This window comes from Panthera onca, chromosome X (genome assembly GCF_046562875.1).
Source record: "Panthera onca isolate mPanOnc1 chromosome X, mPanOnc1 haplotype 2, whole genome shotgun sequence".
NCBI lineage: Eukaryota > Metazoa > Chordata > Mammalia > Carnivora > Felidae > Panthera > Panthera onca.
This window is the reverse complement of record NC_138357.1, coordinates 83,190,014-83,315,541: the sequence shown is the minus strand read 5'-3', so window position 1 is coordinate 83,315,541 and position 125,528 is coordinate 83,190,014. Positions and strand designations below refer to the sequence as shown.

At 46.5% G+C, this 125,528-nt stretch overlaps 1 protein-coding gene and 1 long non-coding RNA gene across 6 annotated transcripts; one reads left to right on the top strand and one right to left on the bottom strand.

Moving 5' to 3' along the window:
- The first annotated feature begins 42,559 nt into the window (after nucleotides 1-42,559).
- IQSEC2 (IQ motif and Sec7 domain ArfGEF 2) lies at nucleotides 42,560-120,683 on the top strand. Of its 5 annotated transcripts, XM_081793128.1 has the most exons (16): nucleotides 42,560-43,533; nucleotides 67,262-67,291; nucleotides 79,934-80,029; nucleotides 100,877-101,138; nucleotides 102,076-102,477; nucleotides 104,883-105,778; nucleotides 107,445-107,606; nucleotides 108,080-108,202; nucleotides 109,181-109,347; nucleotides 111,541-111,680; nucleotides 112,440-112,565; nucleotides 114,599-114,698; nucleotides 115,257-115,418; nucleotides 117,099-117,272; nucleotides 117,764-117,813; nucleotides 118,412-120,683. In XM_081793128.1, exons 1-16 carry the CDS (start codon nucleotides 42,827-42,829, stop codon nucleotides 119,375-119,377), a joined length of 4,563 nt encoding a protein of 1,520 aa, XP_081649254.1. In that variant the 5' UTR covers nucleotides 42,560-42,826; the 3' UTR covers nucleotides 119,378-120,683. The 5 variants fall into 5 exon arrangements, with proteins under 5 accessions (XP_081649254.1, XP_081649255.1, XP_081649258.1 ...); XM_081793129.1 differs by lacking the exon at nucleotides 79,934-80,029 and having other exon boundaries at nucleotides 42,561-43,533; XM_081793132.1 differs by lacking the exon at nucleotides 117,764-117,813 and having other exon boundaries at nucleotides 42,561-43,533; nucleotides 118,412-118,463.
- Nucleotides 102,876-104,876, bottom strand: LOC145714065 (uncharacterized). Its single transcript, XR_014136782.1, has 2 exons — nucleotides 104,558-104,876; nucleotides 102,876-104,243 (listed from the first exon to the last, which is right to left on the bottom strand). It is a non-coding gene; the product is annotated as an uncharacterized LOC145714065 (long non-coding RNA).
- Nucleotides 120,684-125,528: the final 4,845 nt, after the last annotated feature.

Here is a 125,528-nt window from a genome sequence, read left to right as displayed (position 1 = left end):
ACTGAGCTACCCAGGTGCCCTGGCCAGTATGTTTATATCCCAATTTCTAGTAAATAAGTAGTTGCTAAAGAGCCAAGAAATGTACTATAATTACCTGGATTTATTTTCCTGTGTGTGTGTGTGTGTGTCCCTGAACTTCATAATTGCTTGGTAATTTTTTTTTTTTTTTTGCTTGAGATAGGCACACCCTTAGTTCTTCCCGTTGGCTTCATCAGTCCGCTCATAAACCAATTAGCGTGTTTTTCACAAATGTTCAAACCTGTCACCCATTGATTTAAGAAGGAACCAATGAACCTGGGTGGTTCAGTCGGTTAAGCGTTCCACTTAGGCTCAGGTCATGATTTCATGGTTCGTGAGTTGGAGCCCCACGTCGGGCTCTGTGCCGACAGCTCAGAGCCTGGAGCCTGCTTCGGATTCTGTGTCTCCTTCTCTCCGCTAGTTCATTACTCCTCTCCCGCTCACGCTGTGTGTGTTTCTCTCAAAAACATTGAAAAAGAAGAAACCAATGAAAAGTTGATTGGTTGGAAGCCTGTGTAAGAGGCAGAGGTTGGTCAAGTCCACTACTAAACTTTCCCTTAAGGTGACAGATGTGCCCCACACATTCTACTGGAGGACTCCTAAGTCCAGAAAGCGGAGGTTCTGCACTGGGACTGTTTGATTTCTTTAGGAAACCCTCTGTACTTCAAGTGCAGATGTTTCGCTTTTGATTTCTACCAACAAACATGGGGAAGGGCAGAGGGAGGGTGGGGGAGGCAACTGTTCCAACACATACTTTCAATTCTTCTCTCAGGGGCTCTTCATTTCCTGCCCACCATCAGGATAGCTCTTTTGTGCCAGAGTCTCACCAGGATTTTGCAGGGTAGACCAGGGCTCTCCTTTGCAGGTCCCCCTTCCACATGTGGGCTGTGCCTCTACCCTTCCCTGTCCTGCTTTCTCAGGTACCACCCTTCAAGTCCCTTTCTGCTTGCCAGAAAGTTGTTGAAATCTCACTCCCATTGATGGGGCCTCCTCCAGCTTTTTTTGGAGACGTGGGTTATACATGATCCCTTTCCTCTTATTTCATAGGGTCTCAGGAATTAGAGGAGGCAGATGTATTCCACCTTCTGAATGGAAGTGAGAATGTGAATTTTTAGCTGCCCCAGATTATTTAGATATGCCCCCAAGTGTGTAGACCAACATTTGTGAACCACTAGCAATGCAAAAAGCCTGGGTTTGGAAATCTGATTAATTTGAGTTTGAATTCTGACTCTCTGACCTCCTTACTCAAGTCACATCCACGGGCTTCAATTTTCTCCCCTACAAAATGGGAATAATAATGTCTATCTGAAAGAGTTCTGGGAAGATTTTCTTGGCTACTGTGTGTAAAGCATCCAACATAGCCCTCAACAGACAGAAGCTGTTCAAAATAAGAGTGATCACTCCTTAATGGGAGCAAGTGATTGGAAAGATTTGAGTCAGGTTTTAAAAGAGCCTCAGACAGCAGGATGTATTCTTGTGACACTGAGGAGTCACTTGAACCTGAAGAATATGCCAGATTGTTCCCTCAGTCTGGTGTGGGGAGGAAGAAAGAAGCCCTTGGACCAGCAGCTCTTGGGTTAAAATCTTCGTCTGCATCTGAGTTATTTGTAACCCGTTGTCATGGCAACAAGTTTGGCAAGCGAGCCAGTGCTGCAAGCTCCTGACAGTAGGAAGGGGAGGGCAGTGGGAGAAGATGGAAGATTTGGAAGGGGGTCGTCTGTGACCAGCGCCTCAATTTCCTCTGATTTGTCTGGAAGATTCTGCTGGAGATGAGGGTGAGCGTCCTCCAGGGAGAATCATTGGACATTGGAGAGTCTCCTTCTCAATCTCCTGATATACCAGATGTGAAAATAGGCCCAGAGAGGTCCAGCGGCTGGCTCAATGCCACACAGTAAGTCAGGGATGGAAATAGGACCAGACTTTTTAAAAAGAAGACTCAGGGTCATAGAACTGAGGCATAAAAAACATGGAGAGGGCCTTTGGAAACATTTCATCCACGTTTCCACCAACACACCCATGCTTTTATTGTTGTTGTTCATATGGAAGTCCTGGGACCCAGAGTGGGTGAGAACTGACTCATGGTCACACAGCAACTGAGGTGCTGATCTGAGAGGAGAACTCAGAGGCCACAGGCCTCCCAGGCCTGGATACTACCTGGGGGAGGTGGCTGTCTTGGGTTCATGATTCAGAGAGGCTCTTCACTGCTGACTGCCAAGACACAGCCTCCCAGGGTAAGATTCATTTGACTGCCTTGGTCTCTGACCCCCTCAAATCCAAGATACATGTGTTCAGGTCACAGTTTCCCTTCCCACACACCTTCTGCAAGTATGTATTTCCCACTGCCACTGGCAATGCTGTTGCACAAATGGCAGCCCAGCCCCACCCCACCCCACCCTGAACCAAATCCACCTGCCACATGTCTCCCTGTCCTAATCACCCACAGGGCTAGGCACTTCTTGGACATTTTTTTATGTGATTAATTCCTCACAATTATCATTCTCTGCCTAAGTTAGCAGGAAGAATTCTAGCCATATTTCTTTTTTCTTTTTCTCTTTTAAGTAGGTTCCACACCCAATGTGGGGCTTGAACTCATGACCCTGAGGCTGAGTTGCATGCTCTACTGACTGAGCAAGCTAGGCACTCTTAGCAGGTGGAAATCTAAAGAACTAGAGGAAGATAAAATGACTGGCCCAAGGCCACACGGTGAGTGTGGCCTGAATCCCTCCTCGTCCAAAAAGGTGGTTACGGAGTGGAATTTCTGATTAATAAAATAATACTTTTTTTGGTTAAAAAAAAAAAAAAAAAAAAAGGTGTTTCTGCCCCTTCTATCCCACAGAGTTCCTCCCGCCATTATCTTTGCCTTAATCACCCCCTTGGCACTTGAACAGTATGTTTGCCCTTTGTCCTCTGCCTTACATGCAGCCTGAACCCCCCTGCTCTCATCAGAGCCAATCCTTCACCAAGTCCAGCTGATTCTCCTTTCTGTCTCTCAAATCCACCTTTTCTCATCCTTTGCCACTGCCTTGCTTCAGGCTCAACATCCCTCATATGTGTGACCCCAAATCTATTCCCTGGCTCCCTGCTTCCAGACTGGCCATCTCCAACCTACAATTTTGCATACAAGCAGTGAGAGAGCAGTGATGCAGAAGCCAACACGTGGCTTTCTTCCTTTATACCCCCTCCACTAGCATTAAAGTTCTAGCTCCTTGTTTGGCAACTAAGGCCATCCACAGTTCTGCCCCCACCAGGCCTCTCCAGCCTCATCTCTTGCCACATTTGGCCTCACATGCTGTGTTCTGATTACTGAACTAACTACAAGTGGTTACTACAATGTACTAGATGTCTTTCCGTGTAAGGCCTTTACACTGAATTCCCAAACCTGATGAGCTCACGTAAAGTGTGACTTCATCCAAACAGCCTGCCTTGATTCTCAAGTGGGAATAGATCCTTTTCTCTGGGCTCCCACAGCCCCCAGAGCTCTCCACTGTCGCCCCCCGTGTGAAATTGATGTCTAGTGCTCTCTCTCCTAGCAGATCAGAAGTTCCCTGAAGGCAGGGACTCCAGCAAAGCTCAGCCCCTGGCTGGTCCCCAGAGGAAAGGTCAGAGAATATTCATTGTGTGCATTCAGGTGCACGAAAGGTTGGATGAGGAATGGAAATTGGGTTCAGCCCTGTGGTTGCACACTCTTGCCTTAAAGGGCCAGCAAGATGTCACTAGTTCCTGGCAGGTTCCTCTTGGTGCCAGGACGTGGTTTCTCTGAGAGGGGGTGTGGAGTGGGTCAGCTGTTGCAGGGTGAAGCCAGCCAACCAAGTCCTGAGCCTGAAGGTGAGTCATGTTGAAAGAGAAGGGATGTGAGAGGCGAGATAGAAAGTGAGGGTAGCCACTGAGGTAGATGCTATTATTTTCCCTCCTCCTTATAGGTAAGGAAACTGAGGCACGATGAGTCTTAGGTGACTTGCCAAAGCCACACAGCTAAGTATGATCATGCTGGGACTCCAACTCTGATCAACTCTAAGTCATTATTCACCTTGTCCCCATCTCTCCCAGGATTCACTTTGGACAACAGGTTTGTAGTAGTGAATGGTGGAGTGGTGACTCCAGCCTGGGTCATAGGGAAACAATTGTCAAGGCAGAAAAGAAAGAAGAAATCATATCCTGAACACCTACAGTGACCTTAAGCTGTGGGGACACCAAGGGGGGATGGGGTGGAAGATAGAGCTTGAACATTTATTCTTCTATTACCTACTTGGGTCTCTCTGTACATAACTTCTTAACACTTAATGCAGCCCCTTTTATGTGGAAATTATTAATATCACGATTCACCTCTGAAAACCTGAGGCCTCTAGAGAGGAAATGACTTACATAAGTTTAGTCACCTAATAAGCAGCAAGGGCAGGACTTGCGTAGATGTGTCAGGCTCCACAATGAAAGGGGACAGCAAGGCTCTGAAGAAAATTAAATCATGGCTTTGCAAGGGGCTGGGACAAGAGTGGCCACTTTGAGAGTGGCCCAGAGTACAGGAGGGACTGGTGAGGGCTATGCTTTGAAGAGGAAGTATGGAGTTTGGCTCTGGAGGGCCCAGAGCTAGAATGCCAGGCCCAGACTGGGCACTTTCTTTTAAAAATAATAATAATAACAAATAGGGGCTCCTGGGTGGCTCAGTTGGTTAAGCATCCAACTCTTGGTTTTGGCTCGGGTCATGAGCTCACAGTTCGTGAATTCTAGCCCCACATTGGGCTCTACGCTGGCAGTGAGGAACCTGCTTGGGATTCTCTCTCTCTGCCCGTCCCCTGCTCATGCACGGTCTCTCTCTCCAAAGAAATAAGCAAACTTAAAAAACATATATATTATATATAATATATAAGATTATAACACATATAAATATATCTCTATACATATTATAATATATAATTAATGTAATAATATATATAATTATACAGAGAATATATATTTATATATAATATGTATTTGTATATCTATATATATACATAAGTCAACATTCTCATACATAAGCAAACATTCTCTATAGAGAACATGTATAATATATATCTATATATTATATATTTATATAACAAAATATATTTATAATTTATATATACTGAAGAGAGAAAATTTTCTGATGCTAAAAGTAAAACTCACTAAATACATTTAAATGTTTGTTCTGGGGGGGAACGGGAGTGAGAGTGGGTGTGGGAATTCTAGAGAATAAATAAATAAAATGAACAAAGAAAGGAATCAAGAGGAGCCAAGAAAGAGCCAACGATGATAATATGCCTGATCTGAGGCCATGAGTAACCTCTCCCTCTACCCAGAAGGTAGATCCCAAACAAAATAAACGCCCCTCCCTCCAAAAGTAATACAGGTTCATTGATGAAAATTTGGGGGAGAAAAACATCCTACTGCCCAAGCACAACCAATGTTAGCATCTTGGTGTATTTAGGCTTTACTCTAGTCCTTAAAAAATACATTTGGGATCACGCTGTATATTCGGTTATATACTGCCATTTTCACATAAACATTTCCCACTAAAATTATTTAAATTTTTAATATACTTATTTAGTTTTTGAGAGAAAGGGAGACAGAGCACGAGTGGCGGAGGGGCAGAGAGAGAGGAAGACACAGAATCCGAAGCAGGCTCCAGGCTCTGAGCTGTCACCACAGAGCCCGACGTGGGGCTCGAACTCATGGACCACAAGATCATGACCTGAGCCAAAATTGGACACTCAATTAACTGAGCCACCCAGGTGCCTCTCCCATTAAAATTATTTGTAAACATATTTAAATGGTACAAAATGTCCTATTGAGTGAATATACTTATGGAATTTCTTTCTGCGTGGGTTTTGGCATTCCTTTTATTACTTTTCTTTCTTTCTTTAGAATTGTTTGGCCAGGTTTTAGGTTTGATTTCCTCTTGTGTCTTATTTTGGGAGGTAGAATAAAGAGAGATTGTTGTTTGAGAAGAGTTGGGAAAAGCAGGGTAGACTTGTTGGAAGCAATTGTATTTGAGGGAAACTTTCTTAGAGTGTGTTAAACATGCACAGGATAAAATCTTGAAATGATACAACAAGGTATTCAGTGAAAAATATGTCTCTTTTTCACCCCTCACCCTTGGTTCTCTAGTCTTCTACTGAGTAATCCACTGGTAGCATTTCTTCGTGTGTCCTTTGTGTGTGGATTTTCTAAGCCTATACAAGTGTGTGTGTGTAGCTATGTTTTTATTTTTTAAAACATTAAACAGCTTTATTGAGACTTAACTCACATACTATACAATTCACTCATTTAGAGTGTGTAATTCAATGGCTTTTACTGTATTCACAGAGTTGTGCAATCATCACCACAATAAATTTTAGAATATTTTCATTACCGGGGCGCCTGGGTGGCTCAGTCAGTTAAGCGGCCGACTTCGGCTGTCATGATCTCACGGTCCGTGAGTTCGAGCCCCACGTCGGGCTCTGTGCTGACGGCTCAGAGCCTGGAGCCTGCTTCGGATTCTGTGTCTCCCTCTCTCTGACCCTCCCCCGTTCATGCTTTGTCTCTCTCTGTCTCAAAAATAAATAAACGTTAAAAAAATTTAAAAAAGAATATTTTCATCACCCAAAAAAGAAACACCGAACTTTTTTTCTGTCACCCCAAAGCCCCCATCTCCCCATCCCTAGACAACCACCAATGTCCTTTCTGTCTCTATAGATCTGCCTATTCTGAACATTTCATATAAATTGAATCATATACTATGCAGTCTTCTCTGGATGACTTCTTTCACTTAGCATGTTTTTAAGGTTCAGCCATGTTGTAGTAGGTATCAATACTTTATTCCTTATATACTTTATTTTTAATTTTTTAAAATTTTATTCTTTTAAGTAAACTCTACCCCCAATGTGGGGCTTGAAAGCACAACCCTGACATCAAGAGTTGCACACTCCACCAACTGAGTCAGCCAGGTGCCCCTAAACTTTATTATTTTTTTTTTTTTTGAGCAGCTTTAGGTTTAAACAAAAACTGGGTGGAAAATATAGAGTTCTCATATACTCCCTTTCCAAAACCCCAATTTCCCCAATTATTAATGCTGTGCATTAGTGTGGTGAATTTATTACAATTGATAAACCAATAATGATACATTATTATTTTTCTTTTTTCAGCTTTATTGAGATATACTCAACTGATACATTAACTAAAGTCCATAGTTTACATCAGGGTTCACTCTATGTGTTGTACATTCTATGGGTTTTGACAAGTGTATAATGACATGTATCCACCATAACAGTATCATACAGAGTAGTTTACCTAAAAATCCTCTCTCTGCCTATTCATCCCTTCCTCCCTCCCGTAATCTCTGGTAACCACTGATCTTTTCACTATCCCATGGTTTTGCTTTTTTCAGAATGTCACATAGTTGGAATCATACCATGTGTGTAGTCTTTTCACATTAGCTTCCTTCACTTTGTAATATGCTTTTAAGGTTCCTCCGTGTCTTTTCATGGCTTGATAGCTCACTTCTTTTTATTGCTGAATAGTATTTCATTGTCTGGATGTACCACAGCTTATTCATTCACATAATGAAGGACATTTTGGTTGCTTACAAGTTTTGGCAAATGTACATAAAGGTGCTATAAATGTTCATGCGCAGGTTTTTGTGTGGAGTTTTTAGCTCATTTGGGTAAATACCAAGGAGCATGATTTTTGGATTGTATGGTAAGAATATACAAGAAACTGCCAAACTGTCTTCCAAAATGGCTGTACCAGGGTGCCTGGGTGGCTCAGTCAGTTAAGCATCCGACTCTTGATTTCAGCTCAGGTCATGATCTCATGGTTTGTGAGTTCGAACCCCAGGTTGGGCTCTGTGCTGACAGCGTGGAGCCTACTTCAATTCTCTGTCTCCCTTCCTCTCTGCCCCTCACCTGCTTGTGCTCTGCCTCTCAAAAATAAATAAACATTAAAAACATTAAAAAAACAAAAACAAAATGACTGTAACCATTTTGTTTTCCCACCAGCAATGAATGAGAGTTCTTATTGTTCCACCTCTTTGTTAGTGTTTGGTGTTGTCAGTGTTTGGGATTTTAGCCATTCTCATAAGTACGCAGTGGTATGTCATTGTTGTTTTAACTTGCGTTTTTCTAATGACATAGATGTTGGACATCTTTTCATATGCTCATTTGCCTTCTGTGTATCTTCTTTGGTGAGGTATCTGTTCAAGCATTTTGCCCATTTTTAAATTGGACTGCTTGTTTTCTTATTTTTGAGTTTTAAGAGTTCTTTGTATAGTCTGGATATCAATCTTTTATCAGATATGTGTTTTGCAGATATTCTTACCCATTCTGTGGCTTTTCTTTTCGTTTTCTTAACTGTGTCTTCTACCAGTACTGAAGCCCAATTTATTGATTTTTTTTTTCTTTCCTGGATTGTGTTTTTGGTGTTACAGTTAGTCATTACCAAACTCCAGTTCACCTAGATTCCTGAAAGAATTTTCAGAAATCTTTTCAGGAATTTTATAGTTTTGTATTTTACACATGTCTGTGATCCATTTTGAGTTAATTTTTGTGAAGGGTGTAAGATCTGTGTCTAGATTAATGTTTTTTTACTTGTGGATGTACAGTTGTTTCAGCACCATTTGTTCAAAAGACTCTCCGTTCTCCATTAAGTTCCCTTTGTTCCTTTGTTAAAATATCGGTTTACTATTTGTGTGGATCAATTTCTGAAGTCTCTATTCTGTTCCACTAATCTATTTGTCCATTCTTTTACCTATATCATACACCTCGATTACTGTAACTGATAGTAAATCTCAAAGTCTGGTAGTGACAGTCCTCAGACTTCATTTTTCTCCTCCAATATTGAGTTGACTACTCTGAGTCTTTTGCATTTACAGATAAATTTTATTTTTTTTTTTTCAACTTTTTTTTTTTTTTTTTTTTTTTTTTATTTATTTTTGGGACAGAGAGAGACAGAGCATGAACGGGGGAGGGTCAGAGAGAGAGGGAGACACAGAATCGGAAACAGGCTCCAGGCTCCGAGCCATCAGCCCAGAGCCTGACGCGGGGCTCGAACTCACGGACCGCGAGATCGTGACCTGGCTGAAGTCGGACGCTTAACCAACTGCGCCACCCAGGCGCCCCTACAGATAAATTTTAGAGTCAGTTTGTCTATATCCACAAAGTAACTTGATGGGGTTTTTATTGGGACTGCACTGAATCTATAGATCAAGTTGGGAAGAACTGACATCTTGACAATATTGAATCTTCCTATCTATGTACATGGAATATTTCTCCATTTATCTTCTTTGATTTATCAAAATTTTATAGCTTTCTTTCTATATATCTTATACATGTTTTGTTAGAGTTATACCTATGTGTTTCATTGTTTTGGTACTAATGCAAGTGGTATTGTGTTTTTAAATTTAAAATCCCAATTGTTCATCACTGGTATACAGGCAAGCAATTGACTTGTGTATGTTAACCTTGTATCCTGCAATCTTGCTATAATTAATAGTTCCAATAGTTTTTTAGTTCATTATTTGGGATTTTCTACATAGACAATTATGTCTTCTGTGAACAAAGTCCAGTTTTATTTCTTCCTTCCAAATCTGCATACATTTTATTTCCTTTTCTTGTGTTATTGCATTAGCTAGGTCTTCCAGTACAATACTGAATAGGAGTGATAAGAGCAGACATCCTTGCCCTGTTCCTGATCTTAGTGGAGAAGCATCTAGTTTCTTACCATTAGGTATGATACTAGCTCTAGGTTTTTTGTGGATGTTCTTTAACTGTGTTTTTTAATTAGGAAATTTTCTCTTGAATTTTTATTTAGACAATTTCAGATTTACAGAAAAGTTCCAAGAATAGTACAAAGAACTGCTATATACTCTTCACCCAGATTCCTCAAATGTTAGCATTTTACCACATTTGTTTATCCTACTCTATTTTTCCCTCTGTCTCATGGATATATTTCTATATTTCTTATACATATATTTCTTTTTTTCTCCTGAACTAATTGATAGTCAGTTGCAGACATGGTACCTCTTTACCCATAAATACTTCAATGTGTTTTTTTTTTACATTTACTTATTTTTGAGAAACAGAGTGAGACAAAGCGTGAGCGGGGGAGGGGCAGAGAGAGAAGGAGACACAGAATCTGAAGCAGTCTCCAGGCTCTGAGCAAGCGGTCAGCACAGAGCCTGACGCGGCGCTTGAACCCACGAACTGTGAGATCATGACCTGAGCCGAAGTCGGACGCTCAACCGACTGAGCCACCCAGGCCCCCCCAATGTGTTTTTCTTAAAGCAAAGAATTATCTTACATAAACACAGAGTAATTATCAGTCAGGAAATTCACATTGGTACAATACTATTATAAATGTAATTTACAGAACTTATTTAGAACGGACCAGTTTCCTCAATAATGTCCTTTATAGCAAAAGAAACTCTTAATCATGTGCAGTCATCATTCTCTTTAGTCCCCTTTGATAGGCAAGAGTTCTTAAGTCTTCCTTCGTGTCTTCTGACACTGACATTTTTGAAAAGTGCAGTCTAATTATTTTTACTGTCCCTCAATTTGGGTTTGTCTTATGTTTCCTCATGATGAAATTCATGTTACACATTTTGGTAGGAATATCACAGAAGTGATGCTGTGTCCTTTTCTGTGCATCATATCAGAAGGCACATAATGACTATTTGTGTTTCTCCATTGTAAAGTTACTGTTTTTCCCTTTGTAATTAATGAGTATTTTGTGGAGAGCTACATTGAGATTATGTAAATATCCTGTTCTCCTCAAACTTGCACCCACAAGTTTTTGTGTTCACTGATGATTCTCAAGGTTGTTAAATGGTGATTTTCAAATGCCTTCATTCTTTTACATGGATTAGTTGGCTCTTCACTATGAGAGAGTTTTCCCTTCTTCTACATGTATTTGTATATGTTTCCATCTTTCTTTGAGCACTTCCTTGTTTTCTGACATCACAAGATGCCCAAGGGCCGTCTTGTACTTTCCCTTCCCCAGCCTTGGAATCAGCCATTTTTTTTCAAGAATCCTAGTTCTTTTTTGTTGAGAATGGCATTAGGAAGCAAACTTTGGGCACTAGGTATTATAGCTATACTTTTAGAATTTTGATTTTGTATTTGAAGGAAAAGAAAGCTGAAGCCACAACATTGACAACCAAATGCTCTTTTCTGGGACTGTAGGAAGATGGACAATGTCTGCCTATAGAAGTTGTTGGGTATTGGTGTCTTTTGAAAGCACATTGTACCTTGGGTTGTGGTACCACAGAGATTCATGGGAAGGAGCAAAACCAAAGATGAGTAGCAATGAGAGTGGCCTGGAAAAGTTGAAAGAATAATACCTAATAGCTTCCATTTAGTGAGATCTTACTGTGTACCAGACAGTGGGTTAGGAACTTTACAAACATTATCTCTGTTCTCCTATAATAATTCTGGAAGGTGTGGTGAGGTTGACTGACTGGCTGGTAATAACTGAGCCATGATAAGAACCCAGAGAAGGAGGAAGATGGTAGGAGAGGCCATCAAAGAGAAAAGGCAGCATATTTCCATGCTTTTGAGAAGGCAATATGGTATAATAGGCTAGGAATTTGAAGATTGAGACTCTAGTCTTAGCTCTGCCACCCACTCTGAGATCTGAGGTGACCATGTACCGTCTTTGAACCTTAGTTTCATTGCTTGGCTACTCACAGGGTTGTTATGAGAAAAATTAAATGATGGCTCCAAAGTAGACTTGTAAACCCTGAAGTGTTATACAAATGTAAATGGTTATTATTTACCTGACCTAATGAGCCTGGATTCTCTTCTTCCACCAAAGACCACAATTCTCTTGGAAATGCAATTGATCAAAGTTACAGGAGAACCCTAAAGACTTATGTCCCTTCTTTACTTACAGATCATAAAAGGCATTTATGAAAAGCCCACAGCTAACATCATCCTCAACAGGGAAAAACTGAGAGCTTTTTCCCTGAGATCAGGAACACGACAGGGATGCCCACTCTCACCGCTGTTGTTTAATATAGTGCTGGAAGTTCTAGCATCAGCAATCAGACAACAAAAGGAAATCAAAGCCATCAAAATTGGCAAAGATGAAGTCAAGCTTTCGCTTTTTGCAGATGACATGATATTATACATGGAAAATCCGACAGACTCCACCAAAAGTCTGCTAGAACTGATACATGAATTCAGCAAAGTTGCAGGATACAAAATCAATGTACAGAAATCAGTTGCATTCTTATACACTAACAATGAAGCAACAGAAAGACAAATAAAGAAACTGATCCCATTCACAATTGCACCAAGAAGCATAAAATACCTAGGAATAAATCTAACCAAAGATGTAAAAGATCTGTATGCTGAAAACTATAGAAAGCTTATGCAGGTAATTGAAGAAGATATAAAGAAATGGAAAGACATTCCCTGCTCATGGATTGGAAGAATAAATATTGTCAAAATGTCAATACTACCCAAAGCTATCTACACATTCAATGCAATCCCAATCAAAATTGCACCAGCATTCTTCTCGAAACTAGAGCAAGCAATCCTAAAATTCTTATGGAACCACAAAAGGCCCCGAATAGCCAAAGTAATTTTGAAGAAGAAGACCAAAGCAGGAGGCATCACAATCCCAGACTTTAGCCTCTACTACAAAGCTGTCATCATCAAGACAGCATGGGATTGGCACAAAAACAGACACATAGACCAATGGAATAGAATAGAAACCCCAGAACTAGACCCACAAACGTATGGCCAACTCATCTTTGACAAAGCAGGAAAGAACATCCAATGGAAAAAAGACAGTCTCTTTAACAAATGGTGCTGGGAGAACTGGACAGCAACATGCAGGAGGTTGAAACTAGACCACTTTCTCACACCATTCACAAAAATAAACTCAAAATGGATAAAGGACCTGAATGTGAGACAGGAAACCATCAAAACCTTAGAGGAGAAAGCAGGAAAAGACCTCTCTGACCTCAGCCGTAGCAATCTCTTACTCGGCACATCCCCAAAGGCAAGGGAATTAAAAGCAAAAGTGAATTACTGGGACCTTATGAAGATAAAAAGCTTCTGCACAGCAAAGGAAACAACCAACAAAACGAAAAGGCAACCAACGGAATGGGAAAAGATATTTGCAAATGACACATCGGACAAAGGGCTAGTATCCAAAATCTATAAAGAGCTCATCAAACTCCACACCCGAAAAACAAATAACCCAGTGAAGAAATGGGCAGAAAACATGAATAGACACTTCTCTAAAGAAGACATCCGGATGGCCAACAGGCACATGAAAAGATGTTCAACGTCGCTCCTTATCAGGGAAATACAAATCAAAACCACACTCAGATACCACCTCACGCCAGTCAGAGTGGCCAAAATGAACAAATCAGGAGACTATAGATGCTGGAGAGGATGTGGAGAAATGGGAACCCTCTTGCACTGTTGGTAGGAATGCAAATTGGTGCAGCCGCTCTGGAAAGCAGTGTGGAGGTTCCTCAGAAAATTAAAAATAGACCTACCCTATGACCCAGCAATAGCACTGCTAGGAATTTATCCAAGGGATACAGGAGTACTGATGCATAGGGGCACTTGTACCCCAATGTTTATAGCAGCACTCTCAACAATAGCCAAATTGTGGAAAGAGCCTAAATGTCCATCAACTGATGAATGGATAAAGAAATTGTGGTTTATATACACAATGGAATACTACGTGGCAATGAGAAAAAAATGAAATATGGCCTTTTGTAGCAACGTGGATGGAACTGGAGAGTGTGATGCTAAGTGAAATAAGCCATACAGAGAAAGACAGATACCATATGGTTTCACTCTTATGTGGATCCTGAGAAACGTAACAGAAACCCATGGGGGAGGGGAAGGAGAAAAAAAAAAAAAAAAGAGGTTAGAGTGGGAGAGAGCCAAAGCATAAGAGACTGTTAAAAACTGAGAACAAACTGAGGGTTGATGGGGGGTGGGAGGGAGGGCAGGGTGGGTGATGGGTATTGAGGAGGGCACCTTTTGAGATGAGCACTGGGTGTTGTATGGAAACCAATTTGACAGTAAATTTCATATATTAAAAAAAAAAAAAAAGAATTCCCAAACAAACTTGCATCATTGGAAAAATGAAACATGAAAATGAAAACGCAATTAGGCACCATCATCTTTTACTTATCATACCTTCTTGGTGGCAGTGCCCCCTTGTAGGCACTTAGGAAAATAGAAATCAAAAACTTTCAACTGAACAGAGTGTGCAATCCTGAGACAACTGATGAAAGAGTTATTCATGAAGCTTTCAAAAGAAATCTACTTCCTGTTTTTTCCTTATGAAATGGAAGTATAAAACATCTGGTAAAATTAAGATTACTAAAGATAGCCTATTTAGAGCAGATATCTTTATGGATCATATTCTCATTTGTTAATTACTATGGATGTTCAAATAAATGTCCCAACTAAAAAAAAAAAAAAAAAAAAGACTTATGTCCCTTCTTATCTGCATGTTCCAGGAGACTTCTAGGACATTCCCTTGGCAAATTTTGACTCCTGGTATTCACACCCCTGTGTAATCCCCTCTCCTTGAGTGTGGGATGACATAGGGACTTACTTCTAGCTGATAGAATGTGGCAAAGGTGATGGAATGTCGCTTAGGGATTTGGCCTCATAAGACTATGACTTCCATCTTGCTCATGGACTCTCTCGCTTGCTAGCTTTCATGAAGCAAGTTGCTGTGTTGGGGAGGTCCATGTGCCAAGGAAGTGAAAGCCAGCATCCAGCCAGAAACTGAGGCTCTCAGTCCAGCAGTCCTTGAGGAACTGAAAATCTGCCTACAATCAGGTGATCTTGGAGGTGTATCCTTCCACTGTCAGGCCTTCAGATGAGGCCCCAGTCATGGCAGATATCTTGATTGCAGCCTTGTGAAAGACCCTGAAATGGAGAACTCAGCAGAGGACCTGGACCCAGTTAAGCCCACAGAAACGATGAGGTGAATAAATGTTTTTTAAGCCACAAAATTTGTAGTTATCTGTTATTCAGCAATAGATAACTAATATAGTAACCATCATTTATATAAGCTCCTCTAATCATCTATTTTCTCCCATATTTCATACAACTCTGTGCTTTTCCTTCCTTGAGCCAAACTTGAACTGCCTCTCTTCCTCCAAAACCTTTCTACTATACCCTCTGGAAACTTCATTCTATAGTTAGCAAGGTCCCTGTAGGTTAAGAAATATGTGAATAAACAGAGAGACATATCTGTATCTGATTCTTGCATGAGCATACTCAATATTTGTAAAGATGTGAATTCCCCTCAAATTATTTATAAATCTAATGCAACAAAATCATTTTCATTCACATTAAAGTTCTAAATCATGTAGTTTTAGAACAATAAACATCCAGAAATAACCAGGAAAATTCTGGAAAATAAGAGTAATGTGTACCAGTCAGTCTTACCACTTATTGAAGCACAATGTAAGGCTATAGCAATTAAAACACAGTGGTATGGCTTCAAAACTGACAACTCACTCAATGGAACACAATAGAAAGTTCAGGAAAAAGTCATTTGGTCTATGGAGAATTTAGTATATTGAAAGGTAATATTTTAATTCATTGATGAAAAGGTAGATTATGCAATAAATGGGTTTTTTGATAATTAGCTTGTGGTTTAGAAAAAATAAAGTTGGATATCTAGCTCATTTCTTACACCAAAATAAGTTCCAGATGCATAAAATATATGAATGTTCAGGGCACCTGGGTGGCTCAGTTGGTTAAGTGTCTGACTCTTTTTTTTTTTTGCCAGTTAATAGAGGGTTATTGTCATTAGCAACCAAGGAAATATAAACTGTAGAATAAAATATCTTAACCAATCTGATTGGCAAAAATTAAAATAATGGATAACATCAACTCTTAGTGAATATTCAGAGATAAGGATACTGTTCTACTCTATTGGTGGGCCTGCACAATGGCCAAGCAGTTTTGGAAATCAAAGAGGCATTTATGTATCAAATTTTAAAATTCACATGTACTTTGACCAAATATAAATGTCTGATTCTTGATGTTGGCTCAGGTCATGATCTCACAGTTGGTGGGATGGAGCCCCACATCCACCTCTGCACTGACAGCGCAGAGCCTGCTTGGGATTCTCTCTCTCTCTCTCTCTCTCTCTCTCTCTCTCTCACTATCCCTTCCCCACTCGCACTCTCTCTCTCAAAATAAACATTTAAATATATATATTAAAATTATATAAGTAATTATACTGTATATATATATATATATATATATATATATATTTGTTCAACACCTCCCCATACTTTATTCATAATCACACAAAAAGACTGAAAACAACCCAAATGCCCATTAACAAGTAAATGGATAAACAAAATGTGGTACAGCCATACAATGGAATATTAGTCAACACTAAAAAGTAATGAGCTAAAATGGACCTTGACATGGAGAGATTATCCTGGATTATTTGGGTAAGATCAATGTAATCACAAGGGAGAGAAGAGAGTCACAGTCAAAGAAGATGTGACATCAGACACAGAGATCAGAGAGAGATTTGAAGATGCTACAGTGCTGGCTTTGAAGATGAAGAAGGGGCTATGAGCCAAGGAATACAAGTGTACTGTAAAGGCTGGAAAAAGCAAGGAAATAATTCTTCCTTAGTCTCCAGAAAAAAGAGTCTTTGATTTTAGTTCCAGAAGGTTCATTTCAGACTAATGATCTCCAGAACTGCAAGATAATAAATATGCATTGTTTTAAGCCAATGTGTTTGTGGTAATTTGTTACAGCAGCAATAGGAAGTCTAATACATATAGTTTAAAAAAACTATATAAATAGGTGTACACTGATATGCAGTGCTCACCCTTGTCCCCATCCACCTGTTTTCCCTTGAACACTATAGATAACCATTTTTATTAACTTCTTGTTCATTCATCCAATGTTTCTTTATGCCAATATGAGCAAATGTGAATATTTATTCCTATTCCCTCCTTTCTTACACAAAGGGTAACATGCTATATACACTTTTCTGTCTTTCACTTTTTTCCTCAAGAAACAACATAAAGATAGACAAATTTAACTGTATACAAATGTAAATTCCAATTTAGTGAGTGACACTATACATAAAGTCAAAGGACAAACTTGGAAAAACATTTGTATATAATCCAGAGTAAAAATAAAAAGCTGATTGTCTACTGATCGGAAATTACTCAAGTAAATTACATTGCATTCACATAATAGAATACTATGCAGTCATTCAAAAATATGTAAAGGCAAGGAAGAAATTAGAATTGGGTGGTGGTCAAAAAGAACTTTAGCCTTACCTGAATGCTTAAAAAATTTCTAAAGGGTCATCTACTCCTCTATTACTTGTGTAATTAAAAATCATTAAAAATAAAAACAGGTGAGAAACAACAAGAAAGTATAGATCTATGTAACTCGGAACAATGTCAAATATATAGTGTTAAGTGAAGAAGGCACTTGCAAAATAGTAACTATAGTATGATCCTATTTTTGATAAAACACTACTATTGGCTTTGAAAAATATAATAAGACTATATAACAAACTTAATAGTTATCTCAGAGGTGTGAGATTCTGAGGTACTTTTGGCTTTCTACATTAAATGTTTATGTAATGTTCAAATTTTAAAACATGTATCACTTTCATAACCAGAAAAAATGAATATATATATTCTGACAACCTATATCCTTTACTAGTCATGGTTCTTGATTGTAAATAAATAATGCAGTGTATCACTGATGACTTTGGCTAACTGCAGCAGAAAATGAAATTACTGGAAGATGTGGCCAAGTCATTTACTGTTTGCTGGATATCCATGTGCTTCTCTACATTTCCCAGTCCTCTCAGAGTTAGATGAGGCCAAGTGAGGAGTTCTGGCTAATAGGCTGTGCATTTAAAAACTGATGCTCAATCCTGTTCTTTGTTCTGCTATGGCAACCATGGAGGCCACAGGTGCTAGATGAGACAGCCACAAGATGCCAGCCTATATCCCTGAGTTACCACTTGGAAAGGAACTGTCTCGAAAAGCCACTGAACTTGCTGTAGATTTTGCATGAGAAAAAAGTAAACTTGTATGTGTTGTTATTGAGATTTGGGGTTCATTTATTATCAGAACATAAGCCATCCTATCCTAACAGAAAATGGTGTCAGGTATTTCATGCGGTCTACGAGAGGCCTGGAGAACCAGATAGGGTCAGGTGGCATGACATGACACAGCAAAGATTTTGCTGCAGGAATGGTCTGAGAGGATGATACTGTTGCCTCCATTGTCAGCTAACACTTGCCACTACATCTGGACCCCATTGTTCCTTGATACTATTGCTGTACTATCAGATTTTTGACTTTACATTAGCTGGTTGAAAAATCACTAACTGACTCTGCACACCTTTGCATCACTCCCTCAACATTCAAGGTTCCAAGCAGGATCATGTGATTTGCCATCCTGAGGTCACCTGCCCATGCACTAGTTATCAGGGGATGGGGAGAAAAAATATGTGCCCCCCTTCCCTGGTTTCAGTAACCCTCGATAAGGCCCTGCTTCCAAACCTATCTTGTGACGTCTCCCAAATAGGAAGAGTGTTTGAATGCTAAGCAGCCAAAATATCTATGTTCACTCTAGTCTTCAATCCATCACTGACCAGTCTTTCACTTCCTGACTTAACTGAAACTTGCCTCTCCCCACTGGAAAGTGAAAATCTGCCCAGTCTGCCATTCTCTAGCCAATAATATCCTCAACCATATGCCTTATTGTCCTTCCATCACAGCCCCAACCCCAGATGAATACAACTCTCCATCTTCGCTATCTCAATCCTATGCTCATATAATACAATTGCTTAGACAGGAGCCAATAAAAATTCATGGTCCCTAAACTGTACTGCACCCTAGGAATCTTGTTTCCCTGCTCTCTTCTCCAAGTCTCCATGGCAGCTTTGCCAAATTCCCATTTCCTTAGCCCTCCTACACTTTCCTCTGTCTTCCTCCTCGCTTCACCTCCTACTGAACTTAAACTAGAAGATCCCACCCAGGCAGCAATGCTCTCAACCTTTTGCCACAAACTATCTGCAAACTCATGAGCATCCCCACCTGATCAATCCTTGCCGTTTCCCTTCTGTCATAGTGAAGAGATGCCCTTTTTCATGCTGACTAATCTTTCTGCTGGTGTTCTGTGCCCCATGCCCAAATATTTCCTCAGGAACTTTGATCCATCCATTTTCTCTCTCCCTCCTGTATCTTCAGTCTCTCCCTCTCTGCTGACTCAGACTTTAAACATGTTTCAGTCTTGGGGCGCCTGGGTGGCTCAGTTGGTTAAGCGTCCGACTTCGGCTCAGGTCATGATCTCGTGGTCCATGAGTTCGAGCCCCACGTCGGGCTCTGTGCTGACAGCTCAGAGCCTGGAGCCTGTTTCGGATTCTGTGTCTCCCTCTCTCTGACCCTCCCCTGTTCATGCTCTGTCTCTCTCTGTCTCAAAAATAAATAAACGTTTAAAAAAAATTAAAAAAAAAACATGTTTCAGTCTCTTGCATCTTAAAAAAAACATTGCCTTATTTATAATAGCATCAAAAATAATAAAATACTTAGGAATAAATTTAACCAAGGATATATGAGACTTATACACTGAAAACTGCAAAACATTACAGAAGGAAATGAAATAAGAACTAAGACATCCCATATTCATGGATTGGAAGATTTAACATTGTTAAGATGACAATGCTACCCAAGCCATCTACTGAATGAATGCAATCCTTATCAAAATCCCTATGATCCTAATATAGTATTGTATGCCAACTATACTTCAAAAATAATCCCAATGATCTTTTTTCTGGAAATTGAAAACTTAAGCCTATTATTTACATGGAGTTGCAAGGGACTCCACATAGCCAAAACGATTTTGGAAGAAGAAAACAAAGTTGTAAGATTCATACTTCCCAATTTTAAAACTTACTACAGAGCTACAGTAATCAAAACAGTGTGGTACTGGCATAAGGATAGACATATAGATCAATGGAATAGAACTTGGAGTCCAAAATAAGCCAAAACATCTTCGGTCAATTGATTTCCAACAAAGATGCCAAGACCATTCAATGGGGGAAAGAATAGTCTCTTCAACAATGATACAGGGATAAGTGGTAGCCACATGCAAAAGAGAAGTTGAACCCTTTACCTCATGCCATATAGAAAAATTAAGTCAAAATGGATCAAACACTTAAATGTAAGGGCCTAAGCAATAAAACTTTTAAAAGAAAACTAGGGGTAAATCTTCATGACCTTGGGTTTGGCAATAGATTCTTATATATGACACCAAAAACACAAACAACAAAAGAATACAGATACATTGGTCTTCATCAAAGTTAAAAAGAAAAAAATTTTGTGCATAAAGGGCCACCATCGAGAAGTGAAAAAAATAGCCTATAGAATAAGGGGAAAACATTTGCCAATCATATCTCTGATATGGGACTTGTATCTAGAATTCCTATAACTCAATAACAAAAAGACAAACAACCCATTGAAAAGTGGGCAAAGGACTCACATAGAAATTTCTCCAAGGAAAATATATAAATGACCATGAAGCACATGAAAAAATGCTCAATATTTTTAATCATCAGGGAAATGCAAAGAAGTGAGATACCACTTCACATACACTAGGATGGCCATAACTTAAAAGAAGGAAAAGAAGTGTTGGCAAGGATATGAAAAAATAGGAGCCTTTGTATATTGCTGATAGGAATGTAATGTGGTATAACAACTGTGGAAATCAGCTTGGCATTTTCCCAAAAGATAAACATAGAATTGCTATATGACTCAGCAATTCTGCTCTTAGGTATATACTCAAAAAGAATTGAAAATGGGCATTCAAACAAATGTTTGTTTATAATACTACTATTCACAATAAGCAAAAGGAATAAACAACCTAAATGTTCATCAACTGATGAATGGATAAGCAAAATAGTGGTATGGCCATATTATGAAATATTATTCATCCATAAAAAAGAGTGAAGTACTGATACATGCTACAACATGGATGAATCTTGGAAACATGCTAAGTGAAAGCAGCCATACATAATAGGCCACATATTATATAATTCCACTTACATGAAAATGTCCAGAAAAGGTAAATTCATATAGGCAGAAAGCAGATTGTTCATTTCCAGGGGCTGGGCACAGAAGAGGGATGGGGAATGACTGGTTAATTGGTATAGGGTTTCATTTGGGTGTGATGAAAATGTTTTGTAACTAGATAAAAGTGATGATTGCACATTATGTATTTACTAAATGCCAGTGAATTGTACACTTTAAAATAGCTACTTTTATGTTTTGTGAACTTTACCTCAGTTTAAAAACTCATTGCTGGGGCACCTGGGTGGCTCAGTTGGCTAAGAGCCTGACTCTTGATTTCAGCTCAGATCTTGATCTCAGGATCGTGAGTTCAAGCCTCACATTTGGCTTCATGATGGGTGTGAAGTCTTCTTAAAAAAAAAATTATCGTCTCCATTTCTTCAAATGTTAAACATAAATTTACCATATAACCCAGAAATTTCACTGTTAGATATCTACCTAAGATAAATTAAAACATGTCTGCATAAAAAGGTGTACTTGGGTGTTTATAGCAGCATTCTTCATAATAGCTAAAAGATAGAAACAGTCCAAATGTTCACCAACTGCTGAATGCATAAACAAAATGTGATATATCCATACTATTTGTCAATAAAAAGCAACAGAGATAGATATGTACTATACCATACATGAACCTCAAAAAATTTTTGTTCAATGAAAGAAGCCAGACATACAAAAGCCACATATTATGAGTCCATTTATATGAAATTTCCAAAAATTGCGAATCTATAGAGACATAAAGTAGATTATTGGTTGCCTGGGGCTAGGGGTGGGGGTTGAGAGTGACTACAAGTGGGCATGAGGGCTCTTTCTGGGGAGGCAGAAATGTTCTAAAAGTGGATTGTGGTGATAGTTGTACAACACTGTAACTATGCTACAACTAATTAAACTGTACACTTAAAGCAGGTGTATTTTATGCTACTTAAATATATCTCAACAAAGCTGTTTTTTTCTAAGACCAGCAACACAGAACATGCCATCCAACAGCAGCAGAATTCACATTCTTCTCGAGTGCACATGGAACATTTTACTGGATACATCATGTGTTAGACCACAAAACAAGTCTTAAACTTCAGAAGATTGAAATTATATCAAGGATCTTTTCCAACTACAATGGTATGAAACTAAAAATCAACTACAAGGACGAAACTGGAAAATTCACAAGTTTATAGCAGCACTCTCAACAATAGCCAAATTATGGAAAGAGCCTAAATGTCCATCAACTGATGAATGGATAAAGAAATTGTGGTTTATATACACAATGGAGTACTACGTGGCAGTGAGAAAGAATGAAATATGGCCCTTTGTAGCAACGTGGATGGAACTGGAGAGTGTGATGCTAAGTGAAATAAGCCATACAGAGAAAGATACCATATGTTTTCACTCTTATGTGGATCCTGAGAAACTTAACAGAAACCCATGGGGGAGGGGTAGGAAAAAAAATAAAAGAGGTTAGAGTGGGAGAGAGCCAAAGCATAAGAGACTGTTAAAAACTGAGAACAAACTGAGGGTTAATGGGGGGTGGGAGGGAGGGGAGGGTGGGTGATGGGTATTGAGGAGGGCACCTTTTGGGATGAGCACTGGGTGTTGTATGGAAACCAATTTGACAATAAATTTCATATATTGAAAAAAATAAAATTAAATTAACATGTCTAAAAAAATAATAAATAAATAAATAAATTTTAAAAATAAAACAATAAAATAAATAAAAAGGTAAACAATATAGACAAACCTTTACCTAGACTTACAAGAGAGAGAGAACCCAAATAAATGAAATTGGAAATGAAGGAGGAGTCATTACAACTGATACCACGTACCACACAAATACAAAGAATCATGAGACTGTGAACAATTGTATGCCAACAAATTGGACAACCTAAAAAATGGATAAGTTCCTAGAAACATACAACTTATCAAGACTGAATCATGAAGAAATAGAAAATCTGAACAGACCAATTATCAGTAGACATTAAATTAGCAAGCAAAAACCTCAAAGAAAAGCTCAGGATCAGAGGGCTTCACAGGTGAAGTCTATCAAATATTTATAGAGGAATAATACCAGTTCTTTTCAAACTGTTCTAAAAAATAGAAGAGGAGGAAGCACTTCCAATCTCATTTTATGAGGCCAGCATTACCCCAATACCAAAACCAGATAAGAACACTACAAGAAAATTACAGGTTAATGTCCTGTGTTTTAACAACACATTAAAAGAATCATGCACAAGGGGCACCTAGGTGGCTCAGTTGGGCGTCTGACTTCAGCTCGGGTCATGATCTCATAGTTTGTGGGTTTAAGCCCTGTGTCAGGCTCTGTGCTGACAGCTCAGGGTCTGGAGCCTGTTTCAGATTCTGTGTCCCCCACTTGCTCTCTGCCCCTCCCCCGCTCATGCTCTGTCTCTCTCTCTCTCAAAAATAAAATAAACATAAAACAAATTTTTTAAATAATCATGCACGCGATTAAGTGGAATATATTCTAGGGATGCAAGGATGGTTCAATATTCACAAACCAATCAATGTGATACACCACATTAACAAATTGAAGGATAAAAATCATATGATCTTCCTAATGGATGCAGAAAAAGCACTTGGCAGAATTCAATATCCATTCATAAATAAAAACCCACAATAAACTGGGTATAGAGGGAACATACTTCAACATAATAAAGGCCATATATGACAGACAAGCTTACAGCTAACACCACACTCAATGGTGAGAAGTTGAAAGTTTTTCCTCTAAGATCAGGAACAAAGACAAGATGCCTATTTTCAGTGCTATTATTCAACATAGTACTGCAAATCCTAGCCAGAGAAATTAGGTAAGAAAAAGAAATAAAAGGTGTCCATATAATAAAGGAAGCAGTGAAACTGCCTTTATTTGCAGATGATATAATATTACATATATAAAACCCTAAAGATTCCACAAAAAGAAACTATCAGAATGAATCAATGAACTCAGTAAATTTGCAGAGTACAAAATCAATATTTAAAAATAAGTTGCATTTCTATACACTAATAATGGGCTGTTAGATAAATTAAAATTTTTTTTAACGTTTATTTATTTTTGGGACAGAGAGAGACAGAGCATGAACGGGGGAGGGGCAGAGAGAGAGGGAGACACAGAATCGGAAGCAGGCTCCAGGCTCTGAGCCATCAGCCCAGAGCCCGAAGCGGGGCTCGAACCCACGAACTGCGAGATCGTGACCTGAGCCGAAGTCGGACGCTCAACCGACTGAGCCACCCAGGCGCCCCAGTTAGATAAATTAAAGGGGTGCCTGGGTGGCTCAGTCGGTTGAGCGACCGACTTCAGCTCAGGTCATGATCTCACAGTTTGTGGGTTCGAGCCCCGTGTCGGGCTCTGTGCTGACAGCTTGGAGCCTGGAGCCTGCTTTAGATTCTGTGTCTCCCTCTCTCTCTGCCCTTCCCCCACTCATGTTCCATCCCTCTCTGTCTCAGAAATAAATAAACATTAAAAAAATTAGATAAATTAAGAAAACAATCCCATTTACAATTGCATCAAAAGGAATAAAATACCTAGGAATAAATTTAACCAAGGAGGTGAAAGATCTGTACACTGAAAACTATAATACATTGATGAAAGAAATTGAAGAAGACAGAAGACACAAATAACTGGAAAGATATTCCATGCTTATGGATGGGAAGAATTAATGTTATTAAAATGTCCATACTACCCAAAACAATCTACAGATTCAATGAAATCCTTAAAATTCCAATGGAATTTTTTCATAGAAATAGAACAAGCAATACAGAAATTTGTTGGAACCATGAAAGATCCTGAATAGCCAAAGCAATCTTGATAAACAACAAAGCTGGAAGCATCATATTTCCTCATTTTGAACTACATTACAAAACTATAGTAATCTAAGCAATATGCTCTCAGATCCTAAAAGTTCTCATCACAAGGAAAAAAACCTTTTTTTGTAACTATATGAGGTGATGGATGTTAGCTATTCTAGTTAACTTATGTTAACTAAACTTAATCATTTTGCAGTGTATGTATGCCAAGTCATTATTCTGTACACTTTAAACTTATACAGTATTGTATATCAATTCTATCTCAATAAAACTGGAAAAAAGCAGTATAGTATTGGCATGAAAACAGACACATTGATCAGTGGAAAGAATAGAGAGCCCAGAAATAAATCCATGCATATATGGCCAATTAATTTATGACAAAGGAGCCAAGAATACACATGGGAAAAGGATAATCCCTTCAGTAAATGGTATTGGGAAAAATGGACAGACACATTCAAAATAATGAATTGGACCCCTATCTTACAACATACCCAAAAATCAACTGAAAATGAATTAAAGGCTTGGATATTAAGACCTGAAATTATAGAAGAAAGCATAAGGGGCAAGCTAGTTGACAATGGTCTTGGCAATGATTTTTTGGATTTGACACCAAAAGCAAAGGTAACAAAAGCAAAAATAAACAAGTGTAACCTCATCAAACTAAGAAGCTTCTGCACAGCAAAGGAAAGTCATTATGCTGTATACCTTTTCCAAATGAAAAGGGCGGAATGGGAGAAAATATTTGCAAATAATATATCTGATAATGGTTAATATTCACAATATATAAAGAACTCATATAATTCAATAGCAAAAACCCAAACAATAAGATTAAAAATGAACAGAGAAATCGAATGAACATTTTTCCAAAGACATACAAATGGCCAACAGGCACATGAAAGTGTTCAGCGTCACTGATTATCAAGGAAATGTACATCAAAATCACAATAAGATATCACTTCACACCTCTTAGAATGGCTATCATAAAAAAGACAAAAGTGTTGGCAAAGACATGGAGAAAAGGGAATTCTTGCACACTGTTGGTGGGCATGCAAATTGGTGCAGCCACTGTGGAAAACAGTATGGAGGTTTCTCAAAAAATTAAAACTTGGGGGCTCCCAGGTGGCTCAGTCCGTTAAACGTCCAACTCTTGATTTTGGTTCAGGTCATGATCTCACAGTTTTGTGGGTTTGAGCCCTACATTGGGCTCTGGGATTCTCTCTCTCCCTCTCTCTCTGCCCCTCCCCCACTTGCGAGTGCATGCATGCTCTCTCTCCCTCCCTCCCTCTCTCTCTCTCTCTCAAAATAAATAAACGTAAAAAAATTAAAACTTGAACTACCATATGATCCGGCAATTCCACTTCCAGGTATATATCCATAGGAACTAAGAACAGAGCTTCAAAGAGATACTTGCACTCACATGTTCATTACAGCATCATTCACAATAGCCAACATATGGAACGAACCTAAAAGTCCATCAAAGGATGAATGGATAAAGAACGTGTGATATATATCCACATATTATATATTCATATAGATATTCAGACTATTATTTAGCTATGCAAAAGAAGGAAATCCTGTTATTTGTGACAACATGGATGGACCTTGAGGGCATTATGCTAAGTTAAATAAGCCAGACAGAGAAGAATATTGCATGGTATCATGCAATGTGTGGAATCTAAAAGAAAAGAATCAAACCCAAAGAAACAGACAGTAGAAAAGTGGTTGCCAAGGGCTGGGGGGTGGGGATAATGGGGAGAGTTTGGTAAAAGGGTAAAAACATTTAGCTATAAGATGAATAATTCTGAGGAGCTAATGTATAACATAGTGTCTAGAGTTGACAATGCTGTTTTGTGTAATTGAAATTAGCTAAGAAAGTAGAACTTAAAAGTCCTCACCAAAAATAATAAATTAAATAAATTAAATTAAATTAAATTAAATTAAATTAGCAACAACAATGCCTCAGTGCATTACTCTCTAGCTTCTACCCTATTTCTCTGCTCTCTGCCATAGGCAAACAGCTTAAGAATGTTGTCTGCACTTGCTGTCCATATACTTCCTCACCTCCTGTTCACTTTTTTCTTTTTTAATCTTTTTTTTCCCTGCAGTCACATCTTAACTCATTGCATTTTGCATTCCACTCCTTCCTTCTTTTTTTTTCCCCACTCCTTCTTTCTTAACCCATTGTAATTTGCCATCCACCCCCATCACTCCCTGTTCTCTGCAAGACTACTAGTGACCTTGTTGCTAAATCTAATGGATGTTTTTCAGACTTTGTTTCATGTAATATTTGGCATGTTGACCCTTCCCTCCATTTGGAGGATTATTTGCCCTTGATTTATGCGACACCACACTCTCCTTATTCTATTCTTTATTCTTTGGCCACGACTTCTTGGTCCTTTTTGTAGGCCCCTCTCCCTCTATCCTTTCCTCAAATGTTGGTGTCTGATAGAGTTATGTCCAAGGCCCTTTTCTTTTCCTACTCTGTACAGTCACAGTAGGTGATCTCATCCATTCCTATGGCCTTAACCATCCACATACTGATTGCTCCCAACTCTATAGCTCCTGCCTACATTTCTTTCCTGAACTCCAGATCCATATATCCAACTGCTTCCTGAATATCTCCCCTTGGATATCCCACAGCCACTTAAAATTGAATTCGGCATTTTCCCTTTGAAACCATTCTTCTTTGGGTGTTCTCTGTCTCAGTGAATCATTCCATCATTTACCCAGCAACCTCAGCCATAAATCCAGGCTTCTTCTTTGACTCACTCCCTTAACTACCATATGCAATCCATTTACTAATAGTGTTGGTTTTCACCTCCTAAGTATTCTCTTATTCAGAGATTCTACACAGAGGTTCATGGACCCTAGGGGGTTTTAGAAAATCCATGAACATGCTGAATTGCAGGCAAAATTTGGTACAATTATGTGCATTAGCATTTTTTCTGGGAGAGTGTGCAGACCATAGCTTTCATCACATTTTCAAGCAGGTCTGTGACTTGACAGAAAGTTAAGCACATTGCTCTAACTCCGCCTATTTCTCTTCATCCACCCCTCCACTCTGACCGGATGTAGTCACTACAGAGGATCATTTCTGTATTACAGTCTCTTTGCTCTCTTAGGGCTGCAAATAGGGAGGGGATTTTGCTGAGGAAATGGGCTGAGGCTAGCAGGGCTGAATGCACCCTATTCCTAGGGGCTCCTGTGTGCTATTGTGTCCTGCTCCTCTCCCCACTTTCTGCCAACAGATCATTTATTCATTTCCTTTTCTCCTCTCACGGTCTCTCTTTCTTCATCTTCTCCAAAACTCTTTTCCTCATTCTCCTTCCCTTCGCCTTTCCCTTTTCCAGCTCCTCCCTCATGCTTCACTAACACATAATTATAGGGTAACCGGATCTTTGATACACATAGCTTGAAGCCTCTTAAAACCAAGACTAGAGGCAGCTTCACCCTGTTCATTGGCTCCCACTTGCAGAGAGCTGCCAGTAACCCCTCCAAAGAGGAAAGGGGAGTGGGAAGCCTGAGCTTGGAGGTGTGGGATCTGTAAGTAGGGAGACACCAGCCACAAGTATAGTTGTAGTGTGTTAGGAGAAATATGTGGGGCAGGCCAAGGAATCATAGACCTTACAAATCTTTATTAAAACTTAAGTTTGGAAGGATTTTTTTAAATGATCTAACCCAATCTTCCTCTCATCTCATACAGATGGTCCTTCTTGATTCTCTTCTTTTCTTCATCCTGTACATCCATCAACAAGTTTGGGGGCTCTATTTTAAAATATATTTCATTTTGTTCCATTGATCTATGTGTCTATTCTTTCTTTTAATACCACTGCCTTATATACTGTAACTTTATAGTACTGTAGCTATCTTGAAATCGGTAGTATGAATTCTCCTACTTTGTTCTTCAGTATCATTTTGGTTGTGCTAGGTCATTGGCTTTTCCATATAAACTTTAGAATCACTTTGTTTATAGCTACAAAATAGTTTGGTTGTATTTTAACTGAAATTATGTTAAATCTATAGATCAAGTTGGGAAGAACTGACATTTTTAACAACACTGAGTCTTCCTATCCATGAACATGGAATATCTCTCCATTTATTTAGATCTTTGGTTTCTTTTACTTGTGTTTTGTAGTTTTTCACATTAAGATCCTGTGCAATATTTTGTTATATTTACACCTAAGTATTTCATTGCTTTGCAGCTGCTGGAAGTAGTACTATTTTCTTAAAAGTTCAAATTCTACTTTTTCATTGCTCGTATAATAAGAAAGTAATCGATTTTTGCATATTGAAGTTGTATCTGCAACCTTGCTATGTATGTCCTCATTAGTTCCAGAAGGTTGTGTGTATGGGTGTGGGTGTATGAATGTGTGTAGATTGCTCGGGATTTTCTACAATCCTATAAATTTTGATAAATTATATTTTCATTTTCATTTAACTCAAAATATTTTAAAATTTCTCTTGAGACTTCTTCTTTGACCCATGCATTATTTAGAAATGCATTGTTTAATTTCAAAACATTTGGGGATTTTCCAGCTATTTTCTGTTATTGATTTATAATTTAATTCCATTGTAGTCTGAGAGCATACTTTGTATTATTTCTTTTTTTAATGTTTATTTATTTATTTTGGGGGGGCAGAAAGAGAGGGAGGCAGGCTCCCAAGTAGGCTTTGCACTGTCAGCTTGGGAGCCCAACGTGGGGCTCAATCTTAGGAACTCAGGATCATGACCTGAGCTGAAATCAAGAGGTGGATGCTTAACTGACTGAGCCACCCAGACGCCCCACTTTGTATGGTTTCTATTCTTTTAAATTTGCTAAAATGTGTTTTATGGACCAGAACATGGTCTATCTTGGTGAGTGTTCACTGCAGTCTAGAGAAGAATGTGCACTCTGCTGTTGGATGGAGTAGTCTATAAATGCCAATGAGATCAAGTTGATTAATAATGATGTTCAGGTAAAAACATATCCCAAATATGTCTACTTAACTTGCTTCACCATCACTATCATAGCCCAAACTATCATGGTCTCTCACCTGGACCTCCTAACTGGTTTCATAATCAGCCTCCTAACTTGTCTACCTGTTTCCAGTTTTGCCTTCACTATAATCCATTCTCCTCACCTCACACAGAATGATCATAGATCATATCACTCCCAGCTCAAAGTCTCCATTAGCTTTTCACTGAACTGACAATAAATCTAAACACTTTCAGGGTGCCCGTGTGGCTCAGTCGGTTAAGCGTGTGACTTCAGCTCAGGTCATGATCTCACAGTTGGTGAGTTCTAGCCCCACATTGGGCTCTGTGCTGACAGTGCAGAGACTGCTTGGGATTCTCTCTCTCTGCCCCTCTCTCTGCCTCCCTCTCTGCTCTTCCCCCATTTGTGCTCACTCTCTCTTTCTTGCTCTCTCTCTCTCTCGAAATGAATATATAAACTTGAAAAAATTCTAAACGCTTTCACATGGCTGGCATGATCCTACACAGTCTTTCTTTAATTAATTTATTTTTTTTTACTTCAAGGATAATTAACATACAGTGTTATATTAGTTTCAAGTGTACAATATAGTGATTCAACAATTGTATACATTACTCAGTTCTCATCAAGATAAGTGTTCTCTTCATCTTTACCATTTCACCATCTCTCTATTCACCTCTCCTCTGGCAAACACCAGTTCATTCTCTGTATTTAAGGGTCTGGTTTTTTGTCTGTCTCTATTTTCCCTTGTTTGTTTTGTTTCTTAAATTTCATATATGAATGAAATCATATGGTATTTGTCTTTCTCTGGATGACTTATTTCACTTAGCATTATACCCTCTAGATCCATCCATGTTGTTGCAAATGGCAAGATTTCATTCTTTTTATGACAAATACACCCTACACGGTCTTGCTCCAGAACTTCTTTCCTGCCTCATCTAGTACCAGTCTCCCTGGTCTCTCTAGTGAGACTTCTTCCTGAAGTCCCTTGAATATACCAAACTCATCCCCACCTTAGGGCCTTTACCTTTGTGTTTCACCCTGCCTGGGATGCCATGCCTCTGGACCTTCATGAAATGACTGCCTTCTTACCATTCAATATTGCCTTCACTGTCACCTCCTTGGAGACACCTTCTCTGACTCTCTAATCTTGTTCCCCATCCCTACCCAGTCACACTGCCTTTGTACAGTTTTTTCCATTTGTTTTCAAAGCACTTTTACTTTTTGAAATGATCTTGTTCTTGTATTTGTTGCTTGTTTGTATCTATCATCTTTTCTCTAAAATGTGAGCACCAGGAGAGCTTGGGCCCTCTTCACTACTGAGTTGTCTACATCTGGAGCAGACCCTGGTACCTAAATATTTATTGAATGCCTGAAACTATCTCCTGAACATTTCCAGTGACTTGGAGCTGACTACTTTGATCTATGAGGCAGCCAATGCCTCTGTGGGTGGTTTTGTATGTTAGAAACTTCATATTTCTCTTGAGCTAAATACTGCATTCTTGACCACATAAACAGATTAGAAAATAAAAAAACCATGATCATTATAAAAGATGCTGAGGAAGACTTTGATAAAATTTAACACCTGTTAGTAAGAAAAAAATATTTTAGCATACTAGGAATAAGAGGGAACTTCCTTAACCTGATAAAAAGCATTCTCCAAAATCCTACAGCAAACATATATAATGGTGAAACATTGAAAAACTTCCCTTTAAGATGAATAACAAAACAAAAATGCCCATTATTGTCCCTTTTGTTCAGCATTGAACTGGAGATCCTGAACAGTAAGACAAGGAAAAAAAATAACAGGAGTAAGGAATTGGAAGGAAGAAACAAAACTGTCATTTAAATCTACTTTCTCATATCTTTCACCCACTCATCCTCCTTCTGCTTTCTGGAGGCCCACAAACCAAAGCTGTCCCCTCTTCTGCCTGAGAGCCCAGGTCTTCTTCCCTCTCTGGGCCTCAGTCACCTCAGCTGAAAAGTGAAGGGTTAGACAAAGTTATCCAAAAAACTTCTTGTTGTTCCATCTTTCCATGATTCCTATAGGAGTCCATATCCTCTCTCCTATAGGCTAAACATCTCTATTTTCCTTAACAGTTTCTTTTTTTTTTTTAATCTTTTTTTAACGTTTATTTATTTTTGAGACAGGGAGAGACAGAGCATGAACAGGGGAGGGGCAGAGAGAGAGGGAGACACAGAATCTGAAACAGGCTCCAGGCTCTGAGCTGTCAGCACAGAGCCCGACGCGGGGCTCGAACTCACAGAGTGCGAGATCGTGACCTGAGCCGAAGTCGGCCGCTTAACCGACTGAGCCACCCAGGCGCCCCTCCTTAACAGTTTCTAATAGTGATTTCCAGAGCCCTCCTTTCCTATCAGCACACTTTATTTTGTTGGTTTAAAAAAAAAATGTATGATGCCCAGAACTGGGCAAAAGGTGAAGAAAGGATAGGGCACAAAAAGGTTGGAATAGAGGGACTTAGACTAAAAACAGAGCCAAAAAATGAAATGGTAGAGAGAGGCAGCAGGGAAAATGGGCAGGGGACAGCATCTGAGGGAGAAGTTGCCTGGTGGGACAGAGCTCCTTGACTTCTCTCCCCGGGATGGGAGGATGGTCCCCTGCATGGTTTGGGGGACAGTGATGGGAACTGAGTTTGTAGTTGGCCACAAGCATTTGGTGGCCCCGTCAGTCCTTCCTTCCACATTTTCTATCCCTAGGCTATAGGACCCTCCTTCTCATAGCTGAGATTGGGGGAGGGGTATTGACAAAAGTCAGCTCAGGATGGGAAGGGAGGCTGCACTGAGCCAGGTCCCTGTCCAGGAGGCAGAAGCAGCCATCACAGTGGGAGGGAGCAGCAAGCCAACAGCTGAGTGAGACAAGGCCTGGGTTATTTTTTTTCCAGTTTGTTGGCATGTGGGTGGATTTTTCTCCTTTTTTCTTCTCTCCTGCTCTCTGCCGTTTCCACAGAGATGTGGGAGTTTGCAAATTTGTCTCCGTGGAAGAGAGAGGCAAGAGCTGATCTGGGGGGTCCTTGTCAGGGACCAGGAGAGCACCAAAGGACACCGCAGTTCTGGTAGCAAGAAACAAGGACCTATTTCCCTGATGATATCACTGGAGCAAGGAAGGCTCTCACTCTCTTTTCCTCTTAAGGATGCAGGGATTCATTCTCACCTCTGCTCAGCTCTTGACTCTAAAATCCATCCCACCTGGTAATTGCAAAATCCTGTTTCTTTCCTTGCTCTGCAGTGCCAAATGCCTTTTCCTTAGGGCCCTGAACAAACTATAGGCACACCTGAGATTCATGCCCAGTGGCTGCTCTCCTCCCCAGTACCTCTGGGGGGTTGGGGGTGTGAGGCCAAGGAACTTTCCTTTTTTTTCCAGTTATATATTTAAAGCATTAAAAAATAATGCAATACTTATAGCACATGCTAAGTGTCAGATGAGTGTTTCAGGGAAAGCCTTCTGAAATGATTGAGAGGTGGGTAGTTTAGGAAAGGCCTCCTGGAGGATATGGGACCTAGACAAACTAATAAAGCAGGCAAGGGCATGCCAGGCAGTGGCAGGGAGTCTGGACATGTACCTGCTGATCCCACTTCTGCTATAAATTTGTAATGTGATGTTGAACAAGGAATTTACTTCTCTTGGGCTTTCTTTTCTCATCTGGAAATCAAGCTGGATAATTAAAGCTCTACAGATCTCTGGAACCTGAATCCTGATTCCTGGCCTTGGGGGTTTTGAACCATCTAATGAGATCATGTGTATGCACAGTGCATCGAACACCATCAAGGAGTAGGATGACCAACTGTTTACCTGGGACTCAGACGTTCCCTGGGAAGTGGAACTTGGGTGGTGAAACAGTCCCCCAGGCAAACTGGGATGGTCAGTTTCCCTAACAAGGACCACATCCACTACTTGTTATTATCATGATCATGATCATGATCTTTATCATCATTATTACCACTAGAGGGCAACACTCTCTTACGCCTGGGAGTAGGTCTTCCCCCACCCAATAGGTGTAGAACTGCCCCCTCATTCCAGGACCAGCCAATCCTGTGGATCTTTCTCCTATAGAGAACATCACTGAGCAACAGAGAGATCTGTGGATTTTGAATCCCAGGGGCGTCCTTTTGGTCTTACCAACCCCATGTGGTCAGATTTTGCCAATTGTGCCTGGTACTCAGATGCCTAGTCTGTCCCACTGTGGCAGAACTACCCTGCTTCTCTGGGTAATGGGGAAATAGATGCTACACACATCTTTGGTTTGTCAGAACACAAGAGACACTTTCTTTTCTTTCTTCCTCCCTTCTTTCCTCTTTCTTTCTTTCTTTCTTTCTTTCCTTCTTTCTATCTCTACACCTAATGTGAGGGCTTGAACTCACAACCCCAAGATCAAGAGTCCCATACTCTACTAACTGAGCCAGCCAGGCGCCCCCAACAGGCACCTTCTCAAGGCTATGCTGTTGGCCCCCTGCTTTGATTATCTGGCAGTGTACATATTCTACAATGCCAGATCCGTTGATGCAAGAGCTGGCTTCCTCCCTCCTACGGAATTGATTTCTGTATTACCTTCTATCCCTTATCATGTTGAATTGTTGTTATAATTGATCTATCTGTATACTCCATTAGATTGTTGATTCATGTATTCAACAAACACGGATTGCTTATTGCTTACTTACCATGTCCCAGGCTTTTTGCCAGACTCGTGGTACAGTGGGGAGCAAAACAGACGGAGTATCTGCCCTTGTAGAGCTAACAGTCTACTGAAGGAGGCAGGGGGAAAGCAAACAAAGAACCGCACAAATCAATATGTAATTACATACTTGCTAAGTTCAAGAAAGGAAAACAACTCCCTGAAAGTGTGTATCAGAGGGATCTGCCTCATCCGGGAGTGAGAGACGGTGCTGCTGAGTAACTGACATTTGAACTAAGATCTGAAGGCTGAATAGGCGGTAAGTAGGCAAAGGCAGCAAAAAGAGCTTTTCCATGCCAAAAGAACAGCAGGTGTGCAGGGCCCAAGAGGGGAAGAGCCCAGCTCTCAGGAGGAACTATTTGCTCCTTGAGGGCACAGCCTGCCTCTTGTTCATCTCTTGCTATAGCTCCAGTCTTGGCACACGGATATGCCAAATCAATGTCTGTTGAATTGAATTGGATAAAATTTTTGTCATGGAAAGCATCGTGGGCTGGGGGTGAGGGTGTCAAAAGACCTAGCTTCTGCTTCCAGCTGTTCTGGGCAATTCAGTTTGATTTTCTAAAGATTTCCTGTGCATTCACTATGTGCAAGGACTTGCAGCCAGGTCCAGTTGGGGGATTAAAAGGTAAACAAAAAAAGGTCTCTGCCCTTCAGCAGCGCATGGTCGGTGAAGTGGCTGACAGGTAGACAGGCCCCTTCCACTCTCTGGGCCTCTTTGTCTCCAGTTCTAAAATGAGGGGTTGGGATTATATCACCTCTAAGTCTCCTTCCAGCTCTAACAGTCTTGATGTGCTCTTTCCTGAATAACAGCAGTGGGAGCAATGGAGCTGATGTTTTCATTTCTCCTGCCGCATAGGAGTCACATGGAATAGGACTGGGGAAATGCAGCCTGGGATTCTGTTTCTGGACCACTCTCCCCTTTGCAAGCATCTCAGAAGCAGTTAGGGTTTGCTGCTTTTAACTAGAATGTTCTAGCATTTGATGAACTTCAGTTTCTTTCTTTCCTGTCTCCTTTCCCCACTTGGCCCCCCTCTCTCCTGTCTTCTTTTCTACACCTAGAGCTGCATTTTGCATCTATTAGGACTGGAAAGGGCCTTTAAAATCATCTTATCCAACCCCTCCATCCAATGTTTCCATTCCCTCTGCAACAGACCCTCAGAATTAGGCTGTCCAGCCACTATTTGAAGACCTCCAGCAATGAACTCACCATTTTTACTAAGCTTTGCCTGTAAGAGGTTTGTTTTCTCAGGGAATTTGTCTCTCTGTAATTTTCACCCATTACTTCTGGTTGTGCCCTTTTGAGCTAAGCATAATAATTTCACCACATTGCCCTCTTGACAGCCTGCTGGATATTTGAAGCCAGTAATCATGTCTTCATAAGTCTGCTCTCTTCTAGGCCAAATATCATCTGTTCCTTCAAATGTTCTTCGCTAGTTCAAATCCCCTTTGCATCTGTAAATATAGTTTAGTTTATGTAAGATTTATATCCCGCCTACTTTAAAGAGGATATTAGGAGGCTCATCGGTTACAACATGAAAGAAAGACAATTAGGGATAAAAATGTGGAAGAAAACAGACCAGAGACCATGTAAAGGAAGCACGAATAGATGTTGCCAGGTACCTAAAATGAACTGGATTATAATTGGACTCTGAATTTGGCTCAAAGTTTTATGGCAGCTAGGACAAATTTGGAAACACATTGGGTTATGTGGTTTTATGTTCTGACAGGATCAAGCTTACAAATCATCTTCAGAGAGAAAATTTTTCCTGAAACAAAACTCCAGACTAGCCTATTCGGAGTGCCTTCTGTTAGACTGTTCAGGACTGACAGGTACTTTGGATAAATCTTGCCCCTTCCCCCAATAGGGGAAAGAGGGCTGGAAGGATGATTAACTGATTAGCTAAATGCTGTCTCAGTTTCAAGCACCGATATCTCTTTAGGGAACCCCACAGAGATGAGAGACTTCCTTTTCCTTTCCTTTTTCATTCTCCTATGCTCCTTGAAGATGGTCACTTTCCTACCATTCTGCTCTTTAAAGTCTGCAATGTTAAGACTCTTTGGGACACCAGACCTCAGGAACTAGCCCAAGTAAGGAATTGCAGCCTAGCGATCGCACAGCAAAAATGTGCAAATCATTTCTCTTGGGTCCTCAGTGTTCTCATGTGAAAAATGAATTAATCTCTTTGGTCACTTCAACTCTGATGTTGTGGACTGTAAACTTTTTTAAAGTTATTTTTTAACATTTATTTATTTTTGAGAGAGAGAGAGAGAGAGAGAGAGAATGGGGGAAGGGCAGAGAGAGAAGGAGACAAAGGATCTGAAGCAGGCTCTGCACTGTGAGCACAGAGCCCGATGCGGTACTCAAACTCATGAACTGTGAGATCATGACCTGAGCTGAAATCAAGAGTTGGATGCTTAACCAACTGAGACACCCAGGTGCCCCTGGACTGTAAACTCTTTGATGGAAAAACCAATGATTTGATGGAAAAACCAATGATTGTTTTTTTTTTTAATTTTGATTTTCCTGTTTCATGTCTGGCAGCTAACCAGTATAACAGAATATCTGTTTATGGACAGAGCTGTGAGAACGCAATAGGAAAAACCAATTTGAACAGATGCCACCTTTGCATCTGAAGAAAATATTTTCTGGCTTTCATTATCATGATGAGTTCTTGTTGACTGGCCACTGGCAGTGGTGAGATGTAGTTTTCAGGGTTCTTTCCTGCTCAAGCTCCATATTCCTTGGCAAAGCCAGCTCTAGGGTAAGGGGAATTGGAACAATCACACCAGGGGTTGAGGCTTCTTGGAAATGACTCTGGGAGCCAGCAGGCAAGGGGAAAAAAGGGTAGTACCACAGTCTCTGCTAAACAACAATGAACCAACACAAAACTCACCTTGTAGTGTGTATTATTTGGTACATATAATATCCATGTGGACCCCCTCCCTGCCTACCATGTTGCTCTCGCTCAAAAATATTCCATGACTTTTCATTGCCTATAAGAAAAGGTCCAGATGCTTCAGCTTGGCAATGGAGCCTTCTCCAAGCTAAATCAAGCCATGTCTTCCCACTACCTCCTATCCCTTACAACACACACACACACACACACACACACACACACACACACACACACACACACACCTGCTCATGCATGCATCTCTTGTGCTCTCTTCAACCAAACTGTGTGTGGTTCCCTAAATACACACTGTTTTACTGACTGCTCGTTTTCTCCCACCACACGTGGTTCCCTTCAACAGGTATTTCTCCGCTCTACCACTTCCACCTGTTGAAATCCTAAGCTCAGTTCAAACAACTTCATATTCATAAAGACCTCCCAGCACCCCAGTCCTGGTGCCTCCACTCTGGCACTTTACACATTGTCTTGTTGGTCCTGTTTGTGACTTAGGGTCATAGCTCTCTGACTAGATGGGGAGCTCTCTGAGGCATAAGCTATGTCTGATTCACCCAGGGCTCTCTGTCATCCTTTCCCGTGTTGTCTTTCTCCAGAGCATCTATCATCATCTGTGTTAGTCTCCTGGGGCTGCTGTAACAAACTACCACAAACTGGGTGACTTAAAACAATGGAAATTTAATCTCTCACAGTTGCAAGGGCTAGAAGTTAGAAATCAAGGTGTTGCCAGGGCCATGCTCTCTCTGAAGTCTCTAAGGAAGAATCCCTCCTTGTTTCTTCCCACCTTCTTGTGATTGCTGGCAATCCTTGGCATTCCTTGGCTTGTAGACTCCAATCTCTACCTCTTTCTTCACAGGTCATTCTCCTCGTGTCTGTGTGTGTGTGTGTGTGTGTGTGTGTGTGTGTGTGTATGTCCAAATTTCCCTTTTTTTATAAGGACACCAGTCATTGGATTAGGACACACACTAAAAGAGTATGACCTCGCCTTAACTTGATTACATCTGCAAAGACCTTTATTTCCAAATAAGATTGCAGTCACAAGGTGGACCTCAAGTTTCGAGGGGATACTATTCAATCTAGTAAACTATCCAACCTGCTTTCTATATTTTGTGTTTATTGTCTGTCTAACCCACCAGAATGTCAGCTCCATGAGGTTAGGGATTGTTGTCTACTTTGTTCACTGCTATATCCTCAGCGTCTAGAATAGTGCTTGACACGTGGCAGACATGCAATAAGTATTTTGTGAATGAACCTTTGTACCCATTTTCCCTATACCCCACAGGGAATCTGAATGGGAGAAGCAAGGATAAAGATGATAATGCAGGTATTGCCTATTACATAATAAATATTCTGTAAGTGATCACTGGATACATAGAAGTATTTGATGCATATATTAATTTAACACTTATGGGTACCTTTTTTATATAAAGTACTGAGGAAAGGTACAAAGAAGCGAGATGGAAACATCTGAGCATCCAGGCTATGCCTCTGGGCAAGTCAATTCAACCTCTGGGTTTCCCTACCTGTAACATGGGACTAATAGCACTGCCTACCTCATTGGATTGTCATGAGGAGTAAGTGAGCTCATACATGTAAAATGCCTAGCACAGTGCCTGGCACATGGTAAGCTCCATAGATGTGTTAGTTATTATTACTGTAGTTGCTGTTATGTGCTATACTCTGTGCAAGGTATTTGGGTTTTTTTTTAAAACCAGCTTTATTGAGATAAAATTCACATATCATAAAATTCTCCCTTTAAAAATGTACAGTTCAGTGATTTTTAATTAACAGAGCTGTGCAACCATCACCACAATCTAATTTTAGAATGTTTTCATTCTCCCTCCAAAAAAAACCCATACCTGTTATCAGTCACTCCTCTTTCCCCAACACATGCCTGGCAACCACCACTGTGCTTTTTGTCTCCATGAATTTGCCTATTCTGGAATTTTATATAAGTGAAATCATAATATGTGGCCTTTTGTGTCTCATGGAGTATAACACAGCATAATGTTTTTAAGGTTCATCCATGTTTTAGCATGGATCAGTACTTTATTCCTTTTTATGGCTGAATAATACTCCATTGTGTGGATACACCATATTTTGTTTGCCCATTCATCATTAGATGAACATTTGTTTCTATGTTTTGGCTATTATGAATAATGCTGCTATGAATATTCATGTGGAAGTTTTTGTGTGGACATATGTTTTCATTTCTCTTGGGTATACACCTAGGAGTAGGATTCCTGGGTCATATGGTAACTCTATGTTTAACATTTGAGGAAAATTTCAAACTGTTTTCCAAAGTGACCACACCATTTTACATCCCAACCAGCAGTGAATGAAGGTTCCAATTTCTCCACATGCTCACCAATACTTCTGTCTGTCCTTTTTATTTTACCTGCCATAATGGGTGTGAAGTGATGTGTGTGTGTGTGTGTGTGTGTGTGTGTGTGTGTGTGTGTGTGTAAAGAAGCTGATGTCTATTTTTCGACAACTTTATTTCCGTTTTTTGTTTAAGAGCCTGTGGAAGAACAGTTTAAGACCACCACTAGTTGTTCCTATCCATTCAGTGGGAGCTTCGGACCAGTCTTCAGTGGTGGGCTGAGCACTCCAGTCTTTGATAGGGAACTACTGGAAAGGCACTGAGGGCATATGCACACCTTCAGACCAGTCTGTGATCTTGAGTTGAGTAACAGTAAACCCAGGAGCTGGAGCGGTAAATTCACCTTGAAATTCCTCCTTAAACAGCTTTTTCAGCAGTGGCCTGCTCTTCCTTTTCAATGTCTTCGGGATCTCTGCTAAACAGAGATCAGGTATGATCTCCCATGGATACTCATGGGAGATGATGCCACGCGTGCACACAAAGAACTTCCTGGTCCAGCAATCACCACAGCAGACCCACTAAGGTGCTCCCTTGTTGTTGCATGGGATTGCAATGTCCACAGGGCACAGAGAAGAGTCTGTGTTACACAGAGCAATGGTAGGCAGGTTACCTAAGACACCTCTGTGACAGGCTGGTGGTCAGCCTGGGACCAGTAGTCATGGCTCCCGGGAGGCTGCCTTGATCTGTTTAGTGAAGCTTCCAGGAATGAAGTGGCCAGCAATAGGAGTGGCCCCAGTGGCAGCAGAAAACTTTAGCACAGCTTGCTGGTCAGTATTCCGATATCAGCCGGGTTTTCAATGGCAACAATGGTAAAAGCCACCAGCAGAAGCTTCTCCTAGGCTCTCTTCAGATTTAAGATGTGGATGCCTTCACTTTTCCGTTTGTACATGTACTGTTCCACTTGGAAGTCAAGATTGGAAGTCAAGGTTGGTGCCACCTAAGAGGGTTCCTGCTGCAAAGAATTTAAGGACAGCCCCCTCCTTCATCTGCAGGACCCCAAGGGCTCTGGTAATCATGAAAGTTTCCCTTTAGGTTACGACAGGAATCTAGAACAACACCTTGTGGGTAGCACAGAAAGCTCATTGTGTTTTTTTTTTTTTTCTCATTGTGGTTTTTGATCTGCATTTTGCTGGTGGTTAATGATGTTGAGCATCTTTTCATGAGCTTATGGTCATTTGTACATCTTCTTTGGAGAAATGTCTCTTCGAATTCTTTGCCCATTCAAAACAAAATTGGGTTGTTTTGTTGTTGTTGGGCTGTAACAACAGTGGAGAGGGGGGTGGGGTTCTTTGCATATTATGAATACAAAACTCTTATCAGATATATCATTTGCAAATATATTCTCCTATTCCCCGGGTTGTGTTTTCTGTGCCAAACGTTTTTACTTGCTTTTTTCCAAGACCACTCCTGTGAGGCAGGTGGTATTGATAGGGAAATGGAAGTTCAGAGAGGAGAAGGTGGAATTTAGATCCAGTTTTGTCTGACTGTAAAACGTATGCTTTTTCCTCTATCTCAACTGCTCACAAAGATGAATGAAGACATGTTTCTGGCTTTAGGGAGCTCACCCTGGCAGAGGACATAAAACAAGAACACAAACTGACATGCTATAACAAGAACACAAACCAATGCGCTATAAAGTAGGGTTCCACTTGTTCCACAAGTGCCATGAGAGAAGTGTAGAGAAGTGCAATGGGAGGTCCAGAGGAGAGAGAGCAAGCACTTCTGGCTAGAGAAATCAAGGTTGGCTTCAGGAAGGGGGCATTTAAGTCTTGAAGGATGGGTACAGTTTCATTGGATGAAGATGATGGACAGAATGGAGAAGAGCATCTCCAAAGGAGGATGGAAAGTGAATGTTGAATGAATGAATGAAGCTTTGATCCTAAGATTGGCTGCAATGGGCAGTCCCAGAGCTTTTGGGATGGGATCCTGGGACTTCCTTGGTTGGAGGACCCAGAGACTGGCTAACCTTTGGGATCCTGGGGTTGACTGGGTTAGGGGATCTGGGTGCTGGCTTGGATGGAGAGTTTAGGAACTGGCTGGAGTGGGGGATGACTGTGATGTTGTGTGTGGGGATAGGGGAGTGATGTTCCAGGGGCTGCCTGGGAAGGGGGAACTGTATGTGGACTGCCTGGGCTGGAGGGACACGGGGCTGGGTGGGATGGAGGAATGGTCAGGGGACTGGCTAGAATGAGAGATCCAGGGACTACCCGGGATGTGGGCGGGAGGAAGGTCGCCTGAGATAGGAGGCCCAGGTGTTGGATGGGATGGGGAATCTGACACTTGGGACTGGCAGACCCAGGAAATGGGGAATCCGTGGGATGCTCGGACCTGGAGGCTGCCTGCGATGGGGGTTCCTGGGAGGTCTTAGATGAGGATCTTGGTCCGAGAGGACCCGAGGGATATTGGAACGGACTGGGATGGAGGGCTTCGTCAGGCTGAAGACCTTGGTTAGGTGAAGACCCTGGGACCGGTGGAAGGGAGAACTCTCCGGCAGCCTGCGATGGGGCTGGCCCCGACCTGGCGCGGGTGTCTCGGGTCGGGTCCGGCTTCAGGCGCGGGTGGCGGCGGCAGGTGGGGCGCGCGGGGGCGGGCCGGACGCGCGGGGTGGGGCAGGGGCGGGGGGCGGGCCGGCGGCCGGGGCGGTCCCGCGCGGCCGCGCTGCGCAGTGACTCCGCAGCGGGCGGAGCGCCGTGGGCCGCGTTCTCCTGAGCTGTGGCGGTGGCGGCGGCGGCGGCAGCGGTAGCCTCAGCTCCTGCTCCCCGTGCCGCCGGCCCCAGCGCTGTCTCCCGGGCCCCCCCGGGCCCCCGGGCCCTCGAGCCCGGTGCGCGCCCTCGCGTCCCGCCGGCCCCCTCCCCCGGCTGGGCCCGGGGGAGGGTGGCGCCGTGAGCGAGCGGGGACCGGGCTCTCCTGCCCCTTCCCCTGCCCCTGGGCCGCCAGGATGGAGGCGGGGTCGGGGCCCCCGGGCGGTCCGGGATCCGAGAGCCCCAACCGGGCGGTGGAGTACCTGCTGGAGCTGAACAACATCATTGAGAGCCAGCAGCAGCTGCTGGAGACCCAGCGGCGGCGCATTGAAGAACTGGAGGGCCAGTTGGACCAGCTCACCCAGGAGAACCGCGACCTGAGGGAGGAGAGCCAGCTGCACCGCGGGGAGCTGCTCCGGGACCCCCACGGCGCGCGGGATAGCCCCGGCCGCGAAAGCCAGTACCAGAACCTGCGCGAGACCCAGTTCCACCACCGCGAGCTGCGGGAGAGCCAGTTCCACCAGGCGGCCCGGGACGTGGGCTACCCGAACCGGGACAGCGCCTACCAGAACCGGGAGGCAGTGTATCGGGACAAGGAGCGGGACGCCGCCTACCCGCTCCAGGACACTACCGGCTACCCAGCCCGCGAGCGCGACGTGGCCCAGTGCCACCTGCACCACGAGAACCCAGCCCTGGGTCGCGAGCGTGGCGGGCGGGAGACCGTGCCAGCGCACCCGGGCCGCGAGAAGGAAGCCGGCTATTCAGCTGCGGTGGGCGTGGGGCCCCGGCCACCGCGGGAGCGGGGCCAGCTGAGCCGTGGCGCATCCAGGAGCTCCAGCCCCGGGGCCGGTGGCGGCCACAGCACCAGTACCAGCACCAGCCCGGCCACAACCCTCCAGAGAAAGTAAGGAACGTGTGTTTGTACCCCTCTCCCCCCTACCCCCTTCACCCCGGTTCTTCCCCTCCAGTTCCCTCTCCAACTTGTCCGGCTGATAAAGTAAGAAGCCAGTGCCTGATACCATGTCCTCCTCTCCCGTCCCAGACTGTCAGAGAAGCTGGGTCCTGCTCAAGCAGCCGACACCCCTTCTCTGGCCACCCCAGCCTGGCTTGGCCAGATGAGTGCAGGTGTCTCTTCTTTCTCAAAACCGTGGCCAGTGAGGGCCTACAGCAGTCATCACCCCTCCACTTCTTCACCCCCTAGCTGTACCCTTGCCAGAGGATGGCTTTTCATTTATTTCTTTATTTTGGATGTGCTGCTTGGGATTTTTATTATCTGTGATTTTGTCACCTCAGAGCCCCAAGGGAAAGAAAGCCCCCGTCTCCCCCCCCCCCACTTTGGGTCTCCTCTGCAGGTCCTGAGTGTAGGCCTGATCTTGTCTCCTCTGGTGGCCTCAGCTCCATCCTTTCCCAGAGAGGCAGGTGGGGACTAGAATGGCTGCTGGAGGCTGAGACATCCCTCTGAGGGGAACCGCAGCACATCCTGGCCAGGGGAGCAAAGATGGGGGAGCAAAGATGGAGGCTAGGCCCTTGGCTAGTTCCTCAAAGAGCACCCCCTCTCCACCCTCAAGAAAAACACCACCCAATTAAAGAGCTTCCAGGAAGGGAAGCCTACAGATCTTCTCTCTTGTTGGATCAGTGCCAGTTTCTTTGCTGGTGTCCGTATGTCTGCCTATTTGGGACACCTTGGGTTGGTGGGACATGGGCTGGGTCCACTTCTTCCATGCAGATACTACTGTGAGCTGGTCAGGATAAATGTCAGGCTAAGAGAGTCAAGGGCATGCAGGCTCACAGGGCTGCCCTAAAGGCTCCCTGATTTCTCTTTTGCTGTGTTGGAAAGAACAGCACTGAACTGGGAGTTAGGACACCTGGGTTCCCCTTCCAGCTGTGCTGCAGATTGACTTTGTGACCTTGACTGACTCCCTTCCTCTCTCAGGCCATCAGTCCCCCCCATATCTTGTCTTCCTTGAATGCTCTTTAAGGCCCCCCAGCTTAGATTTGATGGTTCTGTGACTAATCCAGCCACACTACAGAGCAAGTCTGAAGTCTTCTAGCGAATGGACAGCCTTCCCCCTCCTCTCACTGCTCAGCTGGTCCTACCATGTGCCACAACCAGTGGAGTGTCTCTTGGAGGCTGGGCTGGGGGTGGGGAAGCCTTCTGCCTCAGGAAATCTGCTGGGAGACAGCTCTCTGCAACTCCCCCGTGGTGAGGCAGCAGGCTGGGGTGCTGGGTTGAGATGGCTGGGCCCCAGGAGCAGCAGCTGCAGCTTGAGGCCTCGGCTGGGCTCCACTGCAGTGCACCCTCAGCTGAGTTTCAGTGTGGACTGCCTCAGAGTAGTCCCGGGGCCAGGGAGATGGGTTCTCCTGTCCAGGCGTGGTTGCTGGGAGCCTATTCCCAGTGGACTGATTGTGTGCAACTTGGGGCCCCACCCTGGAGGAAGGGTCCAGATCAACCAAGCAGAGCTGTTTCAGGAGAGGGCTACGGTGGGTGGGAGCAGGAGACTGGAGCCTGCTGTGGTCCTTGAGCCTGACTGTGGAAGACTTTTCTGGAGTGGTCAGGCCTGTGACAGAGGAAACAGGCTCATTATATGTGGCTCCAGAGAGCAGATCCAGGAGCGGTGGGAAATTTGGGGGTAAATCAGGGAGAACTTTCCAACCTGGCTGCCTGGTGATGCAGAGGACTGTCAAGAGGTGGGGGTGGGAGCTGGGTGGACTTGTCCGGCAGAGGCCCAGTGGGTGTCAGGAAGAGCTGGAAAAAGCACCATTCCTGAATTGGGTGTAAAGCCCAGTGAAGTGACCTGGGTCTTCCCCGATACCAGGATTTCATTACCCTCAGATTCTCCATCCTGCAGACGTGGATCTCTTGGCTGGCTGGAAGCCCATTTGCTCTTGAGCTCTGTGCTTCTGCCATCCGCACAGGCCTGCCTCTCAGTCCATCCCTCTTTTGTGCACCCTCCAGGCTGTTTGTCCGATTTCTTTGCCTCACATTTCCCACTGGATTAATAAGGGGGTTTAGATAGTGCTTTGAATTTCTCCTAGCCACATATTAAATATTTGCACATCAGTTATTGCCTCTTTTGGGCCTCACCAAAGGCCCTGGTGAGCATTAGCAACTCCATTTGAGAGATGGGGAAACTGAGGCCCCAAGATGAAAGGCTTTTGCCCAAGGTTACGCTGCTAGTTCCTAATGGAGCTGGGACTAGAACCCACATCCACCTGTGTCTGAGACCTGTCATTTTTCCACTAGAGCTTTCCAACCCACATGAGTCTCCTGGCTTCAGGACCTGGCCAGGTCCCAAACTCGGAGAGGCCAGGCAAGCCTTAGGTATCTATAGGATTGGAGCAGGAGGAGCTGACTCTGGGATGAGTGGCAGAGTCAAGGGGCAGGGGTGTGGGGGAGAAGGCTGTGTCTCCCTCCTTTCTACTCTCCCTCCCAGCCAAGCATCCAGAGGGCTTGTTCATGCAGTAATCATTGCTGCCACCACAGCTGCTGAAGAGACTCCCTTGCCAGGCCTGTTCTGGGTTTGTAAGGAGTGGGTGAGAAGGCTGCTGCTGGAAGCCAGGGCAGGCAAGGTGGGAGTTTAGCGGCAGAGGCTGCAGCACTGGGGGTGGATCGGTAGAGTGGTACAGGCTAGGCGTTCCTGGTCCCCAGGCTCCCTCTGGTGGAGGAAGAGGGGAGAGACGGGCCTGGGCCCCAGTTGCCTCTTGTTGAGGGCCCCTTGTGCCTAGGGACTTATTTAGTCCTCCCAACGACCCTGTGCGTCAGGCACCACAGTCCACATTTTACAGCCGAAGAAACCGAGGGGCTCAGAGAAGTGAAGCGACACACCAGAGGTCACAGTGGCCCTAAGACAGACTCTTCATCCTGTGAACTTTCCCTCTAGTGCGGTTGCTAGCGGCTGTCATGTCCACCCCCACCCATGTCATACCCCCAGGATTCCAACATCCTCCCACACTGTCTCTTCTGGACGGGTTCCCGGATGCCAGTATGCCTTCTGCTGTGCTCTGGGTGTGGCCTTCTTAGTGCAGCAGAGCACGAGATGAGGCTCAACCTCCTTCTGGCCCCTGGTCTTCTGTATGTGAGGGCTTTGCTTGTTTGTTTGTTTGTTTGTAGCTGCTGGTCTCCACCAGTGTTCAGGTCTTTTTTCCCTGGAATTGTTCCCCTCAACCCCCAGATGATTAGAGAAGAGCTCTGCTTTCGTTGTTGATCTTGACCTGGCCCCCCTTGCAGTTCTGGCGCCTGGAATGATTTACGGGTGTGCTGGGGGCCACTGTTGAGTTGCTCCACACTGAAGAGAGCGGTATTTCCCACGCTTTGTGCATGGGCCCAGCTCCGGCTCTGCCGTAGGCGGTGGTGGGCTGAAGCTGGTTTGGTGGTAACTCTCCCGCTCCCCCCCCCCCCACACACACACCCTCACCCACCCTGCAAGCTGGTCCACATTGGGGGGCAGCAACCAGAATGCCTGGCCTGGTGTTCTTGACAGCCAGGGCAATGCATGGTCTGCTGCTTGGCTGCTGGGCTGTGTCAGTGTTCTCCCTGCAGGGGCTGAGGGCACTGGGAAGGAGATGGGGGAAAGAGTGAGCCCAAGGGAGGGGCCCCGGGGAAGTCTGTCTCCTTTGGGCTCTCAGGTACTTTTCCCGGGGGGGGGGGATTTCTCCTTCTTCCCAGGAGGGTAAACCATCTATTTTTCCCCCCCACTGTGTTGAGAGCATTATACTTGTGTGGGAGGAAATGATAATGTTGAGTTGAATGAGAATTAGAGGAGTCTTGCTTCTCCGTCTAGATCTGGGGCAAGAATGGGGTTGTTGTCATCCACAAACATTTCTTGGTTGCGTGCACAGAGCAGGAGGGGCCACCAGGCTGAGCAAACACCATGCTCTCTGCGCTTGAGGAGCCCCCTCCTCCTTGCCGGAGCTGCAGGGCTCCAGGCTCAGCCCACCATCATGACAGTGGTCTGGACAAAACAAGTGGCAAGAGTGGTGAGTGTGGAAGTTCTCAGAGGAAGGATCAGGGTAGGCCAGGCCACTGGTTGGGGACCCTGCTCAAGGGCTTCAAAGAGAGTGGGTGTCTCCTGGGGTCCATTGGGGGCCTAGGTGGGAGGAAGACTGGACTGAGGCTTACCCTCTGCTACTCTTTCATCTCACCCACCCCTGCCTACTGTGGCCTCTGAATTTGCTGAGAGCATAGTAAAGGCCTGGAGCACGGAGAAGAGGCCACACATGTGCTGAGTGAGTCTCAGCCTTCTGTGTGCCAGGCACCACCCTATGTGGCTTTATGTAATAATAGCTAACATTTTTTTTTTACTGCATTTACTGTGTGCCAAGCACTATTTGTTCTGAGTGCTTTCCATGTATTAATTCATTCAATCTCCACATGAATCTTTTGATGTAGATATTGTTATTAAATCCATTTTACAGATGAGGCAACTGAGGCCCGGGAAGGTTGGTTAACTTACCCAAGGTCACTCAATGAATAAGCAGGAGAATTGAGAAGGAGCTAGAAGGAGCACAGGTGACCAGGCTCCAGAGTCCATCTGCAGCGTTCTTACCCACGATGCAGTACTACTGCCTCTTATCTCATTTGCAGAGTCCCTGCCAGGTGGGTGTTAGTATTATCTTCATTTTTCAGGCAGGGAAACAAGGATCAGAGAGGTGCAGTGACCTGCTTGAGGTTACACAACTGCATGGGGCCCAGAACTGTCGGGCTTGAGACTGTGGTACACCACTGCCTCCCTCAGGCAAGGTGTAAAGACGTTAGAGACACTCCAGGCATGGCTCCGGGCTTCCCCCAGCAGAGCTCCCAAGACCACTGCTCCAGTCAGGGTCCGTCTCCTGACTGCCTCCTGGAGTTTTGCCATAGTCTTCTCTAACAGATGCCTCTCCTGCTCTTGTTCCATCAAGCCTCTAACGAGATGCAGCCTGGCCAAGCTTTCTGCAGGGCTCCAGTGGTTCCACTCTGTCTTTGGCCTGCAGGAGAATGTTCAGACTCCTCCATCTGCCATGCATAGTCCTCTTAGCATCGGCACCTGACTTCCCTTTCTCCCCTCATCTTTTGATAGTCCCCTTCTCACAGACCGTGCCCCAGCCAGAAGGGCCTGTGCACCCCAGTGTTAGCCCACTCAGCCTTCTGATAGCCTCGGGGTCTTTGCTGATGCTGGTTCCTTCTCCTGGGCTGCTCCATATAGTTCCCACGCTGAGCTGAGCTGTCATCTCTCCTGTGTCTATTTGCTGGTCTACCCCTGGCCCTTGAAATGAGTACTTTCTCTCTTTTTAAGTTTCTTTTCTTTCCTTTATTTTTTTGAGAAATAGAGAGCAAGCAGGGGAGGGGCAGAGAGAGGGAGACAGAATCCCAGGCAGGCTCCATGCCATCAGCATGGAGCCTGATGTGGGGCTCGAACCCACAAACCATGAGGTCATAACCTGAGCCATAGTCAACGGTCGGTGGCTTAACCAACTGAGCCACCCAGGCGCCCCTCTCTCTTTTTATACCATTATGGTTGTTTACATCTTGTATCCTCTCTACTAGATTGAGAGCCCCCACAGATTGACATTTAAGTGACATGTATCAAGAGCATGTTGTGTTGGTCCCTATAGTAGGTGCTCTGGGCATGAGTGACAGAGCCAGCAGCTTGGAAACACACAGCACAGCACGTAGTAGCCACTCAGTAAATGTTGAATAAACAAATGAATGTCAGATTAAGCCTTGGTGCACTAATGGCTAGAGGTGCCTAAGTTTTTCTTCATTCTAGAGCCCCCCATAGAGAGATGACTCCACTTCAGAATTCTGTTGGCTCCTGCCTTGCTTTCTCCTCATGCTCCCAGGAGTTGTTTGGCCTCTACTTTGGGCTTTTCATACTTACCAGCCTTCCAGTTTGTGGGATACCAGGGTAGCAGAATCAGAGGAAACTTTGGAGACATTTAGGCCTGTCTATTCATCATTACCTCTCCCTCCCATGCTATGGCCATATCATACCGTGGTCTTGACCCTCAGTGCAAGATCTTCTGTTCCGAAAGGAGCAAAGAGACATGCGTAGGACTCGTGTGCAGCCTGCCCAGTTTAGTGGAAAGCTACTTATTTATCCAACAAGTCTCTGTTGGGGCTCAGACCCTGGGCCGGGTGTGGTGTCTCAATGTCAGAATAAGACACGGCCCCTTTGGCTCACTCCCTGGCTGTATTCCCTGGCAGAATGATAAACACGGGTCATGGGGGAGAACGATAAATAAATGACTTATTTCCACTTTTGGTAACTCATTTAGGGCAAGGTAATTTGCTAGTTACTCTAACTTTCTCATGGAAGTTATTTGATCTCTCTCCAGGCATCCATGTTGAAAGCATTTACGTAGGGAAGCCTGTTATCAAGCACTTAAGAGCTGAAGCTCTTTGGGGCCTCTGTATTCACAGAAAGCTCAGTGCCATGGAAGGGGGACTCTCTGTGACTCTAGGCAAGTCACTTTCAGAGCCTTGGTTTTCTCAAGTTGCAAATGGGGATAAAACTATATTTTCTGATATATAAGATTCAGATTCATGTTGCACCCTACCTCCCCAATGTATCAAAAATTTTCCTGTCTACCTAACACAGTAGTCAAGGAAGGTTCTGGTCAGGATGGAAAGCTGAGAGACGAGGATGGAAAATAGTCTGTGGGGTTGCCCTGCCCCCTAGAGGTGGAGTGTAGCAAACCAGACAAGTCAGCCAAGATCCACACAGCACATCCTTTTCAAAACAAAGATAACAAGCCAGAGCCACGTGGGCTGATCAGGATGATTCCTCTAACATTTTAAGAAGGAAAGTTTGTTTTTATTTTATCACAATTTAATCACAATTATCACCTGATATGTGCCACTTCTCCAGTATCAATGCCTGTCTTTTTAGCTATGTGATTTTTATATCCTTTTAAAGGGATAATATGACTGTATATCTGGGCCTTGTGATTTCCTACTGGAATCCAGGATGCTGTATTTGCCTTAATAAAACCAATTATTTTCCTCTATATAACCACTTTAGAATTATTGTCATCATATCTGTGATTAAAAGTACCTACATGTTCCTTCCCTAAAATTCCCTTGTAAAACTGGGAGGCACTTGTACATCTGATATGCTGGCCAGTTCATAAATAACCCATATTCTCATGATTGTTGTAAAAATTGAGTAAGATGACATATGTGAAGTATTCAGCACATAGTGTATGTTTAGTTGGTGATAGGCATTGTTGTTATTATTTTTAAAAGTTTTTTAATGTTTATTTTTGAGAGTGAGCACAAGTGGGGGAGGGGCAGAGAGAGAGAGAGAGAGAGGGAGACACAGAATCCAAAGCAGGCTCCAGGCTCTGAGCTGTCAGCACAGAGCCTGACACAGGGCTCGAACTCATGAACCGTGAGATCATGACCTGAGCCAAAGTCAGAAGCTTAACCGACTGAGCCACCCAGGTGACCTGAGGCATTGTTATTATTAATAATTTTGCAAAACTCTGTGCTGGGGAGGAGCCGGAGGGACAGGCCATGTGGGAGCTCACCCCACTTCTGAAAGAGAGGTCAGTCCAGTGAATATTGTGTGCCTAGGACATGCCATTCCTTGTACTGCTGCAGGCAGGGAGTTCTGTGATTAATGTTATACAGTTCCTGGCTTCAGGGCATTCACAGTTGGGCAGAGAAGATGAATGTGATGCAGTTTCCTGTGTGCTGTGCCGGGGGGGGGGGGGGCACAGGGCTCTGTGGGTGCCCAAAGGAGGGACATCTACCTAGACTGTCGGGGAGAGCTTCCTGGAGGAGGTGTTGCCTGAGCTGAGGCCTGGAGGATGAGTAGGAGTTAGCAAGGTGAAGCAGGACAGTGTGTGGCTTGGCAGAAATGGAAAACAAAAGGGAGACTAAGGCAGAGGGGCCAGCGTGAGTGAATGAACAAAGGCATGGAACCAGCAGGGTGTGTTGGGGGGCGGAGCACTTTTATTAGGTCAGTACAAACTAAAGCACAAACTGAGGCAGGAAAGGTCTGGAGAAGAGTCTGAAGAGTCAGCCATCCCAGATCAGGAGGACACTTGACTAGCAGGATAACGAGCTTTATTATGTTGGGAATTGGGAGCCAAGATCGGGTTTTAGGTTGGGGCAAGAGGTCCTTATTGTAGAGAATGGGGAGATGTGTTGAGAGGCATGTTTTGGAGAGATCCGACTAGTGGATAGTTTGGAAGACAGATTGGAGGGCACCCAGTGAGAAGGCGAGTGTGACAGTCTAGATGAGAGATGATAAGGCCTGAGCTGGGGTAGTGGGGAGTAGAGATACTCTGTTGGAGGAGAGTGACAACACATTGACAAGTGCTGTGACAGAGGGGCATGCAGCCTACTTTGGGGACACAGAGGAGCGGCAGCCATTCATGATGAGCAGGATTTTAATAATACCAGCATAAAAGCCAAGAAACTTCAAGCTAGAAGGATCCTTAAAAATCATCCAGCTCAAGCTGTTCATTTTACAGATGAGAAGACTGAGGCCCAGAGAGAAAGGGCTTGTATGAGGCTGCTCAATGTATGAGCAGAACAGCTCTGACTAGAAAATTCACTCTAGGGGTGCCTGGGTGGCTCAGTTGGTTAAGCGTCTGACTTTGGCTCAGGTTGTGATGTTGTGGTTCATGGGTTCAAGCCCCATGTCGGGCTCTGTACTGACAATCAGAGCCTGGAGTCTGCTTCGGATTCTGTGTCTCCCTCTCTCTCTGCCCCTCCCCTGCTGATGCTCTGTCTCTCTCTCAAAAATAAATAAGCATTAAAAAATGTTTTTTAAAAGAAAAGTCACTCTACTGTTAATGCCAGTGTTTAAAGTACTGTTCCTTAGATGTGCTATTTTATGCCTTAAAAGCCTGTGAAGATTATAGGGATCATTATCTTTGGGTCCTGCTGATGAGAAAACTGGAGCTCGAGGAGGCTTGGAGACTTGCTGGGGAGGAAGCTGTGAAGAGGAGGGATCACCTAAATAAAGGATCTCTTGCTTTGATGGCGGACAGACCCTCTGCTCTGTCTAGTTCAGCCCCTCAGAAATCAGATTTCCTAGATTCATAGCTGGGGAGTAGACCCAGATTTCACTTTCTCCACCCAGGCCCACCGTTTTTTCTGCTGCTTTTTACCCTAGGAGTCCCCATTTAATGTAACTGAGGCAGCTCACAGGCAGTTTTTGGCCTGATAGCTAGGCCTGTCATCCCCCCTTTTTCTATTTTTGTGGAAGAGGGCGGGCTTGTGTCTGTCATCACTTGTGTGCCCATCGCCTTGGGCAGAGTGTCTCCAGCCTGGATGCCTTTGTTATGAGTCCCCATGGTATGATACACAAAGAAGGAGCTTTGGAGACAGAAAGACCTAACTTTGTTTTTGTTTTGTTGTGTTCTGAGTATAGTGACACACAATGTTACATTAGTTTCAGGTGTACAATATAGTGACTTTGCAAGTTTATACATTATGATATGCTCACCACAAGCATAGCTACAGTCAGAAAAACCTATTTTTGAATCTAGGCTGTGCCCCAACCCACTGGATGACCTTAGCTATGTCATTTACCTTCTCGTCTTTGGTTTCCTCATCTGGAGAATGGGATGACAATGCCCATCTCTCAGGATTAACCAAGAACGTTTGAATGGCATTCCCTGATACTTGTAGGTGCTTAATAGTCATTTGCAGGGGAAGAAAATCAATGAAATAACCCAAGATTGTGCCATAGCACATACCTCATTTCATAATTATGGTATTACCTGAAATTCTTTAGTTTTTATGGGAAATAACTCATCCAAATATCTGAATAGTTCATCCTGAATAAGACAACTTGAAGTTTAAAAAACAAAACCAAACCAAACCAGTCATCTCCTTCTCCTGCTTGGAATCTCCCATAGACAATGATTTGAAGAATTCAGCGCTCGGCAAAGATTTGCTTCCCCTGAAAACGGGTGTATTTCCTCCTTCCTAATATGAGGTTGTCATGGCTCATTGTATCTCGCTTTCTTCCTCAGCTACCAGTTAATTTGAAGTACAGCTTCAGCATCTCTGTTGATCTCTTTTTCTGAGCTCTCGTTTTCTAGTTCAATTTTTATTCTTTCTTTATCTGTGTTATTGGAGTAAGCCACCTCAAATCCTTTGTGACTCAGGCAGGTATAAATAACTAACAGGTGTAAATAGTTGAATGAATGGAGGGCTGGAGAGGCTGGACAGGCAATGGTGGGGCTTGAAGGAGACCAGAGGGTGGTGCAGGCTGGGGCAGCTGAGAAGGCATCTGCATAGATGACTGTGGTGCCATGAGGAGTTGAGGCATTAGTTAGGGGGAGTCAGCCCTTTACTCGCCTGTCTTCTTCCTGCTCTAAAAAGAAGCATGGAGGGGCACCTGGGTGGCTCAGTGGTTGAGCATCTGACTTTGGCTCAGGTCATGATCTCGAGGTTCATGAGCTTGAGCCCCACATCGAGCTCTCTGCTTTTGACAGGGAGTCTTTTAGATCCTCTGTACCCCCCCCCACCCTCTCTGCCCCTCCTCTGCTCGTTCTCTCTCTCTCTCAAAATAAATAAATAAACTTAAAAAAATAAATATATAAAAGGAAGCATGGAGAAAAGGACCTCACACCACGTGGAATCATCAAGCTCCCTCTTTTGTATGTAGCATGTGGGCGATCAAGGTCCAGAGAAAGAGGAGGGACTTGTTTTTAAAATTAAATTAAAGCAGTACATATGCATAGTTTTAAAAAGGCAAGTAGTACACAAAGACACATGTAAAAAGCCAGTGTCTCCCCGTTGCCCCCTTCCCAGTCCCCAGAGGTGGCTGCTTTTACCATTTAGGTTTTCTGGCAGTGACTTCATATCTCTAAATAGCGTGCATCATTTCTTCATTTATCAACTTTGAACATTATCCACTGACTTCTCTCTACTATGACAAGTGAGGATTTAGCTTATTTACAACACCTGACTCTTTCTCTCCTCTTCTCAAGTTTGTAATTTTTATCAAGTACTATTTTAAACTATGGTTTCTTATTCCATCCATTTTCTACAGTATCTTTCTTTTTTTTAAATGTTTATTTTTGAGAGAGAGAGAGAGGGAGACAGAGGATCCGAAGCAGGCTCTGTGCTGACACCAGAGATCCCGATGTGGGGCTCGAACTCATGAATCAAACCCATGAGATCATGACCTGAGCCGAAGTCAGGCACTTAACTGACTGAGCCACCCAGGCGCCCCTCCACAGTATCTCTCGACCACTCAGTTTGTAAGACATAGTTATTAGGGCCCCATCCTTCCTTCCATTTCTCTTCCACCCTTGTAGCTCCTGCTTTGTGTGTTCCATACTTTTGTCAGCAAGCTTGATTGCATTTATATTCTGTTCTGTGACAATAATTAGGTCTTCAGTGCTGTATCAAGACAAATTGATTTTAAAAGCTGACCACATTGGGGCGCCTGGGTGGCTCAGTCAGTTAACTGTCCGACTTCGGCTCAGGTCACGATCTCATGGTTTGTGAGTTCGACCCCACGTCCAGCTGCTGACAGCTCAGAGCCTAGAGCCTGCTTTGGATTCTGTGTCTCCCTCTCTCTGCCCTTCCCCCACTTGTGTGCGCTCTCTCTCTCTCAAAAATAAACATTAGAAATTTTTTTTTAAATTTGACCACCAATACACTCTATTTATGTGATTATGATTATGTCAATATTATTCATTGCAGGGCCAAATAGTGTACTATAATTGCACCTCAGTTCCCAAGGTCCGTTGTCACAACCTCTGTACTCCCAGGAAGATGTTCCTAGCATCCAGATCAAATGAATTTTCCTTTCTTCTGCTCTACGACATTGTTCAAAATCATGCCACTTTTTACTTTGTTTTATATTTGAGACCAGGACTTCCTTTCTACCTTGTTTGTTTGTTTACTTCCTTGCTTATTTAGTTACTGTTTTGTGGAGTTCCTTGCACCTGCAGAATAATCACAGCACTTCTTCTGGGGACAATCTCCTTGGAGATTTCTAGAAGAAGGATTTTTTTTAAACTTCACACCGAAACATAATATGCATACAAAAAAGTGCTCACATCGCAAATGAATAGCTTGGTCAATTTTTACAAGCCAAACACACCTATGTAACCAGCACTCAGTTTTCCAGTCACCGACCCCCGGTACAAAATGTGATGCATTTTGTCTTTTGTTACATAATTTTTTTGATAGTCTCCTCCCCTTCATTTTCTCTGTTTCCTCTTGCTGGAATGTCATTTAGTTGGATGTTGAGCTTCCCAGATTGATCCTCTGGGCTGCTGCTCTTTTCTCTCATACTTTCTGTTTTAGTAGTTTATAAATGAGTTAGTAGAAAGTCTGGTTGAGATGTTTGTATATCCACACTGCCTTGTCCACTTGCTGGCTTTCTTTCAGATGAGCCTCCAGGGAGCTGACTGTTATAATGGGTGCCCCCTAAATGCCAGGATGAAAAGCACTTGAAAAGCACTTTATTCCAGGGACACCAACATGCCACTTGGATGCCCTAATTCATCCCAGATAGTTTAATTCCTTTAGCCCTGAGCTCTCTGATATTTTGCCTAGGGGTGAATGCCAGGCAGCTTGTATTCTAGATTTGAGGGGTTAGGGAAGCAGGGGAGGATTTCATGTACTTACCCTTGGTTTATTCCCCTGTCTTCAGATCCTGAGCATTCCTACCCTTTCCTCATACCTACCATCTCCAAGTCTGGAGTCTTTCTGGGTCTCTGCTGGCCCTATTGATTCCCACCCCGGACTGCAACCCCCTGAGTGGTGCCCCTGGCTCTCCTTCCAACTATGCACACTCTTCTTTTTGTTTTTTGCTTCTAGAAATTTGTCGAAATCTCTCATCCATTGATCTCACTCTCTTCCATCCTCTTCACTGTTATAATTTCCTACCTTATTTGATTTTTCACATTCGTTTTAGTGGGGTCCTGGGAGAGAGAGAGGAGATAAACATTTATGCTTCTGAGGCCCAAATGAAGCTAAAGATTCTTTTAAAAGTGGTTGTTTTGCTTTCTCACTCTGCACTGAGACTGGAAATTATTAGGAACCCCCCAAATACCTAACCGTGGAGGGCCTCGTTTCAGCATGTGTTACCTCTGGCTCCATGTGCATTTGTGAGCATTTTTCTCAACCTCTGGTGCAGTCAAGAGAGCCCTCAGCAAACTGAAGACCTGGGTTCTGACTCCTGCTCTGCCACGGCCTCCATCTGTACCCCCCAACCCGAGCCAGCCCCTCTATTTCTCTTGGTACCCTCACTGTGACCTGAGAGGGTCCTGGGTCTGCTGTGAGCTGTGCTTTGGCAGCATTGGGTGGGTGCCTGGCATGCAGCCCAACGTTCTGGTCCTTTGCTTAGGCCGTGGGAGCAGGTAGACCAGAGATGGGCCCCCTGGTGCACAGGAGGGGCTTTGAGGATGAGCTGAGGCTTCTACAACAGCAAGATTCTCTAAGCTGCACCCCCTTCCACCAACTCTCCTTCCAATCATGGCTGAACCTCCATCCCTCTGCCCCAGGCAGAGGGAGGCAGGAAGGGAGGGCTGGAGAGAGCCAGTTCCATTTTCCTTTTCTCCCTCTCTCCTCCTTCCTTTTTTTTTTTTTTTTTTTTTTTTTTTTTGTCATAATGCTGAGCTGATCTGGACTGCAACACCTGTGCCTAATCCCACCTTTCCTTTTCTTTTTGCTCCCCCTCTGACCTTGAATGATTGTTTCTTCCAGAAGTACTCTCTGAGTGCTCATAGTGTGTCGAGGGTGTTGGGCTGCACTGTGTGGAGGGGAGATTGGAGCCAGGTGAGGGAGAGAGGCCAAGCTCACAGGCTGGTATAGGAGATGAAGTGCCGCTTAGCTCTGGCATGACAGAAGGAAGCCACAGCTGTAGCAGTTAAAAGCCTTGGTTTCAGAGTCAGACAAACCCAGACTTGAATCTCAGCTTCCCTGCTTATTAGCTTCGTAACTCTAGGCAAATCTCATTGCTACCCTGATCCAGAGTTTTCACATCTATACAATGGGAAGAATAATCACTATCTTGCCCAACTGTTGAGAATATAACACAAGCCCTGAACCATTGTAGGTGCTTAATCAATATTCACTTTATTCTTTTTGGATTATTAGAAGGCAGAATATGCTACGGACCAAAATAAAGCCTGCTTGACAGAAAGGAGCATGAAGTTGGGGAAGGCAGTATTTGACCTAATTACTCCTAGGGCTGAGCTCCCCAAAAGCTCCTCAGAAATTATAGGACAATACACTGTTGCCTGGTATTCAAGGCTCTTTGTTGTAGTCTCTGCCTATCTTCTATTTGAAATAAAAATGTGAAGTGGTACTTGTCTCATTATTTCCTGAAAAAGAAATTCAAAACATTAAAAGCAAAATATTTCCTTTGAAGTATGCAGCAATCTTCATTATTATTATCATCATCCTTATCATCCCAGAACTTGTTCAATGAATAGTGGAAATCAAGGACCATGGGAAGAGTAATTACCAGCAAAGGGATAACCAGCAACCAAAATTACCATGGCCTTCATTTTGCATCCATGCCACCATCTTCGCCTTCGATGTGGCTCTATTGCTGAAGGTGGTTTCATTATCCAGCAAGCTTTCTGATTTGTCTGGTGGTTCATCTGGTTGTTCTCTTTCATTAACCTTTATAAGATTTTTTTACATCACCATCATCTCATCTTCCTGACTTCTCTACCTGCCTATTTGTCATTTCTAGGTCTGATTCTTGGTTCAGATGGGTCCCTTCGGAAGGAGTCTTCTCCAGCTGAATAATCTTTCAAAAGGTTTTGACTTTCATTTTTCACATTGTCATGATTTAGATGGCTCTTGGACTTGGGAGGTATCTTTGCCTCTCTCCCAAGTGCTTTTCCATTCCCTAGCCATCAAAAGTAAGTCTTTACACCACTTGTGGTCTGGGAAAGCTCTTGCATGCTCCTTTTGGTCAGGCCGTGGCTCCATTCACCTTTTTAGCCACTTTCTTCCCTTCCTGACCAGTAATCAAGTTGTAGTCAACTGTCTAGGGTTCCCTAAGCACAGTGGACTTCTTTGTGCCTCCATGCCTGTATTCTGGCTATTTTATCAGCCAAGAATGCCTTTTTACCCCTAAGTAGCAGATATCTACCTAACGGTAGAAGAACATCTTCTATGTACCTCACACTGTTCTAGGTACTTAGAAACAGTGAACAAAACAGACAGAATCTCTGCCTTGTGGAGCTGATATTCTAGTGTTTGTATGTTGGAGGGGGTGGGGGCAGAAAAGAAACAAGAAGATATGAGTATGTCACGTAGTGGTAAGTGCTGTGGAGAAAAATAAAGCTGGGCAGGGGCATCGGCAGTATAGAAGGCCTCGTCAACTCCACCATAACCAATATTTGCACAACTATTATTAAGCAGCTTTTCCTCATTTAAGAATGTTTCAATTTTATTACATATTGTTTACAACCATAATCCTTCCAACAACTTTATCAGGTTAATGCTATTAATACCTCCATTATATTGGTGAACAAACTGAGCCTCAGAGATGCAAATCACATAGTTAGAAGGGGCAGGGCTGCGATTGAAACCTAGGCCTGTCTTCTCCAAGGCCTGTGCTCATAACCATTAGGCCATCCTGTTCCCAGAAAGCCTCACCACAACTCTCTGAAGTTGGAATTATTATACATATTTTATAGTTGGGAAAACTGAGGTTCAGAGAAGGGAATGGACTCATTCATGGTTTCACAGCTGATAAATGGATTTGAACCCAGGTCCATCCACCTCTCAGTGTTAGACCTTTCTATAAACCCTGAGGCTTAGGTATGGACTTGCCTGGCTCTACTTTTGTAGGGCCTGGGCAAGGTACCAGTTGACACCCTTGGCCTGTCCCCATTCTGTATGAACCTGTGGTTTGTATAGAACCTTGAGATGTGTATGGACACTCCAGGCCACATCAAAGCCCTCCCTACTCCCAGATTCCCCTTGGCCACCTGTTGGGCCTAGCCGGTGGACCTTGATAATAAGACCTCACAATTCTCGCAAATAAGCTCAAGAGACATAGGCAGGGAATGCCGGGGTCCTGGGTACCTGGAGTGTAGTCTAGAAGAAAGAGGGCCAAAAATCCTGATGGTCCCATTCCCTTGGCCCCTGAGACCCTGATGGTCCCATTCCCTTGGCCCCTCAGATCCTTTACCTCATGGATAGGGGTTTCTAAAGTTTGCGGCCCAGTGTAGGGGCCTCTGTTTCCCAGGATGGCCTATGGTATTGCTATTTGTAATAAGCTAGACTCCAATATCTTCCTCCTTTGGCTTCCCAAGTTAGGTCCTACTTTTGCAGCGAGAGAGGTTCATATTCCATGGGCCTGGGTCTTCAAGGTCTCTGGACAGTGAAGAATGCAGCTTTCCCACCAAGCACTGTGGGACCTGCACACAGACTCTTAGGTCCCCCATCACAGTATTTTGTTCATAGCACTCTCAGGACATTGGCCTTCACGTCTCAGGACCTTTTTAAAAATTAGACATTTAATGCATTCTTCCATTAGAAAATGTAGAAAAACTTGGAAAAGTAGAGGAGGAAAACGTTACCCATAATTATAGCACACAAAGGCAGCCACTGCATGCAAACATCTGGTGTGTTTCCCTTGTTCTTTTCATTCTTTTCATACAGTTGAAATGATACAGCACATAAAATTTTTTCTTGCTTTTCGTTTGAGCATTTCCCCATGTAATTGCATATTCTTCATTAGCATTGTTTTTCATGGCAACTGATATACCATAAGGTACTTAACCATCCTATGGATGCAGGGCATGGAAGCTGGGCCCATTTGTCCACAGTTTCAAATCATGCTGTAGTGGGCATCCTTGCACATCTAGCTTTTAGGGAACTGGCCTTGTATAGGAAAAATTGTCTTCGGCTTATTTCCCTTTCTAGATGGTCCCTCTGGCTGGGTCTGATTCATTTTGGAAATCATTCATTTATTCATTCATTCTATCACTACATATTTGCTCTGTGCCTCTGTGGACCAGACCCTGGGAACTGGGGCATACAGGCATGACTGAGTGACAGCCCCAGACCACCAGGAGCTCCTGATCTTCAGGGAGAGTCAGGAAATGGACACTTTCAGAACAGTTTGATCAGGGCTGTGATGGAGGCAAGAAAAGGACAGTGCAGGGGAACAGAGGAGGGCCTCCTCATCCAGCCTAGAGACATTAAGATAAGCTTTCTGGAGGAGGTCTTGCCTAAATGAGTCACAGAAAATGAATAGGAGTTAGCTGCAATAAGAAGAGGAACTTCCTGTTATACATAATGAGTTGAATAAACTTATTTATCTCTGACACTTCCCCAAATCCAACTGAAATATGAGTAAAGAAACAAAAAAGGTAGGGGCACCTGGGTGGTTCAGTCAGTTGAACATCCAACTTCAGCTCAGGTCATGATCTCATGGTTCATGAGTTCAAGCCCCCATCAGGCCTGCTGCTGTCAGTGCAGAGCCCACTTCAGATCCTCTGTCCGTCCCCACCCCTACCCCTCCCCTGTTCACGCTCTCTCTCTCAAAAATAAATAATTTTTTAAAAAGAAAAAGAACTAAAAAAGGTAGAAACACACAGGGTCTGGGATGCTGACCAGAAGTAAACTGTTCCACCCAGAGAGCCCCAGAAATGCTTAGGATTTGGAGGGGCTATGAACCACAGCAGACAGGGTGAGGTGTGGAATTCAAAACAGGGAGAATATTGGAAGTCTGTTAACAGACACTCTTGGCCCCTCCCTGGCCCCATCTAGTGAGCCCCCCCCCCCAACCCTCCAGCCCCATCCCTGCACATAGGGGTTGATTTTTTGGAGAAATTGAAGTTAAGAGGCCCTGGGCTTGGGGATACCAGGCACAATGAAGGGTGGGGTGAAACAGGCTTACAAGCATCCTAAAACAGTGGGATCCCAACCTCTTCCACTCCCCTACTTCCAGGACACCGAAATCAGGAGCATACAAGAGGGTAAAGTAGTCTTCTCTGAGGAAACTGAAAGTCCCTAGAAAAGGGCCTCCAAAAGATAACATGTGAGAGTCTTCCAACAAAAGAACAGGCTTCAGCCCAGCAACTGTAGTGAAGCCCACCACCTGGCAAGCTCCATCTATTCACAGAGCTTCCCATCAGCTTGTTAGTGTCATGGGAACCAGTCACCAAGGATCACCAGCCAAGGACACTTAAGATAGGTACATTTCATTTTATGTAAATTAAACCTCAGTACAACTGACATTTAACCTCCCCCCCCCCCCGCCGCCTGCCCTCGACTAGCAAGCCTTAGGTAGCCAGAGATGATCAGATAGTACAAGCCTGTTTGAAGAAGACCATCAACCTATAAGAGTGACCAAAAAAGCAAGCAAGAAAACAAAAAACAAAGGCACTTGGAGGGAACAGAGGTCACAAAGGGAGGAGAAGAAACCTGGGAAGTTAAAGATAGTGTCAAAATAAAGATTTCCACAGAAGAATTAGAAAATAAAAGGTGAGGAAATATCCTAAGAAGCAGAATAACAAGACAAATAAATAGACAACAGAAGAGAAAAGATGAGAAAATTGGAGGATCAATTGGGGAACTCCAGCATCCGACATTAGGAGTTCCAGAAATAGAGAATGGAGGAAACAGCAGGAAGAAAGTGATCAAAGCCATAATACAAAGTGATCAAAGAAAGTGATCAAAGCCAAGAACATGTCCCAGAACTGAAGGAATGAAAATCCTACTGAGTAACCAGCAAAATAAATGTTAAAATGACCATAGCAAGGTATGCCTGTGGAATTTTAGAATACCAGGCATTAAAGAGAAGATCCTGAAAAGTTCCAGAAAAAAAATATGATACACAAAGAATCAAGGAAAAGAATGGCATTGGCTTTCTCAACAGCAACACTGGAGAGCTAGGAGACCATGGAGCAGTGTTCTCAAAAATCTGAATGAACATAATTTCCAACCTAGAAGTCTATACTTGGTTGAACTATCGATCGAGGTTGAGGGTCTAATAAAGACATTTTCAGGCATATGAGATCTAAAGATTTTATGCCCTAGGCCTCATAGGAAGCACTGGGGAATGTGCTCCAGCAAAATGTGGACATAAAGTCAGAAAAAAGGGCAAGGGATCCAGGAAATCCAACACTGAAGAGAGGTGAAAGGAAACCCAGAGTGATGAGGAGAGGAGAAGATCTCAGTGCAACCTTGTGCAGGTCTAGAGAGCGCCCAGTCTCAATTGCACTAGGGACAATGTCTCAGAGGGGGAAAAATAATCTGATAGATTACCTGATGTGTCAAAACATATTGAGAGGAGAATTGCACTTCTGACAGAGTTTGGGGAGAATTGATCATAGATATGAAGAAAACTAAGCAAGCAAGATCATCGTCACCATCATCATCATCACCATCAACAACATCAACACCAGGGAAAAGAAAAAGTTGCATGGAAAAGGAAATGTGGTTATAGCATATGATACGATTTATCCATTATTAGTATTGATATAGTCATAGTAATGCCCGCTACCAGTATTGATTGAGCTAGATGTACACATGGGCTCTTTAGAAATGAGGAGGTAAATACCTGAAAAAGCAGTTAAAAGAGTTGAAAAGGGTTTGTCCCTGAGAGTGGGGGTTGGGGGTGCAAAGGGGGTAGGGTAGGAAATTTGTGTGTTTTGTTACAATCCTTGAAGTACTGGGTGACTTGAAAATCTACATATGTGTATTACTTTGGCAAAAAAATGGTAAAAGGACACACAAGAAAATATGTTTCCAAAATAGATTAGCAGCACGAACATATACTTTAGAAATACGAAAGTGCAATCAGAAAAAAACGTGGAGGGGCGCCTGGGTGGCTCAGTCGTTAGGCGGCCGACTTCGGCTCAGGTCATGATCTCGCGGTCCGTGAGTTCCAGCCCCGCGTCGGGCTCTGTGCTGACAGCTCAGAGCCTGGAGCCTGTTTCGGATTCTGTGTCTCCCTCTCTCTGACCCTCCCCTGTTCATGCTCTGTCTCTCTCTGTCTCAAAAATAAATAAACGTTAAAAAAAATGTGGAAAACGAGTTTTGTGTTAAGATCGTTTTACAATTTGACTTTTTAAACTATTTCACGTATCACTCTAATACAATTAAAAATACTTTAAAAGGCATAAAAGAAGGGCAGGAGTATTCCAAGTAGCAAATACCAGATGTGCTAGACAAGTAGGTAGGAGGTGGAGTAAGATGGAGAGCTTTGGAGAGTTTGGGCAGGACTGGCAGGGAGGTCATTGAGGGGAGTCACTGAATGTTTGGTGCAGGAGAACCATGTCAACTGATTTGCAATGAGAAGGGAGTTTTCCGTTGGAGAGACTTACAGTTAGACCAGGTGATGTCCAGGAGAGAAGATGCCTGGCTGCCCCTGGGCTGGTTCTCAGCTTTTGGAGAGACCTGTATGATCCCTGGACCAGGGTATCTACCTCTTTCCCCTCAGAGCACTGCTGGAAGGAGCCCTGTTCACAGTTGTCCTCGAAACCCCACATTGGGTAGAAATCACTTAAGAAAAATCCTTGGTCAGGGCGCCTGTGTGGCTCAGTCAGTCAGTTAAGCATCTGACTTCAGCCCAGGTCATGATCTCACAGTTTGTGAGTTCGAGCCCTGCGCCGGGCTCTGTGCTGACAGCTCGGAGCCTGGAGCCTGCTTTGGATTCTCTCTCTCTCTCTCTCTCTCTCTCTCTCTGCCCCTTGCCAGCTCATGCTCTCTCAAAATATATATAAAAAATAAACGCTAAAATAATTTTTAAAAAAAAGAAAGAAAAATCCTTGGTCATATTACATGCCCAAGTTTTTGGTTCAGAAAATATGGTCACTGTACTCATAGGCTTCAATAAGTTACTGTTTATGAGGATCGCTCCTGAGGATAGGAATTGGCATGGCTAAACCTTTTGAGAGCCCCGGGGTCCCAAGTGACCTTTCATTAGGAGAGGGCTGTGGGAGTAGCAGGAGAAATTGATCTCTTCTCCTGACATGGATTGATAAAGGGAGGCCTGGTACCCTGCGTCTTTGCCTCTCTATCTAGGCAGCTGAACCCAGTTGATAAAAAAGAGAAACTTTGGCATTCTGAAGAAACTAAATATTTTAGGGCCCAAAGATTGTTTGGAACTCAGCCAACATAGCCCCGTTGTTTATAAATGAGGAACCAAGGTCCAGACAGCAGTGACTTATCCAAGTCTGTGCCACCTCCCCCAAAATGGTGGCTCAGCTTCATGGAGTAAGAGGTAGACTGACCATTAGGCAGGGCATTTGCCCTCAGAGAGGTGTAGGAAAGCACAGCACTAATGATCATTGGTATCTACACATAGTTAATCATACACTAAATGCATAAAGGGCTGTAAACCTCTGAGGTGGGATGTCCCCCCTACATTGAGGGTCCCATGATGTCATATACCCTCAAACTAGTAAGAATCAGCCCACAGTGAGGAGAACTGGTTAATTCATTCCTCATCATGGCTTAGAGATCTTTTGCTCCCCTCAGCTGCCATCTTGAGGACTGTAACACCTCATATAGGCCTGCTTTTGGAGCAGAGATAGGTATCTAATAACCTCTCAGAAGAAAGAGCCCTAGAGAGGAAGGGTCTGTCTTGACATTAGGGAAGTAGGATAAGGGAACTCACCTTAACAGTACATATGTGCCCAGCACTGAGCTACCGATACAGTGGCATATGATGGTAAGAGCACGAGCTTTGGGGTTCATGCCAAGCTCCCCTACTTACATGATGTGTGGCCAATCATTTCAACTTCTCTGAGTCCTCGTTTGATCATGTTAAAGTTGGATGAGTAGTTCCCACTTTGCAGGATCAAAGTAGATAATGTAGGGAAAGAGTCTGACACTGTGCCTGGTACATATAGGTGCTCAGTGCTGATGGAGGTGATTATATATGTTGCTTATGCTCAAAAGTAGATTGGGGCAGGAGGCCAGTCCATGAGTTCCTGGAGGGTTCATATTTCCAGGTCTGGGTATGGTATATGGTAGATTGAATCCATGTGTGCTGGGGCTTGGGGGTGGGATGGGGCAACAAGAAGACCAGCCTGTCTGGAGCAGAGGGTTAGTGTTAGGGAGAGAGTGTTGGGAGTGTTGAGAGTGTTGGGAGAGTGTTAGGGAGTGTTGAGGGTCTTGGCCTCAATTCTGTTGGCAGTTGGGGAGTCATTGAAGTCAGACCCCTCTGACCTGGTACCTGTGAATAATTGGGCCAAGCCTCAGAAGCAATCGTGTTGCTGCACAGTGAGATGGAAAGTTTTAATAAACATGAAAAGGTGCTCTGTGGCCCTGGTCATCTATCCCTTTACAGGACTGTGAGGCCAAAGGTGAGTACCACTGTCCTTGGCTGAACATGTACCATGTGCCAGGCAGACGCTGTGCAAGCCTTACCTGACAAGAGGAGAGATTCTCCCTCCACACACACACCCCATTTTACAAGTGAAAAAGCTGAGGCTGGGCATAGGGGAGTACCTTCCCCAGAATTACGTGGCTAGTAAGTAGCAGAACTGGGAGCACAGTACTCACCCACTCAGAGCTTCAACACCCTGATGCTTGCCTGCCCCACCTCGCTGTGAGTGCTCCATTCACTCTTCTAACAAATACTCCCTTCTGAGGTCCACCTCCCCTCCCTGTGCATCCATCTCTTGCTTTGCACTCAGCATAGATGATGCTCCCCTCATTGAGGACAGAGCCTGTGATGTGTTATCTCTGTCTTCTCTGTGGAAAAGGCACAGAGGGGATGGGGGGCACATAAAGGAGGAAGAAGACAAAAGAGATAGGAAAGCCTGCTTCCACACTCTCCCACTTCTTCCAAGTTCCCTGGTCCTTCTTCCTCCCCTTCCCCACCCCTATGGCACCAGCTTCACTGTCTCAATCCTCCCCCCACCCCACCCCCCACACTCCTCTGAGGAGGAGCTGCCAGAGGGGTGTGGTTCAGATTTCACTCATTCCCTTGGGTTCCTTCAAAGCTGTCCTCCACTCCATTCTCTTCTCTCGCAGTTCCTTCACCTCTGAGGGGGCCTCACAATGGAGAAGGCAGGGCCTGTGTAGTAAACCGGAGCCCAGCAGCTGACTCACTTACCCTCTCAGCCTCATTCTGTTCATCTAGAAAATAAGCAGGTTGGACCAGGCAATTGGTGAAGCCTTTGCTATGTTGTTAATAATACCTGGTATTTGTCTGCTGGGTTCCAAAGGGTTTAATCATCCCAACAGCCCTGCCAGGATTGGCGTTGTGTTCCAAGTGGGGAGACTGAGGCTCAGATCCTGAGAAGGGGGGTGGCTTGCCTGGGTTACAAGGCTGGTAGATGGCAGAGCCAATATCTGAAGTGAGGTCTCTCTGGGTTTAAAGCTTGGGCTTTGCCTTGGCCCAAGCTGCAGGCTGCCTCTCAGCCACTCTGATTTGGGCCTTACCTTTCACTGTGACCCACTCGGACCCACATGGTTGGCTCCTGGCACCTCCCTGACCTCACCCCCTACCGTTCCTCCCTTTGCTCAGTGCACTCCAGCCATGCTGTCCTCCTCACTGTCCCAACAAATGGCCAGGCCCTTTGCCATCTCCCAGCCTTCTCACTGGTTCTTCTCTGGATGAGATACCCTACCCCTCATTTTCATGACATGTATTAGGCCACCAGGTCATTGCATAGGGCACAGGGAGAAGAACAGAGAGCAAATGCTGACTTTTTTTTTTTTTTTTCTGTTTCCCTTTCAGATCTGATGGTGAGAATTCCAGGACAGTCAGGTCAGTACCCCCTTTCTCTAGTAGCAGTTGGGAGATGGGGCAGGGACTGGGGTGGGGCCCTCTGATTTCTAACTTGGGGATCCATGGGCAGGGGTGGGGGCCAACCCCAGGGGTTTTGTCCCGTTGGTATTAGGGACGGGTATGGAGCAGACTGGGAGGGCTGGGTGAGTGTGGCAGGCATGGGAAAGGGGTTGAAAACTGTTCCTCAGTCTTTCTGACCCTAGCTACTATGGGCTGAGCTGGGCTGAACCCCAGAGGGATTCATGGTTGCTGCCCAGATGGGAAAGCTGACTTGCAGAGAGGTCGGCTCTGGACCTGGGACCTTCTCCACCTTTTCCTTCCAGGAGAAGAGGGTATGAGAGAAGTGGGGCTTCTCTGGTCTAGTGTTGGTGCTCTACCCCAAACTGCACTAGCCCTGAGTAGTGGGATCTGGGTGGACTTTTAATGTGACACAGTCTACACATTAGAAACATACATCATGGTGCCAAGTGCACATATTTTTTTTACATGCTTGGTAAAAAGGATTTACAAGCTTCAGTAAGTTTTCAGGGTGTGATCAGTTGGCAGCTCGTGGGGGCAGGAGTAAAATGGGGGTAAAGACAAGGGCTATTTATGCATTTCCCAGGCCTTAACCCACCAGAAGCTTCATGAAGATACAAGTGTGAAGGATAGGGAGTCTGGGTGTACATGGGAATGGTGGGGGGACTCAGGATAAGGCCCGCTCAGGCTCAGCATCTAGGCCAGGGGTGATCTCTGAGATGAGATGGGCCCAGGCAACAAAGGGATGGGATGGGTATACTCAGTCCCAGCCAGGATTGTAACTAGCATATACAGTGCCTTCGTGAAGAGTAGAATCCACTGAGTTGATCAGTTGGAGGAAAATTCCCTTTCTACTGGTCTACTGTGGCCCCTCACTGGGGTTCCCGGCTTAGTGAACAGAGCACAGGATACCATTTCAGTCCCCTACTTGTGGCCTCTTGGCTGTGAACCCTTGTACGGGGCACAGCTTGCCCAACCATATGTGGCAACCCAGGTCCTGCCATTCAGGCAGTAGATATGGGAGGGAGGCAGAGGATCCCAGCATAGAGATGGAAGTGTGTAATGGGACACACCGTGTCCTGGCATCCCAAGCAGGGGCTATGGGATGAGCACACTGATGAGGGCCAAGGTCGCGACTGTGGGGTGGAAGCACACTTGTGTCAACAGGAAAGCAGGGGAATGTGACAGATGCAGTCAGGCCCAGTGTCCAGGCAAGGAGTACATGACAAGATGCAGTTAGTCCCAGGATGCAGCCAAGGAGGGAGGCATGGGCACAGCCTGTCCTAGCATTTACGAAGGCACTAGTCTAGCAAAGGACCTGGGTCCCACTGTTCCACTGTGGGTTTGGAGAAAAGCAACCTGGCATGGCTCCAAGCACAGTCATAGGCCTCCACACTGATATCCCTGCTACTTGTTGAAGAATCCTATTAAAGGCATCTCTAGCTCTCAGCTCTCCCAGCAGGGGAGTTCCTGGGACCTATAGCTCAGCGTATTTACTAATGATCATAATCATAAGTCATGATGACATGTATTGGGCCTTTACAACTTATAGAAGTCATCAGGGACTTTCTTTCATTTGATCCTCCTAGTGACACTGTAGGTGGAACCCAGGCTGGCCTTATCATCACTGTTTTAGAGTTGAAGAAACTGAAGCTTGGGCTGGTTATGGGTTTTGCCTACAGCCACGCAACTCATAGATGGCTGGGCCAGGATTCAAACCCAGGTCTGCCTGGCACCAAGCCCGGAGCCCTGCCCACACTGTCACTGCGGGAGCTCTTGACAGCCTTGCAGATAATAATAATCATCCTCATCATCATCCTAATATTAGTAATAATAGCAGTTATCATTTGCTCCTCGCATATTAAGAACTCTGAACATGATCTTATTTAATGCTCACCACAGCCCTATTAGATGTAGATTGGGATCCCTGATTTACAAATGAGGAAAATGAGGTTCCCCAGAGGGTCAGTGCCTTGCCCAAGGAAAGAAAAGCAATAGGTCAGGGTAGCATCACTCTGACTCATACCCTGTGCTGTCTGGTTCCAAAGCCAGCATTTGTTTTATGGAGACGTGCTTCCCGACATCCATCCTGTGTCCACAGCCCAGGAGGCTACAGCAGCCTCGAGGACTCAGCATTTGGGAAGCAAGGGTCACACTTGGGCTGTGGAAGGGTCTTAAAACATAGCACTTGTGGGGAAGATCTTGCCAACCTGGTTGGTAGACCCTTGAACTTGGAACCAGGGCTGTGTGAGGATGCTCACAGGACCACATGTAAATTCTTGAGCTGGCTTCAGCTAGGGGTCTAGGGAGAGCTTCCTGGAGAAGGCAGAATCTGATCTGGGCTGTGGAGGACTGACATGCAGGCTTTGCAGTGGAGGGTGGGGGCACATCCCTGGGAATGTAGCCAATATGCATCAGAAGTGAGGATGGGACTCAAGGGGGGCACAGTTGGCTGGGCAAAAACAGATCTGGGCAGGAAAAGAGCTAATGTTAAAGTTCAGAACATGGACTGATACCTTCTGTCATCAGTGGAGCCAGGGAAGGCTAGAGGGGAGAGGCTGAGCTCTGCAGCATACCAAGGGCAGCAAGTAGATCCAGGTAAAGGGCTCCATTTATGGCAGGTCACTTTCTAGTTATGTGCTTTTGGACAAATCTGTTCATCCCTTGGAGCCCCAGTGTCTTTAATAAGCACTGTGTGTGCATAAAAGGGAGAGGCTGGGGTGGGGGAGAAGAAACACCAAGGAGAGGAGAGAGGCCTTGGCAGTTGTGGAAGCAGGGTAGGTAGATTGAAAACCACGGAGGCCTGAGAGCTTCTAAGTATGGGGTGGCAGAGGAAGTGTGGAGTCTAATTAGAGCTGAACAGCTGGTGTTGCGCGAGGGCTGTGGGCACAGGAAGGTGCCCGGACTTCCTGTAGGTTTGTGAGAAGTTGTCAAGCCTACAAGCACTTTAAACCAAGGCCCTCAGAGGGCGATGGCTCAAGTTCACAAAGCCAGCTCTCAGCAGAGCCTGTTTCCTAGCTGGTGTGCTCTCTGCAAAGTCACTGAACTTCTCTGATCCTTGGTTTCCTGGCCAGTGAAATGGGGATGAGGATTCTGACTTGTCCAAGCCAGATGAAAGAAATTAAAGTAAAACAATGTTCAGCATAAAATAGTGCTCAGTATGTTGTAGTGCCCTCCACCCTCCTCTACGCCCAATCCACTGTCTCTTACTGGATGGTCAAGCTTGAGAGATGTGAAGTGTGGGGAGAGGCAGGAGGGGCCAATACCTCCCAGGGGTCCCAGATTTGGAGGCGGTGCCACAGTAGGGAAGGTCGGGCTGAAACTGGGGGGCCTTGGGGACAGGGCTGGGGTTGCCAGGCACGCAAGGAGGAGAGCCGAAGAGGTGGCCTGTTGCTAGGGAAGGAGGGAGGAGGTGGGGGAGCCACTGACACCCACAGAGCCAGGGATGTCCCCATGGCAACGGGAGCCCACTGCATTTGGGAGGAGAAGTGGGAGGAGGAGCCACGGTTGGCTCTGTTCCCAGAGGAGGCCTCCCACTCTGGGCCTCAGTGCCCCCATCTGTCAAACGGGAGTTTAGATTAGGTAATCTCTAAAATGCTTCCTTGTTTTGACCTCCTGGCAATCTGGGGTGGCTGAGACTGCAGGGATCTTCCAAGGCTCCCCCATCCACAAGTCGAAGACTCCACCAGTCCCTGGAGGCAACCCAGCTGTGTTGGAGTCTTCCCTTCCCAGGCTGAGTCCTGTTCAGCATAGCCTGGTTGCCCACCCTGCCCCAGCCCTCTGTTCTCACCATTTCCTGTGCCTGAAAACCTTGTCACTTAGTGTCTGCTGAAAGCTTTCTGGCTCTGGGAGCCCAACTCCAGTCCTCCTCACTCTGGGAAGCCTTCCCTGGCTACCCTAGTCCAACCTGCCTGTTTTCTCCCTCCTGGGATGCTCTGACCCCAGAGTTCTGAGCTCCTGCTGCCCTTAGTATTCACTGCTGCCGTTTATCTGGCAGCTTCCAAGATCTGGGCTCCACACAGGATGCTTGACAGGCTCAAATCTTTGCATTCCATCTGTGGTATATCGCAGACCCCCATTTTACATATGAGGCAGTTCTCTGTGAGGTTCCCCAGGTACCATGTGGTGGAGCCAAGCTTGGAACTTGGCTCTGTGTTATTGCTGGTACCCTGGGCCTGAGGTGGGGTGTTAACAGCAGGAGCACTTACTGAGTGTTAGCTAAAGCTGTTATATGCCAGGCACCATGCTGGGCACTTTACCTATATTCTCTCATTTAATGTCCGTAATGATGCTAGAGGGTGTATATTCTTGTCATTTTGCTGATGAGGAAACTAATCTTAGGGAGCTGAAGGCATTTATCCCGTAGTAGAACTAGGATAGGAATTCAGACCATCAGAGGTGCAGTCACCACAGTATACTGGGGTCAACTCAGTTGTATTCCAGAAGCACGTAGAGCATTCCCTATGTACCGTACCTGTGTTGGGTGGTCTGTTGGGGGTGGGGAGACAGAAGCAGGGTACAGACACAGATATGCCAGCTCCAGCAAGCCCGAATGAGAGTGTGCTGAAGAGGAGAGGCCAGTTGTAAGGACAAGAGTCTGGAGGGGGTACAGCTGGAATAACAGTGAGATAGAAGAGGATGGTGTGGAGGAGTTGGGTAATTTTCCCAAAGAAGGTGCCATTCCAGGAAGATCCTGAGGGACAAGAAGGGGTAAGAGGGTCTTCCCTCCCCTTCCAGTTTGTGTTCCTCTGCCTCTGCCTGGCCTAGCCCCAGGAAGTGGGTGACCCCCAAGCTGGCTGCGTGCCTGGTTGGAACCAAAATAAACTTGCCTTCTCTCTCTTCCCCTCCCCTTGCCTCTGTCCCCTCTGTCCTGGCTTTAATTAGCAGCCCTGGGGATGAATCACTTGGCAGCTGGGGAGGGAGGCTGCACAGAGCCCAGTCAAGCCCCGACTCCTGCCCTGAGCTTTGTGGGCAAGCGCCACTGTGTTCATGCGCCTATGTGTGCTCCTGCGTGCCCCCTGCTTCTGTGTCCGTGCGGGCATGAGGAATGCAGAGGTGCTGGCATGTGTCCATGTGTGTCTGGGTATCTGCATAAAAGCATATCCAGTCATTGCTGCCTTTGTTTCTGCGTGCCACTGAATGTCAGTGTGTGTGAGTGTGTGGCTATAGTGTGCGTCTATGGAAGCAAGTGTCAGGAAACGAGGGAGCATTTGAATGAGCAAACACAAACACTTTATGATTGCACCCACCCCTCCCTACATAATGTTCTTTATGTGGTCTTGCTTATGCAAACCCTGCACTTATATCCCCAATTTTCCCTTGTCTGAGTCTGGGTACATTTTGTTGCAGGGAACAGAAACCCACTCAAACTCACTCCAGAATGTAAAGGGTGGGGGGTGGACTATTGTGAAGCTACATCTCACCGAATGTGAGAAATTAAGTGTGTGTGTGTGTATATATATGTATATATATATATACACACACACACATATATATACATATATATAGGTATATATGTATATATATATATGTGTGTGTGTGTGTGTGTGTATACATATATATATATATATATATATATATATATATATATATATATATTTATAGTCAGGCCTCACACCAACTGGAAGCAGGACCAAGAAGTCGAGGACCAAGATTACTTGCCCTAGCTCCCTCTCCTTCCTTCTCTCTCTCTGCATCTCCCAGGCCCATGTCTCATCTCTCTGTGTATCTCATGGCTTGCTTGGTTTCTGTCATCTCTTTGTCACTGACTCACCTCTCTGGACTAGCTGCATCTGCGTTTGTTTATACGATCTGATGTGGCTGCCAACCTGGAAGCTTAAGGGTCCGTTCCATATGACAGTGTTTCTGTCCAGCCTATGGGAACAGGCGGCAGCAAGGGGCTGTAGGTGGGAGTCAGTTCTCTTAGAAGTGGGTGAGGGTAGAGAGGTCAAATACATCTCCAGCTAGCAGTTATTGTGGGTCCACACATGAGGTCAGAGCCTCGGGGCGGTCTGCTCAGAAGCCCATGGTTGTTAAATTGCCTGTCCATTAAGGTTTTGGTTCCTTTTCTAATGCAAGTTGACCTTTGCTCGCTGTGCTTTCAAGTTCCATGCACTTGCATTAAAACACCCTCATTTTATCTAAATAATTCCCCCCCTTTTTATGCCAGAACAGCTTTTAAGTGCACAGTGAATATTACCATTGCTACCAGTGTGTGGTGATTTTCATAGCCTCAGAACAACTAACATAATGCTACTCATGGTACAGCTACTACTGAGTTCTTGGTTGCTTTGGGAATTTTCACATTTTATTAGTGCAGGGACTGAGTTTATAGTTATCTGCAGTATATAATTATAAGTGCACATTATCAATATTATCAGCTTGACGCTTGGGCTTACTTTTCCATTAATACAAACCCCTGCAGTTTTTACATTAATTACAGAGAGAATTAATGACCTCTTAGACAAGTTTTCACCTATGAGTAAAGAGTTCGGAACCAGCTGTGCCCATAATGACTGTTCTCCAGATGCAGGGGCAATGCCCACGGCTTTGACTTTGGCCTTTGCCTCGCATCCTCTGGCTGAGACTTAGAGGCTGCCCACCGCCTCCTTGGGGGCCTCCTGTTTCTGGCTTGCATATAGAAGGTGCTGTTATTTTTAATATTTTTAATAGGAATGATAGTTTCCTTATTATCATTAAAGCCATCTTCTATGTGTAAACGGTAAATGTGAGGTTGGAGAGATTATCCCAGGTTCAAGGCAGAGTCTCCTTCAACTTCTCTCCTCCCCCCCTTTTTTACTATTCCAAATATTAATAATTACTTTGATCCACAAAATGTCTGCTGTGTATTGGGTACTGTTAGGGAGCATTTGGCACACATTCTCTTTAAGCCTCCTGGCCACTCTGCCAAGTAGAGGTGATTGTGGGCACTTTACAGCTGGGGAAACTGAAACCTGTAGAGGTAAAGTGACTTCCCAGAGTCATCCATCCATCCACCCACCTATCCAACCACCCATCCACCCACCCACCCATCCATTCACTCATCTATCCACTCATTCACTCAAGGATGATTTCTTGAGTACCTACAATGTGCCAGGCACTGTGCTAAATTAGATTCAGCTGATATACTGATGAATCATAGAAGTCTGCTCTGAGGAAACTCACTGTCCAGGAGGGAAAGAGATGAGGAAATAGACAATTACAGGGGAAGTATAGGGTGGGAGCATCTCAGAAGTATACTGTACCCAGCCTGAGGGGCTGGAAGGCCTCTCTAAGCTGATACCTAGGCTGAGACTTGGAGGATGAGTACAAGCTGGCCAGGTGAGGAGTGGGGGTGGGGTGAGGTGAAGCCGATAGGAGAGAGTTGCAGGCAGAGCCGGAAATGTATGCTGGAACTGTGGAAGGCGTGTTTGGCACCTGTGTTTGTAAAGAATTAAAGCTGTTTCTGCAGAGGAATGGGACTGTCATAAGCAATGGGCTGGGAAGGGTGCAGAAGGTAAGTTGGGAGGCTGTAACTGGGACCCCAGTCAGTTAGGCCCAGAGCTGAGGAGCTGCAGGACCCAGGAGCACAGTTTCCTTGCTTCCAGGCGCACCTGGTCCTGGGACCCACTGTGGGTCAGCCTGGGCAGCATCAGGCCAGGATTCTAGTGACCACAGTGCCCTCTAGTGTCCACCAGCCCATCTTGCAGCCTCCACCTCAGTGTGGATTGTCTACCACCACCACCATGTGCTGACCTGTGTGTCTGGGTGCCCTGTGCTGGATTCTGGGGACACTGGGATAAATAAGGCAGCGCCCCTGTCCCCACAGAGCTCCCGGCCCAGAGGGAGCATCAGCTTGTGGACAGAGAAGGCTGAGACAAGTGCAGGGTGGGAAGGAAACAGGGAAGGGGCCAGGGCCTATTCCAGGGGGCACAACCTGTAAGCTGACTTGTGAGGAACTAGGGGGAGCTAGTGAGGTGGGGAGGTGGCAGTGGGGGTGGGTGGTGGGAATGGATTTTTGAGCAGAGGCAAAGATGAGGCTGGGACAGCAATGTGGCAGAGAATGTAAGCACTCCTGTCTGGGTGGAGCACTGGTTGAGGATCAGGGGCAGGGGAAGGCTGAGTCTAGCGGGGGGGGGGGGGGGGGGGGTAGGAGTCAGCTCAGAGAAGGTTCTAGGAGGCCTGCCACTAGCTCATGGTGGGCGCTTAGCGAATGGAATCATATAAGGAGCTTCCCTGCTCTTTTGGGATCATAAACCCATGTGAGGATCTGATGAAAGCTACACTTTCCCCCCAAACATGCTGTTACTCATTAATATTTTCCATACAACTTCAGGGGCTTCAGAGACACTTCCCCTCCCCCAGTGCCTGTACATGAACCACAGGCTGCCAAACTGCTCTTTGTATAAATACCAAAACTTTATTGTGGCCTCCGAGGCTCTGTGTGATTAGAACCCTGCCTACATCTCCAGTCTCACCTCTCTCCCCTTTGCTTTTTCCACTCAGCTGCATTGGCCTTCTTGCAGTTCCTGGAAATATCACCTCAGATCGTTTGCCCAAATTGTTTCCTTTGCCTGGAACACTCTCTCCTGCTGCCTCCTCTTTTTGCCCAGCTTAATTCCATTAGCTGTTGAATGTCTGTCTCCTCTCACTTGGATATGAGCTCCATGAGATCAGGACATTGACTACCCTTAGCCCCTGCTGTATCAGGCCCCTGGCCCAGTGCCGGGTCCACAGGATCTGTTGAATAAGTGAATGAAGGCCTGCTGGTGCCCTGTGGTTGGGTCAAGCTGCTCACCATTAATTCCTTCTTCCTTTCAGCCCCTGGTGGGACATCACATGAATCTATCCAACATTCTCAGATATGTCTGAATTCCAAGAGTGGCTCAGAGATATTTTCCTAGAATCCTCCCCATCCCTGAAACAAATAGGCTTCCCATGGGTCTCCCCTGTCTTCTTGGGAGACGTGTCAGACTCCTTTAGGCTCAAGCTGACTACACCGTAGATGCGCATTCGTTTCACTGAATCATCACAAGAACCCATGAGGTAGAAATTGCCACTTGTCTTTTAGAGATAAGGTAACTGAGCCTCAGAAGCATTATCCAGCTGGAAAGTGGTAGAGCTGGGACTTGTACTTGCTCTACCAGGCACCCAGGTGTGGGATCTTGGCCTTAACACAGGAGAAGGAGCTTGCCCAAGGGCCACAACATCAGCCTTATGGCCAGGACTAGAATTTCTGTCTCTCAACTCCTACCAGGCCAAGAGGAAGGTCTGGGCCAGAGGTGCAGCCATTAGGGCAGTAACTGCTAATGGGCACAGAGCACTGCGGCTGTAGGAGCTAGGAGAGTTGCTCAAGGAGGGAGAAAAAAGCAGGGGTCAAGGCCAGAGCTCTGGGGACCAGGGTCTTTAGAGGGTAGGAAGAGGGAGAAGAGACCACAAAGGGCCCGCAGATGCCAACTTTGCGGTGGTCCAGAGGGCCTATCTCTCTCAAAGGCTTTGGCTTTCTTGAGAGGAACCAGCTGCCCCAGCAGGGAGGCAGGAAGGCAGGAAGGCTGGCCTGTTGCCTGTCAGCTCCTATTCCTTCTAGATCATTGCCCCCCTGGCCCCTCCCAGGGCCGCCTTCTGCTCAGAACAGCCAGGGGCCTGGGCTCTGGGGCTGTGAAAGGACAAGAGCACTCTGAGCTGGATCTGTGGGACTCTTCAGGAACCCCCCATCCTTCCAACCCTCCAAATTCTCTCCTTTCTCCAGCCTCATCCAAAGGAAGGAGAGAGAGAGAGATTCCTGTGATGGGTAGGTGGGGAGTCAGGGCATCTGGATTCTAGTCTGACTGGCTGTGTGAACATTAGCAAGACTCTTCCCCTCTCTAGGCCTCAATTTCCCCATCTGTAAAGTCAGGCAGGGCAGTTTCCTTGGAAGAAGAGCCTCTTGATGGAGAATGGTGTTTCTTCTGATTTTTGCTTTTTTCTTCAGGGAGCATTTCTCGTAGCTAGTCCTCGGAACCATACACAGGAGAATGCGAGCTTATTGTAGTAGTCAAGCATATTGGCTAGGGTCCTGCCTTGATTTCCCCAAATGGGTGATTTGAATATTACTTGATCTGCAGCATCCAGGCACAACAACAAAACAGGGTCTCTAATTGTGCGGAAGATGAGAATGTGAAAAGCTTCTGTGGAAAAGTTTCTGTACTCACAAGCCAGCAATATGGCCGAGGGGACCGATCCACATCTGGGGAATGGTCAAACCAGGTCTCGATCTTGGGGTTCTGCCACTTAGTACCTGTAGTACCGGTACTGAATTACTTAATGTCTCTCCATCTGAGTTTTCTTGTCCAGAGAATAGGGCTAGTGACACACACTTGACAGGGTTCTTGGGGGAGATTCCAGCAGAGATGCACACGGGGAGCCTAGCCTGGGGTTTGGCCCAGAGGAGACACTGCGAGTTCTCAAAACTGCTTCCCCTTACTTGGAGTTCCCAGCCCTCCTGAGGGAGCAGGGGAAGGAGCAAAGTTTCCAGTTGCAGTCTGGCCAACAGCCCAGCTGGCCTGGCCCCGCCTCCTTGGTTCCTCCTTCTAGGGAAGGGCTGGGAGGAGGGGGTGGTGACACAGTGGAGGCACCGCCCGGCCAGGGGGCCTGCCCTCGGGACAGGTCCAGACCCATGGAGCCCTCCGGGAGGAGTAGCAGGTAGGAACCTAGCCCCCCCCACCCCCGACCCTGCAGCCTGACCCCCTCCTTCCCTGCCCCAGCCCGGACTTGGTCCTTGGGCTGCTGATTCAGCAGCCTCCTGGCTTCCTGGTTCCTGGCTCCCCTCTTGGACTCTTGGAGGCCTTTGGCTTGGGGAGGGAGCTAGTGAGAGAGGGTGAGCGCATGGGCATCCGGGTGCCCCCCCCCCCCCCCCCGCACTGTGAGGACCCTGGAGCCCTGAGCAACACAGTCCATGGCCTATGAGGGGTGTAACTAGTGGCTGGCTGCTTTGGCATGCTAGCCTGGCTCAGCACTGCAGGGCTCCCCCATAGCCGCTGAGATTCTCTGATACTAACATTCCAGCAGCCTAAGGGTCTCTACATCTCAGATTTAATGAGATAATGAGTCAAGGACTGGGGCTGGTGACTGGCATATAGATGACACTTGAGAGACAGTCATTCTGATGATGATGCTTATTCCAGAGTCTCTGACAAGAACAGGTTCAGATTCCAAGATTCTCTATAAGCATCTAAGATTTGGGCATCCTCAGAATCACAAGTGAGATGCTGGGCAGCTGGCCTGGCCTGCAGCCACATCTCCTGGCCTTTACTTGGGCTTTGGAATGGCCAGGCCATGACCACAATCTGCCTTCAGGGGCATGTGGGGGAGAGGGGCTGGCTGACCTGGAAGGGCCAGTTCCACTCCCAGCACCTGCCCTGCTCAGGGTAGACCAGGCCCTCAGCCTCACTACCCTACTGTCCCTCCTCCCCCAGGCCCATTCTCTGGACTTTAATCATGGGAAGCAGGAGGCACGGGGGCCTTTGGACCCTGTGCTAGGGGTGGGGGTACAGTGCTGGGGGGTGGAGTGTGGGCCGTGTCCTGGGCTAGGGGCACAGCACTGGCCTTGGAAGCAAAGACTCCTACTGGGAACCACCCTGTCCTCTGGCTCACTGGGCTCCACCCACCCACTCAGCCCCAGTCCCATCTCACTTAGGCCACTGAGACCTTGGCAGCTCTCCTCAGCCCTCACCTCTCCTCTCCTTTGCTCTGGCGCTCTCTGCCTCTCCCTGTCCTCTCTCTGTGTCTTTTGTCTCACCATTCCTCTGTCTTCCTCTTTCTCTGTCTTTCCCCTTTTCTATCTTACCCTTTCCGTGTCTCTTTCAGTTTCTCTCTGTCCCTCTCCCTCTCCTCCTACAGTGTTTCCTCTACCCACCTGGCCTGGGTTCTTCCCCCTCTTTGGATCCAGAGTCTCCTCTCCCTCCATGCCTTCCTCCCTTCTTGTAAGGGGTCTTCTATAAGGGCGAGCCCCCCATATATCTTTTCCCTTTCTCTTTCATCCCCTCTCCCCTCCCCTCTTTCCTACCTGTGTGGCGTCTGGTGTGAGGAGGGCTCCCTTCCCCCTTCCCTGCTGTGGTGTCCCAGTGTCTCCGTGGCTTAGGTCCCCATGGAGTCACCTGGAACACAGGAGGCCCAGACTGGCTCTTTTGTCTCTGCTGCCCCCTGTTGTCGTTGTGTTCTGTTTGTGGTTCGAGTGCTGTCCTCTCTTTCTTGACTTTGTGTTTTTTTTCTTTTTTTCTTCCTTCCTTCCTTCCTTCCTTCCTTCCTTCCCTCCCTCCTTCCTCTCTTTCCCTCCTTCCTTCCTTCCTTCCTCCCTTCCTTCCTTCCTTCCTTCCTTCCTCCCTTCCTCCCTTCCCTCTCTCCCTTCTCTCCCTTCTTCCCTGCCTCCCCACCTCCCACCCCTCCTCTTCATTCCCAATCCTCCACCACCCATTCTTCCCATTCTTCCCAGTCTTCCCTTTCCCCTTCTCACTTCCTCATCCCTACTCCCCACCCGGCCTCTCCCTTCCCTCCCTGTCTCTTTCTCTGTCTCTCTGTCTCTGTCTCTCTCTCTCTCTCTCTCTCTCTCTCTCTCTCTCTCTCTCTCTGTCTCTTGCTGTCTCTCAGGTCCACAGCGTCTCATACTCTACACCAGTATTGCTGTCCTACTCAGGTCCTTGACTCCATGAAGCTTACCCCCTCAGGCAGGCTGGCAGAGAGCAGGTAAGAGCTAGACCCATCCTTCCCCTCATCCTTCACCCTTCCAGACAAATCTGCAATAGCATTGCCAGACCCTCTCCCCCATCTCCCTCTAGCCCGCCTGAGTGATTGTGGAATGAATGTCTGAGCATGTGAGAAGAGTGACTGGGAGACCAGGTAGGAGACCAAAGAGGAGATTCAGATTCTGTTTGTAGTTTATGCTTCCTTAAAAATCCTTCTGCAGATACCCATCCCCATCCCCAAAGGCGGGAGTGGTTGGTTCTACAATATGTAAGATTTGAGCTGTTTTGAAGGATGAGTAAGAGTTTGCCAGTTGGATAGGATGGAGAAGGATGTTTAGGCAGAGGGAACAATCACCCACACCTTTGAGAACATTATTTCCAAGTTAATGGGAAATCACATTTTACATTTTCTAATTATAAGGCAATAAGATGAAATATAGCAACAGCAAAAAAAAAAATAGACCCATTTGAAAGTTTAAAAAAACACTTGTGTGAAAGAGGAAATAGAATGGAATTTATAGACTATTTAAGATAAATATCAATTATAGACTATTTAGAATAAATGTCAATGGGAATACTGTATATCAAAACCTATGGGATGTGACCATGGGGGTTCCCAGAAGAAAATCTATAGTCTTAAATGTTTTTATTAGGGAACACAACAGTTTAAATTAAACAAATTATCCCACTCAAAAATTTAGAAAAATAACAACCAAATGAAAGCAGAATAAAGTAATTACTATAGATAAAACCAGAAGTTAATGAAATAGAAAACAAAAGATTTGATAAACTAAGAGGTGGTTTTTGAAAAGACCAGCAAACTAGACAGACTATTCTCTGGCAGATATGACTGAGTAAAAAGCAAGAAGAAACGTAAATAAAATAAGGTATGATGAAGGGGATTTAACCACAGATTTTGAAGAGATGAAAAAAGTCATAAAAGATGCTCTGTATAATTTTATACCAATACATGTGAAAATATAGGTGAAATGGGTGGTTTTCTAGGAAAATATAAATTACCAAAATGACTTAAGGAGTGACAGAAAACTTGAATAGAATAGAACAATATAGAAGAAGTTAAAAATATGGTCAAAGTTTTCCCCTCAGAAATGGTACCAGGACCCAACTGGTATTACAGAAGTGGTGGTATGATGGAAGTTTTATTGAATCTGGAAAGATCAGATAATGGAAAAAGATGGGCAGCTTCCCACTTCATTCTAGAAAACTAGTATAACTGGATAGGTTTAGAGAAGGAGAGAGAGAGAACGAACTATAGCCCAATCTCATATTTCAATAGTCATACATTTTTTAAATAAAAGATTATCAAACTGAATCCATCAGTGTATTGAAAGAAGAACATATTGTGACAAATGAAAGTTTGTCCCAGCAGTGCAGGGATTGTTAAACATTAGGAAAGTTGTTATTTTAATGGATTACATTAATAGATTAAAGTAAAAAGAATGTATAACTATCTCCATAAATGCTGAAAAAATAATCTGATAGAATTATGTATCTGTTCTTGGTTTTAAAACTCTTAGTAAGTGTCCTAGTTATTTCTTACTTGTATTGGTATGATTTGTTACACAGCCATAGATAACTAGTACAGTAAGCTGTCAGTGAAAACATCCTTATTTTGATAAATAATTTTTTATCAGAAACCAAAGATAATCACCAAATTTAATAGTGAACTACTAGGTAAATTCCTATTAACCTCAGGAACGAAATAAGTATGACTGCTATCACTGTCACTAACCAACATTTTTTCCTAGAAGTTTTTTTTTTTAATTTAATTTATTTATACTAGAGAGAGAAAGTGAGTGAGCATGAGCAGGGCAGGGGCAGAGAGAGAGGGAGAGAAAGAGAATCCCAAGCAGGCCCAGCGCTATCAGCGCTGAGCCTAATGTGGGGTTTGAACTCATGAACCCTGAGATCATGATCTGAGCCGAAACCAAGAGTCAGACGCTTAACCCACTGAGCCACCCAGGCGCCCCATCAACATTTTTTTTTCTAAAACTTTTAACCAGTAGGATTAAAAACAGAAATAAGTGGTATAAATATTAGAAAGAAAGAGTCAGAATTAGTACTATTTGGAGATGATATGGTTGTCTACTTAGGTAATCAAAGAGAATAAAAGGGAAAATTATTAGAACTAATAAGAAAATTCAGTGAGATGGCTAGATACAAGATAAATATATACCCAAACCATTAGCTTCTCTGAATAGCAACAATAACTAATTAGAAGACATAATAGAAATAGATTCCATTCACAATAGTAAGACAAAATGATAAAATTACTAGGAATTAACAAGAAACATGAAATACTTCTCCATAGAAAACTAGAAAATTTCATCAAAGGCTGTAAGAAGACTTGAGTAGTCAATGATCCTATCCTGTTCCTGGATGTGAAGATTGAATATAGTAAAAATGACATTTTTTCCCTCAATCTGATCAAAAGTTTCAATGCATTTCTCACTAAAATGTCAGTGGTATTTTCTTTGGGAATTGGGCAATTGGATTTTAAAGCTCATTTAGAAGAGTAAATGCCCATGAATTACTAAGAAAATTTTGAAAAAGAAGAACAATGAGGGGGAACTCATACAAAATTACCATAAAGCTGCAGAAATTACAATCTTATATCATCACAGAAATAGAGAATTACATACAGGGAACAAAATAGAGAGTTTAGAAACAAAACCAAATATTAATATGGGAATGTAATTTATGATAAAGAACACATTTCAAATTAGTAGGGAGTCAGTAAATGGGATGGGACTATTGGCTACCATTTGGGAAAAAACTAAGTTAAACCTCTGTCTCACATAAAATCAAATACAAAGGATAAAACTGCAAAAGTATCAGAAGACAATACAGAATATTTTTATCATAGTAGGATGGAGAAGCTTTTCTGAGCATGACTTAAGAACCCAGAAGCCATAAAGTAAAGAACAATAATTTTGACTACATTAAAGTTGAGAACTTCTGTGTAAAGAAAGAGACTATACACAAAATTAAAACATAACAGCCTAGGAAAAAGGATTTGGTACATAAACATCAGGCAAAGGTTAAGATCTCTGTTTATATATAAAACATCTCCTGGAAATCAATAAGAAAAAGATGTATACCATCTTTTAGAATAGAGAAATTACATGATTTGGCAATTCAGAGAATAGACATCCATTAGCTGATGAATGAGAAAATAACTAAAACAAGAACAAAGTACCAATTTTAAAGTGCCAAAATTGAAAAGATTGAGGAAACAGAAACACTGTTTCCAGTGAGGAAACAGAATCTCTCATGTTCCATGATTGGAGTGCAAATTGGTACCATTTTTTATGGCACCAATTTGTCAGTTGTCCCCACCCCCACCCCCAATCTTAAATGTGGGTATACTTCCAACCTGAGAACCATGTCTTGGAGGTAGATTTCTCTAAGGCTTTACTACTAGATGGTTCTCCAACCGGAGGTCTTTTCTAAAACATTCAATCCCAACTTTGAGCATAAACCATACTGTGCCACTCTTTATCACATGCCCTTTTAGGATAGCATTCTCAACCAACTCTTTTTTTTTTTATGAAATTTATTTTTTTTTAATTTATTTTTTTTAAATATATGAAATTTATTGTCAAATTGGTTTCCATACAACACCCAGTGCTCATCCCAACAGGTGCCCTCCTCAATACCCATCACCCACCCACCCCTCCCTCCCACCCCCCATAAACCCTCAGTTTGTTCTCAGTTTTTAGGAGTCTCTTATGTTTTGGCTCCCTCCCTCTCTAACCATTTTTTTTTCCTTCTCCTCCCCCATGGTCTTCTGTTAAGTTTCTCAGGATCCAGATAGGAGTGAAAACATATGGAATCTGTCCTTCTCTGTATGACTTATTTCACTTAGCATAACACTCTCCAGTTCCATCCATGTTGCTACAAAAGGCCATATTTCATTCTTTCTCATTGCCACGTAGTATTCCATTGTGTATATAAGCCACAATTTCTTTATCCATTCGTCAGTTGATGGACATTTAGGCTCTTTCCATAATTTAGCTATTCTCAACCAACTCTTAATGAAAAGGTTGCATGATGTATGCTTCTCAAAATAAAGGCTGGATTATGTGAGTAGGACTAATCTTTATTTTTAGCCAGTCTATAAAGATGTTAAAGCAACAGAAATAAGTTTTATATACATTTTAAACAAAATGTGCATTCCTTTGGCCCACCAATTCAACTTTTAGGAACCTATTCTTCAAAACTGCTTCCAGACATACACAAAGATGTTCATTGCAGCATTGTTTATTATAGCAAAACATTAAAACAACCTACATGGCCGTCCACAAGAGAACAGCTTTTCTTTCATGATTCACCCATCCTATTGTATTCACCTATACTCTTACAGATCAAAAGAAAAAGATACATCTCTATATAATGACATGAAAGTATCTCCAAGACTTATTGCTATAAGAAAAAAAGCAAGTTGGAGCGCCTGGGTGGCTCAGTCTGTTAAGTGTCTGACTTAGGCTCAGGTCATGATCTCATGGTTTGTGAGTTCGAGCCCCGCGTCGGGCTCTGTGTTGACAGCTCAGAGCCTGGAGCCTGCTTCGGATTCCATGTCTCCCTCTCTCTCTGCCCTCCACCACTCAGGCTCTGTCTCTCTCTCTCTCTCTCTCTCTCTCTCTCAAAAATAAATAAACATTTAAAAAAAAAGAAAAAAACAAGTTGCAGAAGATGGTTTGTAGTATTATCCCATTCTTGTAAGGAAAAGAAAATCTGCATAACAACAATGAAAACATGTTATACACATTCTGTCATAATTTCAAAATTACTGGTCTTTATCCTCGGTCCCATTTATTTGCTTTTACTAACATTTCCTTCTCTCTATATACCATTTCCCTACATCCAGCTGTTCAGATCTTGCTTTCCTTTTCATAACTAGCTCAAATACCATCTTATTCATTCAGCAAGATTTGTCCTGCCCACGGTCGGTTAGGCCTTGTGCTGAACCTTGGTGGGATACAGGAATGAATTGTATCTTGTCCTATCAGGGAGCTCAAGTCTAGAGGGAAGAGACACCTAGACAATGACAACATAGTGTGGTTTCGTATGGGACAGAAGTAGGTTCAGAGGGCTTCCTGAGGAAGGGCACCTAACCCCACGTGTCCCCTACAGGAGGGGACATGGGTACTGAGGCTTGAAAGAGTGATAGCTTTTCTTCATCCCCCAACCCTGCCAGCAATGGTCTTGCCTACTTTTTTGGCTCTTCCAAGCAGGATGACCTAGTGCGGGAAAGTAGTTGAATTAGTACCTTTCTTTATTTAAATCCAAGTTTGACCACTTACCAACTCTATGACTATGGGCAGGCCATTTAACCTCTGAGCCTCTGTTTCCTCATCTGTGTAATGAGGATAATGCCTACTTACCTCTCAGGGCTGATTGGAGATGGTGCATGTAAAATTCCTGGTGACTATCAACTCTTGAAGGGCATGCACTACCCATGTCTTGTTTTCCTCATAGCCAAGTATGTAGCATTGGATTGGATTGGATCTAAAAACTTTATGTATCTGAGGATGGTTCCGGATCAAAGAATGGGCCCAACCATAGTGGGGCTTTGAGATGAGAAGCTGAGAGTAGTACATGGGACAGAGGGGGTTACGCTATAAAAAGAGAGAGCCAGGTCTCTGGTCTTGCCATGAAAGGGGACACAGGAGGGAAAAAATGAAGCCATGGTAAGTGGAGCCCAGACAGGGCATTCTGGCCCTGGTTCTTGGCCCTGTTCTACCGATGCCATCTTCCAATCTCATAGTCCAGGGCAGGGAAGCATGGTGGGCCAATACTTGCATTGGTGCCAACACATCTCAATTTCATTCCCAGTTCTTTCACTCACTAGCTGCGTGACCATAGACAACTCACTTCACATGTCTGAGCCTAGTTCCTTATCTGTTAAAAGAAACACATAACATCGTGGGGTTTATAGATGAGATCAGTTGCTGAATGCATGACACATAATGGGTATTCAAAAAACACATAGCTGTTATTAGTGTTCATTTCAGTAGATACTTATGGAGTTCTGCTGTAGCCAGGGCCTATGCTGGGTAATGGTTCTTGCCTTCCACAAGTTCCCAGTCAGTTGAGGAGACCAAGGAGAGCTATGATAGAGGGGCTCATGGTGGAGGAGACTGTGGAAGCCCAAAGGAAGGGATTTGTCCTGGTCTAGGACTGCTGCAGGTCAACTCAGACTAAAAGCTGAGTCTTAGAGGATGAGTAAGAGGCGGTCAGGGACAGAAGGGTGAAGTGTGGAAGAACCTTTCAGGCAGAAGGAACAGCATATGTAGAAGAACCTAGAAGTTATTGGGTAGGGCCAGAGGTTCTTAACCTGGGTTTCATGGGCTTCCGGTGGTCCCTGAACCTCCTGAAGTTGAATGCAAAACATTTTGGGTGTGTACCTACGGGCATTTTTTGTTGGGGAAATGGTCCGTGGCTTTCATTGTATGCATAAAGGTCAAGAACCAATGTTGCTAGTGATGAAGTAGCATGTGGGTAGATTCTAAACAGGAGAGAAATTTGGTATAATTTGTGTTTTAGAAACATTGCACTAGCAGTCAGTATGAGAAATGGATTGTACGCATGGAGGCCAGCTGGAAGACCTCAACTGGAGTATTGGCATGGAAGGGAGTGGATTTGAGCAGGACTTCTGTTGCACTACTCCACTGGGCACCAGTCATATAGAAACATTTTAATTTCAAATTATGGAATCTAAAGCCTTTGGGAGTTATTAATGAGACCCAATAGAAGATGAAGAAAAGGGAGGAGACAAGGATGAGTTGGCATTAGCAGAGGTCCAGAGGGACATGAATCCAGGGTAATAGTGCAAGAGGAAAAGGGAATCTCTATTAATGCTTACCCAGCATTCAAAGTCCTTGCTAATTACTAACTTCCATCCTACTCAGTTCTCAGAGATCCTGAGTGACACTGGAGACACTTATTTCTCTATGGTCTTTGAAGAGGAATTACTTCTGGTTTGTGAGTCAGGTTGTTTCCTGAAGAAAGTAGTGTTTGAGCCAATCATTCAGGTCCATAAAGATTCAGAGAGCTAGAGATGGGGGAGGATACTCTGAGTGTGCACACAAAGGCCCAGGGGTGAGAGATAGTGAAACTAAACATGGGAGGGTGCAGAGGTTGGACCTGCCTCCAAACAGCTGTCTGGGGAGTTAAGGCTTCCTCTTTCATGGTAGGCAGCTGGAGAGCAGTGAGCAGTTCTCGAGCAGGCAAGGTGGCATATCTCTTCCTTCTAAAAAGCTTTTTCGAAGGAAGGGAAACTAGGGAGGAGGCTGCTGTGGTAATCCAAAAGAGAGATAACTGAAGATAGTGGCCATGGGGACAGAGCAGAGGAGATGGATTTGAGAGGTGATTGGGAGGATCTTCTACTACTGGAGTAGTAGGCTGAATAAATTGTGGGGGTGGAAGGGAGTGGAGATGACAGAGGTTGGAATTCAGAGTGAGTTTCAGTGTTCAGGTCTGGCAATGGAGTCATTCATTCAACAAATATTTATTGAGTGCCAGATGCTGTGCCGGGCATTAGGAATACAGCACCAAACAGAACAGATGGTGGTCCTGATGGATCTTACAGGGGGTGAGAGGGATAATAAATAAATAAACAACTAAATATGTAGAATGTGTCTGGTGCCACACCTAGCTGGGAGACAGTGATCCAGATAGAAGGAACATAGAGCACAAAGTCCCTGAGGCAGGAGTGTGTGTGTTATGTTTGAGAGACAGCAGGACACCAATATGATTGAACAAAGAGTCAACAGGGAGTGAGAGGAGCAGAAGATGAGGAGGCGGAATCGGCAGAATTTGGCAACTGACTTGTTAAGGGAGCAGGAGGAACCTAGCATGACTCCCAGGTGTGTTTTGGGCTTGAGCACCTGGGTGGATGGTGGTGCTTTTCAGGAAGGTGCAAAATGCAGAGGACAGGTTTGCAGTGGTAAGATGCTGAGTTCAGGGTCCCTGTGAGCTCAGAAGGCCTTAAAGACCATCCTGATGGAGCTTCTGGCAAGGATTAGGCTTGATGGGTCTGGGACCCAGGAGAGAGGGGAAGAGATGGGGAGGGTCCTAAGCCATACCTGAAGTTATGCAGTGGAGATTGCTGAGAAAGGGTGTGGAATGGAAGAGAAGAGGACCAGAACTGGGGAAGAGGGACCAACACAGAAGAAATGAGGAGAGGAAGAAGAGATGGGGGTGGTCGGAGAAGTAGGAGGAAAACCAGCAGGCTGTGGGCTCACGGAAGCAGAGGAAGGAAAGAGCCATCCGTGCACAGGAGGGGCTTGTTAAGAGTGGCAAATGGTATAGCTGGTGGAAGTTAGATGCGGGTGGAAGAGAGTCTATTGGCTTTAACCACTAGGAGGTCCTCGATGACCTGGCTAAGAACAGTTTCTATGGCATGGTGGGCGCACGAGGCAGATTGCAGTGGGTTGAAGAGCTCGTGGGAGGTACTGAAGTGGAGATGGCCAGTGTAGATGAATTTCTCAAGAAGCTTAGCTGTGAAGAGGAGAGAGGGACAGTGATTGCTAGAGGGAGATGTGGGGGCAGATAGAGGGTTCTTATTCCCAGATGGGAGAGACTTGAGCTTCTATAAATGTTGGTAAGAAGGAGGCAACAGAGAGAGAGAGAGAGGGGTTGAGATACAGGAGGGAGAGGGGGTGATTGTTGTGGAGGAGGTAGCAGTGGTGGGTTCCAGAGCCCAGGTGGAGGGGCTGGCCTTAAATAGTATAGGGGCCCTCTCTTTCTTACAGAAAAGGAAGGCAGGGGTGGTGGGGTGGGGAAATATGAGGGTGTTGAGCGGGTTGGTGAGAGAAATTTTTCAGTGAAGTTCAGAGCAACAAATGGAGATCCCTGACCAAGGGATGGATGCTGGAGCTAGGAGGGAGCAAGGAATACTTCCGGTTGAGAGTCAGAGAGGACTTCCTTCAGGAAGCAGCATTTAAGCTGGGCTATGATGTTCAGCTGGGATTTCCATAGGAAAAGATGTATGCAGAAGGAATCAGAGTCAGCAAAGGCACAGAGGTGTGAAAAGGTTGGCCATCCTGATGGAATAATGAACAAGCTGATTTGATGAAGGGTGAGATGAGTGAGCCACTGATGATGACAGTAATAATAACTGTTACTACATAAGAAGCACCAAACCTACCCTGTGGCAGGTGCCTTACGTACTTGAATTCATTTAATCCCACCATGCCCTGTGGAATAGGTGTTTTCCATTTTGCAGATGAGGCAAATTAGTCCTACAGAAGTGAAGAGGTAGACTCAAGGCCACCCAGCTAGTAGGAGGTGTGGCCGATATTCATACCCAGGTCTGTCTAACTCTAAAGCCCATGCTTTTTCCACCTGACAGGGAGAGCCAGGTGAGGCCATATTGTGGGGGAGCCTTGAATGCCAAGTTGAGGAGTCTGACCTTTATCAAGGAAGCAGTGGGGAGCCAAGGTGGGTGTCTAAGCAGAGACAAGCAAGAAATCTTTGCTTGCAGTCTTTATTAGGAAGGCTGATGGGTCCAAAAGGGGAGAGAGAAGAAGAAATGAGGAGGTGGCTGCAGTGGCAGGCTGAGGGGTCGCAGGGGCCTGACCTGGATGCAAGAGAAGTGAGCAGTGGGACTGGAAGATCGTTTGTTCTTCATGACAGCCTTGAGAGGTGTGGAGTTTTCTCCTTTTATAGATGAGGAATGGGAGCCTCAGAAAGGGGGAGCCGCTTGCCCAGGACTTGAGCTCTGCTTCACGTGGTTTTGCTGACTCAGTGATTCTGTGGAACAATGTGTCACAGGGAGCTTTGAGTATGAAGAGGGTGTGTGTGTGTGTGCTTGGGTGCCTGTGTGCATGTATGTGTGTACGTGCACATGTGTGTGCTTGTCTGTCACCTGGACAGCAGTGCCTTCCCTTGCCTGTCCTCTTTCCTTCTCATTTCTTCCCAATCCTCCAGTTTCCTGGATTCCATACTTACCACCTATCTTGAGCCAAGGGGTCTGGGAGTGGGGTGATACTGTTTCACTGGCTATCTCCAGAGGATCAGCCTTTTCATTCCCAAGGCACCTGGACCCCCTCAGCCCTACTGTCTGTCCATCCCCCCTCCAAAAATCTGTAGCCCAGCTCCAGTGATGGCCCCCTAGTACCCTGCGGACAGGCGCTTGTTCCTGCAATGACTCCTCCCTGCCACTGTGGCACTACAGTGTGGGTGCAAATGGCCACCTTGGGAATTAGATTCAGTTTATGAGCAGTTAACGATAACCACCACCATGTTCTTATTGCTCTTATTTGCCAGGCAGTTGACGTATGTTCGAGTCCTTGCAACAATCCTGTGGGGTTGGCATCATGAGCCCCATTTTTACAGATGAGGAAACTAGGCTTCAAGAGGGGCAATAATATGCCTGGGCACATAGCCTGGAAGCACTTGTAAAGCTGGCATTGGAACCCTGGCCTGTTGGCTTCCAAAGCTGTGGGCTTTCCATACTCCATTTCTAAGCATCTCCAATTTGCCTTCAGGAAATACAAATCTTTGTCCTTCAAGGGCAGGGTGGATTTCTCAAGATAGTGCCAAGTTCACCTAAAGGACCTTGTGGGATGAGTCTGGGACTTGGAACTCTAAGAACTCTGGGTTGAAATCCTGACTCTACCACTCACCCAGCTATGTGACCTTGGGCAGGTTATCCAACCTCTCTGAACTTCAATTCCTTTGTCTCTAAAATGTTGCAGTGTTGTTGCAAGGGTTAAATGTGATGATGTGTGCAAAGAGCCAGCACCCAAGCAGGTTGCTGCTATTTATATTCAAATGTAGGTTGGGCACCTGTCAGGTCAGAAATGGAATTTGTATACTCTGGGCCTGACCTTAAATGAGCCTGGCTTGGGTGTGTGTGTGGGGGGGGGCTCTCAAAGGCTCTTTGGAGACTGAGTTGGGTGTGGCCATAGATCATCTGCCATACTGGCCTCCCATTCAGACCCCGTCCTAGCCCCACCACCCTGGTTCCAGCCATTCATGTATCTCCCCTGGTCTGCAAACTAATGCCTCTGCCTCTCTCTGTCACCCACCCGCCTGTGGCCTCTACCCTGCCCTTCCTGGCCCCAGGGAAGAGGAGGAGGAGGAGGAGACTGAGGAAGAGGAAGAGGAAGACGCTCATCAGTTCTGCTGTCCGGCCTCCGAGTGCAGTAGTCCCTCCTCTCGGTAACTGAGAGGACAAGGGTCATTTTCTATGCAGAAGCAAAAGCCTTAACCAGCCCCCCAACCTGCCCTGCCCAGGACCCCCCATGGGACCCTGTCCCTGCTTCAGGATAGGCAAGCATCGTGCCCCTTCCTTCCCCACCTCCTTCTTGCAACTCCCCCGTCCCCCCACTGCTGCCTCCCCTGGACTCCAGCCCCTGAATTATAAAGGCTGGAGCCCTAGGTCTGACTAAAATGTGGGAGCAGTAGAGCTTGGAGCTTGGAGCTTGGAACCTGGACCCTCCCGTACCCACACCCCACTTCCCAGGCACCCTGGAGCCTGCCACTCCTGGAGAGGTCTCCAAATGACATCCCAAGGACCTACCTCTGTCCTCTGTGAGCACAAACAGAGATGCAGGGTGCCTAGGGCTCAGAGGACCAGACAGGGGCGGGACCCAGCCTGCCTAGTTCCCCATTGCTCGCTCGCTGGTTCCCTTGCTGTGGCCATTGCTGCCATCTCCACTGCTTGAAGGCCTTGCCCCGTGCCCTCTGCCACTCCCATAGTGCTCTGTAAATATGATCAGGATGAAAGGGCTTTCAGAGTGCGGGTGTTGCTGTGTACAAAGGAATTTCCATCAATAAAAGCTGATCTCTTCTCTCTGTCTGATGTATGTTCCACCCCACCCCCACTTCCCTCTCCTCATCCCCACCAGGGCCTTACCTTCTTTCCTATCCAGGGCTGGGAACAGGGCCTGGGAGAGAGAGTAGGGTCTGATTCTTGGTATTGTCAATACCCAAAAGGCACTCAATAAATGAACGAATGGTGTGGCACTCTCACCACGGGCAAGTCTGCTGCCTTCTCCAGTCAGTCAGCCTGAGGCAGCATGGGCCGGCCAACCTGGACATGTTGCTTGGCCCCTCTGCTACCTAGTTTCCACCCCACCCCATGTGTAAAAGGAGGAGGGAGGTTGGACCAGAGGATCTCCAAGGGTTCCTCCAGCTCTGACATTCTGTCAATCTGAGATGCTAGAATTTTAAGAAACTGTGATTATATGGACTTAAAATATGATAATTCAGTGACACATTCCATGCAATTCTGTGGTTTCTATTTCTACAACTCTGTGATTTGGGGATTCTCCAATCCTGTGGTTTTAAGATTTCATGATTCTGTTATTAAAAAATTCTGATAATATGATTTTAATATTCTGTGATGGTTAAGAGTCCTCGATTCTGTACTTTCAAGGTTCTGATTCTACAACTTTAGGGATCTCTGAGTCTAAGGGGAAGCCATTTCCTCCAGATGCAATGACCCTAAATATATCCTGCACCTTCCAGAAGCTGGTTCTAAGCATCCCTGGAAGCTGTCGACAGGAGGGTGGAAGGTATCCTTTATGGACGGTGAGACCCACACATTCCATAATGTGTCTGTGTTGGGAGCAAAGTCAAGAGACACCCCCCGCCCCAAGTGGGCTCATACCCTGGCTTTCCCTTTCTAAGCCTTTGGCATTGAACAAAACTGAGTTTACCTTGGTTCTCCCCCTTAACTATCTGTGTAATCTTGAGCAAGTATTTTCTTCTCCTTGAACTTCATTTTCCTCCCGAGTACAGTGAGAATGTATCTATTTCTGTGGGTTGTCATGAAGATTAGCAAGAAAACACTAGGAACCCAGCATAAGGTGTGATGCACAGTTGGACAAGTGTGCAGTGGCTGGTGGCTCTTGCTTTGATTAAGGTGCAGGTGAGAGTTCCTCCTCTCCTTTCTTTCAGCACCCCCCTCCTTCAGCATCCCCTCACCTTGATCCCTCACTCATTGTTTCACTCAGCCACTCAAGTCATCTACTCATTTAACTCATCCAAATTCTAATTTATTTCTCCCCTCCCTCTGTCCCTTCCTCTGCCCTTCCCTCTCTTTCTTCCCCTCTCCCTCCTTCACTCGTCCAGAAAGCATTGTTTGAGCATCTATCTGTGGGAAAGGCTTCACGCTTAATACTGTGAGGGATCCAGTGGAAGGAAGGAAGACAGTGGCTGTGTTTTCCATAAGATCTCCACCTCCCAAGGGAGAGGAGAAATTCCTTTGGAAAAGTAGGCAGGGTGTGAAGGGCAGAAATGATGGAGTAGATATGGCTTCACTAATGAGCAAACTATGTTCCTGGCGCAAAGAGGAGGGGGTATGTCAAGGTGGGCTGGGGAGGATTGTAGTGTCTAGGAGGGCTTGCTGGAGGAGGAGGGGCAAGAATAGAAGACTCGGAAGGGTTTGAATGGGTGGTAGATGTGAAGAGGCATCACAGGAGACACAGCATGGACAGAAACCTGGTGGAGAGCTCCAGGGTTGTGCTGGTGAGTTGGGGAATAGTGTGTAGATCTGTTCCACTGGCTCTCCAGGGCGTGTGAGTCTAGATGACCTGTGGTGGCTGGAGAAGAGACCATTCTACCCTTTATCCGATTGGAGATAGAAGGAAGTGAAGAGGGGCAAGGATTCAACTAAATGGAGGGAGAGGGCAAGTCAAGGTCAGATGATCGTTGTGGGAGCCGAGGAGGTGTAGACTCCTGTGTAGACAACTGAATTGGCTGAGGGCCTGGGCTGTGGGAAGAGGGAAGGTTACTCTCGGTTGTGAGGGAAACGTATGTGTCTGTGCATATGTGTGCATGACTTTATGTGCAGCAGGCAGGTGGATCAGTAGTGAGAAACTGCACTGTTGTGTACCTAAGGGAATGTGATGGTATAAGGAATTCTGAGTGAGTGTGTGTGTGTGTGTGTGTGTGTGTGTGTGAGGTTGATTGTGTGAGGTGGTGACTTTCTACGCCTAACAGGCTCTCTGTGTGTGCCTGGTAGAGATAATCACGAGACTGGGTATGGGTGGCTTTTGAGCATGTGAGGCTATGGCTTTTAGGGTGACAGTTGCCAGGCAGGATGGTCACACACACTCAGACACACACGACTGCCATCTGACTTAGGGGACCAAGGTGGCTGGTGAGCACATGCTGTATGCTGGGCCCTGGCCTGGGCATGCCAGGTCCACAGAGGTGAATCATACCAGGCCACTGCCTTTGGGAGACATGAGCAGGAAGGGGACAGACACTTCAAGAGAGTAGCTGCTCTTGAAGTTAGCTGCTGATAAGGATCATCTGTGACATGACTGTGCACAAGACACAGAGTGGGGAGTAGCTTACCTTGTCAACTTCTACGGCGGGGTGGGTAGACATGAGTCAGAATTGGCTTCCCAGGAGGGCTCACCTTCTCAGAGTGCTGCAAGATGCAGAGGAGCTCACCCAGAGCAATGAAGTCTGGGGCGAAGGGGAGAGGGAACAAGGAAGAAGAAACGAAGAGTACGAACAAAGGCACTGTGCTCACATAGCGTAGGAAGTGCAAGTAGCCTTCTGTTGCCCAGCTGTTGTCTAGGAGCTTAAAGGTGCAGGGGTTGGCGGCGGACAGCTGGACAGATTCAAGGGGCTTCTGAAACTAAAAAGTGGGACACTGGCCTGGAAGGTAGGGGATTTTGGTTCTCATTCTTTGCGACCCTGGGCATGCCACTTTGACTTTCTGAGCCTGAGTTTGGATCTGTGGGATTGCATGGTTCATAGAGTCCATCTCTGTTCTGTTGGCTCTTCTACCCTTGGCCAGTCTAACCCATGACTCACAGTTCTCAAAGTCAGGTGCTTCTTCCATCTAACCTCAGTCTTTCCTGCTTCCTCCCAGGTGGCTTCTTCTCACACTCCACAAATATTTATTTACCCAGCATCTGGCCCTGTGCGTATCATTGTGGGAAGGTGTAGGGAGCTGGAGAATGCAGACTAGACCTGGGAGGGGCGGTTCAGAGCAGAGGGAGGGTGGTTAAGAACACCTTAATTTGTTGATTTGGCTCCTGGCTCCACCACTGCTGAGCTTTGAGACTTTGGGCAAGTTACTTCATCTCTCTGTACTTCGGTTTCCTCATCTGTTATCTCCTTCAGGGAGAACAACCCAGACCTTGCAAAGTTGCTAGGCCTAACAAAAAGTAGATACTTGGTAAATGACAACAATTTTTTTTAGGGCTGCAAAGAAGCAGATCTGGGATTCAAACCTGGGTCTGTGTGCTCCCAAGCCTGTGTTTTCCCACTCTCTCCCCAGTCAGTCCCTTTGATGGCCTCCTCCCCTACCAGCCCTTGTGCCAAGCAAGCCAGGTTGGCCCAGGTTTGGATTCTCCATGGGACTGGGATTGAGCAGTAGAAACAGCTTGCAGAAGAGCCATCAGAGGAGACAGAGGTGATTGGGGTCCCTCTGCCCATCTGCCCCACCCACCCCTTTGTCTGGCGTCCTTGCCTGTCTTTCTCCAAGGCCCGAAGAAAGCCCCTGCCCTCATCTAGGTGCTCTGACTTCCTCATCTTGTTTTCTTGTCTCTCACTTCAGGTCCCCTCACTGCCCCCCACCCCGCCTTTCCATCCTAAGTTGTCATGTGAATAGTCCTCAGCATCCCTAGCTTCCTCTTGCCCTCATCTTATAGTATCCATAGCAACAGCCCCCATTCATTTCCATGGCAACTGCATCCTGATCCCATCCCCTGCTGGTTGCCTAGCTCCGGGCAGTGCCAATAAAGAGAAGGAGGGAGAGAGACCTCCCATTAGGAGCAGCATCCGGGGAGAGTCAGTGCCCCACACCATGGGCAGGCCACCCCAAATCCCTACAGAATGTCCTACCCTGCTTCTCCCTATCTTAGTGCCTTGGCTCACAAAGTCACTCACTTCTACCAGCTCCTCCTAGGCAAGGCCCTGGTCAGCAGCTTCCTCCTCCAGGAAGCCTTTATAAAAGGCAGCAAGGGAACTAATACAGGCTCTGGGCTTTGGATTCCTGTTCTGCCACTTGCTAGCTCTGAGACCTTTGGCTGTTACTTTCCCCCTCAGAGCCTTTTTCCTCACCTGCAAAGTAGGAATACTAATTCTTCTTCACGTTTGTCATGCAGATTAAATAATGTGTGGAAAATGCCTGACACAGGGAAGGTGCACTGTGAGTGTGAGTTTATTTTTATTCTGCTCAGCCACCCCCAAGCAGAAGGAATCTCTCTCCTGAGCTCCCCCAGCACTTCCTCTGTTCCCCAGCCTTAAGGACTTTCAGCTTTGTACTGTGGTTATTTGTATAATGTAGTTTATTTCCCCTGATGCAGAGGATGCTCTCCAGTTTCCCCCACAGAATAGCCCAGAAGACAGTGCACGTGTGTGTGTGTGTGTGTGTGTGTGTGTGTGTGTGTGTGTGTATGTGTTCTCATATTCTTTGCTCCTGACTGGGAGGAGTCCAGAGGTGGGGGGGGGGGCAGGGTCCCCCAGGCCCTTTCAGAAGTCCAGGAAGCCAAAGAGGGAATTGCATTTCCTCTAGCCCTACACAGAAGAGAAACAGGTGCAGAGAGGTAAAGGGACGTGCCTGGGCTCACACAGCTGGTAAATGGCAGTCAAGACCTGAACCTAGGCCTGCCCAGCTTTTACTGTACGGTGTGTGTCTGTGTGTGTGTGTGTGTGTGTGTGTGCGCACACACACACACACACATATGAGGAAGAGAAGAGAGATTTTCCATGTGATCAGCATGCCCTTCGGTGTTTTGGGGGACCCTGAGTAAAGGGATTCCACATCCTCAGGTGCTATTTCTTCAACAGTATGTATGATGTCAGGGGCAACACCCTCAAGCACTGTCCTTTTTGCCAGGCCCTCTTGGGGGAGGCTGTGCTGACAGTCTGACCTCCCTGCCCCTATTCCCTTTGCACCAGAGTTGGGGGCCATCTCTGAAGGGAGGAATTGCCAAAGAGTGAAGACCTGGGGGCGACATGGAGCCAGAAGTGGGGAGAGGCAATGAGATGTCATGAAAAGACAGCCTGGGCCCTGTGTTTGCATCCTGACTTTCTCACCTAATAACTGTGTGACCTTGAGCAAGTTTCTGTCACCTCTCTGAGCCTCAGTGTCCTCATCTATAACATGGAGCTAATGATGTCTGCCTCAAAACATTTTGAGGATTCAATGAACTCATTAATGCTCTTGCCCTAAGGATAGAGGTGACCATAAGGCCCTATGGCAGCAGAGGAAGGACCTGAAAGCCAACATGTGTGGAGTGGGCAGGTGGGCATGGAAGAGCACACCTGAGCTAAATGTTGAAAGGTGAGCAGGGCATAGCCAGGTTGAAGTAATGGGGCAGAGGAATATGAAGCAGGGGTCAGGTCAGCAGAACCATCCATGGCTCTGGTGAGGAAGTTAGACGTTATCCTATGGATGATGATTCCTATGAAACCTAAGTTAGATCACGTCCCTCCTCAGCTCATCTCAGTCAGAGTGAAAAAGTCAAAGTCTTTATCATGGGCTTAATGCCATTCATGATTTGGCCTCCATTACCTCTCTGATCTTACCTCTCTATCACTCTCCCCTCATCCACTTTGCTCCAGCTACACTGGCTTCCTTACTGTTTCTCAAACATGGCAGGTGCCATTCAACTCGATATCTTTTCACTAGCTCTACCTTCTGTCTGGACTGCTTTTCCCTCAGGTGACCACAGAGCTCACTCTCTCACTTCCATCGGGGCTCAGCTTATATGCCACTTCTTCAAGAAGACCTTCCCTGACCACAATATCGAAAACAGCACTTTTTATCCCTCTGTTGTATTTTCCTTCCTAGCACTTCTCCCTACCTGAAAGGACAGTATGTATTTAAAATTTTTTTTAAGTTTATATATTTTTGAGAGAGAGACAAAGACAGCATGAACAGGGAAGGGGCAGAGAGAGAGAGAGAGAGAGAGAGAGAGAGAGAGAATCCCAAACAGGCTCCACACTGCCAGCACAGAGCCTGATGGGGGGCTTGAACTCACAAAACTGTGAGGTCAAGACCTGAGCCGAGACTGAGAGTCAGATGCTTAACCAACTGAGCCACCCAGGCGCCCCAACAGTATGTATTTATAGTCTGCTTCTCCCACTAGAATGTCACCTCCCCAGGGAACACATCTTATGTATTTTGTCCACTATTTTATTTCTGGCACCTAGCATTGTGCCTGGCGCATAGAAAATGCTCAATTGTTTGTTGAATGAATTATGAGGAGCTGTGGAAGGGTTTTAGTGGGGGCACAAAATGGTCAAAGCTGTACTTTGGAGAGCTCTCTCTGGCCGCAGGATGGAGAATGGATTGGAAGAGGACACTGGAGAGGGAGGTCAGGCTCAGGTGGGAGGATCTATTAGCATAGCCACCATGGCCCATTCATTGACTCCTTCACTCCAGAAGCTTTTAGCTACTCTGTTCCCGGCCTTGTGCTCTGTGCTGGCTAGGAGATTACCAAAGTCTCTTCCTGTGCTGGGAGTCATGAACACAAATAGTTGTCACGCTTTGCCAAAGCTAACCTGCACCATAAAAAGAAGGACAGACATGTGCTGTGTGTGGGAGCTCTGCACAGGACCAGCAATAATTTCTGGCTGGAGGCGGGTTTCAGGAGGGCTTCTTAGTGGTGGCATATGACCTGAATCTTGATAGAAGTAGGGTGTGGGGGGATTTCTCAGATTGCAGATGGCAGAAATGATAGGGGCTGTATTCCAGGCAGAAGGTACTGTACGAGCAGTTTTGGAGGTGGAAAGCAGAGGAGTATTTGGGAGAAACAGGATCTGGGCCAGGCTGGAGGAAGGGTAGATGGGATGGGGGCTGGCAGCTAAGCTTGCAGTATGGCTTAATATTGAAGAGTGTGAGCTCTGGAGACCGACCGCCTGGATTTGAATCCTGGCTCTATCATTAATAGCTGTGTGACCATTGATAAGTTACTTAACCTCTCTGAGCCTCAGTTTCTTTATGTATAAAATGAAGATAAATCACAATACCTATCTCATAGGGTTCTTTTGGACAGTAAACAGGTTATTAAATATGAAGTGGTAAGCACAGTGCCTGACATGCCAAGCACTCTATAAGCATTAGCTACGGTATCTTTGAGAATCCTCAAATGCCAGAATAAGGAACTTGGGCTATCTCTTGTGGATAGTGGGAGCTATGGATTGTTCATGAACCAAGGAGACAATTGAGGAAACCTGGGTTTGAGCTGTGTGCTGAGAGTGAGAGGTTTGAGAGGTTGCTGGGCAGTATCCTGCAGTCCTGAGTGAGGTGGAGAGGAGCACCTTAGATGCCTGGGTTGGTGGGGGGAGCGCTGGGCCAGGTCTGACCCCCAAAGTGGACTTCACAAGGCCCTGAGGCCCAGGAGGAGAGAGTATTTGGGGTAGAGGGCAATTCCCCAGTCTGTTTCTGCCTTGCTCCTGGCAGTGTTATAGACTGACATTGGGAGGATGGAGGTTGAATGGTGGGTGGGAGGCTCCACTAGGGGTGGAAAGGAGCTCTCCCCCTGCAGCCCAGGACCCAGCCTGGTGGGTGGGTACAGCCTCCCCACTGCACCCCTAAGTGCTCTCCTGCAAGGCTGGAAGGTCTGTTGCAGCTCAAGCTCCCATATTGGTAGGGAGTCCCCTTACATCCACCCCAGCTTGCCCTGCCCTGTGCCCTGGCCTCTGCCAAATAGGGGTTGGGGAGTGGCCCCTTAACCCTTTCCAACCAAGGGCCCCTTCATCCATGTGCCTGCCCAAACCAGACCATTCCCTGGGCCCCAGCCACACCCATTCCCCCCACAACCCCCATGCTTCACCCACCTGTCCTTCCCCTCCCGACCTCCCTCCCCCATTTTCCCCACCTCTGTGGTTCCTCACCTTGCCCGCTAGGCTCAGGGCACCTGGGCTCTGCCGCACCTGGGTTCCCTGGCAGCCTGGTTGCCATGGCACCATGGGAGCAGATCTGGCAGAACAACAGCTCTGAGTAACCAGGGCAGGCAAGGCCCAGTGCCCAGCTCCTGCCAGTCTTCAACCTCGAGACTCTTGCCCTCCCCTCCCCCAGCTGAGCAGAGGAGGCTATGAGGAGAAAAAAGAAGTTGCCCCGCAGGGCAGCTCTTTACCTGTGAGGATGCTGAATGGGAGGTGCCTCCCACTGTCTGGGAGCCTGAGCCCTTGCAGCCAGGGAACCCTGGGAACTGGCCAGACCAGTGCCCAGGCAGCTGAGGGCAGGGGCGGGGCTATAGGGGGTCGGGCTAGGCAGGGGAGGGATGAGTGTGGAGGTGCAGGATGCAGGAGTGGGTCCCAGGCCTGGGGTCAGGGCTGATCTGGGTGGTGCTGGGGGATCAGGCTGGGAAGGAAACCACAGCATTCAGTGTTGGGGACAGAGCCATGAGGGGCTAGAGCTGAGAGGGATGGGACTGTGAAGGAACTGGTCCATCAAGGGAAGGAAGGTTTGGGGATGGAATTGTTAGGGGCCAGCACTATTAGAAAAAGGTACTTGAGTGGACAAGACTGGGAGGGAACCAGTCTGGGGATAAGGCTGTGGAGGGGACGTGACTATGAAGGGACCAGGTGTGAGGGGTGAGTAGGACTGGGGACAAGTCTGTGAGAAGACCCAACCTTGAGGTAAAGGAGTCTAAGAGGCCGGAGCTGTGAGTGGTGGGGCTGAAGGGCAATGAGGGTAGGGCTATGAAGGCAAGGGGGCCTGAAGGGAAAAGAGGGGAACTCCCTTCCTGCCCTTAAATACTGGGGTTCCTGTGTCTGTGAGGGAGCTGGGGAGGATGGGGTTGTGGGCAGGGATCTGGTCTACCCACTCTCAGTCTTGCTGAGCAGGCCCATCTCCTGGTCCCAGATCCTGGCTCATCTTATCTCATCCCCACAGTGTGGAGGGTGATGTCCCAGGCAGTGACCTGAGCACAGCGGTTGATAGTCCTGGGAGCCAACCCCCCTACCGGCTGAGCCAGATGCCCCCCACCAGCAGCCACATGGGGGGCCCCCCAACTGGGGTGGGCCTTCCCTGGGCTCAGCGAGCTCGCCTCCAGCCAGCCAGTGTCGCCCTGAGGAAGCAGGAGGAGGAGGAGATAAAGCGCTCCAAGGCCCTATCGGACAGCTATGAACTCTCCACGGACCTGCAGGACAAGAAGGTGCAGAGGAGACAGTTCTGGCTGGGAATGGGAGTGGGAACGGGGTGGGGGTGTGTGGGTGTGCGAGAACCAAGGGAGGGATTGGAACGTGGCACTTGAGGGCGGTATCCAGGGAGGGATAGGGAAACTAGAATGGGAGACTAGCTCTGGGGTCCTTCATCCTCCTGGGGATGCACTCACTCATTCACCACCCATCCACTGAGTTTCCAGTTCACTCAGCAAACACTGACACAAAGATGAATGAGACCGGAACCCAATCCTCCAAAATCTAATAGGAGAAGCACACACATAAATGGGCACTTTCAGAAGAGTGTGCTATAGTATATCATATATATCACACAGGATTTGTGTAGCTTAAAAACAAAAAACAAAAAAAAAAAAAAAAACAAAAAAACGTCAGGGAGCACAAAATCCTATGTATATAAAAAAAACCTGGAAGGACATATACCAAAGCATTCATTGTGGTTATGCCTAGGTATTGGGACTTCAGGGGAACCTATCTTCCTTCCTCCCTTCCTTCCTACCTCCCTCCCTCCCTCCCTCCCTTCCTTCCTTCCTTCTTTCCTTCCCTCTCTCCACACTCCCCTTCCCTTCCTCTCTCCCTCTCTTCTTTCTCTCTCTTCCTCTTTCCTTTCCTTCCCTTCCCCTTGCTCTCAATTTCTTTCTTTTCTTTCCATTTTTGGCATCTCTGTTTTTTTTTTTTAACTTTTATGGTATAATGAACATCTATTTCTTGTAAATAAAAAAGAAAACCACAATCCAGTCCCATGTGACAAGTGTTATCTGAGATTAAAGTGAGGACACAACACTGAGAGCACACAGCCTGGCCTGTCTAGGCAGCTATGCGCAGTTGGCTGTGGTGTGGGTTGAGGCCCAGGGAGGTGAATGAGGCTGCAGTGAGTTTCTGACCTCATTCCCCTCGACCCTCCCCTGCTAGGTGGAAATGCTGGAGAGGAAGTATGGGGGCTCCTTCCTGAGCCGCAGGGCCGCCAGGACCATCCAGACAGCCTTTCGCCAGTACCGCATGAACAAGAACTTTGAGCGGCTCCGCAGCTCGGCTTCAGAAAGCCGCATGTCCCGCCGCATCATCCTTTCCAATATGCGGATGCAGTTCTCCTTTGAGGAGTATGAGAAGGCACAGAACCCCGCGTACTTCGAGGGCAAGCCTGCCTCGCTGGACGAGGGTGCCATGGCTGGTGCCCGGAGCCACCGGCTTGAACGAGGGCTCCCATATGGAGGCTCCTGTGGAGGGGGCATCGATGGTGGGGGAAGCTCTGTCACCACATCTGGAGAGTTTTCCAATGACATCACAGAGCTCGAAGACTCCTTCTCCAAACAGGTCAGCATCCCTGAAAAGGGCCTCTCCTCCCTATATTGCCTATATTCCAAACTGAAAGAAGTTGCCCAGCAAGCATGTGAGTACGGACTGTGAGATGGATGAGAAAGGCATCCATCTAGTTAGAACAAGTTAAACATCTAGGCTTTTGGAACACATAAGAAAATTTAAGTTCTCACTCTTTGGAACTTGATGCACAAGCAAATTAAGGCCTAACAGGTGATGAGCTCCTACTCCATGCCAGGTGCTGTGTGTGCATCATAACGACCTGCACAATGGGGGTTGTTATCCCAATTTGACAGAGGAGGAGACTGGGGCTCCAAGTCCCTGAGACGTGAAGTGACTTTTCCAAACTGGATTGGAACTCAGCTCTGTCTGGTTCTAAAGTCCATGCCCCTTCCCTTATACTGCACTACTACCACTATTGACCAGGCTCTGTGGTGGGCACTGCGACAGAGACAGATGAGCCAGCCAGGGTCCTTGTTCTCGAGGATCTCCGAGGCCAGTAGGAAATGGCAGACATGCACATAACTGTCTCCTGAAATAGAGTGTGCTCAGAGCCATGAGAAAGGATCACATATAGTACCATGGGAATGCAGAGGAGGGAAAAGAGACTTTCTTTTGGGAGGACAAGAGAAAGCCTCTTTGAGAAAATAGCACTGGAGCTGGGCCTTACCAGACAAATAAGACTTAGCAAGTTAGAGATTGTTGGGAGGGTAGGGTGTTGCTTGCACAGGCATTACATTGGCAAAAGCATGAGATGGTGGGAATATAATAGGCAGTGATGGTGGTAGCAGATCATTCTCGGCTTGAGGTCTGTCAGCATTAGCTGTTCAAGTGCAAATCCCAGTTCTGCCGTCTCCCAGCTGTGTGACCTCCCGAAAGTTGTTTAACCTCACTGAAACATGATCAATAAAATGGAGATAGAACCTTCCTTTTAAAGCTGTTTTGAAGAGTCACTTCAGCTAGGTAATATGCATGAAAGCAGCTGCTCAGTACATGTTAGTTTCCTTCCTAAAACTAAGGAGGTATTTGGCAGAAAGGGTTGAATGAATGAATGAATGAATGAAGCTTTATAAGAGAAGAAATCATTCTTCTCTAAGCTCTCTGATCTCACCCTGCCATCAGCCAGGACATGCTTCCCTGGAGCTAGTGAAGGGGTGTAGGTAGGGGGGAGGAAAGAAATTTTAAATGGAAGATCTAAATCACTCATCCATCCATACAACAAACATTTAATTGAATACCTCTTCTGTGTCAAATGTGTTGAGCTGAGTCGACTGAAGTTGACTGAGCTGGCTGAAAAGACAGAAACCTGGATCCATCCCTCAAGGGGAGAATGGGGGATAAGGGATCACAGTCTGGTGCAGAGACTGAGGAACCAGGCCTGGGCTCAGCTGTTAGTGCTATCTAAATATGATGGAGAAGTGTGGTAGTTACATGTATCAATTACATTGCTGCATAACACATGACCCCCAAATTTAGTAGCTTCAAACTGAACATAAAGACTTCACTTAAACAAGAAATATTTATTATCTCACACAGTTTCTGAGGGCCAGGAATCTGGGAGTGGCTTGGCTGGTGGTTCTGGCTCAGGGTCTTTCATGAGGCTTCAATCAAGCCATAGGGTGAGACCAGTCTGTGAAGACTTGCTGGGGGCTGATGGATTTGCTTCCAAGCTCACTCGACTATTGGCAGGAAGATTCAGCTCCTCATCGTGTGGGCATCTCCCTAGGACTGCTCATGGTGTGGCTTCCCCCAGAGCAAGGGGTCTGAGAGAGAGAGATTGAGAGAGAGAACAGTGAACAAGAGTGCTCAAGAAGGAAGCTGCAGTCCTGTATAACCTGATGTGGGAAGTGACATCCCATCACTTCTGCCATATACTGTTGGCTCTACAGACCAAGCCTGGGATCATGTATACCAAGAGGCAGGGATCATTAGAGGCCAGTTTGGAGGCTGGATACCACAGGGAAGCAGAGTTACCAGCCATGGTTTAGATCGTCAAATAATAAATATTATGGGTTGAACAAGACAGAACCAGATGGAGAGCTCTGGGAGCCCAGAGGAAGCTGGGATATTGGTTTACCCTGGGGGACGGCAGAGGCAGAAATGTGGATTGAATCAGAGAGTAGGTGGCATTTGGCTTGGGTACATAGGGACATGAAGGAGGGATTGAGATATTGAGAAGGGGACTTGTGGCCAATAGCCAGCCCCTGTGAGCTCACAATGGTTCCCTGGGAGTTATTTTATACACTGCAGAGAACCTGTGGGGGTGGGGGAGGGGATTCCCTCTTCTTGGCTGACCCACTAGGAAGATTCCCCCTTTTGCCTCCCCTCCCTCCCTCCCCTACTCCCTGCCTTCCACCATCCTACCCTCCTTCCCTTCCCTCTTCCCCTTTACTCCCACACAGGTAAAGTCTCTGGCTGAGTCCATTGATGAGGCCCTGAACTGCCACCCATCAGGGCCCATGTCTGAGGAGCCAGGGTCAGCCCAACTGGAGAAGCGAGAATCAAAGGAACAGCAAGAGGACAGCTCAGCCACGTCCTTCAGTGACCTTCCCCTCTACTTGGATGACCCAGTTCCCCCACCATCCCCTGAGCGACTGCCTAGCACAGAGCCCCCACCCCAGGGCCGGCCTGAGTTCTGGGCGCCAGCCCCTCTCCCACCAGTTCCTCCACCAGTGCCACCAGGGACCCGGGAAGACGGTGCCCGTGAGGAAGGCACTCGCAGGGGTCCTGGGTGCTTGGAGTGCCGGGATTTCCGGCTGCGGGCCGCCCACCTTCCCCTGCTTACCATTGAGCCTCCTAGTGACAGCTCCGTGGACCTGAGTGACCGCTCAGATCGCGGGTCTGTCCACCGCCAGCTGGTGTATGAGGCTGATGGCTGCAGCCCCCATGGGACCCTGAAGCACAAGGGGCCACCAGGCAGGGCCCCGATCCCACACCGCCACTACCCAGCCCCAGAGGGCCCAGCCCCAGCCCCACCAGGGCCCCTGCCACCAGCCCCCAACAGTGGCACTGGGCCCAGTGGTGTGGCTGGGGGTCGGAGGTTGGGGAAGTGCGAGGCAGCAGGCGAGAACTCTGATGGTGGAGATAATGAGAGCCTGGAGAGCTCCAGCAATTCCAATGAGACCATCAACTGCAGCTCTGGCTCCTCTTCGAGGGACAGCCTGAGAGAGCCTCCAGCCACAGGCCTGTGCAAGCAGACTTACCAGCGGGAGACGAGGCACAGCTGGGACTCACCAGCCTTTAACAACGACGTGGTGCAGAGGCGGCACTACCGAATCGGCCTCAACCTCTTCAACAAGTACGTGCTCCCTGATCCTGCCTCCTCGCCCCTTCCTACCCTGCTAGAGGCACTTGGACCGCTGGGGCTGAACTCCAAGCAGAGATCCTGCTTCAGCCATCCTCTCGTTTTGTGGGTGGTGTTTCTCCCCAGCCTTTCAGGGAAGAGGATTGGCAACAGGGTGGCAGAATGGAAAGCCCTCCCCACCACACACAGACGCAGCTGTCAGAGGCAATTCTAACCCTAATACTGCCTCTGACTGGCTGTGCGATCTTGGGCAAGATGTTTCCTCCTCTGGGTTTGCTGTCTATAGGATGGATTCTGAACCTTGGGTCCCCCATGTACCCTTTTTGGTGGGGAGGTGATATGATGTATAAAGAACCCTGCTCTAAGTAACAGGAGCCCTCGACCCCTAACCTGACTCCGGCCAGCCTCTCTGTGTAGCCCTGGGCAAGGTGTGTTCCTTCCTTGGGCTTCAGTGCTTCCATCTATTGATTAGCAGGGTGTGTGGGGCACCTGGGTGGCTCAGTTTATTAAGCATCCAACTCTTGATCTCGGTTCATGTCATGATCTCGTGGTTTGTGAGTTCGAGCCCTGCATTGGGCTCTGAGCTGACAGCACAGAGCCTGCTTGGGATTCTTTCTCTCCCTCTCTCTCTGCCCCTTCCCTGCTCATTTCCCCCCCCCCCATCCTCTCCCTCTCTCTTTCTCTCTCTCTCTCTCTCTCAAAATAAATAAAACAAACTTTTAAAAAAGTTTTGATTAGCAGGGTGTGCATACTCAGGCCTGGGGGGGGGCAGGGTGGAGTGCTGGAGTAGTCAGTGACCATGACTGAGCCCTTTCTAGGTGCCTGATCTTATGCCAGGTGCTTAGGAGTGGGGTGGAAGCATGACATTTGCTCAGAAGAGAATTAGAAACCAAATGCCTTGTGTCTTCATAGCCTAGTAGACACTGCCACCTATATTTACGTCTCACAATAGCTCAGGAAGGTGGGAAGTAGTGTCCCTGTTTTATAGAGAAGGAGCTGAGGCTTAGAGACATAAAAGGAGTTGCGTTGAGTCACACAACTGGTAAGTGACAGATGTGAGACTCCTGTGGCACCAAAGTCTCTTCCAAATTCCAACCTCATGGGGTCCTAAGGCTCTGGGGTTTTGAATACAGGATAACTCAGACCCAGATTTGGCCTAGTGGAAAGCAGAGAGTATCTTGTCTATTGGCACATTCACAGAGGCTGGGTACTACCTTGTCTGGGTGGGATTTGAGAGGCAGACAGAGAAACCTCTTCACTTTCCTGTTCTGAGGGTCTGTGACTCAGAGAGAAGGGCTTAGCCTGGGGGCTCAGGCCTTCTCCCAGGACTCCTCAGTGGCTACTGGGAATATTAAAGCTCCTGGCATAGAGCAGCCTCTCATTAGATCTTAGTTTCCATTGTAGTGTGGCTCCAGTTAACTGACTGGCTCCAGTGAAAGGGTTGAGGATGCCTTGGAATTTAAAAACTCTGTGAGAGTGGCTTCCTCCCCTTGGGCCTCAGTTTTCTTATCTGTACCATGAAGGGATTGGACATAAGTTATATATTCACCTTCCTTGGTTCTCTGAGGCTATGGTTGGGCCCAAAATTAGTTCATGAAGTGGGACCAAGGGCCGAGTTCTAGGAGGACAGTCATCTCATCTACCTCCCCTCTTTCTGCAGGAAGCCAGAGAAGGGTATCCAGTATCTGATCGAGCGGGGCTTCCTGTCAGACACACCGGTGGGAGTGGCTCACTTTATCCTGGAACGGAAAGGCCTGAGCCGGCAGATGATAGGGGAATTCCTAGGGAACCGGCAGAAGCAGTTCAACAGAGATGTGTTGGAGTGAGGACCCCAGGATGGGGCAGACCGGGCCAGGGATTCCTGGAAAAGGAGGGCAGGAGGGAGGAAGTGGGCAGCCTGTCCTTTTTGTTCAGATAAACTTTACAAAACAGGATGAAGAGACCTTCCTGCTCCCATACCCCTCTACTTCAAAAACGTCTGATCTCTCTTGGCCCTGTTTCCAAAAGTCCTCTGGGTGGTCCTGCTTGTCCTGTGGCCTGCTTTGGGCCCCAGTTTGCCTATCTCTGAAATGAGCGGGTCAGTGGAAAGGACCCTTAGAACCATGTGTCTGGCCTTGATTTTCTGGGATGGATTCAATTTCAAACATTCCATCCTCGTAAGTACTTGGTAGGGCTATGGGTCCAGATTTTGGAAGTCTGTCAGTGGGGGTGTTTGTCCGTTTGAGCAGGTCAGGGTAGGTCAGAGGTTTTCTGCAGAGGATTTGAGAGTGGCATACCTGCTTCTTTCCTCCTCAGCTGTGTGGTGGATGAGATGGACTTCTCCTCCATGGATTTGGATGATGCACTCCGGAAGTTCCAATCCCATATCCGGGTCCAAGGCGAGGCCCAGAAAGTGGAGCGACTCATCGAAGCCTTCAGGTGTGCCTTTTTCTCATTCCTGAAGCTGCCCTTCCCCCCTTTGGGGGGCAGTGTAGTATGTGTCTACAAGTAACCTCTCTGAGCCTCATACTTTCCTCACCAGAAACTGGAAATCATAAATCCTATCTTGCAAGGCAGCTGTGAGGATCAGAGGTAGTGTGCCTAAAGTGTCTAGCTCAGCATCTGGGACATGGGCATCCAATAGGTGACGACAGCATTAGCAACAGCTAATGTTTGTCAAGCACTGGTTTACCAGGTATCAGGTGCTGAGCTGGGCACTTTATGTGATTATTTCACCAAATACTAACAACAACCCTACGAGGTGGGTGCTTCCATTATTATTCCCATTTTGCAGATAAGAAATTAGAAATTTAGAGAGGTTAAGTAATTTGCTCAGTGTCATACAGTGAGTAAGAGGTTCAAACCAGGATTTGAACTCAAATGTGTTTGCCTCCATGACCTAATGCCTTTGACTCTTATCCTCTACTGTTAATGCTTTGGGAATCAGGCAGACCTAGACATAACCCGGCTCCACCACTTAGGGGTATCAAGAAGGGAAACAGAAGAGTTGCTGACAACTTGTTTCCCATAATGGGAGAAGGATTTGCCCTATAGGCAGAAAGATCTGGATTTTCATCTTGTCTTCACCATTTACCGACCTTTTACCTTGGGCACGTTACCTCTCCACTTTGGGCCTCATTACTTCCTCTGTAAAATGGGGCTGCTAATAGCTACCTTACAGGATCGTGATAGGATTACATGAGACAATGTATGGAGGTCTGTAGGCAGAGCTCTGTAAAAGGTAGTGGTTGTGATTTTATATGCTAGTCTTGGGGAAGCTGAAGAAAGAGGACATACCCAAAAGCCTTGGGAATATTTCTTGGGGGAGAGGGTTGGCGGCACCAGACTGGGGGTGGGGGGATGGTGGGTAGGTGAAGATTACTAGTGCCTGACCCTGGCCTCGATCCTGCCCTGCAGCCAGCGGTATTGTGTCTGTAACCCAGCCCTTGTGCGCCAGTTCCGGAACCCAGACACCATCTTCATCCTTGCTTTTGCTATCATCCTCCTCAATACCGACATGTACAGTCCCAGCGTCAAGGCTGAACGCAAGATGAAACTAGATGACTTCATCAAGAACCTGAGAGGTGACCCCAGACATCGCTGGCAGCTTGTCCTGTCCTTCACCTCAGAAGGGAGAGTGGGCAGGGTGGAGGTGGGCTGGGGAAGGAGCGGGGAGATCACACCTGCTCTCTGGAAAATTACCTGTGATGCTCTCTCACTTTCTGCCAAAGCTGGGTATTGCCAGGGCATTCACTTATTAATTCACTCAAATAGTTGTTTGTCCATCTACTCATTCCTGCACCAGATACTCACTGAGAAGGTTCTGGGGTTACAGCAGTGAACATGAGAGATAAAAGCCCTGGCTCTTACAGAGCTTACACTAATCCACTCAGTCATTTTATGCATCCGTTTACTTATCACTCCTCCCTCTTTCCCTCTCCTTTTTATTTATGCCCATAAAGACTCATTTAAGTATTCTACGTACCCTTTCCTCCATCCATACATTCCTTTATCCACTTGAACACCCAGCCAGCCAGCCAGCCAGTTGACACTGAGTGCCTCACATGTGCCAGGCCCTGTGATGGGTGCTAAGGAAACCATTGTCCCTTGCCCCAAGAGAGCTCCCGGTTTGTGGGACAGACTGACATATAGTACCAGATACCCAACACAAGAGAAAAAGCAAACCACGATGTCAGGCCAAAAGCACAGTCAAACCTCAGAGGAGGGAGAGCCCACCTCCAACACACTTCCTGGAGGAAGCAGTATTTTCATTTTAAGGTGGGCTTTGAAGGCATGGCTAATATGACAGAATAGCAATAGAGGAGGCTTACCTAGTAGTAAGAATAACGAAGGCACAGGGGCACCTGAGTGCCTCAGTCGGTTAAGCATCTGACTTTAGTTCAGGTCATGATCTCCCAGCTCATGGATTTGAGCCCCACATCGGGCTCTCCCCTCTCAGGGCAGAGCCTGCTTCCAATCCTCTGTCTCCCTCTCTCTCTGAACCCCCCCCTCAAAAATAAACAAACATCAAAAAACATTAAAAAAAAGAATAACAAAGGCAGGAAAAGTTGTTTGAAGAACAATCAAGATGGGGTGGATGATCCAGTTGGGAAGGTCAGTTGGAATCAATATGCAAGGACCTTGAATGCCAGGTAGAAGGTGTCACCTTGACCTTTTTTCTTGGTTTATTGTATTGATGTCAAACCCTAGCTCTCACCAAAGAGCAGCCTCCTAAAAATGGCACATATGCTAGGATTATTTAAACAGAAATGAAAGAGGGAAATAGACATGAGGAAAAACAAACAGATGAGACAAATTGGCTGACCGGCAGGGTTTGCACAGTAGATGGGCTTAAGCTCTCTGGCAGCTGAGGTAAAAAGGCGGTGTGATGAAGCATGTTCCTTTAGCACCTGTCCAGGGAGGAGGCGTGGCATTTCCAAAGGAGAAAACATTTTCTCTAGCAGAAGGTTTGGAGGGAAGAGTGAGTGGGTTTCACTCAGCAGACAGGAGTGAAGAAGGATGATAGACTTGGGAGGAGGGAGTTAGATCAGAGGCCATCTGGATCTGTCTTCTGGAATCCTGCTGTTAGTCATTCGTTCATTCATTCATTTCATCAATCCTCCCTCCCACTCTCCCTCCTTCTCTCTCCTGCTCTTTATTATCCTGCCCTTTCCACGTAACCTCGCTACAGGAACTTTCACATGCTTTTGTAAACACCAAGTTTTTAATAGCTGTAAATTATTTTATTAAATGGATATACTCAGCTTTACTTAACTGTCCCTCTATTGTGAGAACTTAGGTTGTTTCAAGGTTTTTCCTGTAAGTAGCACTTGTCCGCACATCTGTGCGCATACTTCTGAGTAATGCCTTAGGGCAGATTCCTAGAAGAAGAATCATGGAATATTTAGGCTTTTGCCAAACTACCTTCCCAAAACAGTTTTGTTAATATACATGCCCACTTTCCTGCACTCTTACTAACATTTAATGTTAGTTTTGCTAGTTAGAAAGGGGGAAAGTATCTGATTATTTTAATCACAGTGTGCTCTGAGTGGCTTAGAAAAAAATCCCTGCCATGGGAAAGAAAGCAACTGGCTATCCAGTTGCTTGGTGAAGGACACCTTTTCCAGTCCAGTCCTGACCAAGGGACCGAGGGTGCCCACTCCCTCCAGTCTCGGCCATTGTTTGCACTCATGCCTGGGTGTGGGGCATTTGGAGGAGCCCCTGCCACCCACTCCTCACATTTGTGCAATATGCCCCTGTGTTACTCCCTTACCCAGGGGTTGACAACGGTGAAGACATCCCCCGAGACCTCTTGGTGGGCATCTACCAGCGAATCCAGGGGCGTGAACTGCGGACCAATGATGACCATGTGTCCCAGGTGCAGGCCGTGGAGCGCATGATTGTTGGCAAGAAACCGGTAAGTGCCTGGAGAGGCTGCAGAGGGACGGGGTTTGGGTCTGCTTCTGCCACTGAATGGCAGGTAAGTCAGTACCCCTGACTCTGAGCCCCAGACTCCCCTCTCCAGCTGAATGGAGTAGGTGATAATGCATTCCTCAGCAGGGCGTGGTACAGAGTGAGATGCTCTTATGGGGATGCATCTAGCACATTGCAAGGCACGTGGTGGGTGCTGTATAAATATTGGCATCCTTCTCACCCCCAGTTTTGCCTCTCCATCCCAGGTGAGGAGCCAAGCTAATAGTAAACTGATAACCAAAACCAAGAACACACTCTAGTCTTTTAGTCAACAAGCATTTACAGATGCCTTTCCATAGAGTCGGGCATTTGGAGAGTAGGGACACAGATATGAATCAGACATAGTTTCTGTCCTTAGAGGTATTCACAGGCTGGGAGTGGGGGTGTCAGTGCATCTGCCTTAGAGTTAGTCTGAGGGAGCATAAAGGATGGAGAGGTCACTTCTGGTCCGGGGAAATCAGAAACACCTTCTTGGAAGAGAAAAGACTAGAACTGGGATTTGGAAGAAGAATGGAATATAAAGCTGGGCAAGAAAGGCATTCTAGACGAAGAGAGCTCCAAGGACAAAGGCAAGCCTAGGCCTTTGTTGCTTAGACTCCTTGTGTCAGAGTAAACTTCCTCTTGAGGTTGGATGGTAAGGTGCCAGAGGCCTGAAGCTGGTGTGGCTAGCCTTGATGACATCTATTTCTTCATGCCTATCTAGGTCTTGTCTCTTCCTCACCGTCGACTGGTTTGCTGCTGTCAACTCTACGAGGTGCCAGATCCAAACCGCCCCCAGAGGCTAGGGTTGCATCAGCGGGAAGTCTTCCTCTTCAACGATCTCCTCGTGGTAGGAGCACTGTAGGGGAGGAAATGGAGCGGCAGGGGGGGGGGGGATGCGGTGGTGAACTTGCACCCTGGGTCTATGTGAACCATGTTAACCGCTGGTGGGTGGAGGTGTGGTGGATGGCGTGCTTTACCATGTGATGTGTGCAGTCTTGGATAGGGCATAGGCCATCTCTGCCCCTCTTTTACCTTTTGGATCCATTTGGAGGGAGTGACAGCTGCACAGGGGGAGAAAATGTGAGGACCAGAGGAGTTGACAGGCTTACAGTCTGGGAAGTGGTAGGAAATGTCCCTCTTCACCTCAATAGCCCAGAGTGTGGGCTGAAAGGAGGGGAAACCTGTGACCCTGGGGTCCCTCTGAAACCTTCAGGTGGTCAGGATGCTTGAAGTGATTCAAGCTTAAAACCAAGCTCATCACCCTTGTAGACGTGCATCTTTTAGAGCTGGGACTCTTAAGGACTCTGCTGGTACAAGAGAATTTCAGGGTCTCTTGTCCAATCTCTTACCCGAAACCAACTTCCTGCATGGCCCCCTGCTTGCATGACTGTGGAGACAGAAGGGTGCCTTCCTTTAAGGCAGCCAGTTTCCTGGTTAGACAGCTCTGATTGACAGAATCTGTTTCCCAATGGGGTTCCTCCAATCATCTTCCCTGGGCCCTTGGGATCACAGAGAATGAGTGTTCTCCTGCTCTGAGACAGCTCTTCAGTGATTTGAGGACAGTGAGCTGTCTTCCCCCCTTATCCCCGTGATCTTCAGTTCTTTAGAACAGGGTCTCTCAATCTCAGCACTATTGACATTTGGGGAGGGATAACTCTTTGTTGTGGGGACTAGCCTGTGCATTGGAGTGTATTTAGCATCATCCCTGGTGTCTACCTGCTAGGTGCCAGTAGCACTCCTTCAACCAAAACTGTTTCCAGTCATTGCTAGATGTCCCCTGGGGTTCCAAGTCACACCTAGTTGAGAATTGCTGCTTTATTTTTTTCTAATGTTTATTCATTTTTTGAGGGGGGGGAAGGGGCAGAGAGAGAGGGAGACACAGAATCTGAAGCAGGCTCCAGGCTCTGAGCTGTCAGCACAGAGCCCGACGTGGGGCTCGAACTCATGAGCCATGAGATCATGACCTGAGCTGAAGTCGGATGCTTAACTGACTGAGCCACCCAGGCGCCCCAAGAATTGCTGCTTTAGATGAAGCCTCTCCAATGCCTTCACTAAGCCTTAATTTCCTCCTCTGTAAAGTGGGGTTAATCCCTATCTCATAAGGTTGTCATGAGGATGGAGTTAAGAAGTCAGAAGTGGAATAGCCTAACCCAGAGGAGTGCCAGGCCCACATGGGTGCTGTGTAAATGTTTCGGGAGCTCACAGTCCAAAGGACTAAGAAAATGCTCTGCATAACCATGCACTATAACCCATCCTGAAATCAAGTAATTTGCTTTTAAACACCACTTTGTAGACTGTCTGACGTGTTCACAACCTCTGGTTGTCGAATCCAGAGTGCCCAAGTACTTGATAAAGACCTTGGGCTATTGAGAGGAAGACTCATTAACTCTAGACGTTTGTTCATTGGCATTTGTCACAGTTTGCGGGGTTCTACCGAGGTGGGCAAGAAACACGACAGTCAGACTCTTCTTGGCGCTTCTGGTCCAGCAGGGGGCGATCACACCCACAGAGCGCTCACCTAAAGCTTGGTGGTGAAAGGCACTGAAGCAGCACTCTGGAAGCTCAGAAAAAGGGGCAGGGTCGGGGAGTCTGTGTGAGGTATTAGATAGAACAGGCTTTCTGGGGAGCATTTGGTTACTTCCTATAAAAATCGCAAATGTCCGTTGCGCATCGTCATTACATCAGGAACTTGCGTTTTCTCCCATCTCTCCTGTTCTGCTCCTCAAGCTTCAGTTCTCCCCAACTTGTGGGTATGTGTGTTTGTGTGTATATGTCTTTCAGTGGCGGTGGGAGGGGAGGGTGGCTATGAGAAATAGGTGTCATGTGGAAATTCCCTACCCCAAACCCTGCCTCTTGTCTTTTTCCCACCCCCTGCCAAAGGTCACCAAAATTTTCCAGAAGAAGAAGATCTTGGTGACGTACAGCTTCCGTCAGTCCTTTCCTCTGGTGGAAATGCACATGCAGCTCTTCCAGAATTCATGTGAGTCCCTACTTGGATCCCAGCATCCCCAAAGTCTATGCCATGGCCCCCGTGTTCATCCTTCATCCATACCAACCTCCAGTTTTTGGAGTCCTTTACAACTGGACTAAGGTCTCCAAAGCACCTACTTGGTCCCGGGATGCAGGGTAGGCTAGGGTGGAGTATGATTTGGGTCTGTGCCCTGGGGGTCTGGCAGTGAACCGCAGTGTGTACGTTTTCTGGTGGGCCAAAGAGATGGTGATCACGCTGTGCTTTGAAGGACTGAGCCAGAGGAGCTCTGTCAGGTGGCAACAGAAACAATGTGAGTAGAGGCAGAGGTGTGAAGGCAGGGGTTGGAGAGAGTCAGAGTGCAGTTTGCCTTTCTATCTGGAGTAGAGGGAGTAACAGGGCCATGACTGCCAAGATTTTGGGGACCTTGGGGGGCAAAAGGGAAGCCACTGAGGATGCTGAGCAGAGAAGAGGCTGGATTGGAGTTGAAGAGTAGAAAAACTCATTCATGTATGAGCCACCTTGCTTCAGTGCTGACAGGGGTGCCTGACCTCCCCTTTCCCCCACCAGACTACCAGTTTGGGATCAAGTTGCTGTCTGCAGTACCTGGTGGGGAGCGCAAAGTCCTCATCATCTTCAATGCCCCCAGCCTCCAGGACCGGCTGCGCTTCACATCTGACTTGCGTGAGTCCATTGCCGAGGTGCAGGAGATGGAGAAATACCGCGTGGAGTGTAAGTACCCGGCTGTACCTCTTGTCCCTTTTCCTGGTATGATCCCCCCAGACACCAAGAATCCTGTCCTCTGAGAATCTCAGAGTTGAGGGTTAGCTTGTCCAACCTTCCTACCCCCATTCTAGGAACTTTTCAGCTTCTGCTTGAATACCTTCAGGGACAAGGGGCTCGTTACCTCTGAACTTCAGATAATTATTCCAAGCCCTGATTAGGAGCCAGCTCTTCCTTCTATTGAAAGGCAGCAGGGAGAAGCATCAGGGTATTGGAGGTAGGACTCTAGTTTCAGATCCCAGGTATGCTACTTATTATATAGGTAAGCTGGGGTGAGTTGCCTGACTCCCTGATCCCCCAGTTTCTTCATACATGACATTGGGATGATGAAATATCCTTACAGAGTTGTGGAGATTTAATGAGGCAAGGTAGAAGAGATGTCCTACATGTTAGTAGGACCCTGGCACTGAACATCCTAGTTGTCCAAAAAAGGTGATCCCTCTTCCCAGCCCCCCTCCCCTTTCCTGTCCTTTTCCCACCTTCCATTTCCTGAGCTGAGTCCCCATCACCCATCCTTCTGGCCCCCAGAGGCCACGCCAAGTCGTTTTAAGCATATATAATGGGAAAAGAGTGATTACGTCTCATTTTACTCAATGCCCTCCAAGTTTTCTCTTCTCCAGGCTAAGCAGTCACAGTTAAGTAACATGATGTTGAGGAGAAAGAGATAGGCAGACACAGAGAGAGAAACTGAGGCAGCTGACAGCTGCTCAGTGAGCCCTTCACGGTTCCAGGGTCTGCTCCACTCAGCAAAGCAAGGTCCGCACATTTCAGTTCACCAGATCCTTGAGACCCAGGGGACATTCAGAGAGGGGTGAGCATACCAAAATGAGGGGAAGGCAACAGGCAAAAGTCTCCATGACCTCCTCAGGGAGGTGAAGGGGGGCGTTGTAAGGAGGCTAGAGAGCACAGGCTTTGGACTCTGGCAGACCTGCTTCCAGAATATCAGCTCCCCACCCCCCCATTTCCAGCTGTATGACCCCGGGCCAGCTTTATGACTTTTTGGATTCTCAGTTTCTTCCTCTGAAAAATGTGGATGATGATCCTTCCCTCTGAACTGTTGTGAGATTAAGCGAGATCAAGTACACATAGCTCCCAGCAGACTGCTGACATATAATAGAGGATTCCATTCCTGTTGGTTTCCTGCTCCTGTCCTTCCTGGAGCCCTCTGCTCTGGAGCAAGATAGCTGAGAACTGAGCCGACTTTGGAAGGATTGCCCTTTGCCATAGAGTAGAAGGGCCTTCCTGCCCCTGCTGTGACCAGCCACCACTGTGAAGCTCTGTTTTGAAGGGCAGGGGTGGTTTGGGAGACCAGACTGAGAGTGGGCAGGGGAGGGGGGAGCAAGAAGGGTGAGAGGAAGGGGAGAGGAGCAGGAGGAGCAGGCAGAGAGGGACAGAGGGAAAACCCAGCCAGAGGAGATGGTGTGAAACAGGGTGGGCGCCGTGGGGGGGGGGGCTTCAGAGATGGAGCTGAGGTTTTGGGGGAATGTGCCATCTGTCCAGGGGGCAAAGCAGAAAGCCTGGGGACAGAACAGGCAAGAATGGGGAAGGTTGCTGGAGGGCTGGGATTACCAAGTGGCCTTTCACTCCTGTTCCTGACCTTCTCTCCCCATCTCCCCCACAACCACCCAGCGGAGCTAGAGAAGCAGAAAGGTATGATGCGGCCTAATGCCTCACAGCCCGGAGGGGCCAAAGACTCAGTGAATGGCACGCTGGCCCGCAGCAGCCTGGAGGACACGTATGGGGCAGGCGATGGGCTCAAACGGGGCGCACTCAGCAGTTCTCTGCGAGACCTCTCCGATGCAGGCAAGTCTTTGGGGCCCCTGCCCTGGCTGGGGAGATGTGGGACCGGGTGTCCTCTCTGCCTCCTATCACTGACCGCCAGCCTCTCCTGCACCCACCACACCTGCACACACCCGGCCTTTATCCAGAGCCCCGGGCACTGTGCCGCAGGGGGCCTGGGAGCCAGGTCAGATCAGGTGGAGCCCAGAGTTTGGGCCAGGGAGTGTGAAGTGGGGCCACAGTCAGCCCCTCTCTCTCTCTCTCACTGCTCCACCTCTCCTCTCTTTCCTCTTCTATCTCTCCAGCACCACCTCTCCTCCTTCGCCATCTTTTCCTCCTCTCACTCCTCCTCCTCCACCTCTCCTCCTCCCCACCTTCCCCTCTTCAACGGGGGAAAGGGAATAGGGGTGTCTGTCCCCGGGAGGGGCCCAGGCCTGGTGCCCAGCTCTGGAGCCCAGCAGGGTGGGGAGGGGGGGTTGCTGCTCTGACGCTGGGCTCCTTGCTTGTGGGTGCAGGGAAGCGGGGGCGGCGTAACAGCGTGGGATCGCTGGACAGCACCATCGAAGTAAGTGCCAGCTCCTGCCCCACTCATCCTCTGCATGAACCCTGCCCTGCCATGGAGCCCCAGAGGAGGAGGGGACCTGATGCTTCCCCCTCTTCCTTGATGGGAACCTCAAGGCTGCCTCTCCCAGCCAACCACTTTCTCCATCTGTCCTCAACTCTGTCTGTCCTCACTCTGCCTGTCTCTCAGTCTGTCTTCCACTCTCCCTAGCCCCTCTCAACCCCAGGGCCGACTCTGAGTTGAGATGCCCTTGGAGTTGGACTGTGAGAAGCTCTCACCTCCAAGTCCTGCTCTTTGAGCCTGAGCAAGTCACTCTGTGCCTCTGGGCCTAACATTCTCCCTGCCTGCAAAATGGGGATGAGGAGGAGGTACTACTAATTCTTCCTCTCCCAGCAGAGGCTCAGATGAGATAGTGGATGTGACAGCGGAGCTCTGCAAGCTGGGGAGCTCCATGTACAAGTACAGGACCATTAAACTGGTTTTCATTACGCCATGGGGGTTCCTGTCTCCCCAGTTCCAGCCCTCAGGGACCGGGTGGAGTTTAGGGTTGGGGGTTTAGGAAGTCTAGACTGGCCTGACTTTCCCCCCTCCCCGCTTCCAGGGGTCTGTTATTAGCAGTCCACGCCCTCACCAGAGGATGCCACCTCCGCCCCCACCCCCGCCGCCAGAGGAGTACAAGAGCCAGAGACCGGTCTCCAACTCCTCATCTTTCCTGGGCTCCCTGTTTGGAAGCAAGCGGGGCAAGGGGCCCTTCCAGATGCCACCACCGCCAACAGGCCAGGCTTCTGCCTCCTCTTCATCTGCTTCTTCCACCCACCACCACCACCACCACCACCACCATGGTCACAGCCACGGTGGCCTGGGGGTGCTGCCTGATGGGCAGTCCAAGCTCCAGGCCCTGCATGCCCAGTATTGCCAAGGACCAGGCCCCGCCCCGCCACCCTACCTCCCACCCCAGCAACCCCCTCTCCCCCCACCTCCTCAGCAGCCCCCGCCCCTGCCCCAGCTGGGTTCCATTCCACCACCTCCCGCCTCAGCCCCACCTGTGGGGCCACACCGCCACTTCCATGCCCATGGCCCAGTCCCAGGCCCCCAGCACTATACTTTGGGCCGGCCAGGCAGGGCTCCTAGACGGGGGGCTGGAGGACACCCTCAGTTTGCTCCACATGGCCGCCACCCCCTGCACCAGCCCACATCCCCATTGCCCCTGTACAGTCCTGCCCCCCAGCACCCTCCGGCCCACAAACAGGGCCCCAAGCACTTCATCTTCAGCCACCACCCACAGATGATGCCAGCAGCAGGGGCCACAGGGGGCCCTGGATCCCGGCCACCAGGAGGCTCCTATTCCCACCCTCACCACCCCCAGTCACCCTTGTCACCGCACTCACCCATTCCACCCCACCCTTCCTACCCACCCCTGCCCCCCCCCTCACCCCATACCCCACACTCACCCCTGCCACCCACCTCCCCCCATGGCCCGCTGCACGCCTCTGGGCCCCCTGGCACAGCCAACCCACCCAGTGCAAACCCCAAGGCCAAGCCAAGCCGGATCAGCACCGTGGTCTGATGAACAGAGGGAGTGAGCTGGGGCCCAGGGAGGTCTGGGGAATCCACAAGAGGTTCCCCAGTTTTTCCAAAATATATATACACATAAAGATGTCCTCCTCCCCACTTCTTCCCTGCCTCGGGACCCCTCCTCTAACCCTCAACAGTCGCCATGGGGTTTCCTTCCAGATTGAAGGATCCTTGCCACCCGAAGCCTGGATGCAGGGCTCTCAAGCTCTGGGGAGTGGTGAGGACCTTTTGGAGATCCTCCTCCTCTTTTCCCTGTCTCCATCCCACCCCCATCCCCAAGGTGGCCTCAGACTTCTGGGCCAGTGTAAGCGCCCGTCAGCTCTGGCTGGTAGAGAAGGGCAGGCAGGTGTCAGGAGCAGTAAAGGGTGGAGGCTTCCCCAGAGCACCTCTAGCCACATGGGGCTAGGAGGGAGCTCTGTAGAGTTGTGGCCAAACCTCGGCTGACTCAGCCCTCTCTCAGACCTCAGGGCCTGACTAAACTCCTTCATGTGTCTCTCAACCTGCCAGAGGAACAGGGCTGTCAGTGCACTTGGTGGGTCCCCACTAACGCTGGCCCCCAAATGGGCAGTGCTTCCTCTCCAGAGCCAGCCTCTGTCCTCTCTCCAGTGGGCCCCAGCCCAGACCGCTTCAGCTTCAGGACCTTGCCTCTCACAGCAACGTTCTTACCCTGATAAAAGTCCAGACAGGTTTGGGGGGGGTGCTTAGGTCTGGGATGAGAAGGGCACTGCCCTCCCTCACCCATATTGCATGCCCTCCCATTCCCTTACACCGACCCCTCCTACAACTGAAGACAATGCACTTTACAGATCTTGCCCACATACACCTCGCTGGAGCAGGGCACCCAGCATCAGCCCTGGGGAGAGAGGCTCCCAGAGGGCCACCATAAGCCCAAGATGTCCTTCCTGAGGCAGATTGAAGCCATCAGAGCAGGGGCTGGGAACCAGGATGCCTGAGTCCTTCTGTCCGTCAAAATCTCTGCTGCCTCTCCAGCCCCCTTTACAGCCCTGTTTATTTATTATAAATATATTTTTTACAAGCCCCAGCTCCTCTTCTTGCCCCGCACATCCAGCTCCTTTCTCAGCTCCTGCCTCCCTCTCCCCCCTCTACCATGGGCTGCAGTACAGACAGACAGACCCTGGCTGTATAAAGGTCCAGGGACCCAGGGGCTTGGGGGTGGGGGAGGGCAGCAGTGGGAGGGGCTGTATGGAGAGGAGCTGGGGTTCAGGCATTGTCTTTTTTCCTCCTTGTATATAAGAATGTATATTTGATGCCTCATAAAAGACCTTGTGCTCACCTCCCGCCTCTGCCTCCTACTTATGCCCCCTCCCCCAGGGTGGAGCCCCTGGAGAGAGAAGCCTTAGCCCAGGGAGGTGAGGAGCTAAGGGTAGCAGCTCAGGCAACTGGGTGGGTGAGACGCTTTGGTTGGGTGGGAGGTGGGGATGAGGGAGATTTCCCTCTCTCAGCTCCTTAATGGACCACAGCAGCAAGGGTGTGGGCTTTGGAGTTGATCCAGTTCCAGTCCTGAGGTTTTCCCTTCTGAGGGCGCACACTCAGGAGAAGCACCCTCTGGGTCTCAGTTTTCTTGATTTAAACCTTGAGGTGATAAAGCCGTTGCCACATGGAGTAGCGATGATGACATGGCGGTAACGGATATCAAGCAGACAGCATGGAGTAGGTGCTTGGGGAGGTTAGTTCCCTGCTCTTCCTTTCACAGGTGGGATACTTCCTTCTGCTCTTGTGCCATCTGTGCTTACCCTTCTTGTGGCTGCCTGGCTTTGCCCTGGGGCCCTCCCCACTGCCCAAGGCTGGCCACGTTTCTGTCCTTGAGGGTAGGGGGGTAGGTGACCTGGGCCAGGAAGCCAGGGGCTGGATACATCATAAGAGCTCTTTTGTGTATATACTTATGTTGTTAGATAGCAAATAGCTAGATTCTCTTTAGTTTACACGGGAGGACACAAGTCCATAGAAGGGAAGGGTCTTTTCCAAGGCCACACAGCAAGTCAAGATGGGGGTTCCTGATTTCTAGGCCAGTCCCCCCAAACTGCCTCCCTATGAAATGAACATGTTTCCAGCCCCACAAGTTATGTCCTGGGTCTTGGGAGAGCCCAGTAGGAGTGGGGCAGAGCACTGGCTCTTGGTTAGGGTCAGCAGGGTCCCCAGAAGCAGCAGTCAGTAAATATGTTTGGTGCTTTCTTAGAGTCTGGAATAGCATCTAAGAGGGAATGGTTTGTATGGCCTGGAATAGCACCTAAGAGGGAATGGTTTGTATGGCCCCACTCTTTAGCAGCTTGGACCGAGGCCTTTGTTTTCTTCTTCATATGCACATTTGAGTGAGAGAAGCAGCTGGGGCCATCTAACCATTTGATGCTGCCTCCAGGACCCAACCTGAGCGTTGGAAGAGCTTAGATGCGGAGGTTTCAGAATGAAATCCAATGAGCATTTTTTTAAAAAATTTGTTTTATGTATTTATTTTGAGGGAGACAGAGACAGTGCAAGTGGGGAGGGGCAGGGAGAGGGAGAGAGAGAATCCCAAGCAGGCTCTTGTGCTGCAGAGTCAGCCACGGGGCTCAAACTCATGAAACTGTGAGATCATGACCTGAGCCAAAAGCAAGAGTCAGACACATAACCAACTAAGCCACCCAGGTGCCCAGGTGCTCCAGCATTTTTTTTTTCTTTTTCTCTTCCTTCCTTCCTCCCTTCCTTCCTTCCTTCCTTCCTTCCTTCCTTCCTTTCTCTTTGGTTTCTTCCCTGGTGGGCCAAGCTGGACTGCCTTTAGTCACGCCCCATTCTCCCACCTTCAACTTCATGCTGGTTTTGTCTTCCCAAAGCTTAGCTTTTAGCACTCAAATCCTGGCTCAGTCACAGACTTGACTGTGTTGCCTTTGGCAAGTCACCTAGCCCCTCAGAACCTGGTCTTCCACCTGTGAAATAGGAATAATAATCTCACAGGGAAATTGTTAACAGATGCATATGAAATGCCTCCCTCCTGCCAGACACACAGTAAGCTGTTCTCTGCCACCTACAGAAACGAAAGCAAACTCCTTGTCTTGACATTGGAGGTCCTCCACCGCATGGCCCCAACCAATCTCCTAATCCTCGTTCCTCGCCCACACTTTGACCACCCACTCACTGTTCCCTGAAAAGGCCTGTGTGTAATTTTCAGACTCTATTTTACCTGTGCCTTCCTGCTCCCTGCCCCACCCCCAGCAAAGGTGCCCCCCCCCCAATATCTCTGGTTTTCTCACTGTTGTTAGATGAGCTTAAAAGACCCATCCCTCACAAAGCGTGCCCTTGATCATATCCTCTGAGATCCTTCATGTCATTACCTTTCTTCCTCACCAGGCCTCAAGGGTGACAATGGTCTGAATCATCTCTGTCCAGAGCATTGCACAGCATAGATGACCCTGAAATTTTGTTGATTTGAATGAATAGTTCTTTTCAAGCTAAATCTTAGGTATCTTTGCATTGGTTAACTTATTGATTGGTGCAACCTGTATACCAAGTTTTTGAGCCCCCTGGGACCCCCTCATGCCTCCTCCAGATATTTCTGATGTTCCCCCCTCCACCCTTCACTGGACTATCCCTGCCCTGCCCTCTCCCACTTCCCGGCACCTCACCATCCAGACTGTGGAGGGGTACTTTGGCTCCTTACCTCCCCATTTCTGTGAGGGCCTGAAGACAAGAAGCCTAGTGGCTATCCGGCTCTCAAAGGTCCTACTGCCAGTCTCTTTGGGGATGTAGATGGGGAGGGACAACACATAACAAAGGACAAAGGTCCTAGACTCTCACAGAGTCTTTGTCCTAGACCAGTGCTGTCCAATAAGTCTGTGATGATGGAAATGTCCTATATTTGTGCTGTCCAGTACAGTAACCCCTAGCACATGTGGCTACTGGGCACTTGGGATGTGGCTAGTGCCACTGAGGAACTGAATTTTTAAATTTAAATTTAAATTTAAATAGCCACATGTAGGTAGTGGCTACCATATTAGTTCAGGACAAGACCCTCAGGAATGTACAGCCTGGTGGGGATAATGTCCATGCAATAGGTACAGTCCCTGAAGGGAGCACAGCACGTGTGGGGGGAGCAAAGAAGGGAAAAATCCAACTTGGGGTCAGCGTGGGTGATTGGTGGGCAAGGAGGGAACTGCCCTATTATCTGTGTCTTGAAAGGTAAGTGGCAGGGGTGGGGACGCCTGGCTGGCTCAGTTGGAAGAACATGGGAGGCTTGATCTCAGGGTCGTGAGTTTGAACCCCATGTTGGGTGTAGAGATTATGTAAATAAAAACTTAAAAAGAAAGAAAGAAAAGAAAAGTGAGTAGGAGTTATCCTGGTAAAGAAGGGCATGTGTCAGAGGGAGCAGTGTGTACAAAGTCCTGTGAGTGTGTGATGTATGTGAGTGTGTGATGTGTTAGTGGCATACTGAGAACGGAATGGGAGAGGGAAGCCCAGGTGGCAGGCATAGCATATCCCAAAGCACGGAGGCTGGCAGTCAGTGTACCCTCACTCCTCTGTTGCCAACCGGTTTTTTTCACCAGAGCCTCATGAGGACCTGAAGTAAGAGCCCAGGGATACATTAGCCTGTATAGTGTCCCCACTGTAAAGTTACTGTTTTTCCCTTTGTAATAAATGAGAAACTTGTGGAGAGCTACATTGAGATTATGCAAATATCCTGTTCTCCTCGAACTTTCACTCACAGGTTTTAGTATTCAATGACAATTCTCCAAGTTGCCAAATGGTGATTTTCAAATGCCACCATTCCTTTGACATGGATTAGTTGGCTCTCCACTATAAGGGAAAGCTTTCCCTTCTTCTACATGTATTTGTTTATCTCCTCATGGACTTTTGGTTGTCTATTGTATTCAGTGGGTTATAACACATTAATATTTGATGTTCAAAAATGCCCCAGATGTGGCCAGCAGGAGGCCCTCCAAGCTGGCTCCTATATCCTCTTGGCCAGTCTCCAACTTTCTTTGAGCATTTCCTTATCTTCTGGCACCACAAGATGCTCCAGGCCCATCATGTACTTTCCCTGCCCCAGTCTTGGAATAAGCCACTTTACCCAAGGAGCCCTGGTCCTTTTTAGTGGAGAATGGCATTTGGGAACCAAGATTTGGGCCAAGATTTTAGGGTTATAGGTGTGTTTTTAAGAGTTTACTTTTTTACTTGGAAAAAGTCTGAGCATCTGTCGATGATTTTCTTACTCCATCCTTCCTTTAAGGAAAAGCTTTCCCCTTTCCCTCATTTTATTTATGTATATCAGTGTGGAGTCATGAATTTTTATTTCACTCTTCAATGAATTATAATCCACTATCATAATTCATTTGGAATTATCATTATTTTGAATATATATTATGTGTATGTATGTATCCATGAGTTCACACAGATACCTTGATGCCTTTAGGAGGCTCTTTTAATAATCCAGGCTAGAGATAATAAATGGCTCTCGGGGATAGAAGATTAGAAAATGGCATGAGGAGGGGATGGATGGATTCCACAGCTATTTAGTTAGAACTCACAGCTCATACCTGCATCACTAGAAGTGACCCTATTTTACAAATAAAAAAAGTGAGGTACAAAGTCACTCTCATCCTGTTCATCCAGAAAACATGGACTGGATGAGTGTGGTTGAGAGCCCAGCCAAGGCTTCCAATCACTGCCCTGCACCAGCTCCATGCCAGACTCTCTCTCCAGGTGGGTAGGTGAGGCCAACCTAGCCCCCAGCCCAGGGTGGGCTCCCTGATGCTTCCCAATTCTTAACTCTGCAGTTCCCAGATGCAGATTTATCTCCAGCAAGACCCAAGGGTTGGGGAAGGAACCCATTTCCTGAGCATTTTATTGGGCCTGGGGGTGGGTGGGTGTGGGGAGCACCATCTGAGACTTTTACAGCAGTCACAGAGACCTGGGTTTGAATTCTGGGTCTTCCACTTACTAGCCATATGACTTGGTAAGCTTCCCTGAGCTTCAGTCCCCTTATCTGTAAAACAAGGATAACAATACTAATGTCATAGCAGTCGGCCCTTGATGAACGGCAGTTATCATTATCTCTCATCTTCATAACTACCCTGTGAGGAAAGGATTATAGAGCCTCATTGGATAAGTGAGAAAATAAAGGCTACAGGAAATGAGGTACTTTGCAGATCTCA

Bases quoted from the DNA above. Each gene is read 5' to 3' on its own strand.
- IQSEC2 (XM_081793128.1), top strand. From the start codon at position 42,827: ATGGAGGCGGGGTCGGGGCCCCCGGGCGGTCCGGGATCCGAGAGCCCC. The intron at 105,779-107,444 runs GTACGTGCTCCC...CTCTTTCTGCAG, and splicing joins GGCCTCAACCTCTTCAACAA to GAAGCCAGAGAAGGGTATCC. The intron at 114,699-115,256 runs GTGAGTCCCTAC...TTCCCCCACCAG, and splicing joins GCAGCTCTTCCAGAATTCAT to ACTACCAGTTTGGGATCAAG.